The 144,179-nt window shown below is 42.1% G+C and overlaps 6 protein-coding genes, 2 long non-coding RNA genes and 5 pseudogenes across 8 annotated transcripts; 1 reads left to right on the top strand and 12 right to left on the bottom strand.

The window, feature by feature from the left end:
- Positions 1 to 21,761: 21,761 nt before the first annotated feature.
- LOC133903886 (uncharacterized) lies at positions 21,762 to 22,886 on the bottom strand. Its single transcript, XR_009907378.1, has 3 exons — positions 22,659 to 22,886; positions 22,443 to 22,560; positions 21,762 to 22,170 (listed from the first exon to the last, which is right to left on the bottom strand). It is a non-coding gene; the product is annotated as an uncharacterized LOC133903886 (long non-coding RNA).
- Positions 22,887 to 35,535: 12,649 nt separating this feature from the next.
- LOC133903211 (mitogen-activated protein kinase kinase kinase 17-like) lies at positions 35,536 to 35,925 on the top strand. The gene has a single exon (XM_062344531.1). The coding sequence runs from the start codon at positions 35,536 to 35,538 to the stop codon at positions 35,923 to 35,925; it is 390 nt and encodes a 129-aa protein (XP_062200515.1).
- Positions 35,926 to 43,374: 7,449 nt separating this feature from the next.
- LOC133903580 (ent-isokaurene C2/C3-hydroxylase-like) lies at positions 43,375 to 44,352 on the bottom strand. Its single transcript, XM_062344996.1, has 2 exons — positions 44,252 to 44,352; positions 43,375 to 44,162 (listed from the first exon to the last, which is right to left on the bottom strand). Exons 1-2 carry the CDS (start codon positions 44,276 to 44,278, stop codon positions 43,536 to 43,538), a joined length of 654 nt encoding a protein of 217 aa, XP_062200980.1. The 5' UTR covers positions 44,279 to 44,352; the 3' UTR covers positions 43,375 to 43,535.
- A 9,135-nt stretch (positions 44,353 to 53,487) lies between these two features.
- On the bottom strand, positions 53,488 to 55,260 carry LOC133903579 (desmethyl-deoxy-podophyllotoxin synthase-like; annotated as a pseudogene).
- A 5,630-nt stretch (positions 55,261 to 60,890) lies between these two features.
- LOC133903212 (uncharacterized) lies at positions 60,891 to 61,635 on the bottom strand (annotated as a pseudogene).
- Positions 61,636 to 70,566: 8,931 nt separating this feature from the next.
- On the bottom strand, positions 70,567 to 72,312 carry LOC133903584 (desmethyl-deoxy-podophyllotoxin synthase-like). The gene is made up of 2 exons (XM_062344998.1): positions 71,433 to 72,312; positions 70,567 to 71,343 (listed from the first exon to the last, which is right to left on the bottom strand). The coding sequence occupies exons 1-2, from the start codon at positions 72,300 to 72,302 to the stop codon at positions 70,717 to 70,719; spliced, it is 1,497 nt and encodes a 498-aa protein (XP_062200982.1). The 5' UTR covers positions 72,303 to 72,312; the 3' UTR covers positions 70,567 to 70,716.
- Positions 72,313 to 84,430: 12,118 nt separating this feature from the next.
- LOC133904031 (uncharacterized) lies at positions 84,431 to 86,104 on the bottom strand. Its single transcript, XR_009907388.1, has 3 exons — positions 86,021 to 86,104; positions 85,610 to 85,671; positions 84,431 to 84,902 (listed from the first exon to the last, which is right to left on the bottom strand). It is a non-coding gene; the product is annotated as an uncharacterized LOC133904031 (long non-coding RNA).
- Positions 86,105 to 87,167: 1,063 nt separating this feature from the next.
- On the bottom strand, positions 87,168 to 91,825 carry LOC133903213 (uncharacterized; annotated as a pseudogene).
- Positions 91,826 to 97,463: 5,638 nt separating this feature from the next.
- On the bottom strand, positions 97,464 to 99,239 carry LOC133903710 (desmethyl-deoxy-podophyllotoxin synthase-like). The gene is made up of 2 exons (XM_062345153.1): positions 98,345 to 99,239; positions 97,464 to 98,255 (listed from the first exon to the last, which is right to left on the bottom strand). Exons 1-2 carry the CDS (start codon positions 99,227 to 99,229, stop codon positions 97,629 to 97,631), a joined length of 1,512 nt encoding a protein of 503 aa, XP_062201137.1. The 5' UTR covers positions 99,230 to 99,239; the 3' UTR covers positions 97,464 to 97,628.
- A 1,755-nt stretch (positions 99,240 to 100,994) lies between these two features.
- On the bottom strand, positions 100,995 to 102,969 carry LOC133903214 (uncharacterized; annotated as a pseudogene).
- Positions 102,970 to 111,826: 8,857 nt separating this feature from the next.
- Positions 111,827 to 113,547, bottom strand: LOC133903728 (desmethyl-deoxy-podophyllotoxin synthase-like). The gene is made up of 2 exons (XM_062345169.1): positions 112,653 to 113,547; positions 111,827 to 112,563 (listed from the first exon to the last, which is right to left on the bottom strand). Exons 1-2 carry the CDS (start codon positions 113,535 to 113,537, stop codon positions 111,937 to 111,939), a joined length of 1,512 nt encoding a protein of 503 aa, XP_062201153.1. The 5' UTR covers positions 113,538 to 113,547; the 3' UTR covers positions 111,827 to 111,936.
- A 5,445-nt stretch (positions 113,548 to 118,992) lies between these two features.
- LOC133903215 (uncharacterized) lies at positions 118,993 to 123,186 on the bottom strand (annotated as a pseudogene).
- A 7,116-nt stretch (positions 123,187 to 130,302) lies between these two features.
- On the bottom strand, positions 130,303 to 132,062 carry LOC133903635 (desmethyl-deoxy-podophyllotoxin synthase-like). Its single transcript, XM_062345064.1, has 2 exons — positions 131,184 to 132,062; positions 130,303 to 131,094 (listed from the first exon to the last, which is right to left on the bottom strand). Exons 1-2 carry the CDS (start codon positions 132,051 to 132,053, stop codon positions 130,468 to 130,470), a joined length of 1,497 nt encoding a protein of 498 aa, XP_062201048.1. The 5' UTR covers positions 132,054 to 132,062; the 3' UTR covers positions 130,303 to 130,467.
- Positions 132,063 to 144,179: the final 12,117 nt, after the last annotated feature.

Consider the following 144,179-nt stretch of genomic DNA (forward strand, 5'->3'; position numbering starts at 1 on the left):
AAATGGATGTCAAAACGGCTTTCCTTAATGGAAACCTAAGTGAGGATGTGTACATGACACAGCCTGAAGGTTTTGTCGATCCGAAAAATGCTGGGAAGATTTGCAAGCTGCAAAAGTCCATCTATGGACTAAAGCAAGCTTCTCGGAGTTGGAATCTTCGTTTTGATGAAGTGATCAAAGGGTTTGGTTTCATCAAGAATGAAGAAGAGCCTTGTGTTTACAAAAGGACTAGTGGGAGCGCACTTGTGTTTCTGGTCTTATATGTGGATGACATATTATTGATCGGAAATAATATTCCAATGCTCGATGCTGTCAAATCTTCATTACAAAAGAGTTTTTCAATGAAAGATTTAGGAGAGGCAGCATACATATTGGGCATAAAGATCTATAGAGATAGGTCGAGAAGGCTAATCGGATTAAGCCAGAGCACGTACATTGACAAGGTATTGAATCGGTTCAATATGCAGGATTCCAAGAAAGGTTTCTTGCCAATGTCACATGGCATCACTCTCAGCAAGAATCAATGTCCTATGACATCTGATGAGCTCGAGAGGATGAGTGCGATCCCGTATGCTTCTGCTATCGGGTCCATCATGTATGCTATATTTTGTACACGCCCAGATGTCTCCTATGCTCTAAGTGTTATGAGCAGATATCAATCGAACCCAGGTGAATGTCACTGGGCTATAGTAAAGAGTATCCTCAAGTACATGAGAAGAACTAAGGATATGTTCCTAGTCTATGGAGGTGAGGAGGAGCTCGTTGTAAATGGTTACACTGATGCTAGCTTCCAAACCAACAAGGACGATTCGAGATCGCGGTCTGGTTTTGTGTTTTGCCTTAATGGAGGTGCGGTGAGTTGGAAGAGTTCCAAGCAAGAAACGGTTGCTGATTCCACGACGGAGGCCTAGTATATCGCAGCTTCGGAAGCTGCAAAAGAGGCTGTTTGGATCAGAAAATTTGTTTCTGAGTTGGGTGTGGTCCCTAGTGCGTCCAGTCCAATGGACCTCTATTGTGACAATAGTGGTGCCATTGCACAAGCCAAGGAGCCTAGGTCGCACCAGAAGTCCAAGCACATACTTCGGCACTATCACCTCATTTGAGAGATTATTGATAGAGGTGATGTAAAGATATGCAAGGTGCACATGGATTCGAATATTGCTGATCCGTTGACGAAGCCTCTCCCACAGCCCAAGCATGAGGCACACTTGAGCTCTATGGGTATTAGATACTTGCGGGATAGACTCTAGTACATGTGAGAGAATGTGTTCTGTCTATGCTAATGTACTTTTGGATAATTGTTATCTGGTTCCATGAATGATTATCATTTACATTGATCAGCAAGTATGTGACTTGTTTGTGAAACTCTTTGTTTTATGATGTTGTTCTAAATAGTCCCTAATCTCATATCATTGTGTGGGACAATAATGATTTATAGATTAGCACATTTGACTGAATGATGATCATGTTTCACAGATCATAGATATGGAGATATCAAATCAGTAATGTGGACACATGTTAGAGAACATGATGTTGGATAGACCCACCCTGAGATACTGCTGGGATTGTTATTTTTAATGTGCCATCAGTTGTTATCTCAAATGGTGTACCTACAGAATCCTTTGACCTGAGATCATCATTGATTCCAGAATGTGTAGTAACACATTTAGGGGCTTCCAAACGCTATTCCGTAACTGGGTAGTTATAAAGGTTGCTTTCGGGTATGTTATGAAACATGTCGTGGGATGTAAGTGATCAAGATGGAATTTACCCCTCCTAAATAACGGGAGAGATATCTCTGGGCCCCTCGAGGTAGTTGGATTGGAAAGTGCATGGCCATGCCAATGTGATTAAAGAGTTAATCATGGTGAATCCACTACTTGATCGAGTGAATGGTCGAGCTATCACAAGGGTGGCACGAATCTCGCCTTGAGCTTGACTGGTATCGTGTGGTAAAGGGATTGGTGCATGAGTATATCAAGGTTCAGCCGATATGATCTTTGTGTGCATTCGGGAGTCAATATGTCCTGCTAGGTACCGCTATTGACTTGCAATTCGGAAAAGGGTTTCCGGATAGCGGCCGTTTACACATGAACCTAACGGGTCACACACTTAAGGGGATGGAATATAAAACTTGTACTGACTCTAGTGCAAGTGGGAGATTGTTGGTGATGTGCCCTAGAGGCGATCGAGTTTGCGGATTGGATCTGCTAATGGGCTTTAATGTTGATTAAAGGACCATTAGGGTTTAGAGTCATAATGGGCTTTAATGTTGATTAAAGGCCCATTAGCGTGCTCTATATAAGAATAGGCAGGGGCCAAGGCGCATTGAGTTTTTTTTCCAGAAAAACAGATCTTGCCACCAAAAACCCTGGCCGCCTCCTATTCCCGAACTCCTTTCGAAACCCTAGCCGGGCACGCGGTGCTAGCACACCGGCACACGGCGATTCCATCCTTGTACGTGTGGATACCGTAGAGGCGCTGCTACTATTGCGGTGCTGATCTGCTCGGGAGTACTCGGGACGTACTCGCGAATACTCGGAAGGTGCTCGGGACGTGCTCGGGACGAGGTTGACGATCGACTACTTGACGCGCACGACGTTGGATTGGTCTGCTCCATCTCTTCTTCCGCTGCACTGCTCGTCAAGTGGTAACGATTCATGATCCCCTACTCGCATGGCTTTCTGGTTGAATGCGGTAGAGAAAATTTATTTTGTGCTAGCGTAGCCTACCCATTACCCAACAGTTTGGTCACCGCGGCCGGTGGCAGGCGCGACCAGGTAAATTGCTTTGTTCTTCTTGCGACAGCTTGTTTGCATGCACCAATATGTTGATTGGATCTTTGTTGGCTCAACACAAGATTAGGTCACTGGATGCTTATTCCTTCTCCGAGTGACTATTGTTTCTTGAACTAAACATTTTTGTCCCTTTCTGTTTGACAAATTCAATGCATTTTGCATGCATAAAAATTGAGAAATAATTATAAAAATGGCAGAGAATACAATATTAGATTGGGTCTGTTCCGATTCTTTTAGATTGCTTCCTGTGTAATTAACAAGTACTCTACCATGACCTGCAGTTTTGGTGGAAATTTAAGCTTGATTCAGCACTTAAACGAGTGAATTCGACTTCAAATTTTTAATGCATTACTTGGGTCCTACAATTTTGTTACTGCTGTACAAGGATTGTTAAGTCTCCTAAGAAATGAACTAATTAACTATCTGTACAAGGATTGTTTTGTCAGGTAAAGCTGGTAGCTTCATATGCTTGTTGCCCTGTACCAGATTTTACTAATCAAGATCGGTAAGATAGAGAATGTGCAGTAGGACAAATCTTTTCTGAATTCTTAAACCAGTACAGTGATTCCGTGCAAATGAAAATGGATATGTAACTTCACCTTTTCTAATAACTAGCATTCCTTGGTTTCTGCAGATTTAGTCACTTGTGAAATCAACTCATTTACCAGCTTTATGTACATGTAGACACGACACTACTTAGATTTGGGGATTTTGTCTCGATTGATACAACTAATATTCTGTATTACTAACATTCACTCATATTCAAACAGAGGCAATGGCTCCAGGGTGTATCAATATCTTGATGCACCATGGGGGTTCTTTTTCAAAGGAAGATACACTGACTTATGATGGAGGTGAAGTCTCCCTTTTTCGAAATATTGAGAAGGACGTAATGTCCTACTTTTATGTAGTGCAACTGGCAAAAAGTGTAGGCTTCAAGGATGGCGACACTATGTTCTATGTCATTCCTGGTCGTAGTATTGAAGGTGGTATAGACCAGCTCACAAATTGTGAAGGCAGCGCTTAAAATTGGTCAGGATGCAGCAATGTTGAATCTGTTCTTTACCACTTCAGATGATTTCAAACCTGACTTTGTTCGGCAGGTCCTTCAAAGTGTTAAGTAGATGGTGTAAATACAGCTCTATAAACCTGACTTTTGGTGTAAGTACAGTAGATAGTTGGAACCGGTTCGGCAGGGTCTTCAAAGTATTAGGTGGATATTTTGTTGTAAATATGTAAAGTGTTCATACATGTGCTCCTTGCACATCTTAAAGTTGCCATCTCTGTAATGTAGCAGCTAGCAAACATCTAGCAATTGGAAACCTGCCAAAGTAGCATCGGGCTGCTCTTTCAAACATTTATGTGTCTTGGATGAATTCTTATGTTTAGTTTGTTATCTATATAACTCCAGCTCACATGACGAAAGTGTCTCGAACTTGGATGGAGAGATTTTTTAGGCCTATTAGATATATGTTCAAGCCTGCCGAGGCCTTGTCAACCTCTTTGCATCAGGTTTAGTGGTAGCCAAGTCGTTTGTTTTGAAAATTTTATATTGAACTTCATCTTTTGGTAGCCAAGGTATTTATGTTGTATAACCTGACTGATGTATACTGTAGAAATGGTATAGGTTGATCACTGATGTATATCAAAATGGTGAAAGCTTGAATTTTCAAAAGAATGCCAAAAGTTTCGGTGTACAATGTCTCAACTGGCCAATTTACACCACTACTGTTGTAAGCCTGTAACTAATCATCATTACATTGCGTTGTTCATTACATGTTAACTTCAGTTGCTTTTGAAGCTCGTTTTCATTCTTATTGATAAACGAACAGTGCAGAAGATTTCAGAGAACAACAACCATACAGCCTGCAAGATCATACATTTTCTCATGAAATTGCATCATAGATTTGAAGTTGACACTGACAATTAGAACATGTGCAATCTCAGCAGGGTCAATTGAAGTCGAAGAGGACATCAATCTAGTCAGCAGAGTTACAGCAAGTCCCTGATATCCGTCTGCTCTTGATACTATATGACTGCGGAAGGTGCCGAAGACGAGCTCGGAGGAGCAGAAGGCGCGCCAGTAGGGGGCCTCCGGGGAGGCGCGGGATGCGACGCCTCGGGACGGGAGGACTGCGGGGTGCGGCGCCGCGGGGAAGAAGAGCTTCGAGGTGTCAGCGGTCATGGCGAGCGGCGGCGGCAACAAGGGTATTTTTGTCTAATAAAATTCTTATCTCATTTCCAAAACTAACTTATCCAAACGTGATATAAATATATAATTTTCATATCCCTATCCCTAACCCACCATTTCGTATCCCATCTCACATCTATATCCCAAACCCACCCCCTATCCAAACGCCACCTGACAGATAATGTGGGGTGTTTTTGTAAGGATAAAGCTCTTTGGTCAAGGAGCTTGCTATCAGATTGTTTTCGTGGGTTTTGTTAACTGTCCATGTTTCTGTTTGGTTTCTCGCAAGATATACGGTGTCCTACTCTGTACACGCTGGTCCGAGGCGTTGTAGTATCGGCTTGTCTCTTGGCATAGCTTAATCATCGCGTAATTCATTGTGTGCAGTATCATTCCTCCTGCGTCTGCTGCTCCAGTTTGAGTTTTTTTAATCATCATAATCATCTGTTAGTTCCTAGGTTTTATTGTAGTTCACTAGGGCCTGCGGCTGGCGCTGTCTAAGCTGCTACTTTACTGAATTCTCAATTCTTAGGCCGGTTTTCCGGACGAACTCGCATCAGATTTCATTGCTTTCAAGCACCAACAGTATTTGTGTGGCAGCAATAGGCAATCATGCATTCATCATCCCACTACTGGTTCTGAGTGATCAAGTCCTATCTCTTCTGTTACCTGGCTACTCTGTTCCAGTTGTTGCAAATTAAAATTTTATCAGTTATCACTTCCAAGTTTGGTAGCCTGGAAGTTGTCAATGCTGGAATTCTTATACGTTTAAATAATATTTATATATTTAAAAAAAATATTTTAATCAATTATTAAATAGATCATTTATATAATCATGACTACAATGGTTAATCAGAATATCATCTCGGTAGTTTCGGCACGTGTTTTGCGCTCAAGATCGGAACATACATCTTTCCAACATATAATATCACAATAAAATTTAAGAAAGAGCGAGTAATTAACATTATATTATAAGTTCTTAAGTATTCAATCATTTACAACAATTTAAAAAAAAAAGAGATTAGATCAACTACACAGCAGAAATAAAACTATAGACAAAAAAAATGGAGTCATATACCCTTAGGCTCTACCTCAAAAGCTTCACCACTTGAGAGTAGTTGCCTACTCAGGCCTGCCACCAACATCGGCGGACGTGAAGTAGCAAAAAATGAGCTCCTCCTCACTAGAAGTACCTAAAAGAGCAGCGTGAGTGCGAAGATACTCGCAAGACTTAATTCATATATGGTACATATAGATAACCCAACTCTAAGGATTATATATTGAGCCATTAGCAAGGAGATGGCTACAATGTTGAGTAAATTCATATGCGTAAGCAACCTAGAGAAATATGTGTGAGCACCTATATTTAACCAAACAAATATTTCCAAACCTGTAAACCACATGAACATAAATATAAGTGGAACCATCTCATATAATCAACAACCATCGACAACCATACCCAACAAAACCATATCAACCATCCCACATTCGTGACTCCACGACCTATGCAAATGGATAGGAGCATGCTCATGACCGAGAACGTGGCAATTCAAAAAAATTTTACACCTTGAAGGGGGTACAACTTTATCCACACGACACAAGGACCATACAGCTTGAGTGACCACATAGACCCACCTAAGGGGGTGCTCGTATCAACCTTTCTCATACCCAGAACCACCCACTTGCAATGCCCCTATGGCACCGGGGTTACCACGAGCGTGTCCCGGACACCTTTGGCTCCCCGCCACCTTGCTTCTCCTTTTCTTTCTCTCTTACGCGTCATAGGGCTGTAAGGCAAATGTCAACATGACATATGATATTCAGCTTACCTTATCACTGGCGTGCAGAAGGTTTTGGCCTCTAGCGGTCACACTGATGTTGTGCTGGCGCTCAGACCGCCAACCAACGGTCATACCGCCCCTAGTGGCTGTCTGACCCTTGTATAAGGTTTTCAACTCAGATTCTCCGACCTTAACTGGTGGTCAGATCAGCCCTATCAGCGGTCAAACCGCCAGACCTTGTCGGTAGCGCCTTTGCGGGGTCGCCGGCGAGGACTCTGGTGAAACCTTCGACGACAAAGGGTACCAAACTACTCTATGGGAGTAGTGGAGTGCTTCTAAAGTGATTTGAATAACACTCACAGAGCTAAACTTAAAATACCCCATGGATTGGATCTAGGCTAGGTTAAACTTGGGTCTAAACGATACGAGGGTTGAATCGAGCTTGGAAACAATGGGGAAACGGTATGGGATGCCTCACCTTAGTGTACAGTAACTTCCTAGTGGATCAATCCACTCCGAAGAAGCTCTGTTTTGGAGATCAGGCTTTGGGGTGGTGTGCGGTATTGAGGTTGGATGAGCATGCCTCCGACGAGGGAGAAGAGGGGAGGAGCTCAGGTAAGTCCTCTGGAAGCTTGTGGAGATTCCCACCGTCGATCTCTAGTCATCATGGACGTCGAGCTAGAGCTCTCGTTCTATCTCTAAGGTGGAATTGGGAAGAGAGTGAGGGAGTGAGTGAGAGAGAGAGAGAGAGCAAGAGAGAGTGATCGATTCACTCAAGTCGAGTCTCTGCGCTCTGGCGGTTAGACCGTCAATGCTCCTGGTTAGACTACAGCAAGTCCACATGGCAAGCCCACGTGGCTGCACACCTAGCGATCAGACCGTGGGTAAGCCCGGTCATATCGCGAGGGTGATTTTTGCTGAATTTTTCTAAGTGTCCTATTATCTCCACTCTCCACCTTTTTCTAAGTATTTGAGGTTTCTCCAAAGTGCTCTAAACTATCTCTAAAGTACTTGAAACACATTTTGATTCAACTCGATAAATAAATACATATAATTACATGCAATGATGATCATGCATGCTTAATTACGTAATTAATACTTTGAGACATGAAAAACCTCCCCCCTTAAGAAGAATATCATCCTGAGATTCGGTAGACTTAGGGAGAAGGTGTTGGTGGTGGAATGGGAAAGATTTCTCCTCAATTGGAAAGAATCACGTTGACTTTCATCGAGGGAATGAATAAAGGTTGGAGCATACCGGCCGGTCTGAGGTGTTCGACCTTCACACTTTGGCAGACATCACACTCAGCAACATATCGAGCGATTTCTCGCTTCATACGAGTCCACCTAAATCTGGGTTTGAGATCTTGGTACATCTTTGTGCTCCCGGGATGGATAGATAGCAAAAAATTATGAGCTTCATCCAGAATTTTCTTCCTCAATGCCTCGACTTTCAGAACCACTAGCCGGTTTCAAAACCACAAGACACCTTGGTCATCCTCAGAAAAATAGATAGCCTTGCCTTCCTTCATTTTATCCCGGATTCGGGCCATACCCTTATTATCCTTCTGAGAGGCCTTGATTTCATCCAGGAGGGTGGATTTGATCTCCAAATTTGGAAGAAATCCCTTCGGGACCATTTCAAGCCTAAGTCTCTGAAATGCATCACAAAGTGTGGCATTTTCGGGCTCGTCCATAAGGCAATTACATCGAGCCTTCCTACTTAGTGCATCGGCAACAACATTCGCCTTGCTGGGATGACAATGAACTTCCAGTTCATAATCCTTGATCAACTCGAGCCATCTTCTTTATCTCATGTTCAGATCAGCTTGAGTAAAGATGTATTTGAGATTTTTGTGGTTCATATAGATACGACACAAATTTTCTAGCAGATAGTGACACCAAATCTTTAAGGCATGCACGACTGCAACAAGCTCTAAATCGTGGGTTGGGTAGTTCTCTTCATGGCGCTTCAATTGGCATGAATCGTAAGCAACAACTCGACCTTCTTGTATGAGGACACATCTGAGTCCTATGTGGGAAGCATCGTAGTAGATGTCGAAACCCTTGTCCACCTCAGGCTGAGCAAGAACGACAGCAGTTGTGAGTAGTTTCTTCAAAATCTGGAAAGCTAACTCACATTCACTCGACCACTCGAACACGTTTCCTTGCTTCAACCGCTTAGTCATGGGCTTAGCAATCTTGGAGAAGTTCTCGATGAACCGGCGGTAATAACCAGCAAGTCCAAGAAAACTCTGGATGCCGGTAACATTCTTGGGCTGAAACCAATTGAGAATCTCTTGCACTTTGTTTGAGTCAACGGCCACACGTGACCAGAAAAGTGACTTCCTTGAGTCAGAATTCATAATTGTTGAACTTGGCATAGAGTTGGTGATCTCAAAGTCGTCCAAGAACAACTCAGAGATCTCAGAATGTTCTTCTTCAGTCTTGGAGTATATAAGAATTTCGTCGATAAACACCATGATAAACTTATCCAGTTCCTCCATAAACATGGTATTCATCAAGTACATGAAGAATGCCAGTGCATTCGTCAATCCAAAGGACATGACAGTGAACTCATAAAGACCGTAACGGGTAGAGAAAGCCAACTTTGCAATATCCTCCAGTCATACCTTGATTTGATGGTAGCCCAATCTCAAGTCAATCTTAGAGAAGACTTGGGCACCGGTTAGCTACTCGAATAGAATATCAATCCTAGGAAGTAGATACTTATTCTTGACCGTGACCTCATTCAGCGGACGGTAATCAATACACATCCGCAGAGTACCAGCCTTCTTCTTCACAAAGAGCGCCGGGCATCCCCAGGTTGAGGAGCTCGGACGAATGAAACCCTTCAATAACAACTCCTGAATCTGCTTCTTCAACTCCGCCAACTCATTTGGCGGCATCTTATAAGACTTCTTTGAAAATGGGACCATATAAGGTAAGAGATTAATAGAGAATTCCACTGCTCTGTTGGGTGGTATTCCTGGTAATTCTCCTGGAAAGACACCAGGAAATTCACAAACCACTGGAATATCCAGGAGATCCGTGGCTGTGACAACATTTAGAGTGTACAAGTGGAGACCACGCTCCCTAATATGAAGAGAAACCCGATCACCCTTGGGATTCTTGAGAGAAATGACTCTCCTGGCATAATCAAGCCGAGCCCCATACTTAGCCAACCAATACATTCCTAATATGACATCCATTCCTCTAGTTTCTAGCAAGTTCAAATTTGCAGAAAACTGAACTCCCTCAATGAGAATCTTAGCCTTAGGGACAACTCAGATGGTTGTTAACTTAGTACCGAGTGCATCAATGTGATAGGCAGAGGGAAGGGTTTCGATGACCAAATTGTGACTCCAAACATAACTACCATTGATAAAAGAATGAGATGCTCCCGAATTGAAAAGAACAACCGCGGGATGAGAGTTCACAAGTAGTGTACCAAGGAGCATGCTATCATCCTCTCGAGCCTTTTTGTTGGTGATGTGATGCACTCGGCCACGTTTGGGGACGTGCGTAGCCTAGGAGTCTTGAGGAGTGGGTTGAGCAGGTGGTGGCCTTGGGACAGTCACCACGGCTCCCGGCTTTGGATAAGTGCAATCATGTGCAAAGTGGCCAACGTGCCCATAGTTGTAATACAGGCCGCTGGGGCCACCTGTCACACTCCCCTGAGAACCGATAGGTCCTGGAGGCTATCCTTGTGGAGTGGAGAAAGACGGGCGTCGCACCATCCACATTGGTCGTGGAGCAGTCAAGACCGACATGTGAGATGAAGGAGGCTGACTCTCCGTCCGTGCATGTTGAGATCTCTTGCCCATGGAAGGCGACAGAACCCTCTTGCACTTCTTCTCCTCCTGGTGGTTTTTCAGCTTGAACTCCATCATGAGAGAGGCGCTCACTAGCATGTTGAAGTCAGCGAACTCTTGCGCCGATAGCAGCCGGTCTTGCATCTTGGAATTGAGGTTGTTCACAAAGCGGTATTGCTTCCGCTCATCAGTATTGATCTCATCCTGAGCATACTGTACTAAACACCTGCACATACTCTATCACTGATCTACTGCCTTGCTTGAGGTCTAGGAACTCCCACCTCTTGTTCTCCATAACCCCCTTGGGGATGTGAAAATCACGGAAGGCTTAGCGGTACTCCACCCAAGAGACACGATGATTTGTAGCGTGCATGGCCAAATAGTTTGTCCACCATGCATCAGCCGCGTCTTGGAGCTGATGGGCAGCAAAGCGCGCCTTCTCGTGGTCCTCGCACTGAAGGAGAGTGAGCTTCTACTCGATAGTTCGCATCCAATGATCGGCATCAAGAGGATCCTTAGCACATGTGAAGGTGGGCGGCTAAGTTCGAAGAAAATCCGAGATGTCATCACGTCGTCTGGCTCCACCTCCTCCTTGATGGGTCATGTTATGCACGAGAGCTTCAAGGAGCACCGTCTGAGCTTGATGGTTCTATTCAATTTGCATAAGCATATCCGCCATACTCAGCGGTGGAGGCGGTGGAGGGTTGTTCTTATTGGAACCCTCAGGAAGATCATTCCCGAGATTCTGACGGGTCCTCATCCTATTGTGACAATAAGATGAAAGAGGGAACGGTCAAACTCTAACATAGCGTAATAGCATTAGCCAGATATCATTTGATTGGGTCCCATAATATCGTATATTTGGAAGACGCATGCATATGGCGATAGAAAAATGAAGACATGCTCGATTCCTATCTACACGTTTCTTTCTCGAACGCGTCTCTCCGCAACAAACATCAAGACCACATGCATTCATATATACAATAATTACCAATCTTCATGCTACCTACTATTTCTTGCACGAAAGGTGTGTGCTGCACAAGCACCATTTCATACGTTGTTACCAACGTATTCACTTCCCGTACCATCACCTTACGGGACAACCCATGTAATTGCCACATGGGTAGGCGACCGTAACTATCATCGTATGGTGGATATTCATACATTATTACTAACGTATTCACTTTCCGTAACATCACCGTACAGAACATACCAGACCCCTGCCTCACACTGGTTAAGCCTCGATATTTACCACCATCGGGATGCGTTCCTTACTCTTTTCTTCGATGCAACATGACTCATGAAAAGGAACATCACAATGTGAAACTAAACGACATAAGCGTCGCACGTAACAACACATTACACTTAGTGGCATAATATAGCAAGTTCATACATATTAGCAAGAGGGGCACAAAAAGAACTTTAGTGGATTGCTTAGTGATACTGACACATTTACTAACTCACGTCCTACGCATGTTTAGGCTACTTCATTAAACCAAGCTCTGATACCAAGCTGTGAGGAATCGTTCAAATAATATTCTAATTAATCATTAAATTGATCATTTACACAATCATGACTACAATGATTAATTATAATATTACCCTAGTAGTCCCGACACATGTTTTATGCTCAAAATCGGAACACATGCTTTTCCAATATATAATATCACAACAAAGCTTAAGAAAGAACGAGTAATGAACATTATATTACAAGTTCTTAAACATTCAGTCATTTATAACAATTTACACAAAAAGGGGTTAGATCAACTACACAACAAAAACAAAACTATAGGCAGCAAAAGAAGAGTAGAGCCATATGTCCTTAGGCTCCACCCCAAAAGCTTCGCCACTCGAGAGTAGTTGCCTACTCAGGTCCGCTACCAACATCGACAGGTGTGAAGTAGCCAAAAACAAGTTTCTCCTCACCAGAAGGTACTCACAAGACTTAATCTATATAGGGTCCATATAGATAACCTGACTCTAAGGATTATGCATTAAGCCATTAACAAGCAGAAGGCTACAAGGTTAAGTAAATTTATATGCGTAAGCCACCTAGAGAAATAGGTGTGACCACCTATACTTAACCAAACAAACCTTTCCAAATCTATAAACCATATGAACGTAAATGTAAATGGAACCATCTCATGTAATCAACGACCATTGACAACCATGCCCAACAAAACCATACTAACAATCCCACATTCGTGGCTATACGACCAATGCAAATGGACATGAGCATGCTCATGACCAAGAGTGCGACAATTCAAATTTTTTTACACCCTGCAGGGGTACAACTTTACCCACACGACATAAGAACCATACGGCTTGAGTTACCACATAGGCCCACCTAAGGGGTACTCGTGTCAATCTTTCTCATACGCGGAACCACCCACTTGCAATGCCCCTATGGCACCGGGGTTACCGCGAGCATGTCCCAGACACCTTTGGCTCCCTGCCACCTTGCTTCTCCTTTTCTTTTTCTCTTATGCGTCATAGAGCCGCAAGACAAGTGTTGACATGATGTATGATATTCGACTTACCTTAAAATTAGATCAGCATGTGGTTAGTACAGAAAGTGCTAGAGCCAACTGCACTGACGGACGGTGTTTAAACGATGCAAGCAGTCTATAGTGCTTGGGCTCCTCTCCCGAATTATCCCAAGAAACTCCTCCGGGGCAGAAGACACCCTTAGCACCACCCACGTCTCGCCTCAACCTCACCACTCATCCAACCATCAATATCATAATCAATATTTGTGAACAATAAGTAAGCCCTAAGCTTGCGAACAATGGATGAACCGTTGCTCGACTTCTACCGATGACCTATGCATTGATAAGCATTTCAAACGACTCTTAAGTTAGACATCAACAATGCTATCAAGGCTACAAGGATATGGATAATCAACAACTCAAGGTAGAGGTAATGTCTACACATAGACGCCCAGCAATGACTCACTGTACATGCAAACTTATATAAAACATAACTTATGAATTTAGACTCCACAATGCAATCAAAGGGTGCAATATGCTTAGATACTTGCCTTACTGCTTTGAGTTTTGCCTGATACTTCCTGCATAATACTCACCAAATTCAGAGAGGTTGGCATCGCCTTCACTCGCTTGGATTGGTGGCTCAATGCACTCTAAAAGAATCACATATGCAATGCATAAAAAAACAACAACAGAAAAACATGCGTAAGATGCGTGCTCAAGTAATAGTAGAGCGCCGAGGTTCAAAAACATTAGCAAAAGATCACTTAAAGATTAGGGTTTTGAAGTTTGAAACCTCGAATAAGCTAACCTAAATCCATCTAGCTTTCAGAGGCTGGCGATCAGAACGACATTGAACTGGTAGTCAGACCGCTGGCGTATAGAAGGTTTTGGCCTCTAGCGATCAGGCTGATGTTGTGCTGGCAGTCAGACCACCAACCAACGGTCAGACCGGTCCTAGTGGCAATTTGACCCTTGTATACGGTTTTCAACTCGGATTCTCTGGCCCTAACTGGCAGTCGGATTGGCCTTATTGGTAGTAAGATAGTTAGACCTTACCGACAGCGCCTTTGTGGAGTCACCGGTGAGGACTCCGGTGAAACCTTCGACGACGAAGGGTACCAAACTACTTTATGGGACTAGTGGAGTGCTTCTAAAGTGATTTGGACAATATTGACAGAGCTAAACTCAAGATACCCCATGGATTGGATCTAGACTAGGTTGAACTTGGGTCTAAACGACATGAGGGTCGAATCTAGCTTGGAAACAACGGGGCAACGGTAGGGGATGCCTCACCTTAGTGTACGGCAGCTTTCTAACAGATCAATCCACTCCAGAGAAGCTCTAGTTTGGAGATCAGGCTCCGGGGTGGCGTGAGGGCTTAAGGTTGGATGAGCGTGCCTTCGGCGAGGGGGAAGAGGGGAGGAACTCGGGTAAGTCCTCCGAAAGCTCCTGGAGATTCCCACTGTCGATCTTTGGTCAACGTGGACTTTGAGGTGGAGCTCTCCTTCTCTCTCTAAGGTGGAATAGGGAAGAGAGTGAAGGAGTGAGTGAGAATGAGAGCAAGAGAGAGTGATCAATTCATTCAAGTCGAGCCTCTACGCTTGGGCGGTTAGACCGCCAATGCTCCGGTTAGACCGTTGTAATAGCCCAAAAGGCTTAATCATGTCATTAAGCATCATAAACATCATTGGCATCATGCTTAATTGTTTTGGTGATTTATGAGCTTGCATTTTCAGTTAAACATAATTGTGAAAATCAATGTTAATTGGTGCATTGTTAAGAAACTCACAATATTGCTATACAACATAGAGCTGGAAATAATTTTAGAAATTAGTCCATGGCATGCGAAGAATATAAATCAATTTTTCCAAATTTTTGGAAATTATTTTGAAGGCATGAAAATTACCACAAGTTAGAAAAGCTAGCATGTTTGAGGAATTTTAGTTTGAAATTGGCTCAGGCATTATGGGTCAAACAAGTTAAAATGGGTTGCACATGAATTATAAAATCTAGCAAAATAGATCCTCAAATTTTATGATGACTTTGCGACCACTAGAGAAATTCGAGAAAACAAATGAGAAAATGGATGCACTAGTACAAATCAACAAAAAAAAAAAACTAACTAGCTTTCTCATGTCTTGATGCCTGAACTCAGAACCATCTGGAGCACAGCAGCATAGCAAGCATCCACCGTTTTCCTTGACTTTAGGCCGGTTAGCTGCAGGCTATCTCTCTCTCTGATCCTTGTCACCGGCCAAAAGAAAATTGCTCTCCTCCTCTCGGTGGCTTCACTTGCAAGGCATGTTCCACACAGGCATATACATGCACACAGCACACACTCGAGCAGGCAGCCATAGTAGCCACCCTCTAGCTCCCTGATCTCTCTCTCCACTGCTTGTTCTTCACTGAGCGCAAGCAACAGCAGCAGCAGCCCATCTCTTCTGCTGTCTCGGCCACGCGCAAGCAGCGGAGTAGTAGCACGCCAAGGTAAATCGGTTCCCCGTGACTGCTGGAAGCTTTCGCGCGTGCTTGTTGGCCCTCGGCCTGACGCCAGCACGGCCGCCCGCATGCACCTTGCGCCGTCGTGCCTCTCCGCTCGTCGCCGATCGTCTTCCAGCTGAGCCCGCCGGTCGAGTGCCGCCTAGACGAGTTCCCAGTGGTGGACTATTGCCGCTACCACTCTCCACCAATCGTTTGGCGCCGCCGTTCACCGGCGGCAATCTCGCGCTGTCCCTTCTTCATCAACTCCAGCGCAGAGCTCCAAGATTCCACCACTAACCCAGTGCTCTAAGCCGCCTCCGTCCAAGTCAAATTGCTGGTGAGCTCCCCCATGCCGTTTCCTTGCTTTTGCACGCGGTCGTTTTAAGTTTGCCCGTCGCCGGCCCGGGTTTCCACGGCGACCGAGCACCGCCGCTCGTGGCCTCTCGCCGCCGGCCATGCTCTGATGAGCCCACTAGCCGAGCCTTGTCCAATCGGATTCGTCATCGCGCGCTGGTCGTGTTGGAGTCCTCGGCCGGCCCGATAGCGCAGCCGCTCGCTGCAGGTGAAGCCAGCCGAGCCGGCCGGCCGTGCGCCATGGCCTCAAGGTCATGATTGACCGGAGTCAACTAGTCCGACCCCACTAGTCATGGCTGTGGCTAGCTTAGCGTGGGTACAAAAAGGATTTAGAGAATTTAATAATCCGGTTAATTCAAAAATAGCGAAATAGATTCGTTGTTCAGTTGATAAATCAACTGAAATATTGTTTAATGTGTAGAAATATAATATAGCTCCAAAATTTGTGAAACTAATTTTGTTAGATTTGTATGACCATTATCTAGATGTTAAAAATACTGGGAGCTATGAAATGTGTATTTAAATTGCATGGGTTAATAAAATAGTTTTGAGCTTCATTAATCCATAATTAAATATTGGTAACTCCAAAATTGATGAAATCAATTTGGTAAATCTTATTAATTGATTCCCTGCTCATTAAAAATAATCACCCTCATGTTAAACATGATTAAATACCTATTTTGGGTTAAGCTTTGTGTTAAGCTTAATTAATCCAGAAAAAAGGAGTAGATGCTTAACGTTAATCCAAGTGAAGAAAATATTGAGGCTTTGAACTCATGTCATGATGCATTTCATCTCTACCTTGTCATGCACTGTGGAGCATCCGTCGTTGCATGTCATTCGTGCTCATCATTGCATGCGTTCTTCAGTAGTGAACGCAGAATCGGAGCGTGACGCGAGTATGATCGAGGTTGACACAGAGGCACACCACTTCTGCGAGTTCTGTTCAGGAAGTATCAGGAAAACCCCAGAGCAGAAAGGCAAGCATCTAAGCATATTGCACCCTTTGTTCAAATTAAATGGAGTCTAAAATTGATAAATTATGCATTATGTATGTTTGCATGTGTTGAGTCCAGTATCGGGCTAATATGGGTAGAACCTATGTTGATGCATTATCTCTACCTTGACTTATTGATGAATCCTTATCCTTGTAGCCTTGATGATATAGTTGGTGTCTAGCGTCAAGGTTTATTCGAAATACTTAGCAATGCTTAGGTCCTCGGTAGAAGTCGAGCGACGGTGTTGCCGTTGTTCGCGAGCTTAGGGCTTAATCACTGTTTACAGATACGAAGATAAGGTTGAGATGAATGGTTGAGATGTGAGATTGAGACGAGATGTGGGCGGTGTTAGGGGTATCTTCTGCCCAGGAGGAGTCCTCTGGGTAGTTCGGGAGAGGAACCCGGATGCCATAGACCGTTTGCATCGTTTAAGGCCGTCCGTCGGTACAGTTGGCTCTAGCACTTACCGTACTCACCACATGCTGATCTAATGGTAAGGTAAGACGATTATCTTATGCCGTGCTGACACTTGCCTTGCGGCTCTATGACGCGTAAGAGAAAAAGAAAAGGAGAAGCAAGGTGGCGGGGAGCCGGAAGTGTCCGGGACACGCTCGCGGTAACCCCAGTGCCATAGGGGCATTGCAAGTGGGTGGTTCCGGGTATGAGAAAGGTTGACTCAAGTACCCCCTTGTGTGTGCTTTCGTGAGTACCACAAGCCGAATGGTCCTCAAGTCATGTGGGTAAAGTTGTACCCCTCTGCAGGGTGTAAGAACAATTCAAATTACCACGCTCTCGGTCATGAGCATGCTATTGTTTCATTTGTATCGGTCGTAGAGTTTACGAATGTGGGATAAGGTTATGGTATGATGGTTTTGGTTGGTTGTTTGTCAATGAGGTACCATGGTTACTATACATACATGTTCAAGTTGTGGTCTACAGAGTAGACAGGTAGTTGTTCTTGGAGTTAAGTATAGTTGCTCACACATATGTGTCTAGGTTGCTTACCGCATATGTTTTACTTAACCTTGTAGCCTACTCTTGCTAACAGCTCAATGCATAATCCTTGGAGTCGAGCTAAGTATCTGTGCTCTATATGGATTAAGTCTTGCGAGTACCTTCGTACTCATGCCTGCGCTTTCAGGTTCTGCTGGTGAGGGTGATGCGTTGTTTGGCTACTTCGTGCCCGCCGATGCAGGTGGTGGGCAAGAATAGTGCATCCTACTCTGGTGAGGCGTAGCTTTTGAGGTGGAGCCTAAGGGCATATGGTTCCACTCTCCTTTTGTTGTTGTTAAGGTTTCATTTTCTGCTGCGTAGTTTCCATTTGTGTAAACTGTTGCAAATGGTTGCATGCTTAAGAACTTGTAATATAACTTTAATTACTCGCTCTTTCTTAAGCTATGTTGTGGTATGCTTGTTGGAAAGGCATGTGTTCCAATCTTGGGCATAAAACATGTGCCGGGACTACCGGAACGGTATTCTGGTTAATCACTGAGGTTGTGATTATGAATAATGATCCTCCTAATGATTAATTAGAATACTGTTTGGACGGTTCCTCACAGCTTGGTATCAGGGCCTGGTTTAATGAAGTAGCCTAAAAACACTTAAGACATTGTTTAGTAAGTATGTCACCTCACTAAGCAACTAACTAAAGTTTACTTGTGTCTCTCCTGCAAATATGTATGAACCTACTACATTATGCCCCTAGTATAAACTGTGGATACGAGCGACGCTTGAGTTGTTTGTTTTCGCATTATGATGCACTCGAGAAAGAAACGGTAACTAGGAACCGAGCATGCATTCATTGTTCACTATTGGTCATGTGCATACATGTTTCCATATATAACGTATTAAGGGTCCAAGCAAATGATTTCTGGCGAATGCTTTTAGGCTGTGTTGGAGTTTGACTTTCCCCTCTTTGTCTTGTCATTGCAACAACCATAGATCTTCTAAATATTCCTGTGGTTAGTGAATTTCCTGATGTCTTCCCAGAAGAACTGCCAGGAATGCCACCCAATAGAACAGTAGAATTCTATATTGATCTTGTTCCCGGCACGGCCTTAATTTCGAAAAGGTCATATAAGATGCCACCAAATGAGTTGGCGGAATTGAAGAAGCAAATTCAGGAATTGCTTGCGAAGGGCTTCATTCGTCTGAGCTCCTCACCCTGGGGATGCCGGCGCTCTTTGTCAAGAAGAAGGATGGCACTTTGTAGATGTGTGTGGATTATCGTCCTCTGAATGAGGTCACAGTCAAGAATAAGTATCCACTTCCTAGAATCGATATTCTATTTGATCAGTTGACCAGTGCCCGAGTCTTCTCTAAGCTTGACTTAAGATTGGGCTACCATCAAATAAAGGTCCGACCGGAGGATATTCCAAAGACGGCTTTCTCCACCCGCTACGGGCTTTAAGAGTTCACCGTCATGTCCTTCGGTTTGACCAATGCATCGGCATTCTTCATGTATTTGATGAACATGGTGTTCATGAAGGAACTAGATAGTTTTGTCATGGTTTTCATCGATGACATCCTTATATACTCCAAGACTGAGGAAGAGCATTTAGAGCACCTCTGTGTTGTTCTTAGCCGACTTCGAGATCACCAACTCTATACCAAGTTCAGTAAATGTGAGTTCTGGCTCAAGGAAGTCGCTTTTCTGGGTCATGTGCTGTCGGAGAATGGAGTTGCAGTTGACCCGAGCAAGGTGCAAGATGTACTCAATTGGGTTCAGCCCAAGAATGTCGCCGACATCTGGAGTTTTCTCGAACTCGAGGGCTGTTACCGTCGGTTCATCGAGAATTTCTCCAAAATTGCCAAGCCCATGACGGAGCTGTTGAAGCAAGACAGCCTTTTCGAGTGGTCCAGTGGATGTGAGTCAGCTTTCCAAACCTTGAAAGAACTGCTCACGACCGCTCCTATTCTCGCTCAGCCTGAAGTGAACAAGGGTTTTGATGTCTATTGCGATGCTTCCCGCATCGGCCTCGGATGTGTCCTCATGCAAGAAAGCCAAGTTGTCGCTTATGCCTCACGACAATTGAAGCGCCATGAGGAGAACTACCTAACCCATGATTTAGAGCTCGCGGCAGTTGTCCATGCCTTGAAGATCTGGCGCCATTATCTTTTGGGAAATCTCTGCCATATCTATACGGATCATAAAAGTCTCAAGTACATTTTTACTCAAGCCGACCTGAATATGAGGCAGAGAAGATGGCTTGAGCTGATCAAGGATTATTAGCTGGAAGTACATTATCATCCCGGCAAAGCGAATGTGGTTGCCGATGCCTTAAGTCGAAAGATTCATTGTCATTGTCTTATGGTCTCGCCCAAGGATTCCACCCTCTGTGATGATTTTCGAAGACTTGGTCTTGAGATGGTTTTGGAGGTGAAATCCGTTCTCATTGACCAAATTAAGGAAGCTCAGAAGAAGGACAAGGGAGTGGAAAAGATTCGTGATAAGATCAAGGAGCGGCAAGCCAAGTGCTTTACCCTGGACGATGAGGGTGTCTTGTGGTTTGAGAAGAGATTAGTGGTCCCTAAAGTTCTGGAGTTGAGAAAGAAGATCCTGGATGAAGCTCATGATTCCTTGCTATCCATTCATCCAGGGAGTATTAAGATGTACCAGGATCTCAAGCCCAGGTTTTGGTGGACTCATATGAAGCGAGAGATCGCTCGATATGTAGTTGAGTGTGACGTCTGCCGAAGAGTGAAGGCTGAGCATTTTAAGTCGGCAGGAACGCTTCAGCCCTTGCCCATTCCATCCTGGAAGTGGGAGGAGATCGGTATGGATTTCATTACTGGATTGCCGAAGACCTCTCATGGGTATGACTCAATTTGGGTCATTGTGGACCGGTTGACGAAGTCCGCTCATTTCTTGCCCATCAAGACCACCTTTTCGGTCAAGCAGTACGCGGAGCTGTACCTCATTCGGATTGTTTGCCTCCATGGGATTCTGAAGAAAATCATTTTTGATCGAGGCACCCAATTCACTTCCCATTTCTGGAAGGGCCTTCATGAAGCTATGGGAACCGGGCTTTTCCATAGTACTGCATATCATCCTCAGACCGACGGTCAAACCGAGAGGGTGAATCAAGTCTTAGAAGACATGTTGAGGGCTTGTGTCCTCACATATGAGAAGAAGTGGGAAATCTGCTTGCCATTTGCAGAGTTCTCCTACAACAACAGTTACCAAGCGAGCATTGAGATGTCACCGTTTGAAGCTTTGTATGGCCGACGATGCCGAACGCCGTTGAATTGGTCCGAATCCGCTTTGTGGAGCCTAAGGGCATATGGTTCCACTCTCCTTTTGCTGTTGTTAAGGTTTCTCTTTCCGTTGCGTAGTTTCCATTTGTGTAAACTGTTGCAAATGGTTGCATGCTTAAGAACTTGTAATATAACTTTAATTACTCGCTCTTTCTTAAGCTATGTTGTGGTATGCTTGTTGGAAAGGCATGTGTTCCGATCTTGGGCATAAAACACGTGCCGGGACTATTGGAACGGTATTTTGGTTAATCACTGAGGTTGTGATTATGAATAATGATTCTCCTAATGATTAATTAGAATACTGTTTGGACGGTTCCTCACAACCGTGGTAAGTTCACGTGGCAAGCCCTTGTGGCTGCACACCTGGGGACCAGACCGTGGGTAAGCCAGGTCAGACTGCGAGAGCGGTTTTTGCTGAATTTTTCTAAGTGTCCTATTATCTTCACTCTCCACATTTTTCTAAGTATTTGGAGCTTCTCCAAAATACTTAAAACATCTTAAAGGAATTTGAAACATATTTCGATTTAACTCGATAAATAAGTACGTATAATTACATACGACGAACGTAATTAACACTTTGAGACATGACATCTCACCTCATTTTTTAATCTAGATATTGCATTGTTCCGATGGTAATGCATCTGTTGAAAAGTCGCTAATCAGCTAATGACCCTGCATTATTAACCAAGATGGGTCAGTTGCTGCTCACTGCTCATCAGGTTGTATTTGGAAGCTCCTTGCGTGTGACCTCGTGTACATGCAGATATTGGAGAAAGCAATGATACTAGGTTGATACATCTGAAAGGGAAAGTTAGTGTGCCCCTTTGGAGCTTCAAGATGCATGTTATTAGGAGTTTGTAATGATTAAATGATTGGTACAAAAAATGTCTGAGCCGTCTCTGAAGAGACAGATCAATCGGGATCCAAGAACAACAAAGTTGCACGATTCGATGCCATAACCATGCTTCTCGGTTCCATTATATGGTGTAACGAACTGTTCGCCCTGCATTTGGGATAGATTGACATCAGAATGTATCTTAATAATATTCCGTGCAAAGGCTTTGACCTTAGCAGAACTCCCCAACTTTGATTGTTGCCATACATGTGTAAGTAACACTACAACAAATGACCAACCAAGTAAAGCATGCGTACATAGCATCGGTTTTACTCATCGCATTACTTTTGTACCAATTTTGTCAGGCCATTTCACCGACACGACAAACGCAAGTGTTAGCACGCGAGGGACTAAACATGGAGCGCTTAGGCAGCACAAACCTGAAAGCCGACGAGGATGCAGTCGCCGACGAGGAGGATGGAGCGCTTACGCATGCCACGCCGCCGCCGAGATGCCGCTCAGTCTCCGCGGGCCTCGAGAGATCACGAGAGCATCGGCCTACAACGACCACACCATTTTTCAGCAAACCAAGGGCAATACATTGGAGATGACTGCATGCGCGAGTAGATCTGATGGGTTCCGCTCGGCCTCTGTACCTCGGGAAAGGCGTAGCAGGATCGGTGCGGATCTTGTAGATCTGGCCTGACCTGGGCACTGTTCGCGTGGTGAATCGGGCCTGGCTTAGTTGAGTTTTGGCTGAGGATTCCAGGGAGAGCATGGTGGTTTGATCCTGCGAGGGGAGCGGAGGCGCACACGGGAGGCTCGCTTCGGGATCTCGAATTCTGACAGGAGTCAGGTTCGAGAAGAAGGGGAGAGGAGAGGGTGACCAGTGCAGCATTGTGTATTGGCCTGAGTCACACGGAAGTGTTTGATGTGACAGCCTATCGCGTCAAAGGTGTTGGTATGACTTAGGGCGTCACATCAATCTCACATGTAAACACGTCGGGGTAGACGTCAGTATGATCACTTTAATCACATCATATGTATTAGCATGATCAAATTGAGAAGTCATACTAAAAACTTCATCGTAACAAAAAAGCTAGTTACTAAAAAATTTAGTTTTCCATATACTGTTATTAAAACATTAGTTTAAAAAAGGATAAAATAAAAAAATCTGAACACATCCTTGTCTTGTTGCCGCTTCCTCGTCTAACTCTCAACCGGACACTTTCTCGCCATTCGCCGTGTGCTATGGAAATCGGGAAGGGGCGAGTTGGCGACGGGCGTCGACACGCCATACCCATACCAGAGTTCAATTTATTGATGGTAACCGGTCAAAATTCCCGGTTACAGACCTTACCGCTCCGATTCGGTTTCAGAAACCGAACTGTAACCGAATTTGAATTAAAAAAATTCAAAATAATAAAAACATTCAAAAAAACCAAAACAAATCCTAAAAAAAACTAGATACAATTCTAAGACCTTATGTGAATTTTTTTTCAAATATAATGTCGTTTGCATCATATTCTATAAAGAGGAAGTTTAAATAAAATGAAAAAGGTTGACGCGTGCAGCTCAGTTATTAACTCGTGTTAAGGAAAATCTTAACCTACAAACACATTTTTTTTTTGCGTAGGACATATCTTAAGAGGATGTTTAAAATTGATTTCACTTTATTTAGAGTTTTATTAACTTCTCTATGATTTTTAGAAGTTCATAAGTATAAAGTGAATATGTTAAGAAACAATACTGTAATTAAATTTTTCATGTCTACTATTATTTTTCTTACATAAATCATAGTATAAATAAACTAATAAAAGTGGTTTCCCTAATTTTAGAGGTGTGATGGATCAGTTATGAATTAATCTAGTCGCAACACATTTACAGAATCCTGCATATTACAATATCTAATTCATAAGTTCATGTATTTTTAAAGGACATAGAATCTTGTAAGAAGACTAACAAAATTGGTTTTATGATTTTTGACTAGTAAAGAGTAAACTATGCATTTAACTTGATTTAACAAATACATTTTCTCATAGTAAATTTGCAACTTTTTTATGAGTATAAATACTTTTATCATGTAGATCATGTTATAAGGAAACCAACAAAAAAATTTTCATTTGATTTGAAGCTCAGATGAATTATTTATTGATTTTACAAGATTGAGCTAATTTTTGGGTTTTTTTTGAACTTTACTGAAAATCGAGAAAACCGCTCGATAAATCGAGAAAACCGAGTGGTTACCGACAATACGGAAAATTCGAGAAAACCACTCGATAAATCGAGAAAATCGCTCGGTAACTGGTCCGATTCGACCGGTTACCGAGAGGCGATTATGACAAATTTTTGACCAAATTTCAAATTTTAGCAAATGAATTTTGTTTGAATTTCAGATAAATTTTGAGCGGTTATCACGATAATCGCAAATTTTTGATAACCACCTGAGGTCAGTAACCAACGATCGGTTGGTAAGTTAAACCTTTATCCATACCCCATTGCCCTCTCAATCGTCCTCCCGCATCATGATGTCGGTGCTATCAAAGCAGAAGTTACTAGTGTGGACAAATTTTTCTTAGGTTACTGGGAATATAGCATGTGTTGTAGCATATTGTTGACGCAAGTTATGGTACTAAATTAGTGTCACATTATCTTATTATATGATAGAATTTTCACTATGATTATATATTATTATTACTAATATGGATGATTTTACGATATAGTGTTGTTGGACTTTATGGCTAAAAATGAAGAAAACAGATAATGCAACAAAGAGGTATGGTTTCTCCATACAAAGATGGGCCGGCGTCCCGACCCATCAAGCTGGAATGTCACACAATGAAGATCCTACACGTGAAAGGCGTAGCCCAACATGTAGAGAAAAGTCCTTTGGAAGGCTCAACCAAAAGCATCACAAATTCAGAATTTGTTCGTGGAGTCCGGAACGACCCAAGCTACCAAGCTAGTCTAATCAAGAGTCCTAAATGTGCTCAAATACAAAATGTTAAATATATGTGAGTGTATGTGTTATACATGTGCCTATATGTTGGAATGTGGCCGCCCATTCATGAGAATGCAAAGCAAGAAGGTTTAGTCCCGTATTGCCAGGCAAGGGGATGTAGACCAACTTAAATACTTGAGTTCTCTGGCCTCTTTGAAATAGAGAAAATGAGAAAGAGAGAGTATACTTTGCTATATTCACACGCACGCGCGCGCGCGTATTCGCGTATTTTTCGCGTGAATATCCGCGTGACTTGTGACTTGCGACGCGCGGCCGTGGCGTGGCGTGGCAGCACAAAATTGCCAGCCCTTTTGCTGCTCTCCCTTTTTAATTGTAATCAATGCCATAATCAGCTGTTTTAATCGCGATCAATGCCTTAACTCTGAGGGTTATTGGTCAGTTATGGAGGCTGCAATTGTGGGAATTTTATGAGAGAAAACGGCTCCAAGAGGGCAGCCATTTCCCTATAAATCCTGGAGACGTCCAGGCTTTTGGAATAGATCTCTCTGCTCCTCATTTTCTTCTCCACCCATCCAAATCACTGTACTGAGTGCTGTGCTGCTGGATCTCGCCGGCCCTTCTCCTTGCCGTGCACAAGGTTGGAGGGTGAGCGGTATCTCCGAGCCTCTGCCGTCGTGAAGCCCGCACGAGGGACGGCAATAAGGTTTCTGGGCAGCGCATCTGCGCGACCGCTCTGCACTGCTTCATCTTCGATCTGCACGGCAGCAAATCGACACATCGTCAACTTCATCCCTTCATCAACCCGACTGTGAGTTCTTGATGAAACTGATGGACTTTTGGTACCTTTGCTTGCTGCTAGGGTTAGGAGTATGTTCAAATGTTATAGATCGTGAAATATGCCTTTGTATAAAATTTGGAATTAGATTTTTGCGCAAATTACCAACATTCCAGAAACCTTATTGCGCTAATTCTTATTCAGCAATGGCTGGTGCTTCGGATGCAATGAAACCTGAGAGGTTTACTGGTGGCATGAACTTCCGTAGATGGCAGACTAGAGTCAAGTTTTGGCTCATGTCGTTGGGACTGTGGTGGGTAATCCATCCACAGATGCCACTCACGGTTGATCAGAATACCAACTTTGGGAGTGCAAGAGACACTGCACTCGGTTGCATCTTGACCTTATTATCAGATCAGTTGTACGATGTGTATATGAATTACACAAACCCCACAGAGTTGTGGGAAGCACTTGAGCGCAAATTTGCGGTCTCCGAATCTGGTCGCTTGCTTTATACCTGTGAGCAATTCTATGACTACAGCATGGATGCTGCGAAGTCGATAGTTGCACAGGCGCATGAGTTACAGCTTCTAGTTGGGGAGATCGCAAGTTTGGGTTGTGTCCTGCCTGATAGGTTTGTGGCAGCGGGTATTATTGCCAAACTTCCTGCATCATGGAGGGATTTTGCCACTAGCCTGAAACACAAGAGGGAAGAGATCTCCACCGAGGATCTTATTATAGCCCTTGATGTGGAGGAAAAGGCAAGAGCAAAGGACATGCCGATTACATCCGCGGCAGCGGAAAATGGTGCTAATGCAAACATCATAGAGAAAAAAATTGTACAACAAGAACAAGGGCAAGATGCAGGATGGTGGAAAGCCAAAGAAAACCACTAACTTCAAAAAGAAGAACATTGAGAAGAAATTGAAGGACAAAGCATGTTTTGTGTGTGGCAAAGATGGGCACTTTGCAAAGAATTGCCGCTACCGCAAAACTAGAGAAGATGGACAGCCAAACAAGAAGGCTGTGAATGTTACTATTGGCAACAACGGCAATGAGGCCGGATCTTCTGAGTATGGTAATCTACCAGTTGTATTCTCAGTATTACAATCAACAGATTGGTGGGTTGATACTGGTGCCAATATACATGTGTGTTCTGATATTTCCTTATTTTCCTCTTATCAGGGAGCGCGGTCTTCCTCCGTCCTGATGGGAAACGGATCTGCTGCTTCTGTTCTTGGTGTTGGTACGGTCGAACTGAAGCTCACTTCAGGGAAGATTGTCCATTTGAAGAACGTGCAGCATGCTCCAACAATAAACAGGAACCTTATTAGTGGTTCTTTGCTTTGTCGGGATGGTTATAAGTTAGTGTTCGAGTCCAATAAAGTTGTCATGTCTAAATTCGGGAACTTTGTTGGTAAAGGCTATGAGAGCGGAGGCTTGTTCCGCCTAAGTACTATTGAGTCTAATTATAATTTGAATGTTGCATCCATGAATAATATTTGCGAGACCAGCTCTTGGCACTCTCGTTTTTGTCATATTGGTTTTGACACCATTGCTCGAATGTCCAGATTAGAGTTAATTCCAAAATTTGATTTTGTCAAAGGATCAAAGTGCCAATCGTGTGTTCAAGCTAAACAACCTCGAAAACCTTTTAAAGGATTAGAGGAAAAGAGGAATTTGGCACCTCTAGATCTTATCCATTCAGATTTGTGTGAGATGAATGGATTGTTGACTAAAGGAGGCAAGAGATATTTCATGACCTTAATAGATGATGCAACACGTTATTGCTATGTTTATTTACTAAAAACAAAAGACGAAGCTCTAAACTACTTTAAAATTTTTAAGGCCGAGGTTGAGAACCAACTTGAGAAGAAAATTAAGCGATTACGTGATGATCGCGGAGGAGAGTATATCTCAAATGAATTCTCTCAATTTTGTGCTGATCATGGAATTATCCATGAAGTTACACCACCATATTCACCCCAGTCGAATGGGATAGCTGAGAGGAAAAACCGGACACTTACAGACTTGGTAAACGCCATGTTAGAGAGTGCCGGTATGCCTTACGAATGGTGGGGGGAAGCTATTTTAACAGCCACTTTCGTCCTAAACAGAGTTGTGACAAAGAATAGAGATGTCACTCCGTATGAGGGATGGAAAGGAAGAAAACCCAATGTCAATTTTCTGCGTCCTTGGGGGTGTTTGGCAAAAGTCAATATACCTACGCCGAAAAAGAGAAAGCTGGGACCCAAAACAGTTGATTGCGTGTTTTTGGGTTATGCTCAAAATAGCACGGCCTATAGATTTTTAGTAGTGAGATCTGATACTCCAGAAATTTGTGTTAATACAATCATGGAGTCTAGAGATGCTTCATTCTTTGAGAATATTTATCCCATGAGAGCAGCATGCAGTTCTAACTATAATGAGTATAATGAAACTCATGTAGATACTCCTGAAACCGTTATACCACCTGAATCAAATAATGAGATATTTGACAAGAATGACAATATAGTTGATGAGGCCCCTAGGATGAGCAAAAGACCAAGGATTGCAAAATCCTTTGGTGATGATTTTATAGTATATCTTGTTGATGATGTGCCAAAAACTCTTTCAGAGGCTTTTGCATCTCCTGATGCAGAGTATTGGAAAGAGGCGGTCCATAGCGAGATGGACTCTATCATGTCTAATGGGACTTGGGAGATTACTGATATTCCAAGCGGGTGTAAACCAGTTGGGTGTAAGTGGATCTTTAAAAAGAAATTAAGGCCCGATGGTACTGTTGAAAAGTACAAGGCTAGGCTTGTGGCCAAGGGTTATACCCAAAAAGAGGGAGAGGATTTCTTTGATACTTATTCTCCTGTCGCAAGAATTACTACCATCAGAGTGCTTCTTGCTTTAGCAGCTTCCTATGATTTTCATGTTCATCAAATGGATGTAAAAACAGCTTTCCTTTATGGAGAGTTGGAGGAAGAAATTTATATGGAGCAACCAGATGGTTTTCAGATTTCTGGGCAGGAAAATAAGGTGTGCAAATTGTTAAAATCCTTGTATGGCCTTAAACAAGCACCTAAACAATGGCACGAAAAATTTGATAACACATTAACATCTGCTGGATTCAGTGTCAATGAGGCAGACAAGTGTGTATACTATCGCTTTGGTGGGGGTCAAGGAGTAATATTGTGCTTGTATGTTGATGACATACTAATTTTTGGAACAAATACTGCCGTGATTGATGAAATCAAATCCTTCTTATCTCGTTGTTTTGAGATGAAAGATTTGGGTTCGGCAGATGTTATTTTGAATATTAAATTGATCAAGAGTGAAGATGGGATCACTTTAAATCAATCCCACTATGTGGAGAAGATTCTTAGCCGATTTGGCTTTGAAGACTGTAAAGTTTCTCCAACTCCTTATGATGCGAGTGTAAAACTTCGAAAGAACGAAGGACAAGGAATAGATCAATTGAGATATTCACAAATAATTGGATCCCTTATGTATTTGGCTGGTGCAACGAGACCTGACATTTCCTTTGCTGTGAGCAAATTAAGTCGGTTCTCGTCAAATCCAGGAGATGATCATTGGAAGGCACTTGAGCGAGTGTTGCGCTTTTTGAGAGGCACAACAGCATTTGGGATTCACTACACAGGATATCCATCTGTGTTAGAAGGATATAGTGATTCCAATTGGATCTCAGATGCAGATGAGATCAAAGCCACCAGTGGCTATGTATTCACACTTGGAGGTGGTGCAGTTTCATGGAGGTCTTGTAAACAGACCATTTTGACGAGGTCAACCATGGAAGCAGAACTTGTTGCACTAGAGACAGCCACTGTTGAAGCTGAATGGCTAAGAGAGCTTCTATTGGACTTACCATTGGTTGAGAAACCAATACCACCAATCCTTATGTACTGCGATAATCAAACTGTGCTAGCCAAGGTTATGAGTACTAAGGATAATACTAAGTCCTCCAAACATGTGAAGCGTAGACTTAAATCTGTCAGGAAAATGAGAAACTCCGGAGTAATAGCTGTGAGCTATGTGCGTACTGAGAAAAATCTGGCAGACCCTTTTACAAAGGGATTACCACGAAATGCGATTTCAGTGATGTCCAAGGACATGGGAATGAGGCCCATTTAAGTTAGTGCATCACAATGGTAACCTATCCTTCTGAACGGAGATCCCGTAAATTAGGTAATAGGAAAAACAAATTGATGATGTAACCAAAGAGTACATTACACATGTTCAAAATAAAAGTACTCTTGACTGCATGGAAGGTTGGCGTAAAGCCTTAATGTTTTTCGTTGCAGAAGATATTAGCCTGCAGGATATCTTGAAGGAAAACACCTACTTGAGCCTAACTGTTTGGTCGCAGTTCATGAGAACAGGGCATTCTCTTAGAAAGCTCATGAGAAGATATGAGAGCAGACCATAAACGCTCTGTTTAGGCGAGGTTGTTTTAACAGCCTAGTATCAGTTGCGATTTCAAGTGAAATCTGCTACACAAAACTGTGAATTCAAGGCATAGTCCATTCATGAGTTGTGGAAAGTTGAATCTTGATTTTCTAGGTGTAAGTTCAACCCGTACGGGACTTATACTAAAAGACTGGTATATTAACAGCACTATAATACAGTGATCCTTTTTTCCTTCCTTTTCTCGCTTTGGCATTGGTGGGGGATTGTTGGAATGTGGCCCATTTAAAGCCCATTCATGAGAATGCAAAGCAAGAAGGTTTAGTCCCGTATTGCCAGGCAAGGGGATGTAGACCAACTTAAATACTTGAGTTCTCTGGCCTCTTTGAAATAGAGAAAATGAGAAAGAGAGAGTATACTTTGCTATATTCACACGCACGCGCGCGCGCGTATTCGCGTATTTTTCGCGTGAATATCCGCGTGACTTGTGACTTGCGACGCGCGGCCGTGGCGTGGCGTGGCAGCACAAAATTGCCAGCCCTTTTGCTGCTCTCCCTTTTTAATTGTAATCAATGCCATAATCAGCTGTTTTAATCGCGATCAATGCCTTAACTCTGAGGGTTATTGGTCAGTTATGGAGGCTGCAATTGTGGGAATTTTATGAGAGAAAACGGCTCCAAGAGGGCAGCCATTTCCCTATAAATCCTGGAGACGTCCAGGCTTTTGGAATAGATCTCTCTGCTCCTCATTTTCTTCTCCACCCATCCAAATCACTGTACTGAGTGCTGTGCTGCTGGATCTCGCCGGCCCTTCTCCTTGCCGTGCACAAGGTTGGAGGGTGAGCGGTATCTCCGAGCCTCTGCCGTCGTGAAGCCCGCACGAGGGACGGCAATAAGGTTTCTGGGCAGCGCATCTGCGCGACCGCTCTGCACTGCTTCATCTTCGATCTGCACGGCAGCAAATCGACACATCGTCAACTTCATCCCTTCATCAACCTGACTGTGAGTTCTTGATGAAACTGATGGACTTTTGGTACCTTTGCTTGCTGCTAGGGTTAGGAGTATGTTCAAATGTTATAGATCGTGAAATATGCCTTTGTATAAAATTTGGAATTAGATTTTTGCGCAAATTACCAACACTATATGTATATATACATATATGTAAGTGTATGTGTTATATGTATAAACATATATATACATGGAGGGATGGGATATCTTTCTTATAAAACCCTAAATATATACATGTGCCTATATTACATATATGTGAGTGTATGTGTTATAGAAATGAGTATATAAGTATACTCATAGCTATATAGGAGTATATCCAGTTTATTTATATGGTATATCATACTAGAGAGTATGTACTCCCGGAAGTACAAATTAGTTTTCATATATATATATATATATATATATCCTATTCTACATCCTTGGTGTAGCATATTATTCTACACCTACTGAACAAAATTTCAGTAGTAGAATAATATGTTACACCATAGGTGTAAAATAGCACTATCGTGTATATATATATTGTATATCGCTTCTCCCCGTGGGTCTTACACTACAGTAAGTAGGGTCACTTGGCTTGGAAAGCTAGGCAATTTCAGTGATCCGTAGGTGACGGACTCTTCATAAGGTCTATTATGTGCCTAGACGTACTGTATTTCACTATTACGTCACCCCTAGTTGCGATCCATGAGATAGGTCAGTTGCTACAAATATATATAGTTGTAACTCGGTACCTTCTCTAGTTATAATTATATACTTTTTGTCATATGATCGTAACTTGTTCACCTATGCGCACACCCCGAGTTACAATCCCAAAAATAGTATAGTTACGATCCACAATATATGTCAGTTATTACAAATATATATGGTCGTAACTCGGTACCTTCTCTAGTTATAATTATGAATTTTTTGTCATGTGATCATAACTTGTTCACCTCTGCGCACACCCCCAGTTACGATCCCAAAAGCAGTATAATTGCAAACCATAAGATAGGTCAGTTACTACAAATATATATGGTCGTAACTCAATACATTCTCTGGTCGTAACTCGGTACCTTCTCTGGTCGTAATTATGTACTTTTTTGTCATGTGATCGAACTTGTTCACCTCTGCGCACACTCCTAGTTACGATCCCAAAAGCACTTTCTCATTTGCTTGCTTGGCCTTTAGCTCAATCGATTTAGTCATGGCGGTAACATCCTCTGATGCGCTACTGCTTTCCTTTTTTGTGCCTGTGCTGCTTTGCTTCTCCTCCTATGATGCCATGGCTCCAACGCCAGACCTAACTTAGCACTTGGGGTGGCTCCCAGCAAGGAGCACCTAGGGAGTGCAGGTTCTTGGACAGGCTAGAGGCGTTGGAGTCGTTGATGAAGGTGCAGTTGGAGGCTGGGTTCGTGGAGTACTTTGAGCACTACGAGGAGGCAAATGAGTAGCTTCGCTGCACTGGCGTGTTCCCCATCCATCTCGTTCTCGTGCCTCAGGGACTTCTGCTGCCTTGCTACTCCAACACACATGCCCTCGTCGACAATCTGGCTCAGTCGGTCGTAGTGGGGCAGCACAAGTCTGTTCTGCACCTAGGCACAAAATAGACATGTTTATATAATTATTTAAGTGATTGCTTGTTTGATTGATTATGCGAGTTATATCGTTATATATATATAATGTATATACTATATAAGTATATATATACATGTATAAACAAGAGTCTACAAGAAATAGAATGGAAAAGGAAAAGAATAAAACAACCCTGGGCCAACACCAACTGAACCAACTCACCTCACTTCTCTCCCCAGCCTGCCAGCCCAGCCCAGCCATCTTCCCCTCCCCTCTCTTCCCCCTTGCACGGGTCAAAGCCGAGCCGGCCCAGCTGCTCTTTGCTCTCTCTCTCTCTCTCTCTCTCTCTCTCTCTCTCTCTCTCTCTCTCTCTCTCCCCCTCTCTCCCTCTCCCTCTCCGACCGCCTAGACCCACATGTCATCCCCCCTCCTCTTCTCTTCTCTACTCTATCTCTGCTTGTGTCCGACAACTGCACAGCACGAGAGATCACGCAGAGCTTTGCCAAATCTGAAGCTGAGTTTAGCAAAATATCGCTAAAATGGAATAACCCAAGTCTCTAGAATCTATAGCCCATGCTGTATTAAATAGCCCGAGTCAAACTTGAGATAGCTTAGAGATAGAATCCGTTGGCCATACAGGAGCTCAATCAACTTCGCGCAATTTGGAAGGAATTGGACTTTGGGATCAAGCAGAGAGATTCCATGAGCTTTACATGATGTTTTGCCCATATAAGCGTCACCCGAGCTCAATTGAATCGCGAGATAGAGATTGAACTCGATCCACCATAGCGAATCAAGTCTGAATCGATGACACCTCCCTATGCCTTAATCCGTGTATAAATAGCGAGCCCTAGAGCTTCCTCAGTACATCCTCCACCCATCGCCCAAACAACAGGAGCTTGAGCACATCTAGAGCACCCTCTCCAACGAGACCCAAGAGTCATCTCCACCCCCGCTTATTGCTAGCATCACCAGGGCATCACCAACGTCAACGCATGGCCCAGGCAAGTTCACCGTGAGCACGTGGTGCTACTCTGCCGCTTGTTGGAGTAATCAGGGCACGACGATGAGGTTCAGGTGAAATCCGGTGAGCGTGCCGCCGTTTCACGATGAGTCGTCCAATCTTGAGTGAATGATCAAGATTAGATTAGAACATACTGGTTCGATAGATTAATCCAGAGCCGTCCATCGCGCGATCAACGGTGTATATGTAATGAACTTAACAGCGCCGGCCGACAGCCATTAACGCCATTTCGTCCATGTCAACGTGCTAACCGTGCTAGCCACGCCAGCCATTCGCTGATGCGTCATGCCACTTCAGCGCTAGATGCTGAGTCAGCATACCTAGTCAGCGTTTCTTTTCTTTTTATTTGCTTATATGTTGTGCTGACATCATATATGTTATATATTGCATCATAAATGGTTTTTAGTATAAAAATAATTCTAAAAATAGGAATAATTAGGAAAATCATTTTAATAATATTTATTAATGTTTTGTAGGTTTATTTAATTCTATTTATAGTTATATATAGTTTGTAATTCAAATAAATGCTAGAAAAATTCTAGAAAATTCCTAGCAACATAATTTTATCTTTAGATAATCTTTTTGGTCCTGTTTTAATCGTTAGTAAAAACTTGATAACCGGAGCTCCGTTTTGACCTGTTCTTTCGTCGGATTGTCCGAAATAGTGTGATCTCACGTGTGATGATATTTGTTGTGTGATATTTAGTTCGTTTTGGATTTGGGTCTTTATGTGTTGCCTTTTCACATATGTTTGCAAGTAGGCACCAACGTTCTAGAGGAGCTAGAAGGGCTGCATGATTAAGACTTTGAAGACCCAAGTGAGTAAAATGAAGGTAAGTTGTGTTCTTGAACATATTTATTCCAGTTTTACAAAAGTTTTTTTTTACAAACATAGATGCTAATGATGTTAATCGGGAATCCCAAGAGGTAGGTTTTACCCTAGTTATCCCTTATCATCATTATAGCATGGTTATGGTTTGGTATGGGAGGGTAGTTAATGCTTATCTTTGTTTTGGGATGGTGATCATGATAATTGCTCTATGAAACTTGATAATGGTCATATGCAACAATGATAAAAGATGATGGTATAATTTTTGTAGCAACATGATATAGGAATTTGAGCATGTGGTATGATGAGACTGATATAGGTTGTACGGTTGGGATATAGTAGTCTTGCTCAAATCTAAGGACCGGTACGTGGGGTGATCTTTTCTTATTTACAATGCAACCACAAGCTGATAAGGGCATGGCTCCCTCGGATACACACAAGGTGAATTCGTTCCTCATTATTCATGTTTTCTTCGTAAAGAATAGCATACTACTAAGTTTTGAGTTATTTTGTTGCTTAAGAACTTGGGAGAAGAACCAAAACCTTATCTAGACACACCACAAGCTCACCTAGACGTCATCACTCGAGTTCTAAATCTACTCGGAGTCAATGTCGAGTCCTAGTCGAACTCTAAAGTCTATTGGAATGGGTGACCCCACATATCATCTTGTCGATATAAGTATGAAACACCCTCCTCAAATGGACACAAAGTGCGCACCCCAAGGAACCAGACGAGCCAATGTCAGTGGTAATCATCAGCGGCAGTGTCTGGATGTGCCTTTGCATGCTCGCGCGCGGTGGGTCTGGCGCCACGGTCTCTCTCATCACGGATGACGATGCTAGAGAGTTCTTCGCTGTGAAATCGAATGCAACCAACGGGGCATAGGAGTTACTGCTGCAGCGTGAGTCATGTCAGGGCTGTCGCCACTGCACATTCTATGGTGCCTCGAGTTCCAAGACGAAGTCTCCACGATGGGATTATGCTATGAGCACCATCTTCTCATCAAGTTCACGCCCAGGGGGTTGCTCACCGACATAGTGGTGAGGAGTGGGGGGTGCCTTGAGGAGAGAGCAGTTAGGGTGTACGTGGTAGATGTGCTGAAGGGGCTGGATTACCTCCACATGAGTCTCATTGTGCATGGAGACATCAAGCAGAGTAATGTCGTGGTTGGCGTCGATGGGTGTGCCAAGTTTGCAGATTACAGGTGCACGAGAACGACTGTCGATTCTGTGCAGGAGAGCGATGGCATGCCGATGTTCATGGCCCTCGAGGTGGCGCACAGGGAGGAGCAGGGTCCTGTGGCCAACATGTGGGCGCTCGGGTGCATCGTCGTCTCGGTTATTAAGAAAATCCGTTTGTGAGTCTTGCGAAACTGACTTTTGTGCAGCTATATTATAGACACAGTTATTAATCAGACCAATCTATGTGTAGCTATATTATAGACGGAGTGTTATCCATCTATAACAAACTTGATAACACAGAAATTTTGGCACAAATGGAAACCAAACCCGTCTATGATAGGGTTTAACAACTGCTTGTGATTATCTGTTCTGAGGTAGTGGTGGAGCCACTACCACACAGACAATGTCCTCACGGTGGTGCACATGATCGGGTACACGGACACCGTGCTAGAGGTAGTGCCCGGGCTTGTCGCTGGACGCCAAGGACTTCTTGGACAAGTGATTAAGAATATGTAGGACTGAGAACGGCAACTAGAGGGGGGTGGGGTGAATAGGTGCCTCACCAATATCTTGGATAGCCATTTCCTATTTTCTCACCCAACGTACCTCAAAACAAAGAGCAGAAGCAAAAAAAACCTAGAGAAATAAGAGAAAATCATAATGATCATGAAAAGACCATGGTTTCACTGGATGGATCTGAACACTAGGTTCTATGAGAAACCAATCCAAGTGTTATCGCTCACAAACTCTTGCAACTTGAATGAAAAACACTTAGATCCAAAGGAATGAGAATCGGATGAAGAAATTCTCCAAGTTGATAGACCTAGAGGATGGGGATGGTTGAAGACCAACTCATATATGATTCTTATCCCACTAGCAACAAGTATAACAACTTTAACAAGGTGGAAAATTTCAGCTTTCAAACAAAAACGAAAAATGCAATGAAAACCGAGAAACTTGCAACCAAGCATGGGAGCCAATAGAGGGAAACTAGAAGAAGATAAACACAAGCACAAGAGGAAACATAAACTTCTTTTTTTTTTCTGAGGAATGCCTTACTTTCGGTGGATTACAATGCGTTTTTGTATACAAAAGCTCTTATCTAATGCATAGGCTAAACGCTCCTCTCTTCCACTCCTAAAATCCTAGCACACAACTCTCAAATGGATGGCTTAAAGGGCTCAACCAGCCCTCCTCTATTTATAGCCTAGGTTTCTTGACCCCTAAGTTTCCTAGATTATTCCCAACATGCCCCTCTCTTCCAATACACTCCTACCTACCATCGAGGGCATTTTTGTCAATCTTTTTCCTCGTCCATTGAACGGTCGTGGCACCTTCATGACTTAGCTTCGTCTCAATGTAAGCTTCGTGATGATGCCACATGCTCTTCATACTTTCCCACGGTTTTGAGGCCAAACCGTAAAACCGCCTCGCACGATTTTCAAAGCGTGACTCGCTGCCACTTGCTTACAACTTAAAGAAGCACCAGCGCCCCTTTTGCTTGACTTTGTTAACACACCATCTTCATCCACCTTCTCACGCTTTGCTTGCACACCACGTGTACAACTAGGATCACCTTTGATTCTACCCAGCCACCTTGATCGTATGGTACCAAGCACCTCACTTAGCCCCGATCATCCCGCCGCCGACCGCCAAATTGCATCCATGGCCTGTACATCATAAGACAAGTACAAACATATCTCCAGTTCCATCTCCAATTAGACAAAATCAAAATTCTCTGTGGAAGAACTTATACCAGAAATATCGTGAACATTAGATGATCTGGCGTGTATAACCCTCTGATCATCAGACCATCTGGCGCATGTAATTCGGACTCCACTGAAAACTTCCTGGAAAATCCTCCTGCGGAGCATTCGGTGTACAATCCTCCATCGCCGGACCATCCGGTGAGCACAACCCGCCAAACAAGTCATTTTGCAACCTCTCTATAACAAATGCATCGGTGAGGCATTCGACGTTCACATCCTCCATTACCGGACCATTCGGTGTAAAGAACTCCCTAACTCCGCCTCCTGGAATGTTCCGATGTGAACAGTGCCTCATTGCCGGACCATTCGACATGTACAAATTCTGCAGCTTAGAGACAAACACTCCAACTCCAATATCTTTGGTTAGTCTCAAACATAGATAAACACAACCATGCTTATGCAATACCAAAGATCATCAAACCAAATCAATAAACTTGTCAATCACTCATCACAAATAAATCAAGGCACATGTCAACTTGGTTTCTCAGATGACACGCTGGTGACCGTGGACGGTGGACCAGCTGCTAGAGCACCCATTCCTGGCGATGTCACATGGACTTGTGAAAGAAAAAGGGAACACAACATTATATTTCTTCGTAATTCCGCGATGGGTACTTAAAAGACTTGACTACTTTCGCTATAGATTTTACTAACAAAGCGATAGTCATAAAAAGAATAATCACCTCGCGAAATGGAGTGTCATGTGCCAACCTAAAGAATAGGGTAGTTTAGGGATTCAAGACCTCAATGTTCAAAATTCTTTCTCTCCTCTGCAAATGACTCTTTAAACTAATGACTGAAGAGCGGGTCTGGCAAGATCTGATACGAAATAAATACCTAGGATCGAAACCTTTGTCACAAGTTAAATGGAAACCTGGTGACTCCCTTTTCTAATCCGGATTGAGAAAGGTGAAGCGACATTTATTTCATTTTGGAACCTTCAATATTAAAACTCTCAATTCAGGTTCGAGGAGGATTGATTATGGGCAAAATACTCAATCGAGGGGGGGGGGGGGTGAATGATTAGTGAAGCTAAATTCAAATTTTAATTCACCCTAACAAAATATTCAATTTAATCTTGAAATCAGTTCGGGGTGGAGTACTATCATATCACTAAAAGTGATGTCTAGAAAGATCCAACCATTGGAATTGCCCTAAAATGTTTACTATAAAATCTAGACAATCATGCAAAACTATTCCAATAAGAATTAGGTCAATCAGACCACTGGATCTAAAGATATGAAACAAAGCAAAACTACGATAGACTGTGATGAAATCATAACAAACCTAAATATCTCAATAATTATGAAAATTTGACCAACTAAATTTTTAGAGAGCTACCTTGATGCTGTAGGATGATTTTGGATGGATCAAACCAAAGCAAATTGCAACATAGAGCGGTCCACCAAAAATCACCATGAAACAATGAACACGAAAAAAACTTACAAAATTTGATCTTTATTGTATAGATAGGTTACAAGACGCATCTCCAAAGTATCCTTAAAAGTTTCCTAGTAAAACCCTAAAAACTAGACTAGTTTCCTCTAACCTCGCTCTCTATTTTCTGTTATGTCCTCTTGGCTTTGTTCCCATCTATCGGTATTGTTCGGCGTCGGCACCTATTTATCGGTCGACAAACTATCATAGTACCCAACAAACAATCAAGATCAACTCCATCAGCCGATCAATTTCATCGGTCTACTCTGGCTCCTTGGTGGGCCATTCCACCAACTACCTCACAAGTCGCCAACCTGGGCCACACCCATCGGCGTCAGCCCTGGGCCACACCGGTGAATGGGCCATAGCTCAGCTCCCACCCAACTAGTGTCTCATGGAGATTGGGTGATCAATCTTAGCATTGATCTTCTCGATGTTCTTCTCCACTTGTGAGATGAGTTTGATGACTTTGGGATCCATCTTCATGTGTTAGCATTGAGTTTTGTTGCTTGTGAAAGCAAGATTCTTGGTGTCAGATGAGAAAGAAGTTTCCACCCTCATGTTTATTGTCATCTCATGATCGGTGATTTTGTCGAGCACTTGACTTGGAGTCATCTTCTTGATATCATTGTTGTCGTAAATGATGGAGACTATTAACTTGTACTTTGGAAGAAGAGTTTGAAGTATTCTTCTCACCATTTGATCATCTTCAATTGGCATCAAACCTAATTCATTGATCTCATTAACAAAAATATTCAAACAAGAATATATATTAATCACTTTCATAGGGTAGTTGCTTGATGTCATTGAACTTAGTAACAAGCACATGATATTTCTCATTACACACATTCTTTATGCCTTCCTTTATTTCAATGAGACTATTCCAAATATCATGTGCATTGGTGAGAGAATTAACATGATTAAATATATCAACACATATAGATGATAAAATGATACTCTTGGCTAATGCATCTAATTGTCTCTTCTTGTTGGTGATGCGAGGTTTCATCCCTTCCTCAGTAACTCTCCAAACATCCAACCCTCGGACCTGCAAATAACAAGACATTAGAATTTTCCAACGTGAAAGATTTATACCATCGAATAGTGGAGCACTATGGGAATCCATCCCAACCCTGGACATCACAACTCACTAGGCGATGAAGCCTAACCGATCACAATGAGACTAAGGCTCAAATGCCACTTGAATTGATGAAACCTTGTGAAAGGTATGAAGCTCTAACACAAATTAAAGCTAAATGTGAGCCTTAACTCTGATACCAATTGTGAGGATCGCTGATGTCCTAAGAGAGAGGGTGAATTAAGACACTTAGAATTTATTCGGTTCCAAAGACTTCAAAAGATAAAACTATCTCAATTTTTATCTAAATGTGCTTTAGGTTTATCTAGTGTGTCTACTCTACTGATCAAAACGCTTGCAACCTATCTAAGAAGGTAAATTGCAAGTAAGTAATACGGAAACGTAAATAAGGTAGAGAGAGCAAACTCAACACAAGGAGTATTGCATGGTATCGATGGCATAAATATCACCCCTAGTCCACGTTGAAGCTCCACTAACGATATACTCCCGGTCGGCACCCTATCATGGCTATTGAGCCACCAAGTCACAAAAATAAGGCCTCAACCCGGATGAGTCGCCAAGCCACCAAGGTAAGACATCACTACAAGCCTCTCTTTCGGTCCCATGCCGCCGTAATAAATTCGGAGCTTGAGCCACTAGGGAAAGGGTCTTCACGCCCCCGTACATGTGTCCTGCCGCCGCTCCACACCAAGTCGGAGGGTCAACAAATTGCTGGCAAGTCACAAAGACTCCAAGGTTTTGACGTACCTCTCGATACATGGTTGAATCACTCCTTGATCCACTCTCTAGATAACAATCACCTGGCAACACTCCCTCTAGGCCTATAAACACTAATCACTCACTAATCTTGTGCTTAATTGCCTTAGATGATCACTTTAAACACTTTGGTGCCTTGGATGTCTTCTTAAGTGTCTCTATGATTCTCTGGACTCTAGCAACCTCAAATGATTGAGTGGAGGGGTATTTATAGCCTCAAACCCTTCAACTAACTATTTTTCCAACGACTCAGAACAGCTATTAACACCGGATAATCTGGTGAGAATAATAGTACTAACACCAGATCATCCAATGAGCACACTCTCACAAACTAGCCATTAGAACCCCCACTCAAGCCTCTGTGAACGCTGGACACTCTCATGTATAATTCATCTCCATTACCGGACTATCCGGTAAGTTATCCTGAGCCATCCGAGCCTTTCCTTTTTCTCTGTGTAAATTACTCTGGTGTAAGCATTTGGTGCACATTACTTCATTACTGGACTATACGGTGAGTTATCCTGAGCCAACTGAACCAATTTGAAACCCTCTCTGGAAATAATACTCCAGTGTACACAACATCCATCACCGGACCATCCGGTGCCTTGAACTTCATTCTTCAATACTTGGCACCCTCTCTGTGTAAATTAGTCCAGTGTTAAGCCTCTGGTGTGTACAACCCATACACCGGACCTTCCGTGTGTTGAACTCCTTTTGTCCCTTGACACTGTTCATTGTCCGGTGTGTGCAAAACATTGATCACGGACCATCCGGTCAGGCCAATCTTCTTGGAATTTCTTCAATTCAATCAAACTTTGTCTCGGCTGTGGTGGATTCTTCATATATTGCATTCATGAGATCTACTAACATATATTCTTGACAAACATATTAGTTCCAAACTATGTTGTCATTAATCATCAAAATCACAAACATGGCCTAATAAGGCTATTTTCGCTACAACTCGTCATTAATAAACTTTTCTGAGGTAGTGGGAAACAACGTGGAAGGAAGAAGAAAAAGGAAAATGATGATAATTTCGGGGATTCTATCAAATTTTCCACCAACTCTTGATCCACGTGTCAAGGGTAACATATACGTAGCTCCTAGCTATTCATAGATGAATTTTGAAGGTCGGATTTGTCTCCAGAATTGGGTATTAGTGGTCCAATTTGTGTACAGTGGACTTAATTAAAAAACAAGGATTAATTAACGCCGAATTTGTCCATAAGCCTAAAACAATAGTTGTAAATCATTGATATATATGTTTCCAATGATGCTGGTCTTGTTTGATTTGGATAAGCGGTTTAGGAGAAACTGTCAAAATAATGCTACTGTCCGACAAGTTTTAATCTGTGCAATATTTTGTTTATCAGTTTTTGACCAAGTTAGAAGAATATTTGCCCAACATCAGAAAAAGAAAATTGCAGTGAATTTTTAGTATATCCGAGATGTATTTATTTGTTAAGAGAATTTAAAGTTACGACAAAGCATCAAATGACTAGACTTTTAAATCGGAATTGCGGACAATGGGGAAAAATAATTTTAAGCATGTTATTGTAAGTATCCCCGTTGCATTATGATTATAAATATGTGGATATCATGGAATAGAATGGAGTGTAGTTTTAATCCACAGGTTTGGATAATTGTGGTATAGAGGACGTGACACCAGTTTCTCACAACGGTTAAGGAAAGTGCTTGACGAACTGTACTGATTTGTGCCGTATGTTTTTTTTCCATGCCTGTGTTTTTTCCAGTTCTTAAATGCTTTTATTTATTCATGTGATGTCTTGATTCAAGTGTCATGATTCTTGTTTCTATATTGATCTGTTCATAACATTCATATGTGTTGATTGGTTCTTATATTCATGTTAATGTGAGTAAGTGTTGTCCTTACTTGCTCGGTTTATGGGTAAATTTAAGGATGTATTTAGGTATTGTCCATTTTAGACGAAAAAGACTATTTCAGTAATTTTTCAAAAGAAGAGAAAATTCATTAGATTCTTATTCTTCGTTGAATTCTGATACGTTATATGTTCTTTCACTTCCATATTATACTTGGTGAGTGGTTTTTTTTACTCACACATGTGCTATTTGGTTTTTATGTACTAAGCAAGCGCGACATGCATAGGATGAGAGTAGCACCATCAAATTGAGCACATACACACACCCATATACCTTAATTAGTCATTCATCATAATAAGTACGTAGAACTTTATTGCAGGTTTTATGCAGTTAAACTCTTATAAGATTTGAGATGGTATCGTGGTTAGAGTGGTCTCCTTTAATAGTTCTTGGGATTGGGCTATGATCTTTATCCATCTCTTATATGATGTGCTTGAGATTATTATTGTGATTTACTTGACCAAGATATAGGTAGTTGCAAGGATAGCTCAGCCGAATTTCTTGAAAATTTCAAACTTAGTCAGATTTTGGTGTAGTGGAGTACTATCACTCCAAGTACGTGGGTACATTGGCCGTTACAATATATATAAATCTCATAAACCTAAAGTGTAATTCAAAACTATCAGAAAAGAACCATTTTAAGATTTCATTTCGTGGAACAAGATTTCGTACACAAATTCTCCAGAAACCGCATCACAAAGCAATATAGTTATTACACTGATCGAAGAGCTGACATTTAGCACATACGAGATCACGATATTACACAGGTAACACAAAGGGACTTCGTTCCAAACACTCCGCATTGCCCTTAATGGCCATTATCTTTGTTATTCAACACTCGTTGAAACAAAAGGTACTCGCTGAACAGGTTTCAACCAAATGTCTGTCTTCATTTTAGCAGTGATCCCCATAGTTTCTTCCATGTCTAGTTCACTGACGCCTTCTAAGAGATTCCAGTCAAAATAAAATAGAAGGTTAGCAAGAGCCAGCTGAATTGCAGCAAGCCCAAACACTATACCAGGGCAAATTCGTCGCCCAGCACCAAATGGTGTGAACTCGAAGTCACGCCCTTTGAAATCCCTTTTGTCAGTTTCAAATCTCTCTGGTTTGAATACTTCTGGTTCGTCCCAATACTCTGCGTCTCTAGAGATTGCCCATGCATTCACGAGAACTATTGTCCCTTTGGGAACATCATAGCCCAAAACACGGCAGGTTTCTTGGCTCTCCCTTGGTAACAAAATTGGGCTAGGAGGATGCAACCTTAAGGTCTCTTTGATGACCCAATGCAAATAGCTCAGTTTGGTGAGCCCCTCCTCAGTTACCTTCATTTGCCCCATGAAAGCTTTCCTTACCTCGGATTGTGCCTTAGACATTGCTTCCGGGTTCCTCATCAGTTCTGCCATAGCCCACTGTAGGACCGAAGGCACGGTATCGGTGCTCCCGACAAGAAGTTCCTACATTAATTTTCTTTGAGAAACTTAAACAGGCAGTTTTAACAAATAAGCAAGCATCAATTTGGGTGTATAAAGATGCAAGAACTTACAAGAAGAACTGATTTGATATTGCCCATTGTAAGAGGGGGCTCAAGGCCTCCTTGCTTCTGAATCCTCAAGAGGACATCAATCAAGTCTTCTGAATCCTCCTGTGTTCACACGAAAACGACTATTTCACTAATTTTTCAAAAGAAGAGAAAATTCATTAAATTCTTATTCTTCGTTGAATTCTGATACGTTATATGTTCTTTCACTTCCATATTATACTTGGTGAGTGTTTTTTTACTCACACTTGTGCTATTTGGTTTTTATGTACTAAGCAAGCACGACATGTATAGGATGAGAGTAGCACCATCAAATTGAGCACATACACACACCCATATACCTTAATTAGTCATTCATCATAATAAGTACGTAGAACTTTATTGCTGGTTTCATGCAGTTAAACTCTTATAAGATTTGAGATGGTATCGTGGTTAGAGTGGTCTCCTTTAATAGTTCTTGGGATTGGGCTGTGATCTTTATCCATCTCTTATATGATGTGCTTGAGATTATTATTGTGATTTACTTGACCGAGATATAGGTAGTTGCAAGGATAGCTCTGCCGAATTTCTTGAAAATTTCAAACTTAGTCAGATTTTGGTGTAGTGGAGTACTATCACTCCAAATACGTGGGTACATTGGGCGTTACAATATATATAAATTTCATAAACCTAAAGTGTAATTCAAAACTATTAGGAAAGAACCATTTTAAGATTTCATTTCGTGGAACAAGATTTTGTACACAAATTCTCCAGAAACCGCGTCACAAAGCAATATAGTTATTACACTGATCGAAGAGCTGACATTTAGCATATAAGAGATCATCGGATGTTAAATGTATAGAGATTGCATTGTGCTATACATTTATGTGTATAATATTTGGTACTGACGATAAAGATACCCATGCTAAAAATTTATGCAGGCCATCAATAATCTAGTTTTATTATAGTGTTCGAGTAAAATTAGCCACTGGCCTAAATAAAAACTAAGTCAAGCACTTTCAGGATTGGCGCGATCATTGATCTAGGTCGACTGCAGTAGAAGAGGATAGTCGATCGACCCAATCTTCTAAAGATAACATGATAAGTTGATTTGGTGGAGTTTCGTCGTTGATGTTTCAAAGGCTCCGACCAGAACAGATTAAGAATCCTCGTAACCACTACGACACTACTATGTGGTTATCAATCGTACCAAGACGCGTTTGATCTCGCCAAGAAGGCTTTTTCTGCAAGCAAATCGAGAACACAAGCAAAAATAGGTAGATATAATCTGGATATTGCTGATTACTAATGAAGTGCTCGAGTTTGGGATACTACAAACTGATAAACGGCGAAACTGTCTAAAACAGAATAATCTAAGCAAAATTTGAGCCTAAACTACGATGGCTACTATGTCTATATATATGGGGATGTGGAGAGGTTGCCATAGGGTTGTGTGGACCTAAGAAGAGGCGTACACAACCTGGACTCCGACTCCAACATGATTACATGACCCGACAAGATCTAAAATAGTGAGAGGCAGCACTTTATTCCTTCGACTCTGACTAAACTATAACGAATATTTGGTTGTGCCCAAATCCATTGGAAAGGGCTAGTCATAAGCTTTTCATCAAGTTCAAGATCATCTCAATTGGACTCCGTATACGAGAGTTATGCCCGTTTTACTGTTGTATTATCCTGAGACTCCGAACCGAATTTGGAGTCCAAGTTAAGCTCGACTTGTTGCTCGAATCGACTGGCACTCGAGTGACTACATCTAGGTAAGCTTGTGAAGCCTCTCCCATATTCCTAAGCAATAAAACATCACAAGAATTTAGTACCAATCCATCCGAGAAAGCACGAATAGTGAGAAATGAGTTCACTTGGGGTTTTAACTGTCGTGCATACTCTTGCAATGGATCCTTATACGATTTGAGGATTATTAGCAGTGTTGCTCATATCTGAAAGAGCCATGTCCTTATCATACTCCCCTCTTGAATTGGAGTCATCCTCAACTCGAGCTCATCTTATTCTCCTAAGTATGGCATCAAATCTGAAATGTTAAATGTGGGAGTAACCCCAAAATTGGCAGGTAGGTCCAATTTGTATGTATTGTCATTTATTTTCTCAATTATCTTAAACGGACCATCAGCTCTAGGCATCAATTTTGATTTTCTTAACTCTGGAAACCTTTCCTTTCTCAAATGCAACAAAACTAAATCACCGAGTTCAAATTTTACTTGTTTCCTACCTTTATTTCCAGCAATCCTATACTTTTTAGTCATGTGCTCTATATTCTTTTTAATTGTTTCATGCAACTTAAGAATAAATTCTGCACGCTTCTTAGAATCAAAATTAAGTTTTTCAGAAGTAGAAAAATGTAATAAATTAACAGGAGCACGGGGATTAAGTCCATAGACTACCTGAAACGGACTTACCTTGGTGGTGGAGTGTACCGACCTGTTGTAAGTAAATTCAATATGCGGTAAATACTATTCCCACATCTTCAAATTCTTCTTTAAGATAGCCAGCAATATAGTCGATAATGTGCGGTTGACGACCTCTATTTGTCCATCAGTTTGGAGGTTGATATGTAGTTGAGAATAGCGGCTTTGTCCCTAATTTGTTCCAAAAAGATCTCCAAAAGTAGCTAAAAAACTTTGCATCATGATCAGAGACGATAGTATTAGGCACCTTATGTAGTTGAATGATTTCACTGAAAAATAAATCAGCTATATTTGTATCATCATCGCTCTTGTGACAAGATATAAAATGTGCCATTTTAGAAAATCGATCCACAACTACAAATATGCTATCCCTCCCCCTCTTTGTCCTAGGCAAACCTAACACAAAATCTATAGAAATATCCTCCCATGGTACACTAGGAACAGGAAGAGGCACGTAAAGGCCATATAGATTTAAACGAGACTTAGCTTTATTGCAAGTAGTATAGCGCGACACATAGCGCTCGATGTCACGTCTCATCTTTAGCCAAAAGAAGTGGATGGCCGCACATTTTCAATCTTCTTTGCTCCAAAATATGCCATCAATCGTCCTCCATATGCCTCCTGCAACAACAAAAGATGAACAGAGCTAGCTATAATGCATAGCTTGTTAGCACGATAGAGCAAACCATCATTCAACATATATTTATTCCATATTTTTCCTTCTTTACAATGTTCAGGTACTTATTTAAAGTCTAAATTAGTAGCGTATAAGTCCTTAATGGTTTCTAAACCAAAAATCTTTTGATCAAGTTGAGATAACATGGTATAACGCCTACAAAGCGCATCACGAATCACATTATCTTTTTCTTTCTTATGTTTTATGACATATGGAAATGACACAATATATTCTATCCATTTAGCATATCGTTTATTCAGTTTAGCTTAAGTTCTAATGTGTTTTAATGATTCATGATCAGAATGTATAACAAATTCTTTAGGCCACAGATAATGTTGCCAAGTTTTAAGTCCACGAACTAAAGCATACAATTCTTTGTCATAGGTAGAATAATTTAGACTTGACCCACATAATTTCTCGCTGAAATAAGTAACAGGTTTACCTTCTTGAATTACACACCTCCAATTCCAATCCCACTAGCATCACACTCTAGTTCAAAAGTCTTACCGAAATCTGAGAGTTGGAGTAAAGAATGGGTGAGCTTCTCCTTTGATTCTGCCCGGCCACCAAGATCGTATGGTACCAAGCACCTCGCTTAGCCCCGATTATCCCACTGTCGACCGCCAAGTTGCATCCATGACCTGTACATCATAAGACAAGCACAAACATATCTCCAATTCCATCTCCAATTAGACAAAATCAAAATTCTCTGTGGAAGAACTTATACCAGAAATATCGTGAACATCTGGTGATCTGGCGTGTATAGCCCTCTGATCATCAGACCATCTGGTGCATGTAATTCGGACTCCACTGAAAACTTCCTGGAAAATCCTGCTGCGAAGCATTCGGTGTTCACTCCTCCATCGCCGGACCATCCGGTGAGCGCAACCGGCCAAACAAGTCATTTTCCATCCTCTCTATAACAAATGCTTTGGCGAGGCATCCGGCGTTCACATCCTCCATTACCGGACCATTCGGTGTAAAGAACTTCCTAACTCCGCCTCCTGGAATGTTCCGATGTGAACAGTGCCTCATCGCCGGACCATTCGACATGTACAAATTCTGCAGCTTAGAGACAAACACTTCAACTCCAATATCTTTGGTTAGTCTCAAACATAGATAAACACAACCATGCTTATGCAATACCAAAGATCATCAAACCAATTCAATAAACTTGTCAATCACTCATCACAAATAAATCAAGGCACATGTCAACTTGGTTTCTGAGATGACGCGCTGGTAACCGTGGACGGCGGACTAGCTGCTAGAGCACCCATTCCTGGCGATGTCACGTGGACTTGAGAAAGAAAAAGGGAACACGACATGATATTTCTTCGTAATTCCGCGATGGGTACTTAAAAGACTTGACTACTTTCGCTATAGATTTTACTAACAAAGCGATAGTCATAAAAAGAAGAACCACCTCGCGAAATGGAGTGTCATGTGCCAACCTAAAGAATAGGGTAGTTTAGGGATTCAAGACCTCAATATTCAAAATTCTTTCTCTCCTCTGTAAATGACTCTTTAAACTAATGACTGAAGAGCGGGTCTGGCAAGATCTGATACGAAATAAATACATTGGATTGAAACCTTTGTCACAAGTTAAATGGAAACCAGGTGACTCCCTTTTCTAAGCCGGATTGAGAAAGGTGAAGCGACATTTATTTCATTTTGGAATCTTCAATATTAAAACTCTCAATTCAGGTTCAAGGAGGATTGATTATGGGCAAAATACTCAATCAGATGGGGGGTGAATGATTAATGAAGCTAAATTCAAATTTTAATTCACCCTAACAAAATATTCAATTTAATCTTGAAATCAGTTCGGGACGGAGTACTATCATATCACTAAAAGGTGATGTCTAGAAAGATCCAACCATTGGAATTGCCCAAAAATGTTTACTATAGAATCTAGACAATCATGCAAAACTATTCCAATAAGAATTAGGTCAATCAGACCACTGGATCTAAAGATATGAAATAAAGAAAAACTATGATAGACTACCTCACAAGACGCCAACCTAGGCCACGCCCATCGGCGTCAGCCCTGGGCCACACCGGTGAATGGGCTATAGCTCAGCTCCCACCCAACTGGCATCTCATGGAGATTGGGTGATCAATCTTAGCATTGATGTTCTCGATGTTCTTCTCCACTTGTGAGATGAGTTTGATGACTTTGAGATCCATCTTCATGTGTTAGCATTGAGCATTCTTGCTTGTGAAAGCAAGATTCTTGGTGTCAGATGAGAAAGAAGCTTCCACCCTCATGTTCATTGTCATCTCATGGTCGGTGATCTTGCCGAGCACTTGACTTGGAGTCATCTTCTTGATATCATTGTTATCGTAAATGATGGAGACTATCACCTTGTACTTTGAAAGAAGAGTTTGAAGTATTCTTCTCACCACTTGATCATCTTCAATTTGCATCAAACCTAACTCATTGATCTCATTAACAAGAATATTCAAATGAGAATATATATTAATCACTTTCATAGGGTAGTTGCTTGATGTCATTGAACTTAGTAACAAGCACATGATATTTCTCATTACACACATTCTTTATGCCTTCATGTATTTTAATGAGACTATTCCAAATATCATGTGCATTGGTGAGAGAGTTAACACGATTAAATATATCAACACATATAGATGATAAAATAATGCTCTTGGCTAATGCATCTAATTGTCTCTCCTTGTTGCTGATGCGAGGTTTCATCCCTTCCTCGGTAACTCTCCAAACATCCAACTATCGGGCTTGCAAATAACAAGACATTAGAATTTTCCAACGTAAACGATTTATGCCATCGAATAGTGGAGCACTATGGGAATCCATCCTAAGCCCGGACGTCACAACTCACTAAATGGTGAAGCCTAACCGATCACAATGAGATTAAGGCTCAAATGCCACTTGAATTGACAAAACCTTGTGAAAGGTATGAAGCTCTAACACAAATTAAAGAGCTAGATGTGAGCCCTAGCTCTGATACCAATTGTGAGGATCGCTGATGTCCTAAGAGAGAGGGTGAATTAGGACACTTAGAAACTATTCAGTTCCAAAGACTTCAAAAGATAAACTATCTCAATTTCTATCTAAATGTGCTTTAGATTTATCTAGTGCGTCTACTCTACCGATCAAAGTGCTTGCAATCTATCTAAGAAGGTGAATTGCAAGTAAGTAAATACGGAAATGTAAATAAGGTACAGAGAGCAAACTCAGCACAAGGAGTATTCCGTGGTACTGATGGCATAAACATCATCATAGTCCACGTTGAAGCTCCACCAATGATATACTCCCGGTCAGCACCCTTTCATGGCTGTTGAGCCACCAAGTCACAAAGACAAGGCCCTAACCCAGATGAGCCGCCAAGCCACCAAGGTAAGACTTCACTACAAGCCTCTCTTTCGGTCCCTTGCTGCCATGATAACTTCGGAGCTTGCGCCACTAGGGAAAGGGTCTTCACGTCCCCGTACATGTGTCTTGTCGCCGCTCCACACCAAGTCGGAGGGTCAACAAGTTGCTGGCAAGTTACAAAGACTCCAAGGTTTTTCACGTACGTCTCGATACATGGTTGAATCACTCCTTGATCCACTCTATAGATAACAATCACCTGGCAACACTCCCTCTAGGCCTATAAACGCTAATCAATCACTAATCTTGTGCTTAATTGCCTTAGATGATCACTTTAAGCACTTTGGTGGCTTGGATGTCTTCTTAAGTGTCTCTATGATTCTCTGGACTCTAGCAACCTCAGAGATTGAGTGGAGTGGTATTTATAGCCTCAAACCCATCAACTAACTATTTTTCCAACAACTCAGAAGAGCTGTTAACATCGGATGATCTGGTGAGAATAATAGTACAAACACCAGATCATCCAATGAGTACACTCTCACAAACTAGTCGTTAGAACCCCCCACTCAAGCCTCTGTGAACACTGGACACTCCGATGTATAATTCATCTACATTACCGGACTATCCAGTGAGTTATCTTAAGCTATCCGAGTCTTTCCTTCTTCTCTGTGTAAATTGCTCTAGTGTAAGCATATGTTGCACATCACTTCATTACTGGACTATCCGGTGAGTTATCCTGAGCCAACTGAACCAATTTGTAACCCTCTCAGGAAATAATACTCCAGTGTACACAACATCGATCACCGGACCATCCGGTGCCTTGAACTTCATTCTTCAATACTTGGCACCCTCTCTCTGTAAATTAGTCCAGTGTTAAGCCTCTGGTGTGTACAATGCATACATCGGACCTTCCGTGTGTTGAACTCCTTTTGTCCCTTTACACTGTTCATTGTCCGGTGTGTGCAAAATATTGATCACCAGACCATCCGGTCAGGCCAATCTTCCTGGAATTTCTCCAATTCGACCAAACTCTGTCTCGGCTGTGGTGTCTTCTTCATATATTGCATTCATGAGACCTACTAACATATATTCTTGACAAACATATTAGTCCCAGACTATGTTGTCATTAATCACCAAAATCACAAACATGACCTAATAAGGCTATTTTCGCTACAACTCGTCATTAATAAAGTTTTCTGAGGTAGTGGGAAACAACGTGGAAGGTAGAAGAAAAAGAAAAGGATGAGAATTTCGGGGATTCTATCAAATTCTCCACCAACTCTTGATCCACGTGTCAAGGGTAACATATACGTAGTTCCTAGCTACTGATAGATGAATTTTGAAGGTCGGTTTTGTCTCCAGAATTAGGGATTAGTGGTCCAATTTGTGTACAGTGGACTTAATTAAAAAACAAGGATTAATTAATGCCAAATTTGTCCATAAGCTTAAAACAAAAGTTATAGATCTCATCGATATATATGTTTCCAATGATGCTGGTCTTATTTGATTTGGATAAGCGGTTTAGGAGAAACTGTCAAAATAGTGCTGCTGTGCGACAAGTTTTAATCTGTGCAATATTTTGTTTATCAGTTTTTGACTGAGTTAGAAGGATATTTTGCCCAACATCAGAAAAAGAAAATTGTAGTGAATTTTTAGTATATATCTGAGATGTATTTATTTGCTGTGGTTGGTTAAGAGAATTTAAAGTTACGGCAAAGCATCAAATGACTAGACTTTTAAATCGGTATTTCGGACAACGGGGAAAAATGAGTTTAAGCATGTCATTGTAAGTATCGCCGTTGCATTATGATTATAAATATGTGGATATCATGGAATAGAATGGAGTGTAGTTTTAATCCACAGGTTTGGAAAATTGTGGTATAGAGGACATGACACCGGTTTCTCACAACGGTTAAGGAAAGTGCTTGATGAACTGTATTGATTTGTGCCATATGTTTTTTTCCATGCCTGTGTTTTTTCCAATTCTTAAATACTTTTATTTATTCATGTGATGTCTTGATTTAAGTGTCATGATTCTTGTTTCTATATTGATCTATTCATATCATTCATATGTGCTGATTGGTTCTTATATTCATGTTAATGTGAGTAAGTGTTGTCCTTACTTGCTCGGTTTTATAGGTAAATATTAAGGATGTATTTAGGTGTTGTCCATTTCAGACGAAAACGACTATTTCACTAATTTTTCAAAAGAAGATAAAATTCATTAAATTCTTATTCTTCGTTGAATTCTGATACGTTGTATGTTCTTTCACTTCCATATTATACTTGGTGAGTGTTTTTTTTACTCACACTTGTGTTATTTGGTTTTTATATACTAAGCAAGCACGACATGCATAGGATGAGAGTAGCACCATCAAATTGAGCACATACACACACCCATATACCTTAATTAGTCATTCGTCATAATAAGTACGTAGAACTTTATTGCTGGTTTCATGCAGTTAAACTCTTATAAGGTTTGAGATGGTATCGTGGTTAGAGTGGTCTCCTTTAATAGTTCTTGGGATTAGGCTGTGATCTTTATCCATCTCTTATATGATGTGCTTGAGATTATTATTGTGATTTACTTGACCGAGATATAGGTAGTTGCAAGGATAGCTCTGCCGAATTTCTTGAAAATTTCAAACTTAGTCAGATTTTGGTGTAGTGGAGTACTATCACTCCAAATACGTGGGTACATTGGGCGTTACAATATATATAAATCTCATAAACCTAAAGTGTAATTCAAAACTTTCAGAAAAGAACCATTTTAAGATTTCATTTCGTGGAACAAGATTTCGTACACAAATTATCCAGAAACCGCATCACAAAGCAATATAGTTATTACACTGATCGAAGAGCTGACATTTAGCACATAAGAGATCACGATATTACACAGGTAACACAAAGGGACTTCGTTCCAAGCACTCCTTATTGCCCTTAATGGCCATTATCTTTGTTATTCAACACTCGTTGAAACAAAAGGTACTCGCTGAACATGTTTCAACCAAATGTCTGTCTTCTTCTTAGCAGTGAGCTCCATAGATTCTTCCATGTCTAGTTCACTGCTGACGCCTTCTAACAGATTCCAGTCAAAATAAAATAGAAGGTTAGCAAGAGCCAGCTGAATTGCAGCAAGCCCAAACACTATACCAGGCAAATTCGTCGCCCAGCACCAAATGGTGTGAACTCGAAGTCACGCTCTTTGAAATCCCTTTTGTCAGTTTCAAATCTCTCTGGTTTGAATACTTCTGGTTCGTCCCAATACTCTGCGTCTCTAGAGATTGCCCATGCATTCACGAGAACTATTGTCCCTTTGGGAACATCATAGCCCAAAACACGGCAGGTTTCTTGGCTCTCCCTTGGTAACAAAATTGGGCTAGGAGGATGCAACCTTAAGGTCTCTTTGATGACCCAATGCAAATAGCTCAGTTTGGTGAGCCCCTCCTCAGTTACCTTCATTTGCCCCATGAAAGCTTTGCTTACCTCGGATTGTGCCTTAGACATTGCTTCTGGGTTCCTCATCAGTTCTGCCATAGCCCACTGTAGGACCGAAGGCACGCTATCGGTGCTCCCGGCAAGAAGGTCCTACATTAATTTTCTTTGAGAAACTTAAACAGGCAGTTTTAACAAATAAGCAAACATCAATTTGGGTGTATAAAGATGCAAGAACTTACAAGAAGAACTGCTTTGATATTGCCCATTGTAAGAGGGGGCTCAAGGCCTCCTTGCTTCTGAATCCTCAAGAGGACATCAATCAAGTCTTCTGAATCCTCCTGTGTTCTTCTCTCAATGTGCTCACTTATGATGCCATCCATGAACTTAAATAAGCCATCCAGGAATACCTCTATCGTACCCATTGTGCGGCTCATAGCACATGCCAGCCGCGACGACGGGTACAAGTCTGCTAGGCGAAAAGTTCCCGCCAACTTGATGGCCTCTGTAACGTAGCGCATGAAGGCGTTCCGGTCGCTAAGCCGATCACTCATGATGGTATGCGCCCCTACGTCGTTACCATAAGAGGTGACTAGCTCGCTGAGGTTCACAGCCGGAGTTGTCGCAGAGGAGATAGCTTGCACAAGTCGCATCACCTCCTCCTCCCGGATGGCCCAGAAAGACTGAACACGCTTTGCACTTAGAAGCTCAACCGTGCAGATTTTGCGAAGCTGCCGCCAGTGATCGCCGTACGGGGCTAGCGAAATGTCATCGCCTTGTTTTCTCATGATCTTGACTGTTGTGGTCTGTGGCCTTGAGGCGAGGAAGGCATCATTGGTCTTCATGACCTCCTCGGCCGCCTCACGGGAGGAGGCAACAATGACAGGAAGCTCGCCGAACTCAAGGAACATTAGAGGGCCATGGCGCCGCGACAGTTCGCGTAGAGCGCGATGCGGTTGTGCGCGGAGCATGTGGTGGAGGCTGCCGATTACCAGGAGCTTCCAGGGCCCCGGTGGGAGACGTAGGCCATCGGAACGGGAGCCAACGGAAGTTGTTTGAGATTTTATGAGGTAAAGTAGAGGGACAAGAGCGAGGATGCAGTAGAAGACAGATGTGCTATCCATGGCTTGGGAATTTCGCTTGAACGAGTGGGTTCCATAACGTCAATACCTGTGCATATATATAGAGTAATGCTACGCCCAAGGTGGTTAATTTACTTGAGCCTTCTTGTCGCATCCAAAAGGAAATAGGAGTAGATACAGCGCTGGGTACGGATATTTCTGTCACAGTCCACAGCGGCCTGGCTGTTGCGTAGATTATCCGAACATCATTAAAAATGTGGCAAGTAGGTTTGGTTATGTTAGCAGCTCCAAGTGTCCATCACCTAGTGCTATGCCTTTTCTACAAGATTACCCCTCACACACGTACCTACTCCACACACACCTAACGCGCGCATATGTTAGCCATATAACTACACGTAGCTTAAAGAAAACGTCCATTCAAAAATCACCAGGACCCAATAAAAATTCCGTAGACAACGAGCACGTCGTAATCCCTTCTATAGCGCCACGCCGAAGAAGCTGAAAAAATCCGAAATAAATCGAAACCCCGTGCGTCACCCAGACTTCGAGCCCGGTTGGATTCGGCTCACCACCCGAGCCTTACCACTGTGCCTTCGGCACTCCATACCTACGACTTTTTATCAAAGGGAAATTCAACAGTACTAGTGATAATTTTCTATGTATGAATAACTAATACTTCTGTTCTCCAAAGAGCAGATATATTTGAGCAGGAAATTTTTCATGTGCATACTGCACGTACATCAGAAAAATATATGTTGTACATTCGGTGTACAATCCAAAAATTAATGAAGACTAACAGTGAAGCGTACTAATATACGTTGTACTACCATATTTTTAGTATAGATTTTCAAATCCTCAATATAAAACTCAACTACTTGAAAAAAATTATTTGAGAGACACTAAGATATCTTTCGACAGGCGGCTCAAATGACAAACCAGCTAAACAGGCCCATACGGTTTCAGACCACATGTTGAAACAAGTTTTCATAGTCGGATGCTTACAACAGACGCCTATGAAAATAACACTACACCAAAACACATCATCAGTGCTGGTTCAAAATCATCATCAGTGATAGGTTTTGAACCGATACTGATTACTCGGCATTGACTATCAGTACTGGGTCTAGAACCAGCACTGAAAATCACTATCAGTGCCAGTTGGAGCTACCAACCGGCACTGATAGTCGATCTCGATTCAACGTTTTTCGGACCGAAAAAAGTTTCAATTTTTTTTTCACGACCAGAGACACTCGACTAGAGGCTGCCCACAAGACCACACCCAATATTCACAAAGTCAAGTGATATTCGCTCGTATGTGGTAACAAAGACTCGAACTCAAGACCTCACAGCCTATGCGTACGCATGAGCCATCTAACCATCTCGGCTATTGTCCGTTCGTGAGTATAGTAGCAAAATAAATCCTTTTGACATCTTCTGACTGAACGTTTGAATAGCTATTTGGATATCTCAATGATCTCAAATAAAAAAGTGATCAACTACAAAGTTGTATATCTCATCGAGTGCTACAGTTTTCATATAACGTTTTCCCCCATCCGACTTCGTGTGAAAAAGTTATGAATTTTTTAATGTAAGCTGTCATCGACCACTCTGGTAACTTTATTATAATTATTTGGGCATTTAAATGACCTCAGATTAAAAAGTTTTCAAATACAAAGTTGTAAATCTCATCGATAGCTATAATTTTTATATAAAGTTTTTCCCCATCCGACATAGTATGAAAAAGTTATGAATTTTTTAAGATAATTTATGACCCTAACAATTATCAGTGGCGGTTCGTAACTAGAACAGGCACTGATACTGATTATCAGTGGTGGTTCATGGCTAGAACTGGGACTAATAAATCAGTGACGGTTCGTGTCTAGAACCGACACTGATACAGTCACTATCGCTGCCGGTTCGTGGCTGGAACCGGAACTGATAGTGACCATCAGTGCCGGTTCATATCTCCTCAGCTGTTGTTCGCGCACAGGAGTTCAAGAACCGGTACTGATACGTCTTCAGTGCCGATTTTACTGTCGAACTGGCACTGATGGGTGCTACATATATGGTGTTTTATAGTAGTGTGAGATGATTACCATAGGCGATTTCTTATATAAACCGTATGTGTAAAAAATCATTTTAATAGGTGGTTTCTTATGTGAAGCTAGACGGGGATAAATTTTATGTAAAAATTGTAGCCCTTGACAAGCTCTATAACTTTGTAGTTAAAAATATTTTCGTTTGAAGTGATTCAGATGTCCTTTGTAGTTAAAAACATTTTCATTTGAAGTGATTCAGATGTCCAAATAATCATTTGAAGAGAAATCAAGCTATGACTATCATAAAAATGAGTGGGTGAAATATCAATCCTATTAATAGTTTGAGCCATACTCAAATAAGTTTGTCCAGAACCGTAAACCTTGGGAGGAGCATACTGAGAATGATCATGCACAAGCCTCAGAGAAAAAGAATTCTTGAAATAGATTTTGCCCCCACTAGTAAAGACAAAAATAGAAATAGCTCTTTTTCCAGTATCAGTTTTAGCCTTCTTAAGAGTCCTCTCACTAATACCAGACCTAAATGCAGTTTTAGCCTTCTTAGGAGTCCTCTCACTAATATCAGACCCAAAAGCATATTTTTCTTTGCCATTATCAAAGGGGACAAGAACATATTCACTTTGAGGTGGCTCATCCACGGGATTTTCTTAAATTCACTTTGAGGGATGATTACCATAGACGGGTTACATAAGAAGCCGTTTATGTCAAACAATTATTTGGACATCTAACAAGATATATCTCAAAAAATACGTCCTTGAACTAATATAGCCATTAGAAGGCACTGCACGTCTCAATTATATATCAGTCCTCCTCTACAATAATAAAATACTTTATCACATTAGGCCATCTCTAACAGAATCTCTTTCTGATTACTGTTCTTTTTACAAAAGAATTCTAGTTTTCTTTAGCACTCTAACAGTTTTCTTTCGCTGTTCCTATCACGAAGGGTTTCCCACATCTATTTCCTTCACCTTGAGATTCTCTCTTCTTTCTTTTCACGAATCTCTCGAAAGAAAGCTGTTGCAGATAAAGTGAAAATAAAGAGAATGAAAACGAGAAGAGAAAATAGAAATATAATAAAATAAAAGAAATATAATTAGAACGATCTTGTTAGGTCGATCCATAACCACTAAAGCACTGATTAAAAAAAACCAGCATGCATGCTACTAAAATCAAGCCCTGGAGGATCATGTGAAAACCCCTTTTAAATCATTATAGTTAGCGACCAACCACGATGTCGATCGATGCAAACTGACAAGATGCTTCCATTAACCATTTGTTAAGACTCTAATCAACTCGATCGACAAATCTATGAACTTTTTGCCTGGCGATCAACCGCGTGTATTAACAAGCTTCGTGCATCTGGTTCTCGACGTAAAACAAGCCCCATTTGCAAACTGAAATGTGGAAAACAGGTTGGTGAGATTCAAATGTGGGTCATCAATTGCATTGTGCGTGTGATCCAGCTGTGGTGATTAGTGTCGTAGCTTGCTAAATTTCTGTGGCCAAATTGGCAATTGCAAACTAGGCAAGAATGACAAGTAATTTCAATTTGCGATGTGATTGGTGTGAATTAATCGGTACTGCTTTATATAGTACCTTTGGCAGCAAAAGTAACATGTATTCATGAACTTTGTAGGGGGTGATCCTAGTTAGGCAAGATGATTCTTCATTCATAACTTTGAGAGAGAGACCAAAAGAAATGACATCACTTTGCGTGTATCCATGTGCTAAGGATCCTCTAACTCACTAGTCACTGGTACTGGACGCAGCCATGCTAACTCCTCTCGACGCACCTAACCCCTCCCTCTGGTCCAATAATCCATTTTAGCATTTTGCCATTGCTCCCTCTCGCTTTCTCCCGTTTATTTTTTTCTTTCTCATTCGTGTCTTACAGAAGAGAGGACAATCTAATCAGGAAATTAAGGACCTACCCAACTCTATCCAAAAGAAATTTGTTTCTTCCTTTTTTTTCTCTGCAGGGAAAATTTCTTTCAGAAGATGCAATGGAGGTAGAATTACGTCAAGATACCGAATGAACATCGGACCGTGGTGACAATGTAGTTTTGGAAATACTTATAACAAAAACATATCGCAGCATGACATGAATCAAACACATGGAATTCAAGTGTCATCTGAGAGATTTCAGAATATAGCATCAATCCCAGCTACCGCATCAATCCTAGCTGTAACATGGAATCACAGACACTAGTGAACATACAGCATCTAATCGATCTAGGCTAGTTGTAGGTTGCACTTGCACCCTGGGTCGGTGAAACAGAAATTTCACGGTGGAATTTTGGAGCAGCGGTCGGTGCTTGACCGCAGCAGAGTTTGTAAAGCTGTAGCATGTGCTGGACCATGCGCATCACGACGCATGAATGTTTGTAAGGTGTGTCCGGAGGTCGGCTGTGCATGCACAGCGGACACACGCGGCGTCAAGCGTGAGACGTGACGCACTGCTAGCTAACTGCCAACCGCCGTGATGGGCAGCCATCAATGAAGTGCTCATCTCCGGTGTGCATCTCGTGCGCGACCACGACTGCATTCGCAGCGCAGAGCATAAAAAATGCTCAGCAAGCCAGTGACCGAGATCGCGCCCGATGGCCTCTGTAGTTTCGTCCTAGTACAGTGCTCGATCGATGCTTCTAGGGATCGCGATGCGATCGAAAGCGAAACGCGTACCAGAGCACAGTAGATGTAGCTGGCCACAAGTTTTGTGTACGTATTCGCATAGTTCTCATGTATGCAAATTGGTGAGCAGCCGCGACAGGGTAGCTTCTCATCGCAAGAAAAACAACAGCAGAGCCTTGATCGAGTCGAGGATGGGTTGATAAGGTCGGCGTTTATTTGTTTCGGTTTCTACAAAGATTCTAGCCTCAGAAGGCATAAGCTCAAACAAAAATCTAGCTTCTAAAAACTCAGTCTAGGTTTTGAGACTCCCGAGCTTCATAAAAGCAAGAAGCGAAAAATAGACCACGGGTTTTAGAACTACCTACACATCGAAGGATCTCCTACTAAGCTTCTACCGGATAGGAAAAACTGTACCGGTAAACCCGACTTCTTTAAGATATCATATTTACCGGATTTTTCGAACAAACTCTAAAAAAATTAAAAAAATTAATTTTTTCGGCATGATCTCCTTAGAAATTGGTTCCAATCCATTAAACATATTAGAAAGATTTATTACATCAATCATAACAATATGATCCTGCGTGCAAATGTTGTTGGATATATTTAAGCAAAATGATGAACATAGATCAAATGATACGTCACTCATATTAAAACATATAGTAGACCCCTTAAGAACCAACAAAACATTCACATAAGCATCCACCAATAAGATAACAACAAGAGACATCTTCTTATAGGCTTACATTGCTACAAATGTTAACATGTAAAATATTCAAAATATAGTCATAAAATCAAATATCAAAGCAATGTTTGCATATGAATTACCTTTTAGCATTGGTAGACGCTCTTGAGGATAGCCGGCTTGTTCTTATTCCTAGTTGATCTTGAACGTAAAGAGATTGTTTCCTCAATCCTTGTACCTACAATTTCAAATATAAGATAATCTTCATATGCACTATATGATTTTGTATGTCACAAATTTAATTTAATTATTTCACCTGAATCAGTTTGGCTGCATGCTTTGGGCCATTCTTCTCGACTACACAGTCCAGCACATAGTTATGATCATACCCTCTAGGAACATCATTGATGTGCTCCCCAATTCTGTGCTCTATCGTGAAGTCGAAGGTGTGTCCTTGACAGGCATTATCTCACCAATGGGGATTGTGTTTTCGTCAACGGGAGTGATGTGTTTCCCCCAGATCTGGATCGAATGATGCAAGATGTCACCAGAGTTATGGCCTGCCAGGTTCCAGTAAGTGTGTTGTGCCAGGCTGATAGGAGTGGCTTTGTTTTCTGGTGTAGCTTCCATGTCAAGTCTTAGAGTGGTAGCTTCATGAAGAGAGTATGTTGCCCGGACAGTTACATTGCCCGAATGGCCTGAAGAATGTAGAACAGTTAATGCTTGAATTTGCTGAACTTATTCAAGCATGGAGCCCTGCAGTCAAAACAAAGATGCTAATGAATGTACCTTGTTCCCCATCCTTACTGTGATACTGAAAGGTTATTGATGGGCATTCGCCATCTTTATGCTCTTCAACATCCCACACAACTTTGTCAAATCCCTCCAACCGACCTGACATTCACAATTCAGCAAAAAAAGAAAAAAAAAGAAAAGGTATATCACATGACGAGAAACCATAATGTATCCATGGAAGAAGAACGCAATATGTGGAAGTCTTCAAGGCATTTTTATTTTTTGAGAAACATCATTTTACCACAAGATTGATTCATCTAGGCATTAAAAGAGGATCGATCGGATGTTAAAAGTACAGAGATTGCATTGTGCTATACATTTATGTGTATAATATTCGGTACTGACGATAAAGATACCCATGCTGAAAATTTATGCAGGCCATCAATAATCTAGTTTTATTATAGTGTTCGAGTAAAATTAGCCACTAGCCTAAATAAAAACTAAGTCAAGCACTTACAGGATTGGCGCGGTCATTGATCTAGGTCGACTGCAGCAGAAGAGGATAGTCGATCGACCCAATCTTCTAAAGATAATATGATAAGTTGATTTGGTGGAGTTTCGACGTTGATGATTCGAAGGCTCCGACCAGAACAGATTAAGAATCCTCGTAACCACTACAACACTACTCCATGGTTATCAATCGTACTAAGACGCGTTTGATCTCACCAAGAAAGCTTTTTCTGCAAGCGAATCAAGAACACAAGCAAAAATAGGTAGATATAATCTGGATATTGCTGATTACCAATGAGGAGCTCGAGTTTGGAATACTACAAACTGATAAACAGCGAAACTGTCTAAAACTGAATAATCTAAGCAAAATTCGAGCCTAAACTACGATGGCTACTATGTCTATATATATGGGGATGTGGAGAGGTTGCCATAGGGTTGTGTGGACCTAAGAAGAGGCGTACACAACCTGGACTCCGACTCCAACATGATTACATGACCCGACAAGATCTAAAATAGTGAGAGGCAGCACTTTATTCCTTCGACTCTGACTAAACTATAACGAATATTTGGTTGTGCCTAAATCCATTGGAAAGGGCTAGTCATAAGCTTTCCATCAAGTTCAAGATCGTCTCAATTGGACTCCGTATACGAGAGTTATGCCCGTTTTACTGTCGTATTATCTTGAGACTCCAAACCGAATTTGGAGTCCAAGTTAAGCTTGACTTGTTGCTCGAATCGACTGGCACTCGAGTGACTACGTCCAGGTAATCTTGTGAAGCCTCTCCCATATTCCTAAGCAATAAAACATCACAAGAATTTAGTACCAAACCTTCCGAGAAAGCATGAATAGTGAGGAATGAGTTCACTTGGTGGTTTAACTGTCGCGCATATACTCTTGTAATAGATCCTTATACAATTTGAGGATTATTAGCAGTGTTGCTCATATCTGAAGGAGCCATGTCCTTATCATACTCCCCTCTTGAATTGGAGTCATCCTCGACTCGAGCTCATCTTATTCTCCTAAGTATGGCATCAAATCTGAAATGTTAAACGTGGGAGTAACCCCAAAATTGGCAAGTAGGTCCAATTTGTATGCATTTTTATTTATTTTCTCAATTATCTTAAACGGACCATCAGCTCTAGGCATCAATTTTGATTTTCTTAACTCTGGAAACCTTTCCTTTCTCAAATGCAACAAAACTAAATCACCTAGTTCAAATTTTACTTGTTTCCTACCTTTATTTCCAGCAATCCTATACTTTTTAGTCATGTGCTCTATATTCTTTTTAATTGTTTCATGCAACTTAAGAATAAATTCTGCACGCTTCTTTGCATCCAAATTAAGTTTTTCAGAAGTAGACAAATGTAATAAATTAACAGGAGCACGGGAATTAAGTCCATAGACTACCTGAAACGGACTTACCTTGGTGGTGGAGTGTACCGACCTGTTGTAAGTAAATTCAATATGCGGTAAACACTATTCCCATATCTTCAAATTCTTCTTTAAGATTGCCAGCAACATAGTCGATAATGTGCGGTCGACGACCTCTGTTTGTCCATCAGTTTGGAGGTTGATATGTAGTAGAGAATAGTGGCTTTGTCCCTAATTTGTTCCAAAGAGATCTCCAAAAGTGGCTAAAAAACTTTGCAACATGATCATAGACGATAGTAGTAGGCACCTTATGTAGCTGAACGATTTCCCTGAAAAATAAATCAGCTATGTTTGTATCATCATCGCTCTTGTGACAAGATATAAAATGTGCCATTTTAGAAAATCGATCCACAACTACAAATATGCTATCCCTCCCCCACTTTGTCCTAGGCAAACATAACACAAAATCCATAGAAATATCCTCCCATGGTACACTAGGAACAGGAAGAGGCATGTAAAGGCCATGTGGATTTAAACGAGACTTAGCTTTATTGCAAGTAGTATAGCGCGACACATAGCGCTCGATGTCACGTCTCATCTTTGGCTAAAAGAAGTTGATGGCCAGCACATCTTCAATCTTCTTTGCTCCAAAATATGCCATCAATCATCCTCCATATGCCTCCTGCAACAACAAAAGAAGAACAGAGCTAGCTATAATGCATAGCTTGTTAGCACGATAGAGCAAACCATCATTTAACATATATTTATTCCATATTTTTTCTTCTTTACAATGTTTAGGCACTTATTTAAAGTCTAAATTAGTAGCATAAAAGTCCTTAATGGTTTCTAAACCAAAAATCTTTTGATCAAGTTGAGATAACATGGTATAGCGCCTACAAAGCGCATCACCAATCACATTATCTTTTTCTTTCTTATGTTTTATGACATATGAAAATAACTTAATATATTCTACCCATTTAGCATATCGTTTATTCAGTTTAGCTTAAGTTCTAATGTGTTTCAATGATTCATGATCAGAATGTATAACAATTTTTTTGGACCACAGATAATGTTGCCAAGTTTTAAGCCCACGAACTAAAGCATACAATTCTTTGTCATAGGTAGAATAATTCAGACTTGGCCCCCTTAATTTCTCGCTGAAATAAGCAACAGGTTTACCTTCTTGAATTAGCACACCTCCAATTCCAATCCCACTAGCATCACACTCTAGTTCAAAAGCCTTACCGAAATCTGAGAGTTGGAGCAATGGATAATGGGTGAGCTTCTCCTTTGATTCTGCCCAGCCACCTTGATCGTATGGTACCAAGCACCTCGTTTAGCCCCGATCATCCCGCCGTCAACTGCCAAGTTGCATCCATGACCTGTACATCATAAGACAAGCACAAACATATCTCCAGTTCCATCTCCAATTAGACAAAATCAAAATTCTCTGTTGAAGAACTTATACCAGAAATATCGTGAACATCAGGTGATCTGGCGTGTATAGCCCTCTGATCATCAGACCATCTGGCGCATGTAATTCGGACTCCACTGAAAACTTCCTGCAAAATCCTGCTGCGGCGCATTCGGTGTACACTCCTCCATCGCCGGACCATCCGGTGAGCGCAACCCGCCAAACAAGTCATTTTGCAACCTCTCTATAACAAATGCTTTAGCGAGGCATCCGGCGTTCACATCCTCTATTACTAGACCATTCGGTGTAAAGAACTCCCTAACTCCGCCTCCTGGAATGTTCTGATGTGAACAGTGCCTCATCGCCGAACCATTCGACATGTACAAATTCTGCAGCTTAGAGACAAACACTTCAACTCCAATATCTTTGGTTAGTCTCAAACATAGATAAACACAACCATGCTTATACAATACCAAAGATCATCAAACCAACTCAATAAACTTGTCAATCACTCATCACAAATAAATCAAGGCACATGTCAACTTGGTTTCTTAGATGACGCGTTGGTGACCGTGGACGGCAGACCAGCTGCTAGAGCACCCATTCCTGGCGATGTCACATGGACTTGAGAAAGAAAAAGGGAACACGACATGATATTTCTTCGTAATTCCACGATGGGTACTTAAAAGACTTGACTACTTTCGCTATAGATTTTACTAACAAAGCAATAGTCATAAAAAGAAGAATCACCTCGCGAAATGGAGTGTCATGTGCCAACCTAAAGAATAGGGTAGTTTAGGGATTCAAGACCTCAATGTTAAAAATTCTTTCTCTCCTCTGTAAATGACTCTTTAAACTAATGACTGAAGAGCGGGTCTGGCAAGATCTGATACGAAATAAATACATAGGATTGAAACCTTTGTCACAAGTTAAATGGAAACCTAGTGACTCCCTTTTCTAAGCCGGATTGAGAAAGGTGAAGCGACATTTATTTCATTTTGGAACCTTCAATATTAAAACTCTCAATTCAGGTTCGAGGAGGATTGATTATGGGCAAAATACTCAATCAGAGGGGGGGGGGGTGAATGATTAATGAAGCTAAACTCAAATTTTAATTCACCCTAACAAAATATTCAATTTAATCTTGAAATCAGTTCGGGATGGAGTACTATCATATCACTAAAAGTGATGTCTAGAAAGATCCAACCATTGGAATTGCCCTCAAATGTTTACTATAGAATCTAGACAATCATGCAAAACTATTCCAAAAAGAATTAGGTCAATCAAACCACTGGATCTAAAGATATGAAATAAAGAAAAACTATGATAGATTGTGACGAAATCATAACAAACCTAAATATCTCAATAATTATGAAAAATTGACCAACTAAAATTTTTAGAGAGCTACCTTGATGCTGTAGGATGATTTTGGATGGATCAAACCAAAGCAAATTGCAACATAGAGCGGTCCACCAAAAATCACCATGAAACAATGAACACGAAGAAAAACTTACGAAATTTGATCTTTATTGCATAGATGGGTTACAAGACGCATCTCCAAAGTATCCTTCAAAGTTTCCTAGTAAAACCCTAAAAACTAGACTAGTTTCCTCTAACCTCGCTCTCTATTTTCTCTTATGTCCTCTTGGCTCTGTTCCCATCTATCGGTATTGTTCGGCGTCGGCACCTATTTATCAGTCGACAAACTATCATAGTACCCAACAAACAATCCAGATCAACTCCATCAGCCGATCAATTTCATCGATCTACTATGGCTCCTTGGTGGGCCATTCCAGCAACTACCTCACAAGACGCCAACCTAGGCCACGCCCATCGGCGTCAGCCCTGGGCCACACCGGTGAATGGGCTATAGCTCAGCTCCCACCCAACTGGCATCTCATGGAGATTGGGTGATCAATCTTGGCATTGATCTTCTCGATGTTCTTCTCCACTTGTGAGATAAGTTTGATGACTTTGAGATCCATCTTCATATGTTAGCGTTGAGCTTTCTTGCTTGTGAAAGCAAGATTCTTGGTGTCAGATGAGATAGAACCTTCCACCCTCATGTTCATTGTCATCTCATGGTTGGTGATCTTGCCGAGCACTTGACTTGGAGTCATCTTCTTGATGTCATTGTTATCGTAAATGATGGAGACTATCAACTTGTACTTTGAAAGAAGAGTTTGAAGTATTCTTCTCACCACTTGATCATCTTCAATTGGCATCAAACCTAACTCATTGATCTCATTAACAAGAATATTCAAACGAGAATATATATTAATCACTTTCATAGGGTAGTTGCTTGATGTCATTGAACTTAGTAACAAGCACATGATATTTCTCATTACACACATTCTTTATGCCTTCATGTATTTTAATGAGACTATTCCAAATATCATGTGCATTGGTGAGAGAGTTAACACGATTAAATATATGAACACATATAGATGATAAAATGATACTCTTGGCTAATGTATCTAATTGTGTCTCCTTGTTGGTGATGCGAGGTTTCATCCCTTCCTCGGTAACTCTCCAAACATCTAACCCTCAGGCTTGCAAATAACAAGACATTAGAATTTTCTAACGTGGAAGATTTATGCCATCGAATAGTGGAGCACTATGGGAATCCATCCCAACCCCGGACGTCACAACTCACTAAACAGTGAAGCCTAACCGATCACAATGAGACTAAGGCTCAAATGCCACTTGAATTGACAAAACCTTGTGAAAGGTATGAAGCTCTAACACAAATTAAAGAGCTAGATGTGAGCTCTAGCTCTGATACCAATTGTGAGGATTGCTGATGTCCTAAGAGAGAGGGTGAATTAGGACACTTAGAAACTATTCGGTTCCAAAGACTTCAAAAGATAAAACTATCTCAATTTCTATCTAAATGTGCTTTAAGTTTATCTAGTGTGTCTACTCTACCGATCAAAGTGCTTGCAATCTATCTAAGAAGGTAAATTGTAAGTAAGTAAATACGGAAACGTAAATAAGGTAGAGAGAGTAAACTCAGCACAAGGAGTATTCCGTGGTATTGATGGCATAAATATCACGCCTAGTACACGTTGAAGCTACCAACGATATACTCTCGGTCGGCACCCTATCATGGCTATTGAGCCACCAAGTCACAAAGACAAGGCCTTAACCCGGATGAGCCGCCAAGCCACCAAGGTAAGACCTCACTACAAGCCTCTCTTTCAGTCCCTTGCCGCCGTGATAACTTCGGAGCTTGAGCCACCAGGGAAAGGGTCTTCACGTCCCTGTACATGTGTCCTGTCGTCGCTCCACACCAAGTCGGAGGGTCAACAAGTTGCTGGCAAGTCACAAAGACTCCATGGTTTTGACGTACCTCTCGATACATGGTTGAATCACTCCTTGATCCACTCTCTAGATAACAATCACCTGGCAACACTCCCTCTAGGCCTATAAACACTAATCAATAACTAATCTTGTGCTTAATTGCCTTAGATTATCACTTTAAGCACTTTGGTAGCTTGGATGTCTTCTTAAGTGTCTCTATGATTCTTTGGACTCTAGCAACCTCAAAGATTGAGTAGAGGGGTATTTATAGCCTCAAACCCATCAACTAACTATTTTTCCAACGACTCAGAACAGCTGTTAACACCGGATGATCTGGTGAGAATAATAGTACTAACACCAGATCATCCGATGAGTACACTCTCACAAACTAGCTGTTAGAACCCCCACTCAAGCATCTGTGAACACTGGACACTCCGGTGTATAATTCATCTCCATTACCGGACTATCCGGTGAGTTATCTTAAGTCATCCGAGTCTTTCCTTCTTCTCTGTGTAAATTGCTCTAGTGTAAGCATCTGGTGCATATCACTTCATCACTGGACTATCCGGTATTATCCTGAGCCAACTGAACCAATTTGCAACCCTCTCTGGAAATAATACTCCAGTGTACACAACATCCATCACCGGACCATCCGGTGCCTTGAACTACATTCTTCAATACTTGGCACCCTCTATGTGTAAATTAGTCCAGTGTTAAGCCTCTAGTGTCTACAACCCATACATCGGACCTTCCGTGTGTTGAACTCCTTTTGTCCCTTTACACTGTTCATTGTTCGGTGTGTGCAAAACATTGATCACCGGACCATCCGGTCAGGCCAATCTTCCTGGAATTTGTCCAATTCGACCAAACTCTATCTCGGCTGTGGTGCTTCTTCATATATTGCATTCATGAGACCTACTAACATATATTCTTGACAAATATATTAGTCCCAAACTATGTTGTCATTAATCACCAAAATCACAAACATGGCCTAATAAGACTATTTTTCGCTACAACTCGTCATTAATAAACTTTTTTGAGGTAGTGGGAAACAACGTGGAAGGAAGAAGAAAAAGAAAATGATGAGAATTTCGGGGATTCTATCAAATTCTCCACCAACTCTTGATCCACGTGTCAAGGGTAACATATACGTAGCTCCTAGCTACTCATAGATGAATTTTGAAGGTCAGATTCGTCTCTGGAATTGGGGATTAGTGGTCCAATTTGTGTACAGTGGACTTAATTAAAAAACAAGGATTAATTAATGCCGAATTTGTCCATAAGCCCAAAACAAAAGTTATAGATCTCATCGATATATATGTTTCCAATGATGCTGATCTTGTTTGATTTGGATAAGCGGTTTAGGAGCAACTGTCAAAATAGTGCTGCTGTCCGACAAGTTTTAATCTGTGCAATATTTTGGTTATCAGTTTTTGACCTAGTTAGAAGGATATTTTGCCCAACATCATAAAAAGAAAATTGTAGTGAATTTTTAATACATATCCGAGATGTATTTATTTGTTGTGGTTGGTTAAGAGAATTTAAAGTTACGGCAAAGCATCAAATGACTAGACTTTTAAATCGGTATTTCGGACGACGGGGAAAAATGAGTTTAAGCATGTTATTGTAAGTATCGCCGTTGCATTATGATTATAAATATGTGGATATCATGGAATAGAATGGAGTGTAGCTTTAATCCACTGGTTTGGAAAATTGTGGTATAGAGGACATGACACCGGTTTCTCACAACGGTTAAGGAAAGTGCTTGACGAACTGTATTGATTTGTGCCGTATGTTTTTTTTCCATGCCTGTGTTTTTTCCAATTCTTAAATGCTTTTATTTATTCATGTGATGTCTTGATTCAAGTGTCATGATTCTTGTTTCTATATTGATCTATTCATATCATTCATATGTGTTGATTGGTTCTTATATTCATGTTAATGTGAGTAAGTGTTGTCCTTACTTGCTCGGTTTTACCGGTAAATATTAACGATGTATTTAGGTGTTGTCCGTTTCAGACGAAAACGACTATTTCACTAATTTTTCAAAAGAAGAGAAAATTCATTAAATTCTTATTCTTCGTTGAATTCTGATACGTTATATGTTCTTTCACTTCCATATTATACTTGGTGAGTGTTTTTTTACTCACACTTGTGCTATTTGGTTTTTATGTACTAAGCAAGCACGACATGTATAGGATGAGAGTAGCACCATCAAATTGAGCACATACACACACCCATATACCTTAATTAGTCATTCATCATAATAAGTACGTAGAACTTTATTGCTGGTTTCATGCAGTTAAACTCTTATAAGATTTGAGATGGTATCGTGGTTAGAGTGGTCTCCTTTAATAGTTCTTGGGATTGGGCTGTGATCTTTATCCATCTCTTATATGATGTGCTTGAGATTATTATTGTGATTTACTTGACGGAGATACAGGTAGTTGCAAGGATAGCTCTGCCGAATTTCTTGAAAATTTCAAACTTAGTCAGATTTTGGTGTAGTGGAGTACTATCACTCCAAGTACGTGGGTACATTGGCCGTTACAATATATATAAATCTCATAAACCTAAAGTGTAATTCAAAACTATCAGAAAAGAACCATTTTAAGATTTCATTTCGTGGAACAAGATTTCGTACACAAATTCTCCAGAAACCGCATCACAAAGCAATATAGTTATTACACTGATCGAAGAGCTGACATTTAGCACATACGAGATCACGATATTACACAGGTAACACAAAGGGACTTCGTTCCAAACACTCCGCATTGCCCTTAATGGCCATTATCTTTGTTATTCAACACTCGTTGAAACAAAAGGTACTCGCTGAACAGGTTTCAACCAAATGTCTGTCTTCATTTTAGCAGTGATCCCCATAGTTTCTTCCATGTCTAGTTCACTGACGCCTTCTAAGAGATTCCAGTCAAAATAAAATAGAAGGTTAGCAAGAGCCAGCTGAATTGCAGCAAGCCCAAACACTATACCAGGGCAAATTCGTCGCCCAGCACCAAATGGTGTGAACTCGAAGTCACGCCCTTTGAAATCCCTTTTGTCAGTTTCAAATCTCTCTGGTTTGAATACTTCTGGTTCGTCCCAATACTCTGCGTCTCTAGAGATTGCCCATGCATTCACGAGAACTATTGTCCCTTTGGGAACATCATAGCCCAAAACACGGCAGGTTTCTTGGCTCTCCCTTGGTAACAAAATTGGGCTAGGAGGATGCAACCTTAAGGTCTCTTTGATGACCCAATGCAAATAGCTCAGTTTGGTGAGCCCCTCCTCAGTTACCTTCATTTGCCCCATGAAAGCTTTCCTTACCTCGGATTGTGCCTTAGACATTGCTTCCGGGTTCCTCATCAGTTCTGCCATAGCCCACTGTAGGACCGAAGGCACGGTATCGGTGCTCCCGACAAGAAGTTCCTACATTAATTTTCTTTGAGAAACTTAAACAGGCAGTTTTAACAAATAAGCAAGCATCAATTTGGGTGTATAAAGATGCAAGAACTTACAAGAAGAACTGATTTGATATTGCCCATTGTAAGAGGGGGCTCAAGGCCTCCTTGCTTCTGAATCCTCAAGAGGACATCAATCAAGTCTTCTGAATCCTCCTGTGTTCCTCTCTCCATGATGCCATCCATCAACTTAAATAAGCCATCCAGGAATACCTCTATCTTACTCATTGTGCGGCTCATAGCACATGCCAGCCGCGACGACGGGTACAAGTCTGCTAGGCGAAAAGTTCCCGCCAACTTGAAGGCCTCTGTAACGTAGCGCATGAAGGCGTTCCGGTCGCTAAACCGATCACTCATGATGGTATGCGCCCCTACGTCGTTACCATAAGAGGTGACTAGCTCGCTGAGGTTCACATCCGGAGTTGTCGCAGAGGAGATGGCTTGCACAAGTCGCATCACCTCCTCCTCACGGATGGCCCAGAAAGACTGAACACGCTTTGCACTTAGAAGCTCAACCGTGCAGATTTTGCGAAGCTGCCGCCAGTGATCGCCGTACGGGGCTAGCGAAATGGCATCGCCTTTTTTTCTTATGATCTTGACTGTTGTGGTCTGTGGCCTTGAGGCGAGGAAGGCATCATTGGTCTTCATGACCTCCTCGGCCGCCTCACGGGAGGAGGCAACAATGACAGGAAGCTCGCCGAACTCAAGGAACATTAGAGGGCCATGGCGCCGCGACAGTTCGCGTAGAATACGATGCGGTTGTGCGCGGAGCATGTGGTGGAGGCTGCCGATTACCGGGAGCTTCCAGGGCCCCGGTGGGAGACGTAGGCCATCGTAACGGGAGCCAACGGAAGTTGTTTGAGATTTTATGAGGTAAAGTAGAGGGACAAGAGCGAGGATGCAGTAGAAGACAGATGTGCTATCCATGGCTTGGGAATTTCGCTAGAACGAATGGGTTCCAAAACGTCAATACCTGTGCATATATATAGAGTAATGCTACGTCCAAGGTGGTTAATTTACTTGGACCTTAATTCTTGTCGCATCCAAACGGAAATAGGAGTAGATACAGCGCTGGGTACGGATATTTCTGTCACAGTCCACAGCGGCCTGGCTGTTGTGTAGATTATCCGAACATCATTAAAAATGTGGCAAGAAGGTTTGGTTATGTTAGCAGCTCCAAGTGTCCATTTACCTAGTGCTATGCCTTTTCTACAAGGTATATCAGAAAAATATATGTTGTACACTCGGTGTATAATCCAAAAATTAATGAAGACTAACAGTGAAGCGTACTGATATATGTTGTACTACCATATTTTTAGTATAGATTTTCAAATCCTCAATATAAAACTCAACTACTATAAAAATTATTTTGAAGACACCCAAGATGCCTTCCAATAGGCGGCTCAAATGACAAACCAGCTAAACAAGCCCCATTTGCAAACTGAAATGTGGAAAAAAGGTTGGTGAGATTCAAATGTGGGTCATCAATTGCATTGTGCTGGTGATCCAGCTGTGGTGATTAGTGTCGTAGCTTGCTTAATTTCTGTGGCCAAATCGGCAATTGCAAACTAGGCTAGAATGACAAGTAATTTCAATTTGCGATGTGATTGGTGTGAATTAATCTGTACTGCTTTATATAGTACCTTTGACAGCAAAAGTAACAGGTATTCATGAACTTTGTAGGGGGTGATCCTAGTTAGGCAAGATGATTCTTCATTCATAACTTTGAGAGAAAGACAAAAAGAAATGACATCACTTTGCGTGTATCCATGTGCTAAGGATCCTCTAACTCACTAGTCACTGGTACTGGACGCAGCCATGCTAACTCCTCTCGACGCACCTAACCCCTCCCTCTGGTCCAATAATCCATTTTAGCATTTTGCCATTGCTCCCTCTCGCTTTCTCCCGTTTATTTTTTTCTTTCTCATTCGTGTCTTACAGAAGAGAGGACAATCTAATCAGGAAATTAAGGACCTACCCAACTCTATCCAAAAGAAATTTGTTTCTTCCTTTTTTTTCTCTGCAGGGAAAATTTCTTTCAGAAGATGCAATGGAGGTAGAATTACGTCAAGATACCGAATGAACATCGGACCGTGGTGACAATGTAGTTTTGGAAATACTTATAACAAAACATATCGCAGCATGACATGAATCAAACACATGGAATTCAAGTGACATCTGAGAGATTTCAGAATATAGCATCAATCCCAGCTACCGCATCAATCCTAGCTGTAACATGGAATCACAGACACTAGTGAACATACAGCATCTAATCGATCTAGGCTAGTTGTAGGTTGCACTTGCACCCTGGGTGGGTGAAACAGAAATTTCACGGTGGAATTTTGGAGCAGCGGTCGGTGCTGGACCGCAGCAGAGTTTGTAAAGCTGTAGCATTTGCTGGACCATGCGCATCACGACGCATGAATGTTTGTAAGGTGTGTCCGGAGGTCGGCTGTGCATGCACAGCGGACACACGCGGCGTCAAGCGTGAGACGTGACGCACTGCTAGCGGCGTGATGGGCAGACATCAATGAAGTGCTCATCTCCGGTGCGCATCTCGTGCGCGACCACGACTGCATTCGCAGCGCAGAGCATCAAAAATGCTCAGCAAGCCAGTGACCGAGATCGCGTCCGATGGCCTCTGTAGTTTCGTCCTAGTACAGTGCTCGATCGATTTTTCTAGGGATCGTGATGCGATCGAAAGCGAAACGCGTACCAGAGCACAGTAGATGTAGCTGGCCACAAGTTTTGTGTACGTATTCGCATCGTTCTCATGTGTGCAAACTGGTGGGCAGCCGCGACAGGGTAGCTTCTCATCGCAAGAAAAACAACAGCTGAGCTTGATCGAGTCAAGGATGGTTGATAAGGCCAGCGTTTATTTATTTGGGCTTCTACTGAGATTCTAGTCTTTAGAAGACACAAATCCAAACAAAGATCTAGCTTCTAAAATTCTAGCGTAGTTTTTAGACTCCCGAGCTTCTTAGAAGCAAGAAGCGAAAAATAGACCACTAATTTTTGAACTACATGTCCGTTGGAGGATCTCCTACTAAGTTTCTAAAAAGAAGACGAAACCACTCGATACATCGACGGCATTGCCAGAGCACCTAGTTCTAGCTAGGACTTCTGCGGAAACACTCCCTTGGCGGTGTCGGAGCCGGACAACGCTTTGATCGGTGAAGTCGACGGCAGCCAGCAAGAACACGATGATGTAGATGCGCCCCCAGGTGATAACGGAGATCGCCACAAAGCGGCTATCCAGGAAGACGCAGCAGCAGCAGCAGTGCGAAGGGTAGAAACTAATATTCGCGTTGAGGGATGATTACTATAGACAGGTTACATAAGAAATCGCCTGTGTCAAACAATTATTTAGACATCTAACAAGATATATCTTAGAAAATACGTCCTTGAAATAATGTACCCATTAGAAGGCAATACACGTCTTAATTATATATCAGTTCTAGTACAGTTTTCGATTGATGTTTCTATGGATCGCGAAAATCACAGACACTAGTGAACACAGCGGACACACGCGCGGCGTCAAGCGTGAGACGTGACGCACTACTAGCTAACTGCCAACCGCCGTGATGGGCAGCCATCAATGAAGTGCTCGTCTCCGATGTGCATCTCGTGCGCGACCACGACTGCATTCGCAGCGTAGAGCATCAAAAATGCTCAGTGAGCGAGATCGCGCGCCCGATGGCCTCTGTAGTTTCGTCCTAGTACAGTGCTCGATCGATGCTTCTAGGGATCGCGATGCGATCGAAAGCGAAACGCGTACCAGAGCACAGTAGATGTAGCTGGTCACAGGTTTTGTGTACGTATTCGTATCGTTCTCAAGTGTGCAAACTGGTGGGCAGCCGCGACAGGGTAGCTTCTCATCGCAAGAAAAACAACAGCTGAGCTTGATTGAGTCAAGAATGGTTGATAAGGCCGGCGTTTATTTATTTAGGCTTCTACTAAGATTTCTAGTCTTTAGAAGACACAAATCCAAACAAAGATCTAGCTTCTAAAAATCTAGCCTAGTTTTTGAGACTTCCGAGCTTCTTAGAAGCAAGAAGCGAAAAATAGACCACTAGTTTTAGAACTACCTGCACGTTGGAGGATCTCCTACTAAGCTTCTAAAAAGAAGACGAAATCACTCGGTACATCGGTGGCATTGTCGGAGCACCTGGTTCTAGCCAGGACTTCGATCGAAACACTCCCTTTGGAGGTATCGGAGCCAGACAACGCTTTGATCGGTGAAGTCGACGACAGCCAGCAAGAATACGATGATGTAGATGTGGCACCCCCAGGTGATAACGGAGATCACTATGAAGCGACTATCCAGGAAGATGCAGCAGCAGCAGTGTGAATGGTAGAAGTTAATATTTGCTTTGAGGTATGATTACCATAGACAGGTTACATAAGAAATCACCTATGTCAAACAATTATTTGGACATCTAACAAGATGTATCTCAGAAAGTACGTCCTTGAAATAATATACCCATTAGAAGGCACTGCACATCTCAGTTATATATCAGTCCTCCCCTATAATAACAAAATATTTTATCACATTAGGCCATCTCTAACCAATCTCTTTTTTATTATCATTCTTTTTACGATAGAATTCTAGTTCCCGACGATTTTCTTTCGCTATTCCTATCATGAATGGTTTCCTACATCTATTTACTTCACCTTATTTTTTTTCACAAATCCTCTTGAAAGAAAGATGTTAGAAATAGAGTGAAAATAAAGAGAATGGGAATCAGAAGATGAATTAGAAATAGAATGAAATGAAAGGAATATGATTAGGTGGTCTTGTTAGGTCCATCGATAACCACTAAAGCACCGATTAAAAAAAATCAGCATGCATGCTACCTAAAATCAAGCCCTTTTAAATCATTATAGTTAGCGAACAACCACGATGTCGATCGATGCAAACTGACAAGATGCTTCCATTAACCATTTGTTAAGACTCTAATCACTTAACAACTCGATTGACCAATCTATGAACTTATTGCCTGGCGATCCACCGTGAGACGTGACGCACTTCTAGCTAACCGCCAACCGCCGTGATGGGCAGCCATCAATGAAGTGCTCATCTCCTGTGCGCATCTCATGCGCGACCACGACTGCATTCGCAGCGCAGAGCATAAAAAATGCTCAGCAAGCCAGTGACCGAGATGGCGCGTCCGATGGCCTCTGTAGTTTCGTCCTAGTATAGTGCTCGATCGATGTTTTTCGGGATCGCGAAAATGCGATCGAAAGTGAAACACGTACCAGAGCACAGTAGATGTAGCTGGCCACAAGTTTTGTGTACGTATTCGCATAGTTCTCATGTATGCAAATTGGTGAGCAGCCGCGACAGGGTAGCTTCTCATCGCAAGAAAAACAACAGCAGAGCCTTGATCGAGTCGAGGATGGGTTGATAAGGTCGGCGTTTATTTGTTTCGGTTTCTACAAAGATTCTAGCCTTAGAAGGCATAAGCTCAAACAAAAATCTAGCTTTAAAAACCCAGCCTAGGTTTTGAGACTCCCGAGCTTCATAAAAGCAAGAAGCGAAAAATAGACCACGGGTTTTAGAACTACCTACACATCGAAGGATCTCCTACTAAGCTTCTACCGGATAGGAAAACTTTACCGGTAAATCCGATTTCTTTAAGATATCATATTTACCGGATTTTTTGAACAAACTCTAAAAAAATTAAAAATTTTAATTTTTTCGGCATAATTTCCTTAGAAATTGGTTCCAATCCATTAAACATATTAGAAAGATTCATTACATCAATCATAACAATATGATCCTACGTGCAAATGTTGTTAGATATATTTAAGCAAAATGATGAACTTAGATCAAATGATACATCACTCATATTAAAACATATAGTAGACCCCTTAAGAACCAACAAAACATTCACATAAGCATCCACCAATAAGATAACAACAAGAGACATCTTCTTCTTATAGGCTTACATTGCTACAAATGTTAACATGTAAAATATTCAAAATATAGTCACAAAATCAAATTTCAAAGCAATGTTTGCATATGAATTACCTTTTAGCATTGGTAGACGCTCTTGAGGATAGCCGGCTTGTTCTTATTCCTAGTTGATCTTGAACGTAAAGAGATTGTTTCCTCAATCTTTGTACCTACAATGTCAAATATAAGATAATCTTCATATGCACTATATGATTTTGTATGTCACAAATTCAATTTAATTATTTCACCTGAATCACCGACTCCACCAACACAAGCTCCTTCACCGTGGCCTTCACCACTATCACCTACAATGTCAAATATAAGTCAATCTTCACATTTATATGAACTTGCATGCCAAAAATGAAATTAAATTATATCACCAACACGTTCTCCACTACCACCAGTGTAACACCCTACTTTACAACTCAGCCTATTTATATGAAAATAGGATAATTTGGCAGCATTTCCTCTATAGAGAGGTATAACTGACCAAAAGAGAAATCTCAGGCAGACAGAATCAGATATAACCAGCATATATAGAGTCCGCCGCGACGCTACCAGCGTCGTACCACAACAAAAACAAAAACAAACGACGGACCATCAGACACACCACTTGTATACACCGGTTGAGCTATCGACATCGTGATAAGTTAGTGTGTGCAGCTACCGAGATCCATCCCCAAAATGCACGTCAACATCTAAACATACCTGTAAAGAAAACACGGGTGAGATTAAAAAATCTCAGCAAGTGAAAGGTACTTTAACAAAAAGCTATTTAGCCACAGTTGAATGTGCTAACAATTCTAAATAGAAACTAGTAATGAAACAGACCGCCAACACTAGGAGAAACAGTTATGACTAAGCAAGTCCAACGATAACATTAAACATTTTAGCATTCGGTTGGTATAAGTCTTCAGAGCCGCATATATATCTATATACACGCTAACTAAAGGAAATAATATTTGATACGAATAATTCATTGAATTTCACAAGAAGACATAACCATGCACATGACATGCTCTTCTCACCCTTACCCCTCCTCGGGTAACGTAAGGGTGTGCACCGTACCCCTCCTCGGGTGACATACGGTACTGTACCGGTACGGTCGCGGCCAGAAGACGACGACAAAATTCCAATGCATGAGATGTATATGTATGACGTGCTTCAAGCATAACCAACATAACTTCCGGAATATGCTTGAGACTTCAAAAAAAACATTGCATACAACACTAATGAACAACTGCAGAATGGCATATCGTGCCTACTGCACTTCATAAATCAATCATCGAGTAAACTTCTGGAAACGTAAACAACATAGTACTCAGCCCATAATTAGTCATTCAGATTAGATGAATGCACTGTAATTAAAGAATATAGGCAATTCAATATTAGGTTAAAGCATAGTCATACAATACATTCACTTGCCTTTACCGACGATGAAGAAAATTCGATCAAGAACGTCCGGAAATAGTACCTCCTGTACAGGCATACTATTAGAACTAAAACACATTTAAAACACATAAAATATTAAGCGTCAATCCTACGCCTGAAAACGTCGCGTATACGCCTATATTTCAAAAAATCGAACAGAAAACCGTATCACATGAAATGATACATTATTTCCAATTCAAAGTCGAACCAAAATTCTCACTAATTAGACTTCGCTTCGATGAACGAAAAGAATACTTCGACTCGGATGTCGTATCTTCGAATCAATAATGATTATCGAAACGAAACAGACTATTAATCACATGAAATAATACGACAGGAATTGATTAATTTAATTTAGTCCAACCACAAACATCTAAGAATTACTGAGAAATCACCTTCGAAGGATTGACGACGAATCCGACGAAAATCCAAAATTTTCACCTTTTTCCTCTCTCTTCTTCTTTTTTTTTCTCTTTCTTCCTTTTCTTCCTTCTTCCTGGCTCTCCGCTCGGCGCTGCTTCGGTCGGCTAGCCGGCGACTGCTGCTGCTTCTTCGGCCAGGCCACAGAGAGAGGGAGAACCCGCGGCGGCCGAAGCAGGCGCACGGCGCAGGCAGGCGGCGGCGCCGGCGGCGGGAACGGCGCAGCGGTGTGGCGACTGCGCACGGCAGCAGCGCGCGCAGCAGCAGCACGGCGAGCGTGGCGCAGCGGCGGCGTTGTGCTGGCCCGGTGGAGGAGACGGCGGCCGGCGGCGCAGCACCGCACAGCAGCGGCAGGAGCAGACCGGCGACGGGCTCGGCGCAGACGCAGGAGAGAGAGACGCGAGAGAGAGAGAGAGAGAGAGAGAGAGAGAGAGCGACGGCACGCTCGAAAGCTCTGGATGGGTCGGGGTGATGACCGATCCATCCGGCTTTATCTCTTTTTTTTATTATTTTTTTTCAAAACAACGAACGGTCTAAATTTATTGGGCTCGCTACGGGTCTCAGATTGCCCGGAACGGACATATGAATAGCAAAATGGGTTCGTCTCGACGAGATGATCGCAACCACGGTATCCGATCGGTCATCCGAGCAACGGATAAAAAAGTCAAAAACTGGTCAACTCTCTCTCTTTTTTTTTTCTCAAACAATTCAGTATTACATTCTTCCCCCCTTAAAGGAATTCGTCCCCTGAATTCTGCCGCTTCCATGGCACTATGGAACAGAGGTAAAATACTTCAAAACTTATGACTCACCAGTCTCAAAGAGCTCAGGATACTCCTTGCGCATTTGTTCTTCGAGTTCCCAAGTTGCTTCTCGTTCTGTTTGATTTGTCCAAAGGACTCTCACAAACTTGATAGTCCTCCCCCTCATAACTCGCTCTGAGGAATCCAGAATACGTACCGGGTGGCACTTTACGGTCAGATCTTTCTCTATCGTGATTGATTCAACATCAATTTTATGCTCAGGGCCTCCCAGATATTTTCTTAGCATAGAAACATGGAAGACATTATGTACTCTACTCATTGAGTCTGATAATTCAAGACGGTACGCCAAACTGCCTACTCGGGCTGTGATTAGAAATGGACCAATGTACCTCGGGTTAAGCTTCCAGACATACCAAAACGTACAACACCTTTGGTTGGTGATACCCTGAGAAGAACATGGTCGCCAACTGCAAATACTAAGTCTCGTCTCCGGACAACTACATAGCTCTTTTGTTGACTCTGAGTAGTCAACAAGTTCTGATGTATTTGGTATACCTTCTCTGAGGTTTGCTGGACCAAAATTTGGACCAAGTAGTGATGTCTCTCCGACAGAGTCCCAACACAAAGGGGAAACACACCTTCGGCCATACAAGGCCTCAAAAGGAGCCATCCGAATACTAGCTTAATAGCTATTATTATAAGCAAACTCTGCTAAGGCCAAATTATCTTCCCAATTGCCTTCCCAGGATAGGACACAAGCACGAAGCATGTCTTCCAAAGTCTGAATGGTCCGCTCGGACTGACCATCTGTCTGAGGGTGGAAGGCTGTGCTAAGAGAAAGTTTTGTGCCCAAGGCACTTTGCAAACTCTGCCAAAACTGAGATACAAATTTGGAATCCCGCTCTGAAACGATCGATTTTGGCACACCATGCAACCTCACTATTTCTCCACGACAACCCAAAAAGCATCTCTGCCTCGAGGTGAACGAGGCAACCCAACAACAAAGTCCATAGTGATATGTTCCCATTTCCATTCTGGGATTTCTAAGGATTGCATTAATCCTGCAGGTCTTTTATGCTCAGTCTTTACTTGTTGGAAGACACCACAAGCTGCAACGTACTTAGCAATATCCACTTTCATCCTTTTCCACCAAAAATTTAGTTTTAGATCTCGATACATTTTGGTTTCACTGGATGAATGGTATAAGGAGTCCGGTGAGCTTCTCTCAATATATCCATTTTCACATCTACCTTCTGTGGTACACAGAGACGTCCTCTAAAACGTATTGCACCATGCTCATCCACACTAAACTCTTTTGATTTTTCCTGCCGAAATTCTCTTTCGAACTTCTAGAAGAAGACGATCATGCTGTTGAGCTTCACGTACACGTTCAAGTATAGCGGATTGGATGATCATTTGAGTTTCTTTCTGCACAATGCCAGCAAAGCAAAAAGATATACCCATCCGATCCAATTCTGAATGTAAAGACATTATTGCTTTAGGTACACCTGTTCTGCTAAGGGCGTCAGCTACCACATTAGCCTTTCCGGGATGGTACTAAATTATCAGATCATAGTCTTTGATTAATTCTAACCATCTCCGCTGTCTCAAATTCAAATCCCTTTGAGTGAAAATATACTTGAGACTCTTATGATCAGTGAAGATATCACATGACTCCCCATACAGGTAATGCCTCCAACTCTTCAAGGCAAAAACCATTGCAGCCAATTCTAAATCATGAGTGGGATAATTCTGTTCATAAGTCTTCAATTGTCTGGAAGCATATGCAATTACCCGACCTTCTTGCATAAGCACACAGCCAAGTCCGATTCGAGAAGCATCAGTGTAAACTGTGAAACTCTTGCCACTCTCGGGCAAAGCCAAAATAGGAGCGTTCGCTGACTCATTCTTCAAAGTTTGGAAATTGTTCTCACATTCATCAGTCCGTACAGATGGAATACACTTTTCGGTAAGTCTAATTATAGACTTTGCAATAAAAGAAAAACCTTGTATAAAATGTCGGTAATGGCCAACGAATCCAAGAAAACTCTAAATCTCGGTTACATTGGACGGTCTTTACCATTCCGTTGCCTTCTCACTCTTAGAAGGGAAAACGAATCCAAGAACACACAACATTTCTGCTAATACTATACCAGCCAATTATGAGACACTCTCTTCGACTAGTTCTAAAACCAAGGCATTAATTGCCCAGAAACATCCTTTTTGGTGGATGCAATCACACCAAAAAATATTATTTGGCTAACTCCATAAACTCGGGTCGAAACCCCCCAATAAGAATATAAACCTTCTTCGCTTCAACTTCAACTCCTTCACAGGAAGGATCAATTTAAAACCTTTATGGTTCCAGATTAAAGAAACATCAACACTTCACCTCTTCTACCAACATCACTAACTCCCAAAAAAAAAAAAAACAAGTGCGGGTAGATCTACGCAAGAGACAGTCACAACGTTAAGATATAAACCTCCAGTTGGTCACTCTCATCCCGATGTATTACCAAGTCTAGAAGGGGTGATTAGGAGATTACAACCACTTGACTAATTCGATCCTTCCAAACATCTAACGACTCGTCCTTCATGGTACAAGTTTAGACTTGCACTTTCCAACTTGAATACCAGAACAATTCCATCCAAGGGCAGTTGGACCAAAAGATAAATTGTGTTGACCGGTACGTTCAGAAACATGCCCAACTGGCATACTAAAGAACTTCACATCTTGCTCACATTCCCAGGACAGTCATATTATCGGTAACCACACCACAACTTCTTCAAAGTAAAATTGCATGCAAAAACACATTCTCCTCAAAAGTTGGAAAGACCTCGGTTAATCTAACTGACAAGATGATCACTGCGGAATGCTCATGGAGAGGGTTGAAAATATGACTTCTGCAAATTCAACCCTGCTAATCCAACTCCAATTTAATTATTTTGTGAATTTAGTTTAGCAAGCACCATTCGCAACACCAGTTTACCGTCAACAGGTTGAGCGTTAGCATACAATCCTTCTCTCCGGGTCCTTAGAGGGCATACCCTCTCCCAAACAGCAACAAAACTACAAGGATACACCCCAATAGTTCATCCTCTTTCACAACACTCCTTTAAACAGGGGAGCAACCCTTAGCGCCCAAACATAATTCTAATCTCAGCATTTAAATGCCGGAATGAACTTCACTTTTACAACACTCTTCCCTTGAACCAGGGTTTAGATAGACTTACTCCCAATAGAGGCAAACTTCCAGTATGTAAACCCACTCAGGCATCTCTTAGTCAAATCTCCATCCTTAGAGAAAATTAGGTCACCAACAGAAATCCAAAACTCTCACGTCAAAAACTAGTCAATTACTTCTTTAACTTCATTCGCTCCACAAGAGCCAACAAGAAACAAAATTCTAGAATGGATCACATTAAAGATATGTCAATAAACACCATGACAAGCCCTAACAACACCTTTGGTTATTAGGTCAGGAAAGGTTTAGGCGACCTTAAATTTTAACATTCACTCAACGAGCAAAACTCACCAGGTTCAATTGATAATGCTCCCATGGTGACAAGACAACTTAGCATCCTATCATGATGTTATAGGTCATAGACTATTCAGCAAACCCTTGACAACGCCAATGCTCCTACAACCCAAGTATATTCTTCGCTTCAAACTTCAAAGCAAACGACAGGTTTAGCTAAGCGATATCAGAAACATAACACGTTTCAACCAAAATCTCTACCTCAGCCCCGCAAGAGCCAACCTTAGGTATTCCAATCGTGAAACCTCATAAAACAGGTTTGAAACAACTGATGCATCCTTAAGGAAGGTGTCGCCTCATTAGCATCACTTTGATGCAAATCAGTTGTTTCAACGCAATCGATAACTCCAACTCCCATAGCCAGTGGACTATTCCACAAAGGCTAACTTAACAAAACAACTACCTCAAATAATCATTTCACAACATGCATGGATATTCCAACTACAAAAGATTATAAACAACTCCCAGAACCCCACTAGGATCTCACTATCAACACATCTTCACACAATCGGCAAAAAGATCACCCCGACTCCATGGGAAAAAGAAATCCTACACCATTCTAATGGTTAGGTTGAAAACATTATCACCTTATCTTCTATGGTAAGGCACACATCGATCCATTTCTCCGACATTCCGAGAACGAATAGTTAGAGTCAACGACATGGGGGCCAGTCCATCTCGTACCTACAACATTCCCTCTGTATGTGGATAGTTGGATCGCAAACCTAACTCTTGGTCAACCTCACCTGGCAATACAGAAAAGGCATCACGGGGGCCCTCCACTTAACCCATCTGCAGTGCCATACAACAATTATACTATTGATCATCTGAAGCTTCTCAGGTTCTAATGGCCAAGGTAACAATTTCACCATTCCAACGGAACTGACTCCAACAACTTAACAATATATATCAACGATAAAACACTAAAGAATATGTGGACAATCAAACAAACAACTTCAATAGTACTTATCTGAGATAGTGAACATAAGCGAATAAAGATAAACAAGACGTATGCAATGCAATACATCCCATACCCATTCTATTTGTGCAAGTGTGTCAGGTTCATCATTCAATTACCTAGGACCTAAAGCCTAGGCTCTGATACCAAGCTGTAACACCCTACTTTACAACTCAGCCTATTTATATGAAAATAGGACAATTTGGCAGCATTTCCTCTATAGAGAGGTATAACTGATCAAAAGAGAAATCTCAGGCAGACAGAATCAGATATAACCAGCATATATAGAGTCCGCCGCGACGCTACCAGCGTCGTACCACAACAAAAACAAAAACAAACGACGGACCATCAGACACACCACTTGTATACACCGGTTGAGCTATCGACATCGTGATAAGTTAGTGTGTGCAGCTACCGAGATCCATCCCCAAAATGCACGTCAACATCTAAACATACCTGTAAAGAAAACACGGGTGAGATTAAAAAATCTCAGCAAGTGAAAGGTACTTTAACAAAAAGCTATTTAGCCACAGTTGAATGTGCTAACAATTCTAAATAGAAACTAGTAATGAAACAGACTGCCAACACTAGGAGAAACAGTTATGACTAAGCAAGTCCAACGATAACATTAAACATTTTAGCATTCGGTTGGTATAAGTCTTCAGAGCCGCATATATATCTATATACACGCTAACTAAAGGAAATAATATTTGATACGAATAATTCATTGAATTTCACAAGAAGACATAACCATGCACATGACATGCTCTTCTCACCCTTACCCCTCCTCGGGTAACGTAAGGGTGTGCACCGTACCCCTCCTCAGGTGACATACGGTACTTTACCGGTACGGTCGCGGCCAGAAGACGACGACAAACTTCCAATGCATGAGATGTATATGTATGACGTGCTTCAAGCATAACCAACATAACTTCCGGAATATGCTTGAGACTTCAAAAAAAACATTGCATACAACACTAATGAACAACTGCAGAATGGCATATCGTGCCTACTGCACTTCATAAATCAATCATCGAGTAAACTTCTGGAAACGTAAACAACATAGTACTCAGCCCATAATCAGTCATTCAGACTAGATGAATGCACTGTTATTAAAGAATATAGGCAACTCAATATTAGGTTAAAGCATAGTCATACAATACATTCACTTGCCTTTACCGACGATGAAGAAAATTCGATCAAGAACGTCCGGAAATAGTACCACCTGTACAGGCATACTATTAGAACTAAAACACATTTAAAACACATAAAATATTAAGCGTCAATCCTACGCCTGAAAACGTCGCGTATACGCCTATATTTCAAAAAATCGAACAGAAAACCGTATCACATGAAATGATACATTATTTCCAATTCAGAGTCGAACCAAAATTCTCACTAATTACACTTCGCTTCGATGAACGAAAAGAATACTTCGACTCGGATGTCGTATCTTTGAATCAATAATGCTTATCGAAACGAAACAGACTATTAATCACATGAAATAATACGACAGGAATTGATTAATTTAATTTAGTCCAACCACAAACATCTAAGAATTACTGAGAAATCACCTTCGAAGGATTGACGACGAATCCGACAAAAATCCAAAATTTTCACCTTTTTCCTCTCTCTTCTTCTTTTTTTTTCTCTTTCTTCCTTTTCTTCCTTCTTCCTGGCTCTCCGCTCGGCGCTGCTTTGGCCGGCTAGCCGGCGGCTACTACTGCTTCTTCGGCCAGGCCACAGAGAGAGGGAGAACCCACGGCGGCCGGAGCAGGCGCACGGCGCAGGCAAGCAGGCGGCGCCGGCGGCGGGAACGGCGCAGCGGTGCGGCGACTGCGCACGGCAGCAGCGCGCGCAGCAGCAGCACGGCGAGCGTGGCGCAGCGGCGGCGTTGTGCTGGCCCGGTGGAGGAGACGGCGGTCGGCGGCGCAGCACCGCACAGCAGCGGCAGGAGCAGACCGGCGACGGGCTCGGCGTAGACGCAGGAGAGAGAGACGCGAGAGAGAGAGAGAGAGAGAGAGAGAGAGCGACAGCACGCTCGAAAGCTCTGGATGGGTCGGGGTGATGACCGATCCATCCGGCTTTATCACTTTTTTTTATTTTTTATTTTTTCAAAACAACGAACGGTCTAAATTTATTGGGCTCGCTACGGGTCTCAGAGTGCCCGGAACGGACATATGAATAGCAAAATGGGTTCATCTCGACGAGATGATCGCAACCACGATATCCGATCGGTCATCCGAGCAACGGATAAAAAAGTCAAAAACTGGTCAACTCTCTCTCTTTTTTTTTCTCAAACAATTCAGTATTACAACCAGCTTCTACGTTGACTCACTTGTAGAGATGCACAACCAATCCATAATTGGATTGCCATTATCGTATAGAGCAACTTCCATCAATATGTTATATGGATCAAATTTTTTTCTTTGAGGCTTTGCATACCAACTTCAAACTGTTGGATATGCATCTTCAAATTGTAATTCACATGCACCAACTTATGCAACTTCTCATAACCCAACCGATTTCTTAATTTGGTATGAACTAAAGCAAACGTGCTTATGTTGAAATCGATTTAAGGAAATTGGCTCTTGACACATCCTAGCGTAGTCTCCAGAGACTCATGAACCACCACCCAGTGCGCCTTAATATTTGGACATCGGGCCACTTACAGCCATTGAGCAAATGCCTCCCCAAGCGAACAAGCTCCTGGAGGTAACTCTAATGTGGGATGTTCTTCGGTGAAGGGAATGATCGTCCAACCTTCTGAAGAACGCAATTGAAGATTGAGAAGGCCTTCTTCAGCAGAGAAACCATAGCCTCAATTTGTCTTCGGAGGATCACCGAGTCCTTCGACGAGGTCTCCAACTCCTTCAGCTGTTCCAGTTCAGCCTCGAGCCGTGAAACGGCCCAAGGGATGCAAATCTAAGATTCCAACGAGATATGTAATTGTGAATACATGGTAATTATTCTTATTTGATAGCTTTGTTTTTGCCGTCACCACTTCGGCCTGAAGGGAAGATCACTCAGGGGAAAATCGCTCGAGTTCCTGCACATAGCAGCTTCCCTGCATGGCTAGCACCAATCGGTGGCCCGCTAGTTGGGACTTGTTAGCGTCCACTACCTGAAACACGTGGAAGTTAGAAGCAATCACAGATGTGCAAAGACAAAGCTCAAAAATCAAACACGCTTTCTTCCCCTTCGATGAGCCAGGGGCTGTGCGGCGCCTCCCACAGGCTGGGAGGTCGCAACCAATTCTGGCATGCTTCTCATAGACAGCACCCCCTTTGCCAGTGATGCCATTCACATAGTTCGTAGTGTAGAACTGCATGCCAGGCGCATCAGTCCAGAGGTCCAGGGTGCGTGGGCTTGATGGGTCTCTCAGTTTGGCTACATGCTTTGGGCCATCCTTCTCGACTACACAGTCCAGCACATAGTTATGATCATACCCTCCAGGAACATCATTGATGTGCTCCCCAATTCTGTGCTCTGTCGTGAAGTCGAAGGTGTGTCCTTGACAAGCATTATCTCACCAATGGGGATTGTGTTTTCGTCAACGGGAGTGATGTGTTTCCCCTAGATCTGGATCGAATGATGCAAGATGTCACCAGAGTTATGGCCTGCCAGGTTCCATTATGTGTGCTGTGCTAGGCTGATAGGAGTGGTTTTGTTTTCTGGTGTAGCTTCCATGTCAAGTCTTAGAGTGGTAGCTTCATGAAGAGAGTATGTTGCCCGGACAGTTACATCGCCCGAATGGCCTGAAGAATGTATAACAGTTAATGCTTGAATTTGCTGAACTTATTCAAGCATGGAGCCCTGCAGTGAAAACAAAGATGCTAATGAATGTACCTTGTTCCCCATCCTTACTGTGATACTGAAAGGTTATTGATGGGCATTCGCCATCTTTATGCTCTTCAACATCCCACACAACTTTGTCAAATCCCTCCAACCCACCTGACATTCACAATTCAGCAAAAAAAGAAAAAAAAAGAAAAGGTATATCACATGATGAGAAACCACAATGTATCCATGGAAGAAGAACGCAATATGTGGAAGTCTTCAAGGCATTTTTATTTTTCGAGAAACATCATTTTACCACAAGATTGATTCATCTAGGCATTAAAAGAGGATCGATCGGATGTTAAAAGTACAGAGATTGCATTGTGCTATACATTTATGTGTATATTATTCGGTACTGACGATAAAGATACCCATGCTAAAAATTTATGCAGGCCATCAATAATCTAGTTCTATTATAGTGTTCGTGTAAAATTAGCCACTAGCCAAAATAAAAACTAAGTCAAGCACTTACAGGATTGGTGCGGTCATTGATCTAGGTCGACTGCAGTAGAAGAGGATAGTCGATCGACCCAATCTTCTAAAGGTAATACGATAAGTTGATTTGGTGGAGTTTCAACGTTGATGATTCAAAGGCTCCGACCAGAACAGATTAAGAATCCTCGTAACCACTACGACACTACTCCGTGGTTATGAATCATACCAAGACGCGTTTGATCTCGCCAAGAAGGCTTTTTCTGCAAGCGAATCAAGAACACAAGCAAAAATAGGTAGATATAATCTGGATATTGCTGATTACCAATGAAGTGCTAGAGTTTGGGATACTACAAACTGATAAACGGCGAAACTGTCTAAAACAGAATAATCTAAGCAAAATTTGAGCCTAAACTACGACGGCTACTATGTCTATATATATGGGGACGTGAAGAGGTTGCCCTAGGGTTGTGTGGACCTAAGAAGAGGCGTACACAACCTGGACTCCGACTCCAACATGATTACATGACCAGACATGGTGTAAAATAGTGAGAGGCAGCACTTTATTCCTTCGACTCTGACTAAACTATCGAATATTTGGTTGTGCTCAAATCCATTGGAAAGGGCTAGTCATAAGCTTTCCATCAAGTTCAAGATCGTCTCAATTGGACTCCGTATACAAGAGTTATGCCTGTTTTACTGTCGTATTATCCTGAGACTCCGAACCGAATTTGGAGTCCAAGTTAAGCTCGACTTGTTGCTCGAATCGACTGGCACTCGAGTGACTACGTCCAGGTAAGCTTGTGAAGCCTCTCCCATATTCCTAAGCAATAAAACATCACAAGAATTTAGTACCAATCCATCCGAGAAAGCATAAATAGTGAGAAATGAGTTCACTTGGTGGTTTAACTGTCGTGCATATACTCTTGTAATGGATCCTTATACGATTTGAGGATTATTAGTAGTGTTGCTCATATCTGAAGGAGCCATGTCCTTATCATACTCCCCTCTTGAATTGGAGTCATCCTCGACTCGAGCTCATCTTATTCTCCTAAGTATGGCATCAAATCTGAAATGTTAAACGTGGGAGTAACCCCAAAATTGGCAGGTAGGTCCAATTTGTATACAATTTCATTTATTTTCTCAATTATCTTAAACGGACCATCAGCTATAGGCATCAATTTTGATTTTCTTAACTCTGGAAACCTTTCCTTTCTCAAATGCAACAAAACTAAATCACCTAGTTCAAATTTTACTTGTTTCCTACCTTTATTTCCAGCAATCCTGTACTTTTTAGTCATGTGCTCTATATTCTTTTTAATTGTTTCATGCAACTTAAGAATAAATTCTGCACGCTTCTTTGCATCCAAATTAAGTTTTTCAGAAGTAGACAAATGTAATAAATTAACAGGAGCATGGGGATTAAGTCCATAGACTACCTGAAATGGACTTACCTTGGTGGTGGAGTGTACCTACCTGTTGTAAGTAAATTCAATATGCGGTAAACACTATTCCCACATCTTCAAAATCTTCTTTAAGATAGCCAACAATATAGTCGATAATGTGTGGTTGACGACCTCTGTTTGTCCATCAGTTTGGAGGTTGATATGTAGTAGAGAATAGCGGCTTTGTCCCTAATTTGTTCCAAAGAGATCTCCAAAAGTGGCTAAAAAACTTTGCATCATGATCAGAGACGATAGTATTAGGCACCTTATGTAGTTGAACAATTTCCCTGAAAAATAAATCAGCTACGTTTGTATCATCATCGCTCTTGTGACAAGACATAAAATGAGCCATTTTAGAAAATCGATCCACAACTACAAATATGCTATCCCTCCCCCTCTTTGTCGTAGGCAAACCTAACACAAAATCCATATAAATATCCTCCCATGATACACTAGAAACAGGAAGAGGCATGTAAAAGCCATGTGGATTTAAACGAGACTTAGATTTATTGCAAGTAGTATAGCGCGACACATAGCGCTCGATGTCATGTCTCATATTTAGCCAAAAGAAGTGGATGGCCAGCACATTTTTAATCTTCTTTGCTCCAAAATATGCCATCAATCGTCCTCCATGTGCGTCCTGCAACAACAAAAGATGAACAGAGCTAGCTATAATGCATAGCTTGTTAGCACGATAGAGCAAACCATCATTCAACATATATTTATTCCATGTCTTCCCTTCTTTACAATGTTCAGGCACTTATTTAAAATCTAAATTTGTAGCATATAAGTCCTTAATAGTTTCTAAAACAAAAATCTTTTGACCAAGTTGAGATAACATGGTATAACGCCTACAAAGCGCATCACCAATCACATTATCTTTTTCTTTCTTATGTTTTATGACATATGGAAATGACTCAATATATTGTACCCATTTAGCATATCGTTTATTCAGTTTAGCTTAAGTTCTAATGTGTTTCAATGATTCATGATCAGAATGTATAACAAATTCTTTAGGCCACAGATAATGTTGCTAAGTTTTAAGCTCACGAACTAAAGCATACAATTCTTTGTCATAGGTAGAATAATTCAGACTTGGCCCACTTAATTTCTCGCTGAAATAAGCAACAGGTTTACCTTCTTAAATTAGCACACCTCCAATTCCAATCCCACTAGCATCACACTCTAGTTCAAAAGTCTTACCGAAATCTGAGAGTTGAAGCAATGGAGAATGGGTGACCTTCTCCTTTGATTCTACCCGGCCACCTTGATCGTATGGTACCAAGCACCTCGCTTAGCCCCGATCATCCCGCCGTCAACTGCCATGTTTCATCCATGACCTGTACATCATAAGACAAGCACAAACATATATCCAGTTCCATCTCCAATTAGAAAAAATCAAAATTCTCTGTTGAACAACTTATACCAGAAATATCGTGAACATCAGGTGATCTGGCGTGTATAGCCCTCTGATCATCAGACCATCTGGCGCATGTAATTCGAACTCCACTGAAAACTTCCTGCAAAATCCTGCTGCGGAGCATTCGGTGTACACTCCTCCATCGCCGGACCATCCGGTGAGCGCAACCCGCCAAACAAGTCATTTTGCAACCTCTCTATAACAAATGCTTTGGCGAGGCATCCGGCGTTCACATCCTCCATTACCGGACCATTCGGTGTAAACAACTCCCTACCTCCGCCTCCTGGAATGTTTCGATGTGAACAGTGCCTCATCGCCGAACCATTTGACTTATACAAATTCTACAGCTTAGAGACAAACACTTCAACTCCAATATCTTTGGTTAGTCTCAAACATAGATAAACACAACCATGCTTATGCAATACCAAAGATCATCAAACCAACTCAATAAACTTATCAATCACTCATCACAAATAAATCAAGGCACATGTCAACTTGGTTTCTTAGATGACGCGCTGGTGACCGTGGACGGCGGACTAGCTGCTAGAGCACCCATTCCTGGCGATGTCACGTGGACTTGAGAAAGAAAAAGGGCACATGACATGATATTTCTTTGTAATTCCATGATGTGTACTTAAAAGACTTGACTACTTTCACTATAGATTTTACTAACAAAGCGATAGCCATAAAAAGAAGAATCACCTCGCAAAATGGAGTGTCATGTGCCAACCTAAAGAATAGGGTAGTTTAGGGAGTCAAGACCTCAATGTTCAAAATTCTTTCTCTCCTCTGTAAATGACTCTTTAAACTAATGACCGAAGAGCGGGTCTGGCAAGATCTGATACGAAATAAATACCTAGGATTGAAACCTTTGTCACAAGTTAAATGGAAACCTGGTGACTCCCTTTTCTAAGCCGGATTGAGAAAGGTGAAGCGACATTTATTTCATTTTGGAACCTTCAATATTAAAACTCTCAATTCAGGTTCGTGGAGGATTGATTATGGGCAAAATACTCAATCAGAGGGGGGGGGGGGTGAATGATTAATGAAGCTAAATTCAAATTTTAATTCACCCTAACAAAATATTCAATTTAATCTTGAAACCAGTTCGGGATGGAGTACTATCATATCACTAAAAGTGATGTCTAGAAAGATCCAACCATTGGAATTGCCCTCAAATGTTTACTATAGAATCTAGACAATCATGCAAAACTATTCCAATAAGAATTAGGTCAATCAGACCACGGGATCTAAAGATATGAAATAAAGAAAAACTATGATAGCCTGTGATGAAATCATAACAAACCTAAATATCTCAATAATTATGAAAATTTGACCAACTAAAATTTTTAGAGAGCTACCTTGATGCTGTAGGATGATTTTGGATGGATCAAACCAAAGCAAATTGCAACATAGAGCGGTCCACCAAAAATCACCATGAAACAATGAACACGAAGAAAAACATACGAAATTTGATCTTTATTGTATAGATGGGTTACAAGACGCATCTCCAAAGTATCCTTCAAAGTTTCCTAGTAAAACCCTAAAAACTAGATTAGTTTCCTCTAACCTCGCTCTCTATTTTCTGTTATGTCCTCTTGGCTCTGTTCCCATCTATCGGTATTTTTCGGCGTCGACACCTATTTATCGGTCGACAAACTATCATTGTACCCAACAAACAATCCAGATCAACTCCATCAGCCGATCAATTTCATCGGTCTACTCTGGCTCCTTGGTGGGCCATTCCAGCAACTACCCCACAAGACGCCAAACTAGGCCACGCCCATCGGCGTCAGCCCTGGGCCATACTGGTGAATGGGCTATAGCTCAGCTCCCACCCAACTGGCATCTCATGGAGATTGGGTGATCAATCTTGGTATTGATCTTCTCGATGTTCTTCTCCACTTGTGAGATGAGTTTGATGACTTTGGGATCCATCTTCATGTGTTAGCATTGAGCTTTCTTGCTTGTGAAAGCAAGATTCTTGGTGTCAGATGAGAAAGAAGCTTCCACCCTCATGTTCATTGTCATCTCATGGTCGGTGATCTTGCCGAGCACTTGACTTGGATTCATCTTCTTGATGTCATTGTTGTCGTAAATGATGGAGACTATCAACTTGTACTTTGAAAGAAGAGTTTGAAGTATTCTTCTCACCACTTAATTATCTTCAATTGGCATCAAACCTAACTCATTGATTTCATTAACAAGAATATTCAAACGAGAATATATATTAATCACTTTCATAGGGTAGTTGCTTGATGTCATTGAACTTAGTAACAAGCACATGATATTTCTCATTACACACATTCTTTATGCCTTCATGTATTTCAATGAGACTATTCCAAATATCATGTGCATTGGTGAGAGAATTAACACGATTAAATACATCAACACATATAGATGATAAAATGATACTCTTGGCTAATGCATCTAATTGTCTCTCCTTGTTGGTAATGCGAGGTTTCATCCCTTCCTCGGTAACTCTCCAAACATCCAACCCTCGGGCTTGCAAATAACAAAACATTAGAATTTTCTAACGTGGAAGATTTATGCCATCGAATAGTGGAGCACTATGGGAATCCATCCCATCCCCGAACGTCACAACTCACTAAATGGTGAAGCCTAACCGATCACAACGAGACTAAGGCTCAAATGCCACTTGAATTGACAAAACCTTGTGAAAGGTATGAAGCTCTAACACAAATTAAAGAGCTAGATGTGAGCCCTAGCTCTGATACCAATTGTGAGGATCGTTGATGTCCTAAGAGAGAAGGTGAATTAGGACATTTAGAAACTATTCGGTTCTAAAGACTTCAAAAGATAAAACTATCTCAATTTCTATCTCAATGTGCTTTAGATTTATCTAGTGTGTCTACTCTACCGATCAAAGCGTTTGCAATCTATCTAAGAAGGTAAATTACAAGTAAGTAAATACGGAAATATAAATAAGGTAGAGAGAGCAAACTCAGCATAAGGAGTATTCCGTGGTATTGATGGCATAAATATCACCCCTAGTCCACATTGAAGCTCCACCAACGATATACTCCCGATCGGCACCCTATCATGGCTATTGAGGCACGAAGTCACAAAGATAAGGCCTTAACCTGGATGAGCCGCCAAGCCACCAAGGTAAGACCTCACTACAAGCCTCTCTTTCGGTCCCTTTGCCGCCGTGATAACTTCGGAGCTTGAGCCACCAGGGAAAGGGTCTTCACGTCCCCGTACATGTGTCCTGTCGCCGCTCCACACCAAGTTGCTGGCAAGTCACAAAGACTCCAAGGTTCTGACGTACCTGTCGATACATGGTTGAATCACTCCTTGATCCACTCTCTAGATAACAATCACCTGGCAACACTCCCTCTAGGTCTATAAACACTAATCAATCACTAATCTTGTGCTTAATTGCCTTAGATGATCACTTTAAGCACTTTGGTGGCTTGGGTGTCTTCTTAAGTGTCTCTATGATTCTCTGGACTCTAGCAACCTCAAATGATTGAGTGGAGGGGTATTTATAACCTCAAACCCGTCAACTAACTATTTTTCCAATGACTTAGAACAGCTGTTAACACCGGATGATCTGGTGAGAATAATAGTACTAACACCAGATCATCCGATGAGTACACTCTCACAAACTAGCCGTTAGAACCCCCACTCAAGCCTCTGTGAACACTGGACTCCGGTGTATAATTCATCTCCATTACCGGACTATCCGGTGAGTTATCTTAAGCCATCCGAGTCTTTCCTTCTTCTCTGTTTAAATTGCTCTGGTGTAAGCATCTGGTGCACATCACTTCATCACTGGACTATCCGGTGAGTTATCCTGAGCCAACTGAACCAATTTGCAACCCTCTCTGGAAATAATACTCCAGTGTACACAACATCCATCATCGGACCATCCGGTGCCTTGAACTTCATTCTTCAATACTTGGCACCCTCTCTGTGTAAATTAGTCCAGTGTTAAGCCTCTGGTGTGTACAACCCATACACCGGACCTTCCGTGTGTTGAACTCCTTTTGTCCCTTTACACTGTTCATTATCCGGTGTGTGCAAAACATTGATCACCGGACCATCCGGTTAGGCCAATCTTCCTGGAATTTCTCCAATTCGACCAAACTCTATCTCGGCTGTGGTGGCTTCTTCATATATTGCATTCATGAGACCTACTAACATATATTCTTGACAAACATATTAGTCACAGACTATGTTATCATTAATCACCAAGATCACAAAATATAGCCTAATAAGGCTATTTTCGCTACAACTCATCGTTAATAAACTTTTCTGAGGTAGTGGGAAACAACGTGGAAGGAAGAAGAAAAAAGAAAAGGATGAGAATTTCAGGGATTCTATCAAATTCTCCACCAACTCTTGATCCACGTGTCGAGGGTAACATATACGTAACTCCTAGCTACTCATAGATGAATTTTGAAGGTCGGATTCGTCTCCAGAATTGGGGATTAGTGGTCCAATTTGTGTATAGTGGACTTAATTAAAAAAACAAGGATTAATTAATGCCGAATTTGTCCGTAAGCTTAAAACAAAAGTTATAGATCTCATCGATATATATGTTTCCAATGATGCTGGTCTTGTTTGATTTGGATAAGCGGTTTAGGAGAAACTGTCAAAATAGTGCTGCTGTCCGACAAGTTTTAATCTGTGCAATATTTTGTTTATCAGTTTTTGACCAAGTTAGAAGGATATTTTGCCCCACATTAGAAAAAGAAAATTTTAGTGAATTTTTAGTATAGATCCAAGATGTATTTATTTGTTGTGGTTGGTTAAGAGAATTTAAAGTTACAGCAAAGCATCAAATGACTAGACTTTTAAATCGGTATTTCGGACAACGGGGAAAAATGAGTTTAAGCATGTTATTGTAAGTATCGCAGTTGCATTATGATTATAAATATGTGGATATCATGGAATAGAATGGAGTGTAGTTTTAATCCACAGGTTTGGAAAATTGTGGTATAGAAGACGTGACATCGGTTTCTCACAACGGTTAAGGAAAGTGCTTGACGAACTGTATTGATTTGTGCCGTATGTTTTTTTCATTGCCTGTGTTTTTTCCAATTCTTAAATGCTTTTATTTATTTATGTGATGTCTTGATTCAAGTGTCATGATTATTGTGTCTATATTGATCTATTCATATCATTCATATGTGTTGATTGGTTCTTATATTCATGTTAATGTGAGTAAGTGTTGTCCTTACTTGCTCGGTTTTACCGGTAAATATTAAGGATGTATTTTGGTGTTGTCCGTTTCAGACGAAAACGACTATTTCACTAATTTTTCAAAAGAAGATAAAATTTATTAAATTCTTATTCTTCGTTGAATTCTGATACGTTATATGTTCTTTCACTTCCATATTATACTTGGTGAGTGTTTTTTTACTCACACTTGTGCTATTTGGTTTTTATGTACTAAGCAAGCACGACATGTATAGGATGAGAGTAGCACCATCAAATTGAGCACATACACACACCCATATACCTTAATTAGTCATTCATCATAATAAGTACGTAGAACTTTATTGCTGGTTTCATGCAGTTAAACTCTTATAAGATTTGAGATGGTATCATGGTTAGAGTGGTCTCCTTTAATAGTTCTTGGGATTGGGCTGTGATCTTTATCCATCTCTTATATGATGTGCTTGAGATTATTATTGTGATTTACTTGACCGAGATATAGGTAGTTGCAAGGATAGCTCTGTCGAATTTCGTGAAAATTTCAAACTTAGTCAGATTTTGGTGCAGTGGAGTACTATCACTCCAAGTACGTGGGTACATTGGGCGTTACAATATATATAAATTTCATAAACGTAAAGTGTAATTCAAAACTATCAGAAAAGAACCATTTTAAGATATCATTTCGTGGAACAAGATTTCGTACACAAATTATCCAGAAACCGCATCACAAAGCAATATAGTTATTACACTGATCGAAGAGCTGACATTTAGCACATAAGAGATCACGATATTACACAGGTAACACAAAGGGACTTCGTTCCAAGCACTCCGCATTGCCCTTAATGGCCATTATCTTTGTTATTCAACACTCGTTGAAACAAAAGGTACTCGCTGAACAGGTTTCAACCAAATGTCTGTCTTCATCTTAGCAGTGATCCCCATAGTTTCTTCCATGTCTAGTTCACTGACGCCTTCTAAGAGATTCCAGTCAAAATAAAATAGAAGGTTAGCAAGAGCCAGCTGAATTGCAGCAAGCCCAAACACTATACCAGGGCAAATTCGTCGCCCAGCACCAAATGGTGTGAACTCGAAGTCACGCCCTTTGAAATCCCTTTTGTCAGTTTCAAATCTCTCTGGTTTGAATACTTCTGGTTCATCCCAATACTCTGCGTCTCTAGAGATTGCCCATGCATTCACGAGAACTATTGTCCCTTTGGGAACATCATAGCCCAAAACACGGCAGGTTTCTTGGCTCTCCCTTGGTAACAAAATTGGGCTAGGAGGATGCAACCTTAAGGTCTCTTTGATGACCCAATGCAAATAGCTCAGTTTGGTGAGCCCCTCCTCAGTTACCTTCATTTGCCCCATGAAAGCTTTCCTTACCTCGGATTGTGCCTTAGACATTGCTTCCGGGTTCCTCATCAGTTCTGCCATAGCCCACTGTAGGACCGAAGGCATGGTATCGGTGCTCCCGACAAGAAGGTTCTACATTAATTTTCTTTGAGAAACTTAAACAGGCAGTTTTAACAAATAAGCAAGCATCAATTTGGGTGTATAAAGATGCAAGAACTTACAAGAAGAACTGATTTGATATTGCCCATTGTAAGAGGGGGCTCAAGGCCTCCTTGCTTCTGAATCCTCAAGAGGACATCAATCAAGTCTTCTGAATCCTCCTGTGTTCTTCTCTCACCGTGCTCACTTATGATGCCATCCATGAACTTAAATAAGCCATCCATGAATACCTCTATCTTACTCAATATTGTGCGGCTCATAGCACATGCCAGCCGCGACGACGGGTACAAGTCTGCTAGGCGAAAAGTTCCCGCCAACTTGATGGCCTCTGTAACGTAGCGCATGAAGGCGTTCCGGTCGCTAAGCCGATCACTCATGATGGTATGCGCCCCTACGTCGTTACCATAAGAGGTGACTAGCTCGCTGAGGTTCACAGCCGGAGTTGTCGCAGAGGAGATAGCTTGCACAAGTCGCATCACCTCCTCCTCCCGGATGGCCCAGAAAGACTGAACACGCTTTGCACTTAGAAGCTCAACCGTGGTGATTTTGCGAAGCTGCCGCCAGTGATTGTCGTACGGGGCTAGCGAAAAGTCATCGCCTTGTTTTCTCATGATCTTGACTGTTGTGGTCTGTGGCCTTGAGGCGAGGAAGGCATCATTGGTCTTCATGACCTCCTCGGCCGCCTCACGGGAGGAGGCAACAATGACAGGAAGCTCGCCGAACTCAAGGGACATTAGAGGGCCATGGCGCCGCGACAGTTCGCGTAGAACACGATGCGGTTGTGCGCGGAGCATGTGGTGGAGGCTGCCGATTACAGGGAGCTTCCAGGGCCCCGGTGGGAGACGTAGGCCATCGTAACGGGAGCCAACGGAAGTTGTTTGAGATTTTATGAGGTAAAGTAGAGGGACAAGAGCGAGGATGCAGTAGAAGACAGATGTGCTATCCATGGCTTGGGAATTTCGCTAGAACGAGTGGGTTCCAAAACGTCAATACCTGTGCATATATATAGAGTAATGCTACGCCCAAGGTGGTTAATTTACTTAGGCCTTCTTATCGCATCCAAAAGGCTAGAGGCTTTCACGACCAGAGACACTCGACTAGAGGCTGCCCGCAAGACCACGCCCAATATTCACAAAGTCAGGTGATATTGGCTCGCATGCGGTAACAAAGACTCGAACTCAAGACATCACAGCCTATGCGTACGCATGAGCCATCTAACCATCTCGGCTATTGTCCGTTCGTGAGTATAGTAGCAAAATAAATCTTTTTGACATCCTCTGACTGAACATTTGAATAGCTATTTGGATATCTAAATGATCTCAAATAAAAAAGTGATCAACTACAAAGTTGTAGATCTCATCGAGTGCTACAATTTTCATATAACGATTTCCCCCATCCGACTTAGTATGGAAAGTTTATGAATTTTTTAAGATAAATTATGACCCTAACAATTATCAGTGGCGGTTCGTAACTAGAACGGGCACTGATACTGATTATCAGTGGCGGTTCGTGGCTAGAACTGGGACTAATATATCAGTGACGGTTTGTGTCTAGAACCGACACTGATATAGTTACTATCACTGCCGGTTCGTGGCTGGCTAGATGGACCGCAGCAGAGTTTGTAAAGCTGTAGCATGTGCTGGACCATGCGCATCACGACGCATGAATGTTTGTAAGGTGTGTCCGGAGGTCGGCTGTGCATGCACAGCGGACACACGCGGCGTCAAGCGTGAGACGTGACGCACTGCTAGCGGCGTGATGGGCAGCCATCAACGAAGTGCTCATCTCGTGCGCGACCACGACTGCATTCGCAGCGCAGAGCATAAAAAATGCTCAGCAAGCCAGTGAGCGAGATGGCGCGTCCTAGTATAGTGCTCGATTGATGTTTTTCGGGATCGCGAAAATGCGATCGAAAGCGAAACACGTACCAGAGCACAGTAGATGTAGCTGGCCACAAGTTTTGTGTACGTATTCGCATAGTTCTCATGTGTGCAAATTGGTGAGCAGCCGCGACAGGGTAGCGACAGGGTAGCTTCTCATCTCAAGAAAAACAACAGCTGAGCCTTGATCGAGTCGAGGATGGGTTGATAAGGCCGGCGTTTATTTGTTTCGGTTTCTACAAAGATTCTAGCCTCTTAAGGCATAAGCTCAAACAAAAATCTAGCTTCTAAAAACGCAGCCTAGGTTTTGAGACTCCCCGAGCTTCATAAAAGCAAGAAGCGAAAAATAGACCACGGGTTTTAAAACTACCTACACATCGAAGGATCTCCTACTAAGCTTCTACCGGATAGGAAAACTTTACCGGTAAACCCGATTTCTTTAAGATATCATATTTACCGGATTTTTCGAACAAACTCTAAAAAAATTAAAAATTTTAATTTTTTCGGCATGATTTCCTTAGAAATTGGTTCCAATCCATTAAACATATTAGAAAGATTCATTACATCAATCATAACAATATGATCCTACATGCAAATTTTGTTGGATATATTTAAGCAAAATGATGAACATAGATCAAATGATACATCACTCATATTAAAACATATAGTAGACCCCTTAAGAACCAACAAAACATTCACATAAGCATCCACCAATAAGATAACAACAAGAGACATCTTCTTCTTATAGGCTTACATTGCTACAAATGTTAACATGTAAAATATTCAAAATATAGTCACAAAATCAAATCTCAAAGCAATATTTGCATATGAATTACCTTTTAGCATTGGTAGACGCTCTTGAGGATAGCTGGCTTGTTCTTATTCCTAGTTGATCTTGAACGTAAAGAGATTGTTTCCTCAATCTTTGTACCTACAATGTCAAATATAAGATAATCTTCATATGCACTATATAATTTTGTATGTCACAAATTCAATTTAATTATTTCACCTGAATCACCGACTCCACCAACACAAGCTCCTTCGCCGTGGCCTTCACCACTATCACCTACAATGTCAAATATAAGTCAATCTTCACATTTATATGAACTTGTATGCCAGAAATGCAATTAAATTATATCACCAACATGTTCTCCACTACCACTAGCTTCTATGTTGACTCACTCATAGGGATGGCACAACCAATCCATAATTGGATTGCCATTATCGTATAGAGCAACTTCCATCATCATGTTATATGGATCAAACCCTTTTTATTTGAGGCTTTGCATACCAACTTCAAACTGTTGGATATGCATCTTCAAATTGTATTGCACATGCACCAACTTATGCAACTTCTCATAACCCAACCGATTTCTTAATTTGGTATGAACTAAAGCAAATGTTCTTACGTTGAAATCGATTTAAGGAAATTGGCTCTTGACACATCCTAGCGTAGTCTCCAGAGACTCATGAACCACCACCCAGTGCGCCTTAATATTTGGACATCGGGCCACTTACAGCCATTGAGCAAATGCCTCCCCAAGCGAACAAGCTCCTGGAGGTAACTCTAATGTGGGATGTTCTTCGGTGAAGGGAATGATCGTCCAACCTTCTGAAGAACGCAATTGAAGATTGAGAAGGCCTTCTTCAGCAGAGAAACCATAGCCTCAATTTGTCTCCGGAGGATCACCGAGTCCTTCGACGAGGTCTCCAACTCCTTCAGCTGTTCCACTTCAGCCTCGAGCCGTGAAACGGCCCAAGGGATGCAAATCTAAGATTCCAACGAGATATGTAATTGTGAATACATGGTAATTATTCTTATTTGATAGCTTTGTTTTTGTCGTCACCACTTCGGCCTGAAGGGAAGATCACTCAGAGTAAAATCGCTCGAGTTCCTGCACATAGCGGCTTCCCTGCATGGCTAGCACCAATCGGTGGCCCGCTAGTTGGGACTTGTTAGCGTCCACTACCTGAAACACGTGGAAGTTAGAAGCAATCACAGATGTGCAAAGACAAAGCTCCAAAATCAAACACACTTTCTTCCCCTTCGATGAGCCAGGGGCTGTGCGGCGCCTCCCACAGGCTGGGAAGTCGCAACCAATTCTGGCATGCTTCTCATAGACAGCACCCCCTTTGCCAGTGATGCCATTCACATAGTTCGTAGTGTAGAACTGCATGCCAGGCGCATCAGTCCAGAGGTCCAGGGTGCATGGGCTTGATGGGTCTCTCAGTTTGGCTGCATGCTTTGGGCCATTCTTCTCGACTACACAGTCCAGCACATAGTTATGATCATACCCTCCAGGAACATCATTGATGTGCTCCCCAATTCTGTGCTCTGTCGTGAAGTCGAAGGTGTGTCCTTGACAAGCATTATCTCACCAGTGGGGATTGTGTTTTCGTCAACGGGAGTGATGTGTTTCCCCTAGATCTGGATCGAATGATGTAAGATGTCACCAGAGTTATGGCCTGCCAGGTTCCAGTATGTGTGCTGTGCCAGGCTGATAGGAGTGGTTTTGTTTTCTGGTGTAGCTTCCATGTCAAGTCTTAGAGTGGTAGCTTCAGGAAGAGAGTATGTTGCCCGAACAGTTACATCGCCCGAATGGCCTGAAGAATGTATAACAGTTAATGCTTGAATTTGCTGAACTTATTCAAGCATGGAGCCCTGCAGTGAAAACAAAGATGCTAATGAATGTACCTTGTTCCCCATCCTTACTGTGATACTGAAAGGTTATTGATGGGCATTCGCCATCTTTATGCTCTTCAACATCCCATGCAACTTTGTCAAATCCCTCCAACCCACTTGACATTCACAATTCAGCAAAAAAAGAAAAAAAAGAAAAGGTATATCACATGACGAGAAACCACAATGTATCCATGGAAGAAGAACGCAATATGTGGAAGTCTTCAAGGCATTTTTATTTTTCGAGAAACTTCATTTTACCACAAGATTGATTCATCTAGGCATTAAAAGAGGATCGATCGGATGTTAAAAGTACAGAGATTGCATTGTGCTATACATTTATGTGTATAATATTCAGTACTGACGATAAAGATACCCATGCTAAAAATTTATGCAGGCCATCAATAATCTAGTTTTATTATAGTGTTCGTGTAAAATTAGCATCTAGCCTAAATAAAAACTAAGTCAAGCACTTACAGGATTGGCGCGGTTATTGATCTAGGTCGACTGCAGTAGAAGAGGATAGTCGATCGACCCAATCTTCTGAAGGTAATATGATAAGTTGATTTGGTGGAGTTTCAACGTTGATGATTCAAAGGCTCCGACCATAACAGATTAAGAATCCTCGTAACCACTACGACACTACTCCGTGGTTATCAATCATACCAAAACGCTTTTGATCTCACCAAGAAGGCTTTTTCTGCAAGCGAATCAAGAACACAAGAAAAAATAGGTAGATATAATCTGGATATTGCTGATTACCAATGAAGTGCTAGAGTTTGGGATACTACAAACTGATAAACGACGAAACTGTCTAAAACAGAATAATCTAAGAAAAATTTGAGCCTAAACTACGACGGCTACTATGTCTATATATATGGGGACGTGAAGAAGTTGCCCTAGGGTTGTGTGGACCTAAGAAGAGGCGTACACAATCTGGACTCCGACTCCAACATGACTACATGACCAGACATGGTGTAAAATAGTGAGAGGCAGCACTTTATTCCTTCGACTCTGACTAAACTATAACGAATATTTGATTGTGCCCAAATCCATTGGAAAGGGCTAGTCATAAGCTTTCCATCAAGTTCAATGTCTATATATATGGGGACGTGAAGAGGTTGCCCTAGGGTTGTGTGGACCTAAGAAGAGGCGTACACAATCTGGACTCCGACTCCAACATGACTACATGACCAGACATGGTGTAAAATAGTGAGAGGCAGCACTTTATTCCTTCGACTCTGACTAAACTATAACGAATATTTGATTGTGCCCAAATCCATTGGAAAGGGCTAGTCATAAGCTTTCCATCAAGTTCAAGATCGTCTCAATTGGACTCCGTATACGAGAGTTATGCCCGTTTTACTGTCGTATTGTTCTGAGACTCCGAACCGAATTTGGAGTCTAAGTTAAGCTCGACTTGTTGCTCGAATCGATTGGCACTCGAGTGACTACGTCCAGGTAAGCTTGTGAAGCCTCTTCCATATTCCTAAGCAATAAAACATCACAAGAATTTAGAACCAATCCATCCGAGAAAGCATAAATAGTGAGAAATGAATTCACTTGGTGGTTTAACTGTCGCGCATATACTCTTGTAATGGATCCTTATACGATTTGAGGATTATTAGCAGTGTTGCTCATATCTGAAGGAGCCATGTCCTTATCATACTCCCTAGTTGAATTGGAGTCATCCTCGACTCGAGCTCATCTTATTCTCCTAAGTATGGCATCAAATCTGAAATGTTAAACGTGGGAGTAACCCCAAAATTGGCAGTTAGGTCCAATTTGTATGCATTTTCATTTATTTTCTCAATTATCTTAAACGAACCATCAGGTATAGGCATCAATTTTGATTTTCTTAACTCTGTAAACCTTTTCTTTCTCAAATGCAACAAAACTAAATCACCTAGTTCAAATTTTACTTGTTTCCTACCTTTATTTCCAGCAATTCTATACTTTTTAGTCATATGCTCTATATTCTTTTTAATTGTTTCATGCAACTTAAGAATAAATTCTGCACGCTTCTTTGCATCCAAATTAAGTTTTTCAGAAGTAGACAAATGTAATAAATTAACAGGAGCACCGGGATTAAGTCCATAGACTACCTGAAATGGACTTACCTTGGTGGTGGAGTGTACCTACCTGTTGTAAGTAAATTCAATATGCGGTAAACACTATTCCCACATCTTCAAATTCTTCTTTAAGATAGCCAACAATATAGTCGATAATGTGCGGTTGACGACCTCTGTTTGTCCATCAGTTTGGAGGTTGATATGTAGTAGAGAATAGCGGCTTTGTCCCTAATTTGTTCCAAAGAGATCACCAAAAGTGGCTAAAAAACTTTGCATCATGATCAGAGACGATAGTATTAGGCACCTTATGTAGTTGAACGATTTCCCTGAAAAATAAATCAACTATGTTTGTATCATCATCGCTCTTGTGACAAGATATAAAATGTGCCATTTTAGAAAATCGATCCACAACTACAAATATGCTATCCCTCCCCCTCTTTGTCCTAGGCAAACCTAACACAAAAATCCATAGAAATATCCTCCCATGGTACACTAGGAACAGGAAGAGGCATGTAAATGCCATGTGGATTTAAACGAGACTTAGCTTTATTGCAAGTAGTATAGCGCGACACATAGCGCTCGATGTCACGTCTCATCTTTAGCCAAAAGAAGTGGATGGCCAGCACATTTTCAATCTTCTTTGCTCCAAAATATGCCATCAATCATCCTCCATATGCGTCCTGCAACAACAAAAGATGAATAGAGCTAGCTATAATGCATAGCTTGTTAGCACGATAGAGCAAACCATCATTCAACATATATTTATTCCATGTTTTCCCTTCTTTACAATGTTCAGGCACTTATTTAAAGTCTAAATTAGTAGCATATAAGTCCTTAATGGTTTCTAAAACAAAAATCTTTTGATCAAGTTGAGATAACATGGTATAACGCCTACAAAGCGCATCACCAATCACAATATCTTTTTCTTTCTTATATTTTATGATATATGGAAATGACTCAATATATTCTACCCATTTAGCATATCGTTTATTCAGTTTAGCTTAAGTTCTAATGTGTTTCAATGATTTATGATCAGAATGTCCTCTTGGCTCTGTTCCCATCTATCGGTATTTTTCGACGTAGGCACCTATTTATTGGTCGACAAACTATCATAGTACCCAACAAACAATCCAGATCAACTCCATCAGCCGATCAATTTCATCGGTCTACTCTGGCTCCTTGGTGGGCCATTCCAGCAACTACCCCACAAGACGCCAACCTAGGCCACGCCCATCGGCGTCAGCCCTGGGCCGTAGTGGTGAATGGGCTATAGCTCAGCTCCCACCCAACTGGCATCTCATGGAGATTGGGTGATCAATCTTAGTATTGATCTTCTCGATGTTCTTCTCCACTTATGAGATGAGTTTGATGACTTTGGGATCCATCTTCATGTGTTAGCATTGAGCTTTCTTGCTTGTGAAAGCAAGATTCTTGCTGTTAGATGAGAAAGAAGCTTCCACCCTCATGTTCATTGTCATCTCATGTTCGGTGATCTTGCCGAGCACTTGACTTGGAGTCATCTTCTTGATGTCATTGTTGTCGTAAATGATGGAGACTATCAACTTGTACTTTGAAAGAAGAGTTTGAAGTATTCTTCTCACCACTTAATCATCTTCAATTGGCATCAAACCTAACTCATTGATTTCATTAACAAGAATATTCAAACGAGAATATATATTAATCACTTTCATAGGGTAGTTGCTTGATGTCATTGAACTTAGTAACAAGCACATGATATTTCTCATTACACACATTCTTTATGCCTTCATGTATTTCAATGAGACTATTCTAAATATCATGTGCATTGGTGAGAGAATTAACACGATTAAATACATCAACACATATAGATGATAAAATGATACTCTTGGCTAATGCATCTAATTATCTCTCCTTGTTGGTGATGCGAGGTTTCATCCCTTCTTCGGTAACTCTCCAAGGCTTGCAAATAACAAAACATTAGAATTTTCCAACGTGGAAGATTTATGCCATCGAATAGTGGAGCACTATGGGAATCCATCCCAACCCCAGACGTCACAACTTACTAAACGGTGAAGCCTAACTAATCACAATGAGACTAAGGCTCAAATGCCACTTGAATTGACAAAACCTTGTGAAAGGTATGAAGCTCTAACACAAATTAAAGAGCTAGATGTGAGCCCTAGCTCTGATACCAATTGTGAGGATCGTTGATGTCCTAAGAGAGAAGGTGAATTAGGACATTTAGAAACTATTCGGTTCTAAAGACTTCAAAAGATAAAACTATCTCAATTTCTATCTAAATGTGCTTTAGGTTTATCTAGTGTGTCTACTCTACCGATCAAAGCGCTTGCAATCTATCTAAGAAGAAAATTGCAAGTAAGTAAATACGGAAATGTAAATAAGGTAGAGAGAGCAAACTCAGCACAAGGAGTATTCCGTGGTATTGATGGTATAAATATCACCCCTAGTCTACGTTGAAGCTCCACCAACGATATACTCCCGGTCGGCACCTGTCGGAGGAGTAACTCCTGTCGCAGGGATCCCGAGAGACCACTTTTTAGAGATTCGGCCAGGTGATGATCCTGAATAAGTTCATCGGAGAAATAAATGGGAATGAATGAAACGGCCGGTGGTGGGGGAGTTGACCTAGCGCAAGAAGTAAATGCACCGGAATTTAGACAGGTTCAGGCCGCACGGGAGCGTAATACCCTACTCCTCTATGGATGCTATAACCGTCCTGAGGAAGTCCCTTAAGGATGTTGCTGGTTACAAGAATATTGGCCAATATAAGAGCTTGGAGCTCCTTGTTCTTCAGCTGGAACTGGGCTCAGCCTCCTCACAGTGTTCTCTTGCGCTGTGTTCCTCGTGTCTGCTCTTGGTCTCTGTTTTGCTATTCTTCATCTCTTGTCTTTTTTCCTCTCTTTTTCCCTGTCTCTATTTCCCGTTTTCGTCCCCCCTGCTTCTGTGCCGCCGGTTGCTTTAAGTACTCACCGGCTGCGACATACCCTGAACGGAAGGAGGGGGCTCGAGTTCCAAGACGCCATAAATGGAAAGGGCATCATCATTTCTTCTAGGTGAAGTGACCGGGGGTGAAAAATACGTCGCACGCCCGGTCACCCATCACCATAAATGCCCTAGCAACGGGCGCCGTGGAGAGCCCACCGGGCAGCCACAGAGCAACCCGGCGTGCCCGCCCTGTCTTGTTCCCCTGCCACAGCAGCGCGGCAGACGGAACGCCTTGATCCTTACGTCGTTATCCCGAGACAAGCCGGATGGCACGGGACGGGACCCGTGCAATTAATAACCCCACGCCTCTCTGCCAAAACATGGCAGGGACTGATGCTGAGCGCGGCGGGAGCAGTTGGAGGCGTCAGGCCACGCACGCTCATTAAATACGGTCTCGGGCCTTTGACTGGTTGACACCTCATCGGTAGGCCCCTTGGGGGTACCGAGTGCTCGGGGGTACTGTTTACATCCCCGAGCGCTCTCTCCCGAGAATGCCTTTCCCTGTCCTCGGGGAGCCGAGTGCTCGGGGGTACTGTTCACCTCCCTGAGCACTTTCTCCCGAGCACTCTTGCACGGACCCTCGGGGAACCGAGTGCTCGGGGGCTGCCGCGTGCAGCCCCGAGCACTCTCTCCTGAGCACTCTTGTACGGACCCTCGGGGAACCGAGTGCTCGAGGGCTGCCGCGTTCAACCCCGAGCACTCTCTCCCGAGCACTCTTGTACGGATCCTCGGGGAACCGAGTGCTCGGGGGCCGCCGCACGCAGCCCCGAGCACTCTCTCTCGGAACTTAGCTCTTCTGATCGTCGGGGGACTAGGGTGCTCGGGGTGACCGTACACCTCCCTGAGCACTTTCTTCCCGGTACTTGGATTCTGTGGATCATCGGGGAACTGGGGTACTCGGGGGCCACCGACCGTGGCCTCGAGCACCTTCTCCCGGGACTTGGCCTTTTCTCATCCTACAGGAGAGACCTCGTGGGATGGCACCATGTAGCAGACGGCTGGCCTGGCCTCGGGATTCGGGAACCCCCGGTTCCTGATACATCGACAGCACCCTATCATGGCTATTGAGCAACGAAGTCACAAAGACAAGGCCTCAACCTGGATGAGCCACCAAGCCACCAAGGTAAGACCTCACTACAAGCCTCTCTTTCGGTCCCTTGCCGCCGTGATAACTTCGGAGCTTGAGCCACCAGGGAAAGGGTCTTCACGTCCCCGTACATGTGTCCTATCGCCGCTCCACACCAAGTTGCTGGCAAGTCACAAAGACTCCAAGGTTCTAACGTACATGTCGATACATGGTTGAATCACTCCTTGATCCACTCTCTAGATAACAATCACCTGGCAACACTCCCTCTAGGCCTATAAATACTAATCAATCACTAATCTTGTGCTTAATTGCCTTAGATGATCACTTTAAGCACTTTGGTGGCTTGGATGTCTTCTTAAGTGTCTCTATGATTCTCTGGACTCTAGCAACCTCAAATGATTGAGTGGAGGGGTATTTATAACCTCAAACCCGTCAACTAACTATTTTTCCAACGACTCAGAACAACTGTTAACACCGGATGATCTGGTGAGAATAATAGTACTAACACCAGATCATCCGATGAGTACACTCTCACAAACTAACCGTTAGAACCCCCACTCAAGCCTCTGTGAACACTGGACTCCGGTGTATAATTCATCTCCATTACCGGACTATCCGGTGAGTTATCTTAAGCCATCCGAGTCTTTCCTTCTTCTCTGTTTAAATTGCTCTGGTGTAAGCATCTGGTGCACATCACTTCATCACTGGATTATCCGGTGAGTTATCCTGAGCCAACTGAACCAATTTGCAACCCTCTCTGGAAATAATACTCCAGTGTACACAACATCCATCACCGGACCATCCGGTGCCTTGAACTTCATTCTTCAATACTTGGCACCCTCTCTATGTAAATTAGTCCAGTGTTAAGCCTTTGGTGTGTACAACCCATACACCGAACCTTCCGTGTGTTGAACTCCTTTTGTCTCTTTACACTGTTCATTATCCGGTGTGTGCAAAACATTGATCACCGGACCATCCGGTTAGGCCAATCTTCCTGGAATTTCTCCAATTCGACCAAACTCTGTCTCGGCTATGGTGGCTTCTTCATATATTGCATTCATGAGACCTACTAACATATATTCTTGACAAACATATTAGTCCCAGACTATGTTGTCATTAATCACCAAAATCACAAAATATAGCCTAATAAGGCTATTTTCGCTACAACTCGTCGTTAATAAACTTTTCTGAGGTAGTGGGAAACAACGTGGAAGGAAGAAGAAAAAAGAAAAGGATGAGAATTTCAGGGATTCTATCAAATTCTCCACCAACTCTTGATCCACGTGTCAAGGGTAACATATACGTAGCTCCTAGCTACTCATAGATGAATTTTGAAGGTCGGATTCGTCTCCAGAATTGGGGATTAGTGGTCCAATTTGTGTATAGTGGACTTAATTAAAACACAAGGATTAATTAATGCCGAATTTGTCCATAAGCTTCAAACAAAAGTTATAGATCTCACCAATATATATGTTTCCAATGATGCTGGTCTTGTTTGATTTGGATAAGCGGTTTAGGAGAAACTGTCAAAATAGTGCTGCTGTCCGACAAGTTTTAATCTGTGCAATATTTTGTTTATCAGTTTTTGACCAAGTTAGAAGGATATTTTGCCCAACATTAGAAAAAGAAAATTGTAGTGAATTTTTAGTATATATCGGAGATGTATTTATTTGCTGTGGTTGGTTAAGAGAATTTAAAGTTACGGCAAAGCATCAAATGACTAGACTTTTAAATCGGTATTTTGGACAACGGGGAAAAATGAGTTTAAGCATGTTATTGTAAGTAGCGTAGTTGCTTTATGATTATAAATATGTGGATATCATGGAATAGAATGGAGTGTAGTTTTAATCCACAGGTTTGAAAAATTGTGGTATAGAAGACGTGACATCGGTTTCTCACAACGGTTAAGGAAAGTGCTTGACAAACTGTATTGATTTGTGTCGTATGTTTTTTTTCATACCTGTGTTTTTTCCAATTCTTAAATGCTTTTATTTATTCATGTGATGTCTTGATTCAAGTGTCATGATTCTTGTTTCTATATTGATCTATTCATATCATTCATATGTGTTGATTGGTTCTTATATTCATGTTAATGTGAGTAAGTGTTGTCCTTACTTGCTCGGTTTTATCGGTAAATATTAAGGATGTATTTAGGTGTTGTCCGTTTCAGACGAAAATGATTATTTCACTAATTTTTCAAAAGAAGATAAAATTCATTAAATTCTTATTCTTCGATGAATTCTGATACGTTATATGTTCTTTCAATTCCATATTATACTTGGTGAGTGTTTTTTTACTCACACTTGTGCTATTTGGCTTTTATGTACTAAGCAAGCACGACATGTATAGGATGAGAGTAGCACCGTCAAATTGAGCACATACACACACCCATATACCTTAATTAGTCATTCATCATAATAAGTACGTAGAACTTTATTGCTGGTTTCATGCAGTTAAACTCTTATAAGATTTGAGATGGTATCGTGGTTAGAGTGGTCTCCTTTAATAGTTCTTGGGATTGGGCTGTGATCTTTATCCATCTCTTATATGATGTGCTTGAGATTATTATTGTGATTTACTTGACCGAGATACAGGTAGTTGCAAGGATAGCTCTGCCGAATTTCTTGAAAATTTCAAACTTAGTCAGATTTTGGTGTAGTGGAGTACTATCACTCCAAGTACGTGGGTACATTGGGCGTTACAATATATATAAATTTCATAAACCTAAAGTGTAATTCAAAACTATCAGAAAAGAACCATTTTAAGATTTCATTTCGTGGAACAAGATTTCGTACACAAATTATCCAGAAACCGCATCACAAAGCAATATAGTTATTACACTGATCGAAGAGCTGACATTTAGCACATACGAGATCACGATATTACACAGGTAACACAAAGGGACTTCGTTCCAAGCACTCCGCATTGCCCTTAATGGCCATTATCTTTGTTATTCAACACTCGTTGAAACAAAAGGTACTCGCTGAACAGGTTTCAACCAAATGTCTGTCTTCATCTTAGCAGTGATCCCCATAGTTTCTTCCATGTCTAGTTCACTGACGCCTTCTAAGAGATTCCAGTCAAAATAAAATAGAAGGTTAGCAAGAGCCAGCTGAATTGCAGCAAGCCCAAACACTATACCAGGGCAAATTCGTCGCCCAGCACCAAATGGTGTGAACTCGAAGTCACGCCCTTTGAAATCCCTTTTGTCAGTTTCAAATCTCTCTGGTTTGAATACTTCTGGTTCGTCCCAATACTCTGCGTCTCTAGAGATTGCCCATGCATTCACGAGAACTATTGTCCCTTTGGGAACATCATAGCCCAAAACACGGCAGGTTTCTTGGCTCTCCCTTGGTAACAAAATTGGGCTAGGAGGATGCAACCTTAAGGTCTCTTTGATGACCCAATGCAAATAGCTCAGTTTGGTGAGCCCCTCCTCAGTTACCTTCATTTGCCCCATGAAAGCTTTCCTTACCTCGGATTGTGCCTTAGACATTGCTTCCGGGTTCCTCATCAGTTCTGCCATAGCCCACTGTAGGACCGAAGGCACGGTATCGGTGCTCCCGACAAGAAGGTTCTACATTAATTTTCTTTGAGAAACTTAAACAGGCAGTTTTAACAAATAAGCAAGCATCAATTTGGGTGTATAAAGATGCAAGAACTTACAAGAAGAACTGATTTGATATTGCCCATTGTAAGAGGGGGCTCAAGGCCTCCTTGCTTCTGAATCCTCAAGAGGACATCAATCAAGTCTTCTGAATCCTCCTGTGTTCTTCTCTCACCGTGCTCACTTATGATGCCATCCATGAACTTAAATAAGCCATCCATGAATACCTCTATCTTACTCAATATTGTGCGGCTCATAGCACATGCCAGCCGCGACGACGGGTACAAGTCTGCTAGGCGAAAAGTTCCCGCCAACTTGATGGCCTCTGTAACGTAGCGCATGAAGGCGTTCCGGTCGCTAAGCCGATCACTCATGATGGTATGCGCCCCTACGTCGTTACCATAAGAGGTGACTAGCTCGCTGAGGTTCACAGCCGGAGTTGTCGCAGAGGAGATAGCTTGCACAAGTCGCATCACCTCCTCCTCCCGGATGGCCCAGAAAGACTGAACACGCTTTGCACTTAGAAGCTCAACCGTGGTGATTTTGTGAAGCTGCCGCCAGTGATTGCCGTACGGGGCTAGCGAAATGTCATCGCCTTGTTTTCTCATGATCTTGACTGTTGTGGTCTGTGGCCTTGAGGCGAGGAAGGCATCATTGGTCTTCATGACCTCCTCGGCCGCCTCACGGGAGGAGGCAACAATGACAGGAAGCTCGCCGAACTCAAGGGACATTAGAGGGCCATGGCGTCGCGACAGTTCGCGTAGAACACGATGCGGTTGTGCGCGGAGCATGTGGTGGAGGCTGCTGATTACCGGGAGCTTCCAGGGCCCCGGTGGGAGACGTAGGCCATCGTAACGGGAGCCAACGGAAGTTGTTTGAGATTTTATGAGGTAAAGTAGAGGGACAAGAGCGAGGATGCAGTAGAAGACAGATGTGCTATCCATGGCTTGGGAATTTCGCTAGAACGAGTGGGTTCCAAAACGTCAATACCTGTGCATATATATAGAGTAATGCTACGCCCAAGGTGGTTAATTTACTTAGGCCTTCTTATCGCATCCAAAAGGCTAGAGGCTTTCACGACCAGAGACACTCGATTAGAGGCTGCCCGCAAGACCACGCCTAATATTCACAAAGTCGGGTGATATTTGCTCGTATGCGGTAACAAAAACTCGAACTCAAGACCTCACAGCCTATGCGTACGCATGAGCCATCTAACCATCTCGGCTATTGTCCGTTCGTGAGTATAGTAGCAAAATAAATCCTTTTGACATCTTCTGACTGAACATTTGAATAGCTATTTGGATATTTAAATGATCTCAAATAAAAAAGTGATCAACTACAAAGTTGTAAATCTCATCGAGTACTATAATTTTCATATAACGATTTCTCCCATCCGACTTCGTGTGAAAAAGTTATGAATTTTTTAATGTGAGCTGTCATCGACCACTCCGGCAACTTTATTATAATTATTTGGGCATTTAAATGACCTCTAATTAAAAAGATTTCAACTACAAAGTTGTAAATCTCATCGATAGCTATAATTTTTATATAAAGTTTTTCCCCATCCGACTTAGTATGGAAAAGTTATGAATTTTTTAAGATAAATTGTGACCCTAACAATTATCAGTGGCGGTTCGTAACTAGAACGGGCACTAATACTGATTATCAGTGGCGGTTCGTGGCTAAAACTGGGACTAATATATCAGTGACGGTTCGTGTCTAGAACCGACACTGATACAGTCACTATCACTGCCGGTTCGTGGCTAGCTATCAGTGCCGGTTAATATCTCCTGAGCTGTTGTTCGTGCACGGGAGTTTAAGAACCGGTACTGATACGTCTTCAGTGCTGATTTTACTGTCGAACTGGCACTGATGGGCACTACATATATGGTGTTTTATAGTAGTGTGGGATGATTACTATAGGCGGTTTCTTATATAAATCGCATGTGTAAAAAATCATTTTAATAGGTGGTTTCTTATGTGAAGCTAGACGGGGATAAATTTTATGTAATGATTATAGTCCTTGACAAGATCTATAACTTTGTAGTTAAAAATATTTTCATTTGAAGTGATTCAGATGTCCTTTGTGGTTAAAAATATTTTCATTTGAAGTGATTCAGATGTCCAAATAATCATTTGAAGAGAAATCAAGCTACGACTATCATAAAAATCAGAGGGTGAAATATCAATCCTATTAATAGTTTGAGCCATACTCAAATAAGTTTGTCCAGAACCTTAAACCTTGGGAGGAGCATACTGAGAATGATCATGTACAAGCCTAAAAAAAAAAGAATTTTTGAAATAGGTTTTGCCCCCACTAGTAAAGACAGAAATAGAAATAGCTCCTTTTCCAGTATCAGTTTTAGCCTTCTTAAGAGTCCTCTCACTAATATCAGACCTAAATGCAGTTTTAGCCTTCTTAGGAGTCCTCTCACTAATATCAGACCCAAATGCATATTTTGCTTTGCCATTATTAGAGGGGACAAGAACATATTCACTTTGAGGTGGCTCATCCACAGGATTTTCTTAGATTCACTTTCAGGGATGATTACCATAGACGGATTACATAAGAAGCCGTTTATGTGAAACAATTATTTGGACATTTAACAAGATATATCTCAAAAAATACGTCCTTGAACTAATATAGCCATTAGAAGGCACTGCACGTCTCAATTATATATCAGTCCTCCTCTACAATAATAAAATATTTTATCACATTAGGCCATCTCTAACAGAATCTCTTTCTGATTACTGTTCTTTTTACAAAAGAATTCTAGTTTTCTTTAGCACTCTAACGGTTTTCTTTCGCTGTTCCTGTCACGAATGGTTTTCCACATCTATTTCCTTCACCTTGAGATTCTCTCTTCTTTCTTTTCACGAATCTCTCGAAAGAAAACTGTTGCAGATAAAGTGAAAATAAAGAGAACGAGAACGAGAAGAGAAATTAGAAATATAATAAAATAAAAGAAATATAATTAGAATGATCTTGTTAGGTCGATCCATAACCACTAAAGCACCGATTAAAAAAAACCAGCATGCATGCTACCTAAAATCAAGCCCAGGAGGATCATGTGAAACCCCCTTTTAAATCATTATAGTTAGCGACCAACCACGATGTCGATCGATGCAAACTGACAAGATGCTTCCATTAACCATTTGTTAAGACTCTAATCAACTCGATCGACAAATCTATGAACTTTTTGCCTGGCGATCAACCGCGTGTATTAACAAGCTCCCTCTCGCTTTCTCCCGTTTATTTTTTTTCTTTCTCATGCGTGTCTTACAGAAGAGAGGACAATCTAATCAGGAAATTAAGGACCTGCCCTACTCTATCCAAAAGAAATTTGTTTCTTCCTTTTTTTTTCTCTGCAGGGAAAATTTCTTTCAGAAGATGCAATGGAGGTAGAATTACGTCAAGATACCCAATGAACATCGGACCGCGGTGAGAATGTAGTTTTGGAAATACTTATAACAAAAACATATCGCAGCATGACATGAATCAAACACATAACTGGATTGGAGCAGCATCGCTTCAAAAACCTGCAAACACATCCAAAAACTCCATACTTTGTCAGGACTAATGTCGACGATGATGAAGATGAGAACGACAACACCACTTGCACACTCACTAGATCACCCAGAATTCACCTTGCGTTGGACTCAAAGGCACCCTCCTCTCGGCCAACTTAACAACGACCGGTGATCACCGTACATCCAACTATGCTTGGCCCGCCTCAATCGACCCATAAATTGTTTTCAAAAGTTGAGGGGCAAAGATGCTAATTACAGAGACTAGATAGGCGCCAGCAGGGACCTGCGTGTAATAACAGGTAGTTTAGGGTGGTGGGAGAAAAAATAAAAAAATCCCCAGCTGCCTCTGTGACTGACTGCTACGCCACTGCTGCTGCTCTGCTCTGCTCTTTTTATAAAATATAAACCGGTAGGCATGATGCATCTCTCATTACTGATATGTAATGCTACGCTCAAGGTGGTTAATTTATTTGGGCGTTCTTGTCGTATCCTAACAAGATATATCTCTGAAGATATATCTCAGAAAGTACGTTCTTAAAAATATACCCATTAGATTTTGCAAGAATAAAAGAGAGAAATTAAGTGAACATACATTAGACTGATTAGAGACAATTTTTTTCAGACCATATACTGATGTCGAAAACGGCCTATGCACACGGATTCAAGTGTCATCTGAGAGATTTCAGAATATAGCATCAATCCCAGCTACCGCATCAATCCCAGCTGTAACATGGAATCACAGACACTAGTGAACATACAGCATCTAATCGATCTAGGCTAGTTGTAGGTTGCACTTGCACCCTGGGTCGGTGAAACAGAAATTTCACGGTGGAATTTTGGAGCAGCGGTCGGTGCTGGACCGCAGCAGAGTTTGTAAAGCTGTAGCATGTGCTGGACCATGCGCATCACGACGCATGAATGTTTGTAAGGTGTGTCCGGAGGTCGGCTGTGCATGCACAGCGGACACACGCGGCGTCAAGCGTGAGACGTGACGCACTGCTAGCGGCGTGATGGGCAGCCATCAATGAAGTGCTCAGCTCCGGTGCGCATCTCGTGCGCGACCACGACTGCATTCGCAGCGCAGAGCATAAAAAATGCTCAGCAAGCCAGTGAGCGAGATGGCGCGCCCGATGGCCTCTGTAGTTTCGTCCTAGTACAGTGCTCGATTGATGTTTCTATGCATCGCGAAAATGCGATCGAAAGCGAAACACGTACCAGAGCACAGTAGATGTAGCTGGCCACATGTTTTGTGTACGTATTCGCATCGTTCTCATGTGGGCAAATTGGTGGGCAGCCGCGACAGGGTAGCTTCTCATTGCAAGAAAAACAACAGCTGAGCCTTGATCGAGTCAAGGATGGGTTGATATGGCCGGCGTTTATTTGTTTCGGTTTCTACAAAGATTCTAGCCTCTTAAGGCATAAGCTCAAACAAAAATCTAGCTTCTAAAAACCCAGCCTAGGTTTTGAGACTCTCAGAGCTTCATAAAAGCAAGAAGCGAAAAATAGACCACGGGTTTTAGAACTACCTACAAATCGAGGGATCTCCTACTAAGCTTCTACCGGATAGGAAAACTTTACCGGTAAACCCAATTTCTTTAAGATATCATATTTACCAGATTTTTCGAACAAACTCTAAAAAAATAAAAATTTTAATTTTTTTGGCATGATTTCCTTAGAAATTGGTTCCAATCCATTAAACATATTAGAAAGATTCATTACATCAATCATAACAATATGATCCTACGTGCAAATGTTGTTGGATATATTTAAGCAAAATGATGAACATAGATCAAATGATACATCAATCATATTAAAACATATAGTAGACCCCTTAAGAATCAACAAAACATTCACATAAGCATCCACCAATAAGATAACAACAAGAGACATCTTCTTCTTATAGGCTTACATTGCTACAAATGTTAACATGTAAAATATTAAAAATATAGTCACAAAATCAAATCTCAAAGCAATGTTTGCATATGAATTACCTTTTAGCATTGGTAGACGCTCTTGAGGATAGCTGGCTTGTTCTTATTCCTAGTTGATCTTGAACGTAAAGAGATTGTTTCATCGATCCTTGTACCTACAATGTCAAATATAAGATAATCTTCATATGCACTATATGATTTTGTATGTCACAAATTCAATTTAATTATTTCACCTGAATCACTGACTCCACCAACACAAGCTCCTTCACCGTGGCCTTCACCACTATCGCATACAATGTCAAATATAAGTCAATCTTCACATTTATACGAAGTTGTATGCCAGAAATGCAATTAAATTATATCACCAACACGTTCTCCACTACCACCAGCTTCTACGTTGACTCACTCATAGAGATGCACAACCAATCCATAATTGGATTGCCATTATCGTATAGAGCAACTTCCATCAATATGTTATATGGATCAAACTTTTTTCTTTGAGGCTTTGCATACCAACTTCAAACTGTTGGATATGCATCTTCAAATTGTAATGCACATGCACCAACTTATGCAACTTCTCATAACTCAACCGATTTCTTAATTTGGTATGAACTAAAGCAAACGTGCTTATGTTGAAATCGCTTTAAGGAAATTAGCTCTTGACACATCCTAGCGTAGTCTCCAGAGACTCATGAACCACCACCCAGTGCGCCTTAATATTTGGACATCGGGCCACTTACAGCCACTGAGCAAATGCCTCCCCAAGCGAACAAGCTCCTGGAGGTAACTCTAATGTGGGATGTTCTTCGGTGAAGGGAATGATCGTCCACTTCGGCCTGAAGGGAAGATCACTCAGAGGAAAATCGCTCGAGTTCCTGCACATGGAACACATGGAAGTTAGAAGCAATCACAGATGTACAAAGACAAAGCTCCAAAATCAAACACGCTTTCTTCCCTTCGATGAGCCAGGGGCTGTGCGGCGCCTCCCACAGGCTGGGAAGTCGCAACCAATTCTGGCATGCTTCTCATAGACAGCACCCCCTTTGCCAGTGATGCCATTCACATAGTTCGTAGTGTAGAACTGCATGCCAGGCGCATCAGTCCAGAGGTCCAGGGTGCGTGGGCTTGATGGGTCTCTCAGTTTGGCTACATGCTTTGGGCCATTCTTCTCGACTACACAGTCCAGCACATAGTTATGATCATACCCTCCAGGAACATCATTGATGTGCTCCCCAATTCTGTGCTCTGTCGTGAAGTCGAAGGTGTGTCCTTGACAAGCATTATCTCACCAGTGGGGATTGTGTTTTCGTCAACGGGAGTGATGTGTTTCCCCTAGATCTGGATCGAATGATGCAAGATGTCACCAGAGTTATGGCCTGACAGGTTCCAGTATGTGTGCTGTGCCAGGCTGATAGGAGTGGTTTTGTTTTCTGGTGTAGCTTCCATGTCAAGTCTTAGAGTGGTAGCTTCAGAAAGAGAGTATGTTGCCCGGACAGTTACATCGCCCGAATGGCCTGAAGAATGTATAACAGTTAATGCTTGAATTTGCTGAACTTATTCAAGCATGGAGCCCTGTAGTGAAAATAAAGATGCTAATGAATGTACCTTGTTCCCGATCCTTACTGTGATACTGAAAGGTTATTGATGGGCATTCGCCATCTTTATGCTCTTCAACATCCCACACAACTTTGTCAAATCCCTCCAACCCACCTGACATTCACAATTCAGCAAAAAAAGAAAAAAAAAGAAAAGGTATATCACATGACGAGAAACCACAATGTATCCATGGAAGAAGAACGCAATATGTGGAAGTCTTCAAGGCATTTTTATTTTTCGAGAAACATCATTTTACCACAAGATTGATTCATCTAGGCGTTAAAAGAGGATCGATCGGATGTTAAAAGTACAGAGATTGCATTGTGCTATACATTTATGTGTATAATATTCGGTACTGACGATAAAGATACCCATGCTAAAAATTTATGCAGGCCATCAATAATCTAGTTGTATTATAGTGTTCGTGTAAAATTAGCCACTAGCCTAAATAAAAACTAAGTCAAGCACTTACAGGATTGGCGCGGTCATTGATCTAGGTCGACTGCAGTAGAAGAGGATAGTCGATCGACCCAATCTTCTAAAGGTAATATGATAAGTTGATTTGGTGGAGTTTCAACATTGATGATTCAAAGGCTCCGACCAGAACAGATTAAGAATCCTCGTAACCACTACGACACTACTCCGTGATTATCAATCATACCAAGACGCGTTTGATCTCGCCAAGAAGGCTTTTTCTGCAAGCGAATCAAGAACACAAGCAAAAATAGGTAGATATAATCTGGATATTGCTGATTACCAATGAAGTGCTAGAGTTTGGGATACTACAAACTGATAAACGGCGAAACTGTCTAAAACAGAATAATCTAAGCAAAATTTGAGCCTAAACTACGATGACTACTATGTCTATATATATGGGGACGTGAAGAGGTTGCCCTAGGGTTGTGTGGACCTAAGAAGAGGCATACACAACCTGGACTCCGACTCCAACATGATTACATGACCAGACATGGTGTAAAATAGTGAGAGGCAGCACTTTATTCCTTCGACTCTGACTAAACTATAACGAATATTTGGTTGTGCCCAAATCCATTGGAAAGGGCTAGTCATAAGCTTTCCATCAAGTTCAAGATTGTCTCAATTGGACTCCGTATACGAGAGTTATGCCCGTTTTACTGTCGTATTATCCTGAGACTCCGAACTGAATTTGGAGTCCAAGTTAAGCTCGACTTGTTGCTCGAATCGACTGGCACTCGAGTGACTACGTCCAGGTAAGCTTGTGAAGCCTCTCCCATATTCCTAAGCAATAAAATATCACAAGAATTTAGTACCAATCCATCCGAGATAGCATAAATAGTGAGAAATGAGTTCACTTGGTGGTTTAACTGTCGCGCATATACTCTTGTAATGGATCCTTATACGATTTGAGGCTTATTAGCAGTGTTGCTCATATCTGAAGGAACCATGTCCTTATCATACTCCCCTCTTGAATTGGAGTCATCCTCGACTCGAGCTCATCTTATTCTCCTAAGGATGGCATCAAATCGGAAATGTTAAACGTGGGAGTAACCCCAAAATTGGCAGGTAGGTCTAATTTGTATGCATTTTCATTTATTTTCTCAATTATCTTAAACGGACCATCAGCTATAGGCATCAATTTTGATTTTCTTAACTCTGGAAACCTTTCCTTTCTCAAATGCAACAAAACTAAATCACCTAGTTCAAATTTTACTTGTTTCCTACCTTTATTTCCAGCAATCCTATACTTTTTAGTCATGTGCTCTATATTCTTTTTAATTGTTTCATGCAACTTAAGAATAAATTCTGCACGCTTCTTTGCATCCAAATTAAGTTTTTCAGAAGTAGACAAATGTAATAAATTAGCAGGAGCACGGGGATTAAGTCCATAGACTACCTGAAATGGACTTACCTTGGTGGTGGAGTGTACCTACCTGTTGTAAGTAAATTCAATATGCGGTAAACACTATTCCCACATCTTCAAAATCTTCTTTAAGATAGCCAACAATATAGTCGATAATGTGCGGTTGACGACCTCTGTTTGTCCATCAGTTTGGAGGTTGATATGTAGTAGAGAATAGCGGCTTTGTCCCTAATTTGTTCCAAAGAGATCTCCAAAAGTGGCTAAAAAACTTCATGATCAGAGACGATAGTATTAGGCACCTTATGTAGTTGAACAATTTCCCTGAAAAATAAATCAGCTATGTTTGTATCATCATCGCTCTTGTGACAGGATATAAAATGTGCCATTTTAGAAAATCGATCCACAACTACAAATATGCTATCCTCCCCCTCTTTACCCTAGGCAAACCTAACACAAAATCCATAGAAATATCCTCCCATGGTACACTAGGAACAGGAAGAGGCATGTAAAGGCCATGTGAATTTAAACGAGACTTAGCTTTATTGCAAGTAGTATAGCGCGACACATAGCGCTCGATGTCATGTCTCATCTTTAGCCAAAAGAAGTGGATGGCCAGCACATTTTTAATCTTCTTTGCTCCAAAATATGCCATCAATCGTCCTCCATATGCGTCCTGCAACAACAAAAGATGAACAGAGCTAGCTATAATGCATAGCTTGTTAGCACGATAGAGCAAACCATCATTCAACATATATTTATTCCATGTCTTCCCTTCTTTACTATGTTCAGGCACTTATTTAAAGTCTAAATTTGTAGCATATAAGTCCTTAATGGTTTCTAAAACAAAAATCTTTTGATCAAGTTGAGATAACATGGTATAACGCCTACAAAGCGCATCACCAATCACATTATCTTTTTCTTTCTTATGTTTTATGACATATGGAAATGACTCAATATATTCTACCCATTTAGCATATCGTTTATTCAGTTTAGCTTAAGTTCTAATGTGTTTCAATGATTCATGATCAGAATATATAACAAATTCTTTAGGCCACAGATAATGTTGCTAAGTTTTAAGCCCACGAACTAAAGCATACAATTCTTTGTCATAGGTAGAATAATTCAGACTTGGCCCACTTAATTTCTCGCTGAAATAAGCAACAGGTTTACCTTCTTGAATTAGCACACCTCCAATTCCAATCCCACTAGCATCACACTCTAGTTCAAAAGTCTTACCGAAATCTGAGAGTTGAAGCAATGGAGAATGGGTGAGCTTCTCCTTTGATTCTACCCGACCACCTTGATTGTATGGTACCAAGCACCTCGCTTAGCCCCGATCATCTCGCCGTCAACTGCCATGTTGCATCCATGACCTGTACATCATAAGACAAGCGCAAACATATATCCAGTTCCATCTCCAATTAGAAAAAATCAAAATTCTCTGTTGAACAACTTATACCAGAAATATCGTGAACATCAGTTGATCTGGCGTGTATAGCCCTCTGATCATCAGACCATATGGCGCATGTAATTCGGACTCCACTGAAAACTTCCTGCATAATCCTGATGCGGAGCATTCGGTGTACACTCCTCCATCGCCGGACCATCCGGTGAGCGCAACCCGCCAAACAAGTCATTTTGCAACCTCTCTATAACAAATGCTTTGGCGAGGCATCCGGCGTTCACATCCTCCATTACCGGACCATTCGGTATAAAGAACTCCCTACCTTCGCCTCCTGGAATGTTCCGATGTGAACAGTGCCTCATCGCCGAACCATTCGACATGTACAAATTCTACAGCTTAGAGACAAACACTTCAACTCCAATACCTTTGGTTAGTCTCAAACATAGATAAACACAACCATGCTTATGCAATACCAAAGATCATCAAACCAACTCAATAAACTTGTCAATCACTCATCACAAATAAATCAAGGCACATGTCAACTTGGTTTCTTAGATGACGCGCTGGTGACCGTGGACGGCGGACCAGCTGCTAGAGCACCCATTCCTGGCGATGTCACGTGGACTTGAGAAAGAAAAAGGGAACATGACATGATATTTCTTCGTAATTCCATGATGTGTACTTAAAAGACTTGACTACTTTCGCTATAGATTTTACTAACAAAGCGATAGCCATAAAAAGAAGAATCACCTCGCAAAATGGAGTGTCATGTGCCAACCTAAAGAATAGGGTAGTTTAGGGATTCAAGACCTCAATGTTCAAAATTCTTTCTCTCCTCTGTAAATGACTCTTTAAACTAATGACCGAAGAGCGGGTCTGGCAAGATCTGAGACGAAATAAATACCTAGGATTGAAACCTTTGTCACAAGTTAAATGGAATCCTGGTGACTCCCTTTTCTAAGCCGGATTGAGAAAGGTGAAGCGACATTTATTTCATTTTGGAACCTTCAATATTAAAACTCTCAATTCAGGTTCGAGGAGGATTGATTATGGGCAAAATACTCAATCAGAGGGGGGGGTGAATGATTAATGAAGCTAAATTCAAATTTTAATTCACCCTAACAAAATATTCAATTTAATCTTGAAATCAGTTCGGGATGGAGTACTATCATATCACTAAAAGTGATGTCTAGAAAGACCCAACCATTGGAATTGCCCTAAAATGTTTACTATAGAATCTAGACAATCATGCAAAACAATTCCAATAAGAATTAGGTCAATCAGACCAATGGATCTAAAGATATGAAATAAAGAAAAACTATGATAGCCTGTGATGAAATCATAACAAACCTAAATATCTCAATAATTATGAAAATTTGACCAACTAAAATTTTTAGAGAGCAACCTTGATGCTGTAGGATGATTTTGGATGGATCAAACCAAAGCAAATTGCAACATAGAGCGGTCCACCAAAAATCACCATGAAATAATGAACACGAAGAAAAACTTATGAAATTTGATCTTTATTGTATAGATGAGTTACAAGACGCATCTCCAAAGTATCCTTCAAAGTTTCCTAGTAAAACCCTAAAAACTAGATTAGTTTCCTCTAACCTCGCTCTTTATTTTCTGTTATGTCCTCTTGGCTCTGTTCCCATCTATCGGTATTTTTCGGCGTCGACACCTATTCATCGGTCGACAAACTATCATAGTACCCAACAAACAATCCAGATCAACTCCATCAGCCGATCAATTTCATCGGTCTACTCTGGCTCCGTGGTGGGCCATTCCAGCAACTACCCCACAAGACGCCAACCTAGGCCACGCCCATCGGCATCAGCCCTGGGCCATACCGGTGAATGGGCTATAGCTCAGCTCCCACCCAACTGGCATCTCATGGAGATTTGGTGATCAATCTTGGCATTGATCTTCTCGATGTTCTTCTCCACTTGTGAGATGAGTTTGATGACTTTGGGATCCATCTTCATGTGTTAGCATTGAGCTTTCTTGCTTGTGAAAGCAAGATTCTTGGTGTCAGATGAGAAAGAAGCTTCCACCCTCATGTTCATTGTCATCTCATGGTCGGTGGTCTTACCGAGCACTTGACTTGGAGTCATCTTCTTGATGTCATTGTTGTCGTAAATGATGGAGACTATCAACTTGTACTTTGAAAGAAGAGTTTGAAGTATTCTTCTCACCACTTGATCATCTTCAATTGGCATCAAACCTAACTCATTGATTTCATTAACGAGAATATTCAAACGAGAATATATATTAATCACTTTCATAGGGTAGTTGCTTGATGTCATTGAACTTAGTAACAAGCACATGATATTTCTCATTACACTCATTCTTTATGCCTTCATGTATTTCAATGAGACTATTCTAAATATCATGTGCATTGGTGAGAGAATTAACACGATTAAATACATCAACACATATAGATGATAAAATGATACTCTTGGCTAATGCATCTAATTGTCTCTCCTTGTTGGTGATGCGAGGTTTCATCCCTTCCTCGGTAACTCTCCAAGGCTTGCAAATAACAAAACAGTAGAATTTTCCAACGTGAAAGATTTATGCCATCGAATAGTGGAGCACTATGGGAATCCATCCCAATCCCAGACGTCACAACTTACTAAACGGTGAAGCCTAACCGATCACAATGAGACTAAAGCTCAAATGCCACTTGAATTGACAAAACCTTGTGAAAGGTATGAAGCTCTAACACAAATTAAAGAGCTAGATGTGAGCCCTAGCTCTGATACCAATTGTGAGGATCGTTGATATCCTAAGAGAGAAGGTGAATTAGGACATTTAGAAACTATTCGGTTCTAAAGACTTCAAAAGATAAAACTATCTCAATTTCTATCTAAATGTGCTTTAGGTTTATCTAGTGTATCTACTCTACGGATCAAAACGCTTGCAATCTATCTAAGAAGAAAATTGCAAGTAAGTAAATACGGAAATGTAAATAAGGTAGAGAGAGCAAACTCAGCACAAGGAGTATTCCGTGGTATTGATGGCATAAATATCACCCCTAGTCCACGTTGAAGCTCCACCAACGATATACTCCCGGTCGGCACCTGTCGGAGGATTAACTCCTGTCGCAGGGATCCTGAGAGACCCCTTTTTAGAGATTCGGCCGGGGGATGATCCTGAATAAGTTCGTCGGAGAAATAAATGGGAATGAATGCAACGGCCGGTGGTGAGGGAGTTGACCTAGCGCAAGAAGAAGTAAATGCACCGGAATTTAGACAGGTTCGGGCCGCACGGGGGCGTAATACCCTACTCCTGTATGGATGCTATAACTGTCCTGAGGAAGTCCCTCAAGGATGTTGCTGGTTACAAGAATGTTGGCCTATCTAAGAGCCTGGAGCTCCTTGTTCTTCGGTTGGAACTGGGCTCAACCTTCCTCACAGTGCTCTCTTGCGCTGTGTTCCTCGTGTCTGCTCTTGGTCTCTGTTTTGCTATTCTTCGTCTCTTGTCTTTTTTTCCTCTCTTTTTCTCTGTCTCTATTTCCCGTTTTCGTCCCCCCTGTTTCTGTGCCGCCAGTTGCTTTAAGTACTCGCCGGCCACGACATACCCCAAACGGAAGGAGGGGGCTCGAGTTCCGAGACGCCATAAATGGAAAGGGCATCATCATTTCTTCTGGGTGAAGTGACCGGGGGTGGAAAATACGTCGCACGCCCGGTCACCCATCACCATAAATGCCCTAGCAACGGGCGCCGTGGAGAGAGCCCACCGGGCAGCCACAGAGCAACCCGGCGTGCCCGCCCTGTCTTGTTCCCCTGCCACAGCAGCGCGGCAGATGGAACGCCTTGATCCTTACGTCGTTATCTCAAGACAAGCCGGATGGCACGAGACGGGACCCGTGTAATTAATAACCCCACGCCTCTCTGCCAAAACATAGCAGGGACTGACGCTGAGCGCTGCGGGAGCAGTTGGAGGCGTCAGGCCATGCACGCTCATTAAATGTGACCTCGGGCCTTTGACTGGTTGACACCTCATCGGTAGGCCCCTTGGGGGTCTTTCTGGGACGTCGGGGTACCGAGTGCTCGAGGGTACTGTTTACATCCCCGAGCGCTCTCTCCCGAGAATGACTTTCCTTTTCCTCGGGGAGCCGAGTGCTCGGGGGTCTTGTTCACCTCCCCGAGCACTTTCTCCCGAGCACTCTTCCACGGACCCTCGGGGAACCGAGTGCTCGGGGGCTGCCGCGTGCAGCTCGAGCACTCTCTCCCGAGCACTCTTGTACGGATCCTAGGGGAACCGAGTGCTCGGGGGCTGCCGCACGCAGCCCCGAGCACCCTCTCCTGGAACTTAGCTCTTCTGATCGTCGGGGGACTAGGGTGCTCGGGTGTGACCGTACACTTCCCCGAGCACTTTCTTCCCGGTACTTGGATTCTGTGGATCATCGGGGAACTGGGGTACTCAGGGGCCAACGACCGTGGCCCTGAGCACCTTCTCCCGGGAATTGACCATTTCTCATCCTACAGGATAGACCTCGCGGGATGGTGCCATGTGGCGGACGGCTGGCCTGGCCTCGGGATTCGGGAACCCCCGGTTCCTGATACACCGACAGCACCCTATCATGGCTATTGAGCCACGAAGTCACAAAGACAAGGCCTCAACCTGGATGAGCCGCCAAGCCACCAAGGTAAGACCTCACTACAAGCCTCTCTTTCGGTCCCTTGCCGCCGTGATAACTTCGGAGCTTGAGCCACCAGGGAAAGGGTCTTCACGTCCCCGTACATGTATCCTATCGCCGCTCCACACCAAGTTGCTGGCAAGTCACAAAGACTCCAAGGTTCTGACGGACATGTCGATACATGGTTGAATCACTCCTTGATCCACTCTCTAGATAACAATCACCTGGCAACACTCCCTCTAGGCCTATAAACACTAATCAATCACTAATCTTGTGCTTAATTGCCTTAGATGATCACTTTAAGCACTTTGGTGGCTTGGATGTCTTCTTAAGTGTCTCTATGATTCTCTGGACTCTAGCAACCTCAAATGATTGAGTGAAGGGGTATTTATAACCTCAAACCCGTCAACTAACTATTTTTCCAATGACTCAGAACAGCTGTTAACACCGGATGACCTGGTGAGAATAATAGTACTAACACCAGATCATCCGATGAGTACACTCTCACAAACTAGCCGTTAGAACCCCCACTCAAGCCTCTGTGAACACTGGACTCCGGTGTATAATTCATCTCCATTACCGGACTATCCGGTGAGTTATCTTAAGCCATCCGAGTCTTTCCTTCTTCTCTGTTTAAATTGCTCTGGTGTAAGCATCTGGTGCACATCACTTCATCACTGGACTATCCGTTGAGTTATCCTGAGTCAACTGAACCAATTTGCAACCCTCTCTGGAAATAATACTCCAGTGTACACAACATCCATCACCGGACCATCCGGTGCCTTGAACTTCATTCTTCAATATTTGGCACCCTCTCTGTGTAAATTAGTCCAGTGTTAAGCCTCTGGGGTGTACAACCCATACACCGGACCTTCCGTGTGTTGAACTCCTTTTGTCCCTTTACACTGTTCATTATCCAGTGTGTGCAAAACATTGATCACCGGACCATCCGGTTAGGCCAATCTTCCTGGAATTTCTCCAATTCGACCAAACTCTGTCTCGGCTGTGGTGGCTTCTTCATATATTGCATTCATGAGACCTACTAACATATATTCTTGACAAACATATTAGTCCCAGACTATGTTGTCATTAATCACCAAAATCACAAAATATAGCCTAATAAGGCTATTTTCGCTACAACTCGTCGTTAATAAACTTTTCTGAGGTAGTGGGAAACAACGTGGAAGGAAGAAGAAAAAAGAAAAGGATGAGAATTTCAGGGATTCTATCAAATTCTCCACCAACTCTTGATCCACGTGTCAAGGGTAACATATACGTAGCTCCTAGCTACTCATAGATGAATTTTGAAGGTCGGATTCGTCTCCAGAATTGGGGATTAGTGGTCCAATTTGTGTATAGTGGACTTAATTAAAAAACAAGGATTAATTAATGCCGAATTTGTCCATAAGCTTAAAACAAAAGTTATAGATCTCACCGATATATATGTTTCCAATGATGCTGGTCTTGTTTGATTTGGATAAGCGGTTTAGGAGAAACTGTCAAAATAGTGCTGCTGTCCGACAAGTTTTAATCTGTGCAATATTTTGTTTATCAGTTTTTGACCAAGTTAGAAGGATATTTTGCCCAACATTAGAAAAAGAAAATTGTAGTGAATTTTTAGTATATATCGGAGATGTATTTATTTGCTGTGGTTGGTTAAGAGAATTTAAAGTTACGGCAAAGCATCAAATGACTAGACTTTTAAATCGGTATTTTGGACAACGGGGAAAAATGAGTTTAAGCATGTTATTGTAAGTAGCGTAGTTGCTTTATGATTATAAATATGTGGATATCATGGAATAGAATGGAGTGTAGTTTTAATCCACAGGTTTGAAAAATTGTGGTATAGAAGACGTGACATCGGTTTCTCACAACGGTTAAGGAAAGTGCTTGACAAACTGTATTGATTTGTGTCGTATGTTTTTTTTCATACCTGTGTTTTTTCCAATTCTTAAATGCTTTTATTTATTCATGTGATGTCTTGATTCAAGTGTCATGATTCTTGTTTCTATATTGATCTATTCATATCATTCATATGTGTTGATTGGTTCTTATATTCATGTTAATGTGAGTAAGTGTTGTCCTTACTTGCTCGGTTTTATCGGTAAATATTAAGGATGTATTTAGGTGTTGTCCGTTTCAGACGAAAATGATTATTTCACTAATTTTTCAAAAGAAGATAAAATTCATTAAATTCTTATTCTTCGATGAATTCTGATACGTTATATGTTCTTTCAATTCCATATTATACTTGGTGAGTGTTTTTTTACTCACACTTGTGCTATTTGGCTTTTATGTACTAAGCAAGCACGACATGTATAGGATGAGAGTAGCACCGTCAAATTGAGCACATACACACACCCATATACCTTAATTAGTCATTCATCATAATAAGTACGTAGAACTTTATTGCTGGTTTCATGCAGTTAAACTCTTATAAGATTTGAGATGGTATCGTGGTTAGAGTGGTCTCCTTTAATAGTTCTTGGGATTGGGCTGTGATCTTTATCCATCTCTTATATGATGTGCTTGAGATTATTATTGTGATTTACTTGACCGAGATATAGGTAGTTGCAAGGATAGCTCTGTCGAATTTCTTGAAAATTTCAAACTTAGTCAGATTTTGGTGCAGTGGAGTACTATCACTCCAAGTACGTGGGTACATTGGGCGTTACAATATATTTAAATTTCATAAACGTAAAGTGTAATTCAAAACTAACAGAAAAGAACCATTTTAAGATTTCATTTCGTGGAACAAGATTTCGTACACAAATTATCCAGAAACCGCATCACAAAGCAATATAGTTATTACACTGATCGAAGAGCTGACATTTAGCACATAAGAGATCACGATATTACACAGGTAACACAAAGGGACTTCGTTCCAAGCACTCCGCATTGCCCTTAATGGCCATTATCTTTGTTATTCAACACTCGTTGAAACAAAAGGTACTCGCTGAACAGGTTTCAACCAAATGTCTGTCTTCATCTTAGCAGTGATCCCCATAGTTTCTTCCATGTCTAGTTCACTGACGCCTTCTAAGAGATTCCAGTCAAAATAAAATAGAAGGTTAGCAAGAGCCAGCTGAATTGCAGCAAGCCCAAACACTATACCAGGGCAAATTCGTCGCCCAGCACCAAATGGTGTGAACTCGAAGTCACGCCCTTTGAAATCCCTTTTGTCAGTTTCAAATCTCTCTGGTTTGAATACTTCTGGTTCGTCCCAATACTCTGCGTCTCTAGAGATTGCCCATGCATTCACGAGAACTATTGTCCCTTTGGGAACATCATAGCCCAAAACACGGCAGGTTTCTTGGCTCTCCCTTGGTAACAAAATTGGGCTAGGAGGATGCAACCTTAAGGTCTCTTTGATGACCCAATGCAAATAGCTCAGTTTGGTGAGCCCCTCCTCAGTTACCTTCATTTGCCCCATGAAAGCTTTCCTTACCTCGGATTGTGCCTTAGACATTGCTTCCGGGTTCCTCATCAGTTCTGCCATAGCCCACTGTAGGACCGAAGGCACGGTATCGGTGCTCCCGACAAGAAGTTCCTACATTAATTTTCTTTGAGAAACTTAAACAGGCAGTTTTAACAAATAAGCAAGCATCAATTTGGGTGTATAAAGATGCAAGAACTTACAAGAAGAACTGATTTGATATTGCCCATTGTAAGAGGGGGCTCAAGGCCTCCTTGCTTCTGAATCCTCAAGAGGACATCAATCAAGTCTTTTGAATCCTCCTGTGTTCCTCTCTCCATGATGCCATCCATCAACTTAAATAAGCCATCCAGGAATACCTCTATCTTACTCATTGTGCGGCTCATAGCACATGCCAGCCGCGATGACGGGTACAAGTCTGCTAGGCGAAAAGTTCCCGCCAACTTGAAGGCCTCTGTAACGTAGCGCATGAAGGCGTTCCGGTCGCTAAACCGATCACTCATGATGGTATGCGCCCCTACGTCGTTACCATAAGAGGTGACTAGCTCGCTGAGGTTCACATCCGGAGTTGTCGCAGAGGAGATGGCTTGCACAAGTCGCATCACCTCCTCCTCACGGATGGCCCAGAAAGACTGAACACGCTTTGCACTTAGAAGCTCAACCGTGCAGATTTTGCGAAGCTGCCGCCAGTGATCGCCGTACGGGGCTAGCGAAATGGCATCGCCTTTTTTTCTTATGATCTTGACTGTTGTGGTCTGTGGCCTTGAGGCGAGGAAGGCATCATTGGTCTTCATGACCTCCTCGGCCGCCTCACGGGAGGAGGCAACAATGACAGGAAGCTCGCCGAACTCAAGGGACATTAGAGGGCCATGGCGCTGCGACAGTTCGCGTAGAGCACGATGCGGTTGTGTGCGGAGCATGTGGTGGAGGCTGCCGATTACCGGGAGCTTCCAGGGCCCCGGTGGGAGACGTAGGCCATCGTAACGGGAGCCAACGGAAGTTGTTTGAGATTTTATGAGGTAAAGTAGAGGGACAAGAGCGAGGATGCAGTAGAAGACAGATGTGCTATCCATGGCTTAGGAATTTCGCTAGAACGAGTGGGTTCCAAAACGTCAATACCTGTGCATATATATAGAGTAATGCTACGTCCAAGGTGGTTAATTTACTTGGACCTTAATTCTTGTCGCATCCAAACGGAAATAGGAGTAGATACAGCGCTGGGTACGGATATTTCTGTCACAGTCCACAGCGGCCTGGCTGTTGTGTAGATTATCCGAACATCATTAAAAATGTGGCAAGAAGGTTTGGTTATGTTAGCAGCTCCAAGTGTCCATTTACCTAGTGCTATGCCTTTTCTACAAGGTATATCAGAAAAATATATGTTGTACACTCGGTGTATAATCCAAAAATTAATGAAGACTAACAGTGAAGCGTACTGATATATGTTGTACTACCATATTTTTAGTATAGATTTTCAAATCCTCAATATAAAACTCAACTACTATAAAAATTATTTTGAAGACACCCAAGATGCCTTCCAATAGGCGGCTCAAATGACAAACCAGCTAAACAAGCCCCATTTGCAAACTGAAATGTGGAAAAAGGTTTGGTGAGATTCAAATGTGGGTCATCAATTGCATTGTGCTTGTGATCCAGCTGTGGTGATTAGTGTCGTAGCTTGCTTAATTTCTGTGGCCAAATCGGCAATTGCAAACTAGGCTAGAATGACAAGTAATTTCAATTTGCGATGTGATTGGTGTGAATTAATCTGTACTGCTTTATATAGTACCTTTGACAGCAAAAGTAACAGGTATTCATGAACTTTGTAGGGGGTGATCCTAGTTAGGCAAGATGATTCTTCATTCATAACTTTGAGAGAGAGACAAAAAGAAATGACATCACTTTGCGTGTATCCATGTGCTAAGGATCCTCTAACTCACTAGTCATTGGTACTGGACGCAGCCATGCTAACTCCTCTCGACGCACCTAACCCCTCCCTCTGGTCCAATAATCCATTTTAGCATTTTGCCATTGCTCCCTCTCGCTTTCTCCCGTTTATTTTTTTTTTCTTTCTCATGCGTGTCTTACAGAAGAGAGGACAATCTAATCAGGAAATTAAGGACCTGCCCAACTCTATCCAAAAGAAATTTGTTTCTTCCTTTTTTTTCTCTGCAGCAGGGAAAATTTCTTTTAGAAGATGCAATGGAGGTAGAATTACGTCAAGATACCTAATGAACATCGGACAGTGGTGAGAAAGTAGTTTTGGAAATACTTATAACAAAAACATATCGCAGCATGACATGAATCAAACACATAACTGGATTGGAGCAGCATCGCTTCGAAAACCTGCAAACACATCCAAAAACTCCATACTTTGTTGGGACTAATGGTGACGACGATGAAGATGAGAACGACAACACCACTTGCACACTCACTAGGTCGCCCAGAATTCACCTTGCGTTGGACTCAAAGGCACCATCCTCCTCCTAGCCAACTTAACAACGACCGGTGACCACAGTACATCCAACTATGCTTGGTCCGGCTCAATCGACCCATAAATTGCTTTCAAAAGTTGAGGGGCAAAGATGCTAATTATGGAGACTAGATAGGCGCCAGTAGGGACCTGCATGTAATAACAGGTAGTTTAGAGTGGTGGAGAAAAAATAAAAAAAATCCCCAGCTGCCCCTGTGACTGACTGCTACGCCACTGCTGCTGCTCTGCTCTTTTTATAAAATATAAACCGGTAGGCATGATGCGTCTCTCATTACTGACGTGTAATACTACGCTTAAGGTGGTTAATTTATTTGAGCGTTCTTGTCGTATCCTAACAAGATATATCTTATAAAGTACGTCTTTGAAATAATATACCCATTAGATTTTGCAAGAATAAAAGAGAGAAATTAAGTGAACATACATTAGACTGATTAGAGACAATTTTTTTCAGACCATATACTGATGTCGAAAACGGCCTATACACACGGATTCAAGTGTCATCTGAGAGATTTCAGAATATAGCATCAATCCCAGCTACCGCATCAATCCCAGCTGTAACATGGAATCACAGACACTAGTGAACATACAGCATCTAATCGATCTAGGCTAGTTGTAGGTTGCACTTGCACCCTGGGTGGGTGAAACAGAATTTTCACGGTGGAATTTTGGAGCAGCGGTCGGTGCTGGACCGCAGCAGAGTTTGTAAAGCTGTAGCATGTGCTGGACCATGCGCATCACGACGCATGAATGTTTGTAAGGTGTGTCCGGAGGTCGGCTGTGCATGCACAGCGGACACACGCGGCGTCAAGCGTGAGACGTGACGCACTGCTAGCTAACCGCCAACCGGCCGGCGTGATGGGCAGCCATCAATGAAGTGCTCATCTCCGGTGCGCATCTCGTGCGCGACCACGACTGCATTCGCAGCGCAGAGCATCAAAAATGCTCAGCAAGCCAGTGACCGAGATCGCGCGCCCGAGGGCCTCTGTAGTTTCGTCCTAGTACAGTGCTCGATCTATGTTTGTAAAGCGAAATGCGTACCAGAGCACAGTAGATATAGCTGGCCACAAGTTTTGTGTACGTATTCGCATCGTTCTCATGTGTGCAAATTGGTGGGCAGCCGCGACAGGGTAGCTTCTCATCGCAAGAAAAACAACAGCTGAGCTTGATCGAGTCAAGGATGGTTGACAAGGCCGGCGTTTATTTATTTGGGCTTCTACTAAGATTCTAGTCTTTAGAAGGAAGAACTCTAAAAAAAAATCTAGCTTCTAAAAATCTAGTCTAATTTTTAAAACTCCCGAGCTTCTTAGAAGCGAGAAGCGAAAAATAGACCACTAGTTTTAGAACTAATTGTCCGTTGGAGGATCTCCTACTGAGCTTTAAAAAGAAGACGAAATCTCGGTACATCGGGCATTGCTTGGGCACCTGATTCTAGCTGAGACTTCGGCCGAAACACTCCCTTCCACGCAGTGGCGTATCCAGAATTTTGAGCAAGGGTGGTCCAACTTAACATAATTTTTTTTAATACCACAAATATAACGTGCTAACATATAAGTATAGAATTTTTACCAAAATCACGGTACAAATCTGAAATTTTACCAACATACAAGTCTGAGATTTGCGTAAAAAAGCTTACACACATACAATAGTTCAAAGAAGATTACAATACCAATTGTTGTTGATCTTACGTCTTCTAATGGTCATGAAAGTCTCGATTATATCATCTTCATTCACTTTGAAGAAAATATCTCGCTCAATGAATGTGACTAGACAATCATCCAAAAGACTATCACCCATCCTATTTCTCAACTTATTCTTGACTAAACTCATTGCAGAAAATACCCTTTCAACACTTGCCGTCGCCACCGGTAGAAGCAATACCAATTTGAGAAGCAAGTACACCAAATCATAAACTTTATGTTTCTTTGTTTCAACAAGCTTAATTGAGAGCTCAACAAGGTTGTCTTTGCCTTTGAAGCTATCATCTCTCCTCATGTCATCAATATAGTTATCAAGTTGCATTTCCAGTCTTATCAAGTCGATGCTTGAAATATCATTAGGGTAAAACTCAGAAAGTCTACGTACCTTGTCTGCATCAAAAGAAGCAAATGAGTTGGCAGGATTCAAGGCCGACATACAAGAAAACAACTCTATATTAACCTCATCAAACCGATTGTCAAGCTCTTGATTAATTTGATCAATGACCCCAATATATACTTCTCTTCTAAAGTGGTCATCATTTGTTTGGTTTTGAGCAAACCGTGTTGATCTTCCATAAGGCACATAATTACCCTCCATTGCAGGAACTTCGATGCCATGTTTGTTGCAAAACAAAGTGACGCTTTGAAGGAATGCATCCCACCCATCAAACCTCAATTGTTGCATTCTACTTTTTGCCAAATTAACAAGTGACATTGCATTAAGAATATCTTGATCTCTTCTTTGCAAACACTGGGACAAATCATTTGTGTATCCAAGAATGGCAAGCATCAAGTGTGCACTAAAAATAAAGTCAAATAACTCAAACACTCCAACCATAGTATGTATTTTCGGCCAATCACCCCTTTGTGAAGTATCTTCTCCAAGATTTATGAGTACCTCACAGATTATGTGATACGTAGCAATAATGTTAACAACAGTTTTGTAATGAGAGCCCCACCGAGTCTCACCGGGCCTAGCTAACCCCATCTCTTGATTTAATCCACTCCCAGTTTCTAGTTCACCACATTCAAGTGCTTTCAAGATATTCTAAAGTCTAACATTTTGAAGCATGCCATGACGCTTACAAGAAACTCCAATAATACTCAGCAAGAGAGATACTTGATCAAAAAACCACACACAATCATCATTTCCCTTGGCAACAGCAATAAGAACTAGTTGGAGTTGATGTGCAAAACAATGGACATAATAAGCAGAAGGTGACTCTTTCATGATCAATATTTTCAGCCCTTTAATCTCTCCTTTCATGTTGCTAGCTCCATTATAACCTTGATCACGGATTTGAGTTATAGTCAAATGGTGACTAACAAGTAAAGCTTGAATTGCTTCTTTAAGTGATAAAGAAGTAGTATCATCTACATGAACAACTCCAAGAAAGTGCTCACATGGCCTTCCCAGTCTATCAACATAATGCAAGCAAAGAGCTAGTTGTTCTTTATGTGATACATCACTAGACTCATCAGCTAGAATAGCATAGTGCTCATCACCAAGTTCTTCAATAATTTACTTTCCAGTTTCTATGGCACAACATTGAATAATTTGCTTTTGTATCTCTGGATAAGTTAAGGTGCAATTACCTGGAGCATTCTTCAAAACATACTTATTCACCTCTTCACTATTTGCTGCAAGCCATTTCAAAAGTTCAAGAAAGTTTCCTCTATTGCTAGACTCTTCATTTTCATCATGTCCACGGAATGCCAATCCTTGATGCAAAAGAAACTTCAAACATCTAAGTGAATAAGTCAACCTGATCTTGTAAAGACGTAGATCCTCATTATTCACCTTCACAATTTGATTATCAATTGTCGTACTAGGATTGACAAATAAGTTGTATCTCTCTTGAGCTGCATTGTGCAAACTTGTTACACCACCCACATATTTATCAAGTGCTTCCTCTCCTCTATTCCAATTTCTCCAACCACCTTTAATAAATGCATCAGTCCCCTTGCCCTTACTTTTTTCCTTTTTGAACAAGTAGCATACAAAGCAAAATACAGATTCCTTCTTGATACTATATTCAAGCCAATGATATTTATGAAACCATAAAGGTGTGAATTGCTGATCTCTATTTCCAATTTTTCTTTTTGCAAAATCATGCGCATAAGGTTGGAATGGACCTTTAAGACAATATGCTCTTCGAATTGCATCTTGATCATTGACAGGATAACTTGCAATGGGAAGTCTTTCCCCAGGATCATGTGGAAGGTGATTAATATCATAAATCGGTGGCGGTGGTGAGACATCTTCAAGTGGAACCGAAGGTGGAGAAGATGGCATCAGATTCACAATTTCTTCAATTACTCTCTCTTGCTCTGGCGTGCCTTCTTGTTCTTGAGTTTGCTCTAACGCCACAGTCGCAACCGGAGAAGGATACGAAGAAGAGGCAATCTTCTTTGCTGCATGTTTCCGAAAAAGAGATGCAATGTCTCCATTCCTCTTCATGTTTCAGCAATTCTAAAAAATACTTAATGTATCATATTCAGGCACAAATTAATGTATCTTGTTACATGAATGTACAAATATCAAATATGTCCTGCCAAAAAAAAAGATGGCACTGCACTCCTACTGCCTACACATGAGAGTACGAAGCAAAGAAAACATAAAAAAATGGCAACGGCCTGCTACTGCCTACACATCAGAGCAAGAAGCAAAGAACATATAAAAGAATATGACAACCTGGCCGGATACCGAGCGTACAGGAGCAGGGAGCGGATGGGATGGAGATGGCGCTTAGCTGCTCACTGCTGCCGAGCGGACGCCGAACGGGAGCCAGGGAGCGGACGGGAGCCAGGCCGGCAGCGCTTGAGGGACGGCAGCTACAAGCAGACGGAAGCCAAACCGGCGGCGTGGCAGCGAAGGTACAGCCGAACAAATGAAGCTGAGATTTTTTAGCGGATCCGCCGATGGGCCTTGGGCCAGAGCAAAATTTTAGGGTGGTTCGTGGCCCACCCGTACCACCCTTTGGATCCGCCCATGCTTTGGCGGTGTCGGAGCCGGACAACACTTTGATCGATGAAGTCGACGGCAGCCAGCAAGAACACGATGATGTAGATGCGGCGCCCCCAGGTGATAACGGAGATCGCCACGAAGCGGCTATCCAGGAAGACGCAGTAGCAGCAGTACGAAGGGTAGAAGCTAATATTCGCGTTGAGGGATGATTACCATAGACAGGTTACATAAGAAATCGCCTGTGTCAAACAATTATTTAGACATCTAACAAGATATATCTTAGAAAATATGTCCTTGAAATAATGTACCCATTAGAAGGCACTACACGTCTTAATTATATATCAGTCCTCCTCTACGATAACAAAATATTTTATCGCATTAGGCCATCTCTAACCAATCTCTTTTTGATTATCGTTCTTTTTATGAAAGAATTCTAGTTCCCTTTAGCACTCTAACGATTTTCTTTCGCTATTCCCATCACAAAGGTTTTATATATCTATTTACTTCACCTTAAGATTCTCTCTTTTTTTTTTTTCACGAATCCCTAAAAAGAAAGCTGTTAGAGATAGAGTGAAAATAAAGAAAATAAGAACAAGAAGATGAATCAGAAACAAAATGAAATGAAAGAAATATGATTAGAATGGTCTTGTTAGGTCGATCCATAACCACTAAAGCACCGATTAAAAAAAATCAGCTTGCATGGTACCTAAAATCAAGCCCTTTTAAATCATTATAGTTAGCGACCAACCACGATGTCGATCGATGCAAACTGACAAGATGCTTCCATTAACCATTTGTTAAGACTCTAATCACTTAACAACTCGATCGACAAATCTATGAACTTATTGCCTGGCGATCCACCGTGAGACGTGACCACGACTGCATTCGCAGCGCAGAGCATAACAAATGCTCAGCAAGCCAGTGAGTGAGATGGCGCGCCCGATGGCCTCTGTAGTTTCGTCCTAGTACAGTGCTCGATCGATGTTTCCCGGGATCGTGAAAATGCGATCGAAAGCGAAACGGGTACCAGAGCACAGTAGACGTAGCTGGCCACAAGTTTTGTGTACGTATTCGCATCGTTCTCATGTGTGCAAATTGGTGGGCAGCTGCGACAGGGTAGCTTCTCATCGCAAGAAAAACAACAGCTGAGCTTGATCGAGTCGAGGATGGGTCGATAAGGCCGGCGTTTATTTGTTTCGGTTTCTACAAAGATTCTAGCCTCTAGAAGGCATAAGCTGAAACAAAAATCTAGCTTCTAAAACCCTAGCCTAGGTTTTGAGACTCCCGAGCTTCACAAAAGCGAGAAGAAAAAATAGACCATGGATTTTAGAACTACCTACACATCGGAGGATCTCCTATTAAGCTTCTACCGGATAGGGAAGACTTTACCGGTAAACCCGATTTCTTTAAGATATCATATTTACCGGATTTTTCAAACAAACTCGAAAAAAATTAAAAATTTTAATTTTTTTAACAACAAGATAACAACAAGAGACATCTTGTTCTTATAGGCTTACATTGCTACAAATGTTAACATGTAAAATATTCAAAATATAGTCACAAAATCAAATCTCAAAGCAATGTTTGCATATGAATTACCTTTTAGCATTGGTAGACGCTCTTGAGGATAGCTGGCTTGTTCTTATTCCTAGTTGATCTTGAACGTAAAGAGATTGTTTCCTCAATCCTTGTACCTACAATGTCAAACATAAGATAATCTTCATATGCACTATATGATTTTGTATGTCACAAATTCAATTTAATTATTTCACCTGAATCACCGACTCCACGAACACAAGCTCCAATATTGTCGGTGACACAGGAACCGGGGGTCCCCGAGTCCCCAGGCCAGAACAGCAGAGTGCCACGTGGCGCCCTCCCTCGGGGATTATCTTCCCGAGGTTCGAGAAGATCGAGTTTTGAGAGATGGTGCTCGGGGCCATGAACAGTGGTCCCCGAGTACTCGAGTTCCCCGATGACCCGAGAAGACCAAGTGCCGGGAGGAGAGTGCTCGGGGCTACGAATAGCGGCCCCCGAGCACTCAACTCCCCCGACGACAAGAAAAGTCAAGTACCGGGAAGAGGGTGCTTGGGGCTGCGAACAGTAGCCCTCGAGTCCCCCGAGGACCCAAGGGAAGTCAGTTCCAGGAGACAGTGCTCGGGGCCATGAACAGTGGCCCCCGAGCACTCGGTTCCCCGAGGACCCGAACAGCCAGTTCCGGGAGAGAGTGCTCGGGGCCATGAACAGTGGCCCCTGAGCACCCGGTTCCCCGAGGACCAAGAAAGGGCATATCCGGGAGAGAGTGCTCGGGACTGTGAACAGTGGCCCCCAAGCACTCGGTTCCCCGAGGTCCCGAGAAGTCCTTCACCAGTGGTCCCCATAGAGGCCCAGCAGTGAGGTGTTGACCAGTGAGAGGCCCGATGCTGCATTTAAGAGGACGTGTGGCCTGTCATTTTCAACTGCTCCCCCCACGCTTGCTGTCAGTCCCTGCCACGGTCTAGCAGGGAGGCGTGGGGATATTTAATGCACGGGTCCCATCACGCGTCATCCGGCACACCTCGGGATAATGTCACGGAGCCCGAAGCACCTCGCCTGCCGCCCTGCTGTGTCAGGCTTGCTCTGACCAGGCGGGCACACCGGGCTGCTCGGTGGCTGCCCGGTGGGTCCTCCCCGCGGCGCCCATTGAAAAACATCATGATGACGAATAAGATCGTACAGGGGTGCATTTTCAACCCTCCCCGTCGCCTCGCACAGCAACCCATGATGGTTGCTTTCCATTTATGGCGCCTTGGAACTCGCGCCATCCTTTCTGGGCGCGCTACCGCCCCGGCGGATATATAAGCCGGGCGGGCTCCCCAGAGAAAGAAAGAAAAGTAGAATACGAGGTGCTGGAGTTCGACATTAACTGAGTCAAGTTCAGTACGAGTTGAGTCCAGACTGAACACCGAAGCATAGATCAGCCGAAGGACAAGGAGCACGAAGCTCTAGACTAGACAAATATTTTTGTAACCCAGCAAACACTCAGAGAGATATTCTCATAGCATTTATAGCATACACACAGGAGTAGGGTGTTATGCTCAGTGCGGCCTAAACCTGTCTAAAAATCCCCTGAGCATTTACTTCTTCCTGCATCCGATCATTCCATTCCACCTGTATCTCATTTACGCCCATTTATTTCACTTGTAAAACGGATTCAGAATCATCCCCCGGTCGAATCTCAAAGGGGGTCCCTCCGGATCCCCGCTTGAGGAGTTCACCCTCCGACAAATACCACTAGCTCCTTCACTGTGGCCTTCACCACTGTCACCTACAATGTCAAATATAAGTCAATCTTCACATTTATATGAACTATGTCACTCCCGGTTTAAAGATCAAAACCAGATGTAAACTATATGTATGACAGGATCAGTTATTCATACATATAGCGACTTCATTAGTGTAACAGACACAGTGTTTCTTATTACAACGCTAGAATATTACAAAATGACCACCCACGGGTCTAAAGAAAAGAACACCACAGCGGAAAAAGGGAATGGCACAGCTCCAAACCAACAGGCAGCCGACCGAGAGGTTCCACAAGCCTAGAACTCGGCGCCATCCTCGGGGAAGTCATCCTCAGGAAAATCTTCAAATGCGTCACCTTCTGAAACAGCAAGCGTGAGTATTTCCAATACTCAACAAGTGAGGGAAAACAAATGAATCTACTATGGTGGCTTGAGACAAGGTTTTCCTAATCTAGGGTTTCATTTGCATAAAAGCTGGTTTTTAGCCCTGAACTACGCAAACAAATTTTTATTTTAACCGAGAAAAGATGTACCAAAGGTTTTCTTTAACCTCCGGGAATTCAACCCAATTCCCAGACCAAGAAAAAAAACACCCACCCTGACTAATCATGCGAGGGTCCAGGCTGCTCATAACCGTGAGCACGGCTGAATATTCAGTTTGACACTCTGCAGAGTTTGTGCACTTTACCCACGAGTCGTGATCTTCTCTGTTGCCGGCACCTGATGGTACCTTACACACTTCCGGGGTGTGCGCCAAGAGATCACTACGAGGCTTTTCCAGAGAGTCTCCCAGAATGCACTTGCCCACTGAGGTTTCACCGCCGTACATAAGTGGAGTAACCATCCACCCCAAAGGCCCCCTCTTGTGTCGGGTAGAATCGGGAAGTAACCCTTCCTTATCTACACATCCGATTGGCTCATACAACCCTGGGAGAACATCTAGTTACTAGGCCAAGCCGTACCATATTGGTCTCGTGGTTGCCTTGTTTGCCATGGGTGTTCGCTCCATGAACCGGTCCTTAAAATGGTCTGGGCAAGACCTCCAATAACCCCATAAGGGTATACTACCCAACAACCAAACAACCAACCATGTCGGGAAAAGTACCCCTTTCTTGCCCAGAACCCCAATTATCTCCGTTGTTAACTCCCTTAACAACATTAATTTTCCATGATATTCTTCCTATATCAATTTTTAGTTCATAACTCAAGATTTATCATCCTACACGCTACATGTTCATCTAAAGCATGGCTAAGCAAAAACATGATGATCTTGTATGGATAAAGCATCTATATCCAACACTAGTATTTGCTATACTACCCATTTTTGTAAAGCATCATGCATATTCTGAGAAAGACTACTTGATGTAAAACTAGGTTTGCAACATGGTCAAGACACTTGCCTTCGTCGAAGTGTTGCACAGGTCCTTCAAAATCTTCTTCTTGAAAATTGCCAAACTCCTGGACTGAATCGTCTACACGAGCACACAATCTAACATGAGAAAAGTACACCAAACATTCCTAAAACTAGAGAAAAACCCTATAAACAGATTCTACACGTCGCTACGAGAATATGAGCGCAAAGATCGCCTAAATCGGAGCTACGAGCAAAAAGTTATGAGATTTTGAAGATTAGGGGCTATTCTGCAAATTATTCTTATTACCAGAGATTAAAACCGATTATTTTTATACTGAAAACGGGTTTATTGCGCAATGCTGATGTCATAAACCGGACATCAATTATTTTGTGAAAAAAAAGGGGCGGTGGACCGAGTCCACCGAGCGGTGGACCAGCCGAGATCCTTCGGTCCATGGTCCACCGAGGACCGATGGCTCTGGACGGCTACGGGCCGGCGGCGGGCGGCCGGGGGACGGCCGGAGTTGGCCGGGAACACGCGCCGGTGAGCGGGAGGCTCCGACGAGCGGCGGAAGAGAAGGAGGGAGGGGCGGCGAACTCACCCCGGGCGTCAAGGAGACCGGAGAGGCGCTGGGGTGGTCGGGCGACGACGAGTACTGCAACGGCGGTCGGCTAGGCGGCGGAAGGGGTGCTTCGGCGACCGAAAGACGACGGCAAACCGAGGAACCGACTCCGGAGGATCCTGCGAAGATGATGAACGGGTCAATTTGGCCGGAGGCTGTTCGGTCACGAAGAACGGTGTCGGCGGAGCTCCTCACCGGAGTTGGCAAAGAAGAGGACGGCGACGACGAATTCGGTGAGGAAAAAGAGTGGGAGCTAAAGCAAAATGCGAGGAACATTGCCACGGAGAGAATAGGCGGCTTAAATAAAGGAGAGGAGGAGTAGGGTGGCCGGAATTGGAAGAGAAAGGGGCGGCAGCCATGGATTAATGGCCGACGGTTTTCCTTGCTTTAACCACGCAATGGAGAGGGGAAATGAGGGGGCAATGGCTGGGGAAACTTGATGGGGCTTTAGGGCTCGGATCCGGCAGTTGTTGGGAGAGGAGAGGTCGCGCGAGGAGGGAAAACGGCCGACGGCCGTTGGAGCTTGGGCGCGGCCGGAGGAAGGAGAAGAAGAGCCGTCGGCTTGGCTCGGCGCAGCCGGCTTCGGCTCGGGGCTCAGCGGGCCCACACGGCAGCGAGAGCGGGCGCTGGCTCAGGACTCCGGTGGGCCGGCTCGGGGAAAGGGGAGGTCGGCGGCCCACGCGGGAGGGAAGGAGAAGGGGGAGGGGGGGTTTGGGCCGAGGGAGAAGGAGGATTCGGCCCGAGAGCGCTTTCTGATTTTACAAAACTTTTTCCAATTG

Source organism: Phragmites australis, chromosome 21 (assembly GCF_958298935.1).
Source record: "Phragmites australis chromosome 21, lpPhrAust1.1, whole genome shotgun sequence".
In the NCBI taxonomy this organism is placed as follows: Eukaryota; Viridiplantae; Streptophyta; class Magnoliopsida; order Poales; family Poaceae; genus Phragmites; species Phragmites australis.

Bases quoted from the DNA above. Each gene is read 5' to 3' on its own strand.
- LOC133903211 (XM_062344531.1), top strand. From the start codon at position 35,536: ATGGGATTATGCTATGAGCACCATCTTCTCATCAAGTTCACGCCCAGG.
- LOC133903580 (XM_062344996.1), bottom strand. From the start codon at position 44,278: ATGGGCAATATCAAATCAGTTCTTCTT. The intron at 44,163-44,251 runs GTAAGTTCTTGC...AAATTAATGTAG, and splicing joins ATATCAAATCAGTTCTTCTT to GAACTTCTTGTCGGGAGCAC.
- LOC133903584 (XM_062344998.1), bottom strand. From the start codon at position 72,302: ATGGATAGCACATCTGTCTTCTACTGCATCCTCGCTCTTGTCCCTCTA. The intron at 71,344-71,432 runs GTAAGTTCTTGC...AAATTAATGTAG, and splicing joins ATATCAAATCAGTTCTTCTT to GAACTTCTTGTCGGGAGCAC.
- LOC133903710 (XM_062345153.1), bottom strand. From the start codon at position 99,229: ATGGATAGCACATCTGTCTTCTACTGCATCCTCGCTCTTGTCCCTCTA. The intron at 98,256-98,344 runs GTAAGTTCTTGC...AAATTAATGTAG, and splicing joins ATATCAAATCAGTTCTTCTT to AACCTTCTTGTCGGGAGCAC.
- LOC133903728 (XM_062345169.1), bottom strand. From the start codon at position 113,537: ATGGATAGCACATCTGTCTTCTACTGCATCCTCGCTCTTGTCCCTCTA. The intron at 112,564-112,652 runs GTAAGTTCTTGC...AAATTAATGTAG, and splicing joins ATATCAAATCAGTTCTTCTT to AACCTTCTTGTCGGGAGCAC.
- LOC133903635 (XM_062345064.1), bottom strand. From the start codon at position 132,053: ATGGATAGCACATCTGTCTTCTACTGCATCCTCGCTCTTGTCCCTCTA. The intron at 131,095-131,183 runs GTAAGTTCTTGC...AAATTAATGTAG, and splicing joins ATATCAAATCAGTTCTTCTT to GAACTTCTTGTCGGGAGCAC.